The 136,151-nt window shown below is 44.2% G+C and overlaps 1 protein-coding gene across 2 annotated transcripts; it reads right to left on the reverse strand.

The window, feature by feature from the left end:
• Positions 1-3,807: 3,807 nt before the first annotated feature.
• On the reverse strand, positions 3,808-112,241 carry BEST3 (bestrophin 3). Of its 2 annotated transcripts, XM_040409829.1 has the most exons (10): positions 112,067-112,241; positions 109,544-109,713; positions 28,375-28,469; positions 17,422-17,655; positions 16,576-16,730; positions 14,843-14,920; positions 14,606-14,758; positions 14,064-14,144; positions 13,196-13,347; positions 3,808-5,173 (listed from the first exon to the last, which is right to left on the reverse strand). In XM_040409829.1, exons 2-10 carry the CDS (start codon positions 109,693-109,695, stop codon positions 4,309-4,311), a joined length of 1,965 nt encoding a protein of 654 aa, XP_040265763.1. In that variant the 5' UTR covers positions 109,696-109,713; positions 112,067-112,241; the 3' UTR covers positions 3,808-4,308. The 2 variants fall into 2 exon arrangements, with proteins under 2 accessions (XP_040265763.1, XP_040265770.1); XM_040409836.1 differs by lacking the exons at positions 28,375-28,469; positions 112,067-112,241 and having other exon boundaries at positions 109,544-109,667.
• Between the last annotated feature and the right edge of the window lie 23,910 nt (positions 112,242-136,151).

Consider the following 136,151-nt stretch of genomic DNA (forward strand, 5'->3'; position numbering starts at 1 on the left):
GCCACTGGCCCCGTGGGCGGGTTTTGGCCTAGGATACTGATGGCCAGCTCTTTAAAGTCCAAAAACGCACAATTGGGGTGTTGGGCCGACAGCATCCTCAGCTGGCCCTTTAAGTGCTCAGTGTTTACACCCGCAATGAACTGCTCCCTTAGAGTCTGGTCCTGGTCCTCAGCCTCCCGGGGGTCCACCTGAACCACAGCCCTCAGGGTCTCTTGCAGGGACAAAGCAAAATCACGGAGTGACTCACCAGGCTGTTGTTTCCTGCTGAAAAGTTGCATTTTAACTTCTGACACCGTTCTGGCCTCAAACGTGGTGCTGAGGCGATCAAAGATCTGTTCCAGGCTATTCTTTTCGGAACGGGGCCATGACATGACCTCCCTGCGGGCGGCCCCTTCTAACTGTGCTAAGAGGATCTCCATTTGTTGCTCAGCGGAGATAGGGTAGAGCCGGAATAAGGCCAGGATCTGGTCTCTAAAGTCCTTAAATTTATGGGCTTCCCCGGAATATCGCGGGAACCAGGGGGCCCCAAAATAATATGGCATGGTCAGTGGCATCAGGCTAGATGTTGCCGCAGCGGCAGGCGTCCTGTCATTAGCTGCGTGCACTTCAGAAGGTATATCGGGGGCCACCTGCCCCGCTTCTTCAGGTGCGGACATGGCGTGGTCTCTGGAGGTAGCTTCTTTAGGCAGACACACGCTGGGTTTCGCTGGCTCAAGCGTTGCTAAGGGGGACTATGAAGCGAGTATGGCCCTTTAAGGAGCAGCGGAGCAGACCAAGATCCGAATCGGATGTGTTCTCCCCTGGATTAAGTCTCTTAAGGCTAAAGAGGGACCTCCCCCCAGCTTTCCAGCAAGATCGGAATTCACCCGGTGCTTAAATATAAAGGGATCGGTTCGTACCGAAAGTTTACTTACTCCGGTGATGCGCAGTCCAGGTCTCGCGAGGCACAGCATTACGTCGTGCGGAGGTCCCACGCGCAGCGTCAGGAGATAGGCGCGGCCTCTCTGAGCTCCGGGATTCAAGGTAGGCGGTATCTTCTTTACAGACAGGGTGGTACTTTTCTTTCACAGGCTGGGCGGTACCTTCTGTTCTCTTTTTCGCGCCAAACAGACACAACGAGGCGCACCGATAGTCCAGTCAGCTTAGGCGGCCATCTTTAAGTATAAAGCTGTCCATTCACTGACAGCAAGCGGTGACTTTGAGAAGAGGCAAACAGTCCACAATATATAGTTTTCACACCGTGATTTTCACAGTTCTGGGCCCAGCAATTTTTCAAATAAACATATAGGGCTTTATCACTTTATGGGCAATAACGGCACACAGTTTAAATTCCACAATGGTGTAGAAATGATCGCATCCTGTTTGTGACGGCAAAATATGCAGTACGCAGCCCTGCAGGGTGAGCGAGTGTGAGGTCACGGTTAATAGGCAGAACGAGGGTTGCTCTTGGTTACTCACAGTTCATAGAAGACCCTGGGCAGGCGTACAGCAGTGATGGAGAGGCTGGCACTTGAATCCTCTGGGACACTCTCTGTATATAGGGACCAGGCCAGGTGGTAGGTGAGGTGCCCTAGGTGTTGTAGGTTTAATGTGCCTGTGGCAAGATCCCTTAAAGTTTGTGACGCCAGTGCCGGTAACGGTGGCACACTGATTTATTGTGGTAATAAGTGAGGAACACAAGTTGCAGTGAACCAAAACTTTTGTTTACTGAAACAGTTAACTATTTACAGTTTTTTGTTCAGTTCCACATGTACAAGAAGGTAACAGGCAGGCTTTACATCCAATGGCAGGCACAATGTTCTTGCAAGATACTCAGAGGGTTAAACACTTACAGATCAGGCTGCACTTTTCCTCAGAATCCTGTCTGTCTTTATCCCAAGGCCTGTATGCCCTATTGCTGGCTTTATCATTGGTTAGGGAAACTTCCTCAGGTATATATCTCCTTGCTTTGCACATATATCCTTCTGCCCTTCAGCTCTCTGTTTGGCTGGAACAATAGCTCTGCTCTGTACTCTTATAGGAACTTCAGGTTTCTCAGGAGGCAAAAACCCTCTCCTGGTGGCAAACTTCTGAGCTTGCTTTGCTCAGGAACCTCAGGCAGGCTAGACTGCACTCACTAGCCTCCTGGACTACTCTGCCTTCCCCCTTCCTGTCTGGGCCTAAATATATATATACTAGGGGTCCCCTAGCTCCCTCTACTGTCTAGGAGGAGGAACTACCCCTAACAGGCCTGATACAGGAAATAAACAGGAAAATCACATAAAACATCATATAAAATTCAATGGCCATATTCCACAGGAGGTTGAGAATAACGTGGCCATATTGACCCTTGTGTAGTGCCCACATTTACCTAGTGGGACACTACACAAGGCCATAGCATTATTCCTTCTCCACCAAACCTTATAGTTGGCACAGTGTAGTCAGCCAGGTAATGTTCTCCTAGTAATTGGCAAACCCAGACTCGTCCATCAGACTGCCAGATAGAGAAATGTGATTCATCACTCCACAAAACTCGCTTCCACTGCTCCAGAGTCCAGTAGTGGCGTGCTTTACACCACTCCATCTGGGCTTGGCATTGTCTTTTGAGATACGAAGCTTGTATGCAGCTGCTTGTTCATGGTAACCTATGCCATGAAACCCCCGGCACACAGTTTCTGTGCTGATGTTAATGGCAGAGGAGGTGGAACTCAGCACTCAGTGACCCCACTCTGTACCTTCTACATGGTCTGCCACTTAGTGGCTGAGTTCCTGTGGTTCCTACACGCTTCTATTATGGAATAATATCACTCTGATCATAGATTAGCTAGGGGGGGGGGAGAAATTTCATGACTGACTTGTTGCAATGGTAGCATCCATTACGGTACGATGTTGGAAGTCAGTGAGATCTTTAGATGGACCCATTATTTCACAAATGTTTGTACAGGCAAATTGCATGTCTACGGGCTGAAATTTATACATGTGTCAATGGGACTGAATGAAATACCTGAATTCAATGATTACTGCACGTAATGAAGTTCCTACTGTGTATGATGGGACCTGTGTACTGTGGGGAATACAAGTATTTAGTAAAACAGACATATGAGCAGAGTTAACAGGTCCTGTGAGTGCTATGCATTCTGCCTTTGACTGTGTCTGAATCAGTGCAACATTCTCTTTTATAATCTGCACTCTACATCATGATAATACTCAGCAGAGCACCTGTATGGACCTGGTTTCTCACTTATATTATATGGTCAATATATGGTGATATTATTGGACATATTAGTGTGTGTATAGTCTTATGGGGTCATTTATCAAACTGGTGTAAAGTAGATCTGGCTTAGTTGCCCATAGCAACCAATCAGAGTACACCTTTCATTTTCCAAAGGAGCTGTCGAAAAAAAATGAAAGGTGGAATCTGATTGGTTGTTATGGGAAACTAAGCCAGTTCTTCTTTACAACAGTTTGATAAATGACCCTATACGACTTATATTCATCGCTGACAATGTGTTTAGGTGGTTCTATTTTCTACTTTTATTTTCCTTCTTGTATTGACAAAGGCGATGACCAAATTAAGGAAAAAGTGCCACAGCGCACATTGGGCAATATTATCCCCCCCCCCCCCCTCCTCCTACCATTAGGTTACAATCCTGGATTTGTCCCTGGATGGGTTCTAATATTATTGTGTGAAATAGTCTAGTGTTCTGTGTACAGCAGAGTATTTGGGCAACAAAGGGGCTGAAAAACAATCATTGCATTCTGAAGACTCCAGAAGGGAACAATCATGGCACCAGTTTCACATTGAATACTTTTATTTTTGGTCAAGTTGGTCATTGCAAGGAACATAAATTCTACTAAACTGAAGTGGTGACTTTGTGGTAAGCTTGGAAAGACACCGTTCACAAAACAATGCTTACATCACTTACATTAGCATTATCTCCCCTTTGCAGCAGTCACATGCCTTTGTATCTCTTGTAGCAGGTTTTATTAGAGATATTGTATTTTTACTGGTTGGGAAAGTTGAGCTGACCATATAGATGCCAGCCATTCAAGTAAATGTCCACCCATATAATACACAGATGGGTCAGGTCGACCACAGCTGTTATTTGTTAGCGTCTCTCCATCCTGGGTAACAGAGGAAGGCCACAAGCAGTTGACCTCCCTCTATGATACCAAGAAGTCTAGAATACTGTACAAGTTACATTACATGCCTTTACACAACATTAGCCCAAAGAAGAGGATAAAAGTTATAAAGAATCCTTTTAATATTCCAAATATGTTTGTAAAAACATTTATTTTCTCTATTAAGGTTTCAGTTATCAAATTGTTCTACACACTTTCTTTCTTTTCATCATGAAAATCCACTATATCAGTTTCTTTAGCGTTGATATTTTCTAATAAATGCAGCACTTCATCATTTGGACTTACTGACGAGTTATTTTCTTGTACAGAAATTTCATTTGCTAAAGTCAGAGGGATGTTCTGCAATAATGTACTTGGTGGTGGTGCGCTTGACAGAAGATTTTGTGTTGGACACAGTGTTTCACTCCATCTTTGGGAAGGTTTCTGTTCTTCTTTAATGGTCTTTTCTGCTTTTTCCTTTTCTACATTTACTTGCATCTTTTCTGAAACCTCTTGGTCATTCATTTTGGAAAGAAGCTCCATAGGCTGCTGTCCATCTTTTTTCTCTTCATACTGACTGTGGTCTGCATTTTCTTCTTTGTATATGTCTACAGGTGGAGTTGACTGCAACTTGGCATCACTCTGGAGAACAGTTTCAGAAGCTGTAGTAATCACAACGTGAGGCACTTGTTGGGGAGAAATATGTGTATTGCTTTCACCAGAAGACTGTCTTTGTGATGTATTTGATCTGCTAGATTCCCGAATAACAGATAGATCAGCCCTATGAATGCCCAGCTTAGAATTTTTCTCAACAGATTCACATCTTTTACCATGTAATAAGTGGGATCTTTGAGGAGGCACATCATGGAAACTACCAATATAACTTGGTTCAGTAGGGAAAAACATATTTGATGCATCACTTTCTTGTCGACTGTATGTAGATCTGACAGGAGACTCAGGATGTTCATGAAAACTTAAAAACCTCTTTACTCTTCTAAGAACAGAATTTTGTCTTTTGTGTTTTTCCTCATCTAGAAACCAGTCTTCATGTAGAAAAACAGAGTCAGGAAGTCTACAACAAGCAAAAAGAGGAAAGTAATTTTGACCTATTCATTTGTTCTGGCATACTGATGCTAAGATATTGGCAGGAGCACAAGTAGACATGAAAAACATTGGCAACCCATCACCTCATCACAGACAACCCCTTTCATATTGAAGTTGCCAGAGTAATCAGTTGTTTGCCATGGGTACAGCTTCCTAACACCCCAGCAAACAGCTGATTTTGATGGGGCAACCTGCAGTCACAGCCTAATGTAGTACTTTACATGAATGGCTTGAATGTGCAAATGCAGGAGCGTGTGATGAGACGTCAGTCAGCCTCCTCCATTGAAACACACTAAGCATTCCTGTTTTCCTGTGTGCATCAGTGGAGGAGGCTGATTGGCATGTCCATCACATGTTCTCTTGGATATACAGAAGTCGATGGGATAGGTGTGCAGTTTCAAACACAGTTGCTTAAATTATAGATAAAGAAGGTAACTCCTTTATCTTTTGGCATAGACCCACAGAGATGGATCTCAAGAGAGGGTCTTCATGAAACAAACCCATTAAATATGCTTAACAATCAAGACATACACAAAAGCAAAGGAGTTGGGGAAGTAAATAGAGGGGTACCCTAATCATGACTTTATTATGGTGGATCTCGCTCTGTAGGACTCAACGTATTTAAGCATTACATGGATAGCTCAGCGTTTTAAATAAGAACTATATCATGCTTAATGTCCACCTTTTTTGTGCTTTTTTCAGACCTCCCAGCATGGCCGGACCTGTGGTGGTGAGCCTACTTACCTGATCCCAGCCACTGGGTTTGCGCTCGTTCTCACCCCCTTGTGTGCCACTGGTCCTGTAACTATCCTCATCAACATCTTGTTTGACGCAGGTCACATGACCTCTGCAGCCAACGACTAACCGAGACAGTCGCGGGACCCAGTGATGTGACACACAGGTGACAACTGCTGAGCTATGGCACCAGTGGCGCAGTAAAGGGAGGGATAGAGACGGAACCCAACAGTGGGGTTCAAGTTAAATGTGCTCACGACCGCAGGACTGGCCATGCTGGGAGGGTCAGAAAAAAGAGCTAGAAAAGGGGACATCCCCTTTCATTCCCACTTTGTAGGGGCTGCAGGAAAAATTAACAATTGCTATCATGTTTAGATTAGAGCAGATCATTGGGTTTTCCACCAGTAAGAAACCTGAAATCAATTTATCAGGATATTCTTTTAACAGAAAGGGATAACTTGATGCTCCTGGGCCCAAAGGCAAAATCTGTAAAAGGCCCTCTATTTACCATTTTCAATACTGTTGTCTTCTTATGTGGCAGAAGAGCCTTAAGGCTCCTTCAGCCAACCAGGGCTTAGGAGTGACCACAGCACTCCCTATAGCTGCATTTCTATAAAAAAAAAACAGTGCAATAAAATAAATATTTAGGTATTCTTGTATTATTTGATGACTGTGAAGGGGTCACTATGATAAAGGCACATGCAAAAAAAACTGAATGAATTCTGAATGCCTCGGTGTCATGGTATATAAACCCCTTTCTGACCATGCGATTTTCCATTTTTGTTTTTTTGTTTTTTTACTCTCTGACTTCCCAGAACCATCCTTTTTTTTTTTTTTTTTACATTTTAAACTTTTTTACATTCTTTTTTTTCACTTACTTTGAGTCCCCCAGGGTATTTGAACATGCAATCGTTAAATTTCTTCTCCCATGGACTGCAAGGAATTATCATATCTGCCTATGGAGCCCTGGCACAGGGAGAATCCATAGGAACATAGGTGTGGCAAGTCTCAGAGCCTTTAGAAGGCTACCACAATGAACAAACAGCTTCCCCAATGTCGGTGTGGGGGAGCTGTTCGGACCCTGGAAGTGCACTACTTTCAGGAAAAGCCTGTCAGATGCCATGGTCACAATTAGTTTAAGGTGTCTGCTATGTAAAGCGCATGGCATGGTTAAAGACCCAGGGAGATCGGGAAGGGGTAAATCTAAAAGATAAAGGCTTACAGCAGGGATAACCAACCTCCGGCACTCCAGCTGTTCCGAAACTACAACTGCCAGAATCCTCCTTTTAAGGCCTCATGCACACAACCGTATGTATTTTGCGGTCCGGAACGGAACAGCTGGCCTCTAATAGAACACTACTATCCTTGTCCGTAATGCGGACAATAATAGGACATGTTCTATTTTTTTGCGGAACAGAAATACGGACATAAGGAAACGGAATGCACAGAGAGTACCTTCTGGGTTTTTTTTTGCGGACCCACACGGAACGGACATGAATGATGGAACGGACACGGAAAGAAAATACGTTCGTGTGCATGAGCCCTAATTCTGTAGGAGTTATAAGAACAGCCCAGTAAGTTTGCATGCTGGGAGTTGCAGTTTAACAGCAGCTGGAGTGTCGAAGGTTGCTGATACCTGATTTACAGGATGGATCTACTATGAATCAGAAGCTTAAATTGTATACTACCTAGTCTTTTGTTGTCTGGCACATTAACTATATGGTTCTAACTTCCACAGAAAGCATCAAGGTACAAAATACAACAAAACAAATTAAAACATCCTGGTATACAGTGGATATAAAAAGTCTACACACCCCTGTTAAAATGGCAGGTTTCTGTGCTGTAAAAAAAAAGAGACCAATATAAATAATTTCAGAACTTTTTCCACCTTTAATGTGACCTATAAACTGTACAACTCTTATTTGTTTGCTCAAATTGAAAAACAAACGGAAATCTTTTAGGTGGAGGGAAGAAAAAAATATAATAATAAAATAATATGGTTGCATAAGTGTGCAAACCCTTAAACTAATACTTTGTTGAAGCAACTTTTGATTTTATTACAGCACTCAGTCTTTTTGGGTATGAGTATCAGCATGGCACATTTTGACTTGGCAAAATTTGCCCACTCTTCTTTGCAAAAACACTCCAAATCTGTCAGATTGCGAGGGCATCTCCTGTGCACAGCCCTCTTCAGATCACCCCACAGATTTTCAATCGGATTCATGTCTTGGCTCTGGCTGGGCCATTCCAAAACTTAAATCTTCTTCTGGTGAAGCCATTTCTTTGTTGATTTGGATGTATGCTTTGGGTCGTTGTCATGCTGAAAGATGAAGTTCCTCTTCATGTTCAGCTTTCTAGCAGAAGCCTGAAGGTTTTATGCCAATATTGACTGGTATTTGGAACTGTTCATAATTCCCTCTAGCTTAACTAAGGTCCCAGTTTCAGCTGAAGAAAAACAACCCCAAAGCATGATGCTGCCACCACCATGCTTCTCTGTGGGTATGGTGTTCTTTTGGTGACGTGCAGTGGTTTTTTTTGCGCCAAACATATCTTTTGGAATTATGGCCAAAAAGTTCAACCTAGCTCTTGCCAGAGATTTTACTCCTTTTGAATCTCTTTGTCTCCAACCTTCACCACCCACGCATTCAGTGTCTCTGGTCAACGGGCTGCTCCAGGAGGGGGGCCTCCTTCATCCTTGCCTTATGTAAGGGCGTGGGAGAGGGAATTGGGTAAATCCTTCTCCACTGGACAATGGGGAAAGGCATTCGCTTTATCACATAAATCGTCCATAAGTTGCAACTTACAAGAGCAGAATTTTAAGATCATGTCTAGGTGGTACAGGACTCCTGTTCTCTTGCACTCTTATTATCCGTTGGCGCTGTGAGCAAGAGACAGGTACCATGGCCCATATATGGTGGCATTGTAGTCGATTAATTCCCTTTTGGAAGACCTTAAACGATCTATGTGACCGGGTTAGTGGCTCCACTACACAATGGACTCTGTAAGGGTCCTTGTTTTCTATGCTCCCTGGTTCTATTTCTATCCTGAAAAGGGGTCTATTACGTTTTTTTGTGCAGGCTGCTCGCTTGGTCATACCCAGATATTGGAAGACTACAAACACCCCACACTTTAGGGATTGGCTCGATACCTTTGAAAAAATCCATAGAATGAAGGAGCTCATGGCAGAGGATGAAGGAAATGTTGCTAAATACCAAAAAATCTGGTCCCCTTGGATTTTATATAAGGATTCTAGCGACTACCAGGCGTGGCTGCGGAGTTTAGATGCCACTTTATAAACTATTTCAGATTTTTGTCAGCGCAAATACCCCCGCCCCCTTCCCTCCCCCCCTCTCTTCCCTTTGTCTTTGTCTTGTTGTCTGTCATGTATGTCTGTTATCCTCCAGGGCTGGGATCCTCTATATCTGGGTGGTTTTGATCACCATCTTCCTGTATGCCTTACTGATGTATCTCACCCATGATGTGTTTATGCTTATATAATGTTTACGTGTCGCGTGATGCTTTTTCATGATCTCCAAGACACGGCATTGTACCATCTGTGCTTTTTTCTAAAAGCTCTTTAATAATAAAAGATATTTGACAACAAAAAGTTCAACCTTGGTTTAATCAGACCATAACACCTTTTCCCACATGCTTTTGGGAGACTTCAGATGTGTTTTTGCAAAATGTAGCCTGGCTTGGATGTTTTTCTTTGTAAGAAAAGGCTTTTGTCTTGCCACTCTACCCTATAGCCCAGACATACAGTACAGACCAAAAGTTTGGACACACCTTCTCATTCAAAGAGTTTTCTTTATTTTCATGACTATGAAGGCATCACAACTATGAATTAACACATGTGGAATTATATACATAACAAACAAGTGTGAAACAACTGAAAATATGTAATATTCTAGGTTCTTCAAAGTAGCCACCTTTTGCTTTGATTACTGCTTTGCACACTCTTGGCATTCTCTTGATGAGCTTCAAGAGGTAGTCCCCTGAAATGGTCTTTCAACAGTCTTAAAGGAGTTCCCAGAGATGCTTAGCACTTGTTGGCCCTTTTGCCTTCACTCTGCGGTCGAGTTCACCCCAAACCATCTCGATTGGGTTCAGGTCCGGTGACTGTGGAGGCCAGGTCATCTGGCGCAGCACCCCATCACTCTCCTTCATGGTCAAATAGCCCTTACTTTCAAAGTTTTCCCAATTTTTCGGCTGACTGACTGACCTTAATTTCCTAAAGTAATGATGGCCACTCGTTTTTCTTTACTTAGCTGCTTTTTTCTTCCATAATACAAATTCTAACAGTCTATTCAGTAGGACTATCAGCTGTGTATCCACCTGACTTCTCCTGAACGCAACTGATGGTCCCAACCCCATTTATAAGGCAATAAATCCCAATTATTAAACCTGACTGGGCACACCTGTGAAGTGAAAACCATTTCAGGGAACTACCTCTTGAAGCTCATCAAGAGAATGCCAAGAGTCTGCAAAGCAGTAATCAAAGCCAAAGGTGGCTACTTTGAAGAACCTAGAATATGACATATTTTCAGTTGTTTCACACTTGTTTGTTATGTATATAATTCCACATGTGTTAATTCATAGTTTTGATGCCTTCATAGTCATGAAAATAAAGAAAACTCTTTGAATGAGAAGGTGTGTCCAAACTTTTGGTCTGTACTGTATGAAGAATACGGGAGATTGTTGTCACATGTACCACACAGCCAGTACTTGCCAGATATTCCTGCAGCTCCTTTAAGGAAATGGCCGGACTGGAAGGGGGGAGAAAGGGGGGCCCCTAAGGGTAGGCCCACATGACGGGGGGTTTGGTTAGTGAGCCCCAGGGAGATTAGGATTGGGGTAGCAGGGGGTGGGGTGGATGCAGGGGGGTCGTATTGGTGGGTTTGAGCAGGAGGGGAGGAGCGTAGGGGTTAAATAGAGTAGGGGGACAGTGGACGGTAGCCATTTTGGTTACCTGAGAAAGCTCCCTCCCACCCTCCCTTTTAAGTTTGGAGGGGGGGGGGGCGAGGCGATGTGTGCATGGGGAGATGGGATCGGTCTTGTCACAGTGGCGTTGGCGGTGGGGGGTCCTTGGAGTTGGTTACGGTGGAGCTGGAGGACATTGGGAGGGCCCCCACGGTTGGGGCTGGACTCCCATGGTGGCCCAGCTGTTGAGGGGGGGGCCATTCTGTGGAGCTTCCGAGCTGGGGGTCACGGCTGGAGGCAAAATGGCTCACCCCGGATCAGCAGCTAGGGGGTTTGTGGGGCTCTAAGGACCTCCCCCGTTAGGAGGAGTCATTGTTATGGTTTATGTTATGTTGTATTTATATTAATAAACGGCTGCTGTGGCCAATATATTCCAACAGGTGTCTGAGTCTTTTTGGGATGGTTGGGTATATGGTGGGGGCGGAACAGGTAAGAACAGTTAGTGGTAGTAGGGGCGAGCAAAATATGACCAATACCCCCGTCATGTTGCTGTAGTCCCCTTGGTAGCCTCCCAGACCAGTTTTCTTCTCGTCTTTTCATCAATTTTGGAGGGACGTCCAGTTTTTGGTAATGTCACTGTTGTGCCATATTTTCTCCACTTGATGATGACTATCTTCACTGTGTTCCATGGTATATCTAATGCCTTGGAAATTCTTTTGTATCCTTCTCCTAACTGATACCTTTTAACAATGAGATCCCTCTGATGCTTTGGAAGCTCTCTGTGGACCATGGCTTTTGCTGTGGAATGCGACTAAGAAATTTCAGGAAAAACCAACTAGAGCAGCTGAACTTTATTTGGGGTTAATCAGAGGCACTTTAAATGATGGCAGGTGTATGCTGACTCCTATTTAGCATGATTTTGAATGTGAATGCTTAATTCTGAATACAGCTACATCCCCAGTTATGAGTGGGTGTGCACACGTATGCAACCACATTATTTTAGTTTTTTTTTGTTTTCTTCCCCCACCTAAAAGATTTCAGTTTGTTTTTCAATTGAGTAGTACAGTGTATAGGTCATATTAAAGGTGGCAAAAGTTCTGAAATGATTTATCTTTGTCTCATTTTTTTACATCACAGAAACCTGACATTTCAACAAGGGTGTGTAGACTTTTTATATCTACTGTACATGTCAAAATTACTTTTTAAAGATACTTGCAAAACTGAGACATATAGAAATGTACCAACACATGAGCATTGCAGAACGTATTTGTGCTACAGAAGCTCTTGACTGGGCCAATGTCACTGCCTGCCCTGTGAGAGGTCTGAGAAGATCAGATAGACTTGCAGCACGTGAGTCTATCTGACAGGTCTTTCTGTTTTTCCTTGCTGTCTGTTGTTATGGGCAGGATCTCACCTCTCCACAGGTTCTGCTCATTTGCTGTTTAGTGGCTCTATTTAAGCCCACCTCTCACTGCAGACCTTGCGGTTGTTATTTCCTTCTGGAGTTCTAAGCTGGTTGCTAGAGGTTCTTCTGCTTCTTACTCATCTCAAGCTAAGTCCTCCTGTTTCTACTTTGTGTGTGTGTTGTGTCTAGGTCTCAGTGAGACGCTGGTCCCTTCATGGTGGAAGGTCCCGGCAGTCTCATCCCTGCTCCCTAATTTAGGGTTTGTGACAGTTTCAGCAGGTCTTAGGTTCCGGTGTATGAGTTCTTCCACCATTAGGATTAGCTTATACTGTCAGCAGTCAGGGAGAGGCTCAGGGATAACTAGGAGGTTACCATCCCCCTTCTCACTAGCTTTGGGGCCTAGTCTGTGTTACTGTTGTAGTTTGTTTATTTGGTGTTCTTCCTTTCCCCACTTACCGGGACAGCCAAATGGGTTAGCCTTCCCTCATCAAGTGCATCAATGAGCTTTGGATGCCCTTGACTCCAGTTCACTGGCTGTCCTTGTTTAGAAAATAGTTTGGTAGATACTAATTACTACATAAACCCCACAAGACCTGCCATTTTGGAGATGCTCTGATCAAGTTGTCTAGCCATTAGAATTTGGCTATTCTGAAAATCACTGGGGTCCTTACATTTTCCAATTTTTCCAGCTTCTAAAACATCAACTTCAAGAATTAACTATTTACTTGCTATCTACTACAGTATATCCCACCCCTTCAAGGTGCCATTGCCACAAGATAATCAACATTATGCACTTCATCTGGCAGCAGTTTTTATGTTTTGGCCGATCACTGTGGATCACTAAAGACATCATTTACTATAAAATAGTAATGGCAGTGAAATGATGCATACTATATGAATGTACACATAGAGTCAACTAGTGATAATTACCCCATATGGACTGTTGATCCCAAAAATGAAGGAATACAGTAGTCAGCAGCTGCGAGTGTGTATGGTGGTCGTGCATCAGTGTCATTCCAATAGATGTCTCTATTCATCTTTGGTAAGTTCATATACATTTCATCTACAGCCAAGAGGGAAACCTACAAGCAATAAATGTATACTATTATATTTTATATAATTCTATCCTATTTCATAGTGCTGTACCTAGACAGTAGTCACACCCAAAAATTCCCAGTAGGACTTGGATGTGGCACACACAGCTTTTTGCGGAAGTTTTGATGCATTTTTCTGAACCAAATCCAGAAGTGGATTCAGCAGGAAGCAGAAGTATGAGGCATTTCTTTATATTACTCATACCCTTCCAACACACTTTTGGCTTTGGCTAAAAAAACTATGTCAACACAAAAAGCTGTGTGTGACACTAACTACCCTTACACTCTAATCTCTTCATATTACACACACACTACACATACACAGCACTCACATGCTAGGACTAAAATTTTTCTTTTCTGTGTACACGGAATCCAGAGTTCTGTACCTGGGCAAATTCTGCTCAAACACAGGGCAACCACACAGATTTTAAGGGTACAACCACATGGCGCTGTTGTGTCATGGTTGTGACAGTGCGCTCTAATTAAACGAATGAAGGCCGCACTGTTCAGTGGGTCCTCATTGTTAATGGCCACTCGAGCACAGCAAGGCCACATCGCAACCACGAATGCACCATGTGGTCATACCTACACACAAACTCTAAGAAGTTTGCTTGCCAGAGTGACCATTATGGATTTCACACAAACTTTACAAACTTTTTGTGGCCCAAAATATAATAAGAATAAATAATTTGGGATGAACTAACCTGTAAATTTCTATCTATGCACCAGTTAGTCTCAAAATCATCATCATCTTCACCAAATGGGTTAATGAGCTGCTCAGCCACCTGTAGGAACAATCAAAGCAGACATTTTTTTCTTAAACCTACCTTTCTCAACATATTAAGGATATTAACCAACTGGAGTCAGTTTCAAAATTTGCCGCACACCCTACATGTGCAAAATTCTGCAACTTTTTGGGGGGTTTTGCACCCCACTCGTTACTTTTTTTAAAACCACGTGGAGTGGCAAGTGGGCAGTGTGGAGTCATGCATGGCCAATTACACATATTATAATCTACATCAGGAAGCTGGCATAGATTATAATTGAAATTTACAACAGTTTTGTTGATGGTACAGATTTCAGTTCTGGCACATGGACATTCACAAGCAGTTCTTTACCTCTTAATAATTATGGTGCATGTGATAGGTTAAGACTGTGTTGTAAATATCCCCTATTATATGTTCCCAAATGTGGGTACTATACTTACAGCATTTGTGGTGAGTAAACTTTAGTCAGAAATCTTTACCTTTAACCAGCCTGCATAGAAAAAGAACTGCAGCAGAGTGAATATGGGAATATAGAGATCCAGATCATGTCCTGTGTATGATTGACTAGGGTCTAAAAACTGACGTCCAATAATGCAAGCAAAAAAGAATGTATACACAGCCAGTGTAACTACCTGGAAAAGAAGGCTTATGGTTAATCTTTACAAATACTCACATTTTAATTCATGACAAATATAATTAAAAAAGCATATACGTACCTGTGTGTACACCAGAGGAATACCAACCCAATCGTAACCAAAGAGTAAACCACACCACGACCTATAACGGTTCATCTCCTAAGATAAAGATCATATTAACAATCTCCAATTCAGTTAAACCACATTTATACACACGCTTCTATACATATTTAAAGGGGTTGGCCACCTTCTGGTTATTGTTGACAAAGGTCTTTGTGAGAGGATTATATGACACTTACTAATGTAGCCTTTGTTGAAATTCTGTACCATTTTCTATATTTTATAAGGTATGCCCCTTGTTTGCCAAGTCTTTTGTGCCGTCGACACAGAGGTCCTGTCCATAAAATGGCTGCTCATGGAGGGTCATGTGACCAGGCAAATCACCTCCATGTTGAGTCTGGAGACGTGAAAGGATGGTGTTTCTTGTTCCCCCTTGTCCTGATCCTGACTCAAAGAATATGGATTCTAAATGAGATAGAAAAAAATAGGTTTCTAGGCGGTGAAAAAGTTGTGTAAAGCAAGAACAAAGATGTTACGGTCCGATACTTCCAGCCCAGTGATCCATGAATAGTATTGCTCAAAGATTCTCAGTATCAATAGTTTTTTATGTTCACAATAATCGAGAAGTTCAAGACTGAACCCCAACTAAGCATCCACCACTCAACATCACCCCCATATATTCTGTATTAGGGATAGGTGAGAATCTGACTTCACATTGTATAAGTCCATTACGAGGGAGTCTATCCAATAAGGATAGGTTGTCTCCAAAGTGGTGAAACAACCAACAGGTACAATGGGACAGATTGCAGAACCTACTTAGATTGGGGAAAGAATGAGATCCAAGGGGGGACTGATAGAGATGTGGATATCATTCTTGATCATCTGAGATGACCCCCATAGCCTCCAGCTCTCAGACAACGCCTTATGTACTCGACCCTGCTCCTTGTTGTGTCATATATGACGTATGCCTTACTGCTGTTAGTGTGAAGCCATTACAAGATGGCGCTGGCACCTAGTTACATAGTTTGCATACCACAGTTCGCAAAACAATGCACAATGCGCAGATGCCAAGTGTTAACTCTTTTCATATTTTTGTATTCTAGCCAATGGAACAATGCCACGAGCCTTAGGGGGGATGCCCTCTCTGATGATATATAAACTGCTTAACTTCCTGTAATAAATAAGAACTGCTTTGGCCCTGCTTGGTGTCAGTCTGTTTCTTCCATGCAAGTAAAATCCTAGGATTGACAATTTGGAGCAGTAGAGCAAATGCATTTAGCTCTGATTGAGAGCATCTTCTCGATTCAAATACACTGCCCCTGCCATTTGAACAGAGAAGACATCACATGGAGGTGATTTGCCTGGTCACATGACCTTCCATCAGAAGCCATTTTATGGACAGGACCTCTGTGTGGACAGGACCAAAAAAATTGTAAACAAGGGAGTATACCTTATAAAATATAGAAAACGGTTCACAATTTCAACAAAGGCTACATTAGTAAGTGTAACCAGAAAGTGGCCAACCTCTTTAAGCATTTGGACCAAGAAGCCTCTAATATGCTGGAGACCTAGCTGCCTATGTCAAAGCCACATCAAAGACCAATCACAAGTCTGAAAACAACATATCCAGTTTTGGGCCTTAGAGATAATCTAACAGTTATATATGCAGTTTAAGCTTCAGTAGAATATTTTCCCCAAAACAGGAAAGAATCCTTTCAAAGGAACATACAGTAGGTAGCACATTCTGTACTTACATTTAACATTATTTGTAGATCAACACTGTCACGAATTCTCCCTTCAGTCCTGGCCTTTGAAGCTAAATTTCCAAACCAAATGACTGGCACCCAGTATTTAAGATGAGGAGACTGTAGGCTGTCAAATAATTTTCTTTCATCTAATGTCATAAATCCTGTGCAGAAAGAACCAGACAAGTCTATAGACACTATAGACACGTCATCTCCCTGGGTTAGTAGTGCAATAAGTAAGTTATAAGATCTTATACAATTGTTATCAGAATAAGTACAGTATATCATCACCATATGTCCTTAGTTAGGGCACTACTGGTCACCATTGGATGGGAAAGAGTACCAATATTTTTTAACTCATTTAAAATCTATATTGGAAAAATCCTTTTTTTCTAATCCATTTTGTATATTCTGATTTGTTCCACTTCTGTACAGAAGTAGGGGGAGGCAGAGATGACCTACTGCCACAACAGTTCCAGAGAATAGCTGTAACAGCAGGTGGTTCCTATATTATCTGCGGAAGATGATTAATAGAGATGCTACCCTTCATTGTAATCATGTCGTTGATGATATTCAATAACTTCTGTCCCTGCTCCCAGTATAAAGATTAATCTCCATCATGTGACTAAGTGACCCTCTGGTTCAAGAAAAAAAAATCACATTGAGGAATAAACAGAACACTTACATGGTAACCTCCTCTTCATCTTTTTAGTTACAGATCTGTCAATTACCAAGGGTCGATTTAATTACCTGTTTAAGACCATTATCTTTTAGAATATAATCATGAAGTAAAAATGTACTATCTTAGGGGACCTAAACTACATAGCTATTTTGGAGGATTGGATATTTTCATACCTGCTTCCACAACATGGTCCATGGTTGGGAATCGTTTGTATACTGCAGTGCTAACAGAGCGGAAAATAAGCAGCGATGTAAGATTCACGTAACGCATAAGTGTCCTGCGAAGTAATCGTCCATACTCATCTCTTCCATGTACATAGCTAGAGATGAGTAACATAAGTCGGTCAGCCCAAGGAAGATTTACAAACTGATTCCACCATCGATTCACTACAAGAGTGACATAAAAACCTGTAGGGAAAAAATCATAACTTACTGCTACATGTAATGTACGCATACAGTTGTAAGTTTATTGTCATGATCAGTAGAATGCAAATAAAGATGTCCATCTGCAAAACTATTTACAGAATTGTTCATCTAGGTTTGGAATATGATATAGAGATTACATGTCATAGCATATTATAACACAGAGTTTGTGAGTTTTAAAGAGTTTGTGCTCTAGAAAAACCAGCTACAAATCACAAATCTAATCTTTCCTTTAATGAATCCATAGCACGTTTACCTGTTTAGGACAATGTCAGAAAGTTTCCCTATGTTTGTATGGTTCTCATGTTAGCAGAAATATTTTGAGCATATACTGCTCACAAAAAGTTAGGGATATTTGGGTTCTGGGTGAAATTTCAGGATGAACCTAAAATGCACTCTAACCTGAACCTAATGTGACCTTCTGTAAACTTTTGAATGCACATGTCCAACTGTTCAATGTTTCAGTACTTTATGTACAACTTGCTTAACAGCAAAATTCACAACAGGTGTTTAATCCATGAATTGCCCAATAAATTTCCTGGTTCAATTGGAATTGGTATTTAAATAGTCCTCCTCATCATGCTGTTCACATTTTGACATCATGAGACAACTGATCAACAGTACCTCGCCATTGCGAGGCTTCAAGCAGGATGTTCTCAGACCGAAGTGGTCACTGAGCTTAGAGTGTCATCAGCAGGTTACAACAGAGTCACAGAAAGACATAGAAGTGGACGTCTTTTGGCCACATCCCACACTGATGACCACTTCATTATGAACAATGCCCTGCGGAACCAGATGATGAATGCCACACAACTCCAGGCACATTTAAGGGAGGTGAGAGACACTCAAGTATCACGTAAACCATTCAAAACCATTTACATCAGTATGGTCTGCGTGCTAGGCGAGCTGCAAGGGTACCTGACATCAGTTGTCATTGTCTTGCATGGGATGGGGAGCATCTACGCAGGACGAGTGACCAGTGGGCCTCAGTGCTGTTCACTGATAAAAGTTGATTCACGCTGAGCAGAAATGATGGCCGCCAACAATGTTCAGTTGTTTGCCTTTGGTGGTGGTGTTACAGTGTGCATAGGTGTGTCTAGTCAATACAGAACTGCCCTACACTTTGTGAATGGTACAGTGACAAGCCCATACTACTTGAATAACATCATTAATCCAGTCATTGTGCCTCTACAGGAACAACACAGACTAATTTCATCTTCATGGACGACAATGCGCCAGCTCATCGAGGTTGCATCATTAGGGAACGGCTGCTGGAAACTGGGGTACCTTAAATGGATTGGCCTGCACTTTCTCCAGACCTGAATCCCATTGAAAACCTATGGGATCAGCTTAATCCCCGTGTAGAGGCTCGTAACTCTGTACCCCAGAACCTCAATGACTGAGGGCCGCCCTTTAAGAAGAGTGGGATGCCATGCCTCAGCAGACAATAAGTAGACTTGTGAACAGCATGAGACGTCGTTGTCAAGCTGTAATTGATGGTCAAGGCCACATGACAAGTTATTGAGAGATTTACATTTTTGTAGGGATATACCCAACACTGGTGTTGGATTTTGTTTCAATAAATTGTTTGAGATGAGTAAATTACCATTGCATGCTTCTACTTAAATGGCCTTCTTTCATGATATAATATCACTGTAGAGTGAACTTTTTAAGTTTTCCATAAATTTTACCCAAAAGCCAAATATCCCCAACTTTTTGAGAGTAGTCATTTCAATCAGTGTTTTTTGTACTTACCCTATATACCATTCATTTTATATTTCACGTCACGCTCCTGTAGTAAGCACTAGCAGCTAGCAGGCAGGCCGGGCTGCAGGCGGCTGTAACTCACTGAGGTCACGTGCCTGCTCCACCTACTTTATGAATGAAGTAGGCGGAGCAGGCACGTGACCTCAGTGAGTTGCGGCCGCCTGCAGCCTGGCCTGCCTGCTAGCTTCTAGTGCTTACTACAGGAGCGTGACATGTACCGGTAAGTACGGTACACATGGGGAGCGCAGTTTAGATATGATGATTAACACTACGTAGACAGTACATACTGAGCGGCGGGGCCAGAGTACAGTGCCTGCACGGCCCCGCCGCTCTCCCCGCCTACTACAGACCCTCCTCCCTCCTCACTAATACATTGCAGTCTGCGATGCTGCAGCATCGCAGACTGCGATGTAAATTGCCAGCATTCGCCCCATAAGACACAGGGGCACTTTCCCCCCACTCTTGGGGGGGAAAAAGTGCGTCTTATGGGGCGAAAAATACGGTATGTATGTATGTATGTATCTATGCTACATACATACATACTGTACATACATAGTGCTGTGATGTCCCAAGTTCACAACAATACTTAGTGCACAAATCAATAATAAGTAGTCAGACCTGTTAAAATTTGAAGTTGCACGTATTGCACCAAAATATTCGCATCATTGGTGCCGATTTCGCAATCGCGAATATATTGGAGCACTCTATCTGCATATAAAGCTATTGTAATGTTCTGCCGTGCCAACCATTTTCTCCAGTCTCAGGAAACTTCTAGCAGCTTGAAAAATGTAGCTATAGTGACCCACGCCTGTATTTCGAGCGCATTACACGAATATTACTTTGCCGATTTTTTGCGATCAAGAAAATAATTTAGAATTCTCGAATATATGACGAATATTCTACCAAATATTTGCAAAATATTGCGAATTCGAATATTGCCCCTGCCGCTCATCAATACTCCCCACCAATCAGCTGTTTTGGGCAGGAGCAGTGCAGGAAACTATATTTTATACAGAGCATAGCTCCGTACATATTGTTGCGGCTGCGCAGTGGTACTGCAGCTCAGCTCCCATCGAAGTGAATGGGAGCTGCGCTGCGGTACACCTTTGGTGTAACCTACACAGTATATGCAGCCTTCTTCTTCTGCTCCATACACTGTGGTGTTTCTGGTGCCTGAAACAGCTGATTGGCAGGGGTGCCAGGTGTCGGAGCCACAGATCTAATATTGATGACCTTTGCTGAGGATAGGTAATCAATATCTGTAGCCCAGACAATACATTTAAAGGGGTTGTCCGGGTTCAGAGCTGAACCAGGATACATCCCCATTTTCACCCAGGCAGCCCCCCTGATATGAGCATCAGAGCATTTCATGCTCCGATGCTCTCCTCTGCCCTGCATTGAATCGCTTGCCATAGGGTAAGCTAGGCAGAGGTTTTCGCCTAGCAAAGAACCCAATGACGTCACCTGCACTGATGTGTGGGTTTTAGCGCTGCCCTGGCCTGTAAAATGGCCAGGGCAGCCCTAAAGCCTGCCCATCAGTGCCGGTGATGTCACTGGGAATACTGCTAGGCGGAAGCCTACGCCTAGCAGTGTGAAAATATAAACAAACAAGCCCTTGCTCTGTGCGATCCAGCAATTCTCTAATTGCTGATTTCCTATGTTGGCCTGCCACCTGTTGGCCAACATAGGAACTGAATTTCTGATTCACTGGGTCTCGCCATCACTGTACAGGGATGCTGGTCTTAACGTCAGTGTTTTTCACCCTTTAAATGCCGTAATCACACTTAAACATGGTCATTATAGAGGGTCCGGAGGGATGAAAATTGGGATATGTCCGGATTCATATCCCAGTATACCAGCAGTACAAGGCAACACAGCTAACCAGTGAGCCACCATGCAGTCTATATTTCCTTATTCTTGCAAATGACATTCTAATACCATTTAGCAGTGTTTATTTGTTATTTCCAAGGAGGAGGGAATGGAATAAAATAAAATGATAAAAGACGCAGTTAGAATGGGTTCACATCACATTGTATGCCTCTGTTTGATGTTAGAAGAAAAAAGGATACAAAAATGCAGCACACCACATTCTTGTATCCTGCAGAATTCGGTAAAAAAAAAACGTAAAATAAAAATAAAATGTAAATCACCGCCTTTCCTTAGAATAAAAATATATATATATAAATAATAAAAAAAATATAAACATCATGGGAATCACCACGTCTGCCAAAAATTAGCACCCTACACAGCTCAGTAGACCTAACTATAAAAAAATTATGAGGGTCAGACAATGGCGATGTAAAACATTTTTTTTAACCAAAGTTTTACATAATTTTTTCAGTATTTTAACATATAGGGGGTCATTTATCAAACTGCTGTAAAGTAGAACTGGCTTAGTTGCCCATAGCAACCAATCAGATTCCTCGTTTCATTTTCCAAAGGAGCTGTCCAAAATGAAAGGTGTACTCTGATTGGTTGCTATGGGCAACTAAGCCAGTTCTACTTTACAACAGTTTGATAAATGACCCCCATAACACCTGTCATATGGTTGTAATTGTACTGACTCAGAGAATGAAGGGCACAGGTCAGTTTTGCATTTTTATTTCGAATTCCACCTCATTTGGGATTTTTTTCCCACTTCTCACTACATTGTGTGCCATATTAAATGGTGGCATTAGAAAGTACAACTTGTCCCACAAAAAACAAGCTCTTATATGGATGTGTGAACGAAAAAATAAAAAAGTTATAGCTCCAGGAAGACAGGGAAGAAAAATGAAAACTGAAAAAAAAAAAAGGCTCACAATGACATGCCTGCAGAGGCTTTGACATCTCTGTAGTCCCTTATATTAGTTGCTTGCAGAGGCACAATTTTTCCGCACGTATATCACAAACTGTTAGCACAAACAAAACATTTTTATGCATAACGTGAAGACACACAAAAAAATGATGCAGTTCCAGTGTACACATCCACAGATGTATTAATAGTTTAGTAGTTTTTAAAAAGGTTGAGAACGTATGTCATAAGGTAGGGTACAATACACAGCCAGAATATGAACTGGACGGCCCTCTAGTGGATGATATGGCTGTTGCCAGTCAAGAGAAAAATACAATGAAGATTGTAAGTTTTGTACAATAGTTAAAATACAATAATCTAGACTTACTATTAGTTAGACAGGGTAGATATGTAGGCAGATTTAACTAAAATGGTTTAGTTGCCCATAGCAAACTATCAGATTTGACCTTTCATTTTTCAGAGTTCTTTTGGAAAGTGAAAGGTGGAATCTGATTGGTTTCTATGGCCAACTAAGCCAGTTTTCCTTTACACCAGTTTTGATAAATCTTCCCCAGAGAGATGTGGCAGAATTATCACAGTGACTCAGGTTGTATGATAAATCTGTAGACTGCCTAAATATTTAATCCAATTTGTAGTCTTTATTTCAGGTTTTACACTAGAAATGTTGACAGATTTTAGGTCATACCCCTTTGCTGAGCATGTAAAAAAAATATATCATTAGGTGCAACTTTTGTGTCAATATGCGACAAAACTGTAGACAAAATCGAGGTGTAGATTCAATAGTGAATCTGGGTCAATGTGTAGAACTACTGCTTGTATGTATGATGATCTTTCTTTGGTTTTTAATTAAATAAAATGTGTTTGGGAGGGAAGACTCATGGTAAAATTGAGGTCAGCAAAGTAGGGAACTAAAATACAAACATTTAAAGATACATCATAGTGAATATCTCTTATCTCTTATATCTCATACTAGCAGAAGGACCCGGCTTCGCACGGGTATATTTCATCTATTTCATTTTATGTTTCCGTGTGTCGTAAAAAGATATCAACAGTTCCCCCATAACAGTGACCTCTAAAGTGCCCGCCCCTTTAACTATGACTTTCACTGTGACCGTCCCTTTAACAGAGACTTTCACAGTGCCGCCCCTTTAACAGTGACTTTCACAGTCGCCGTCCCTTTAACAGTGACTTTTACAGTGGCTGCCCCTTTAACAGTGACTTTCACAGTGACCGCCCCTTTAACAGTGACTTTCACAGTGACCACCCCTTTAACAGTGACTTTCACAGTGACCACCCCTTTAACAGTGACTTTTACAGTGACCGCCCCCTTAACAGTGACTTTCACAGTGACAGCCCCTTTAAGAGTGTCCGCCCCTTTACAGTTACTTTCACAGTGACCGCCCCTTTAACAGAGACCTTCATAGCTCCCGCCCCTTTAAAAGTGACTTTCACAGTGACCGCCTCTTTAACAGTGACTTTCACAGTGACCGCCCATTTAACAGTGACTTTCACAGTGACCGCCCCTTTAACAGTGACTTTCACAGTAAGTACCCCTTTAACAGTGACTTTCAAAGTGACCGCCCCTTTAACAGTGACTTTCACAGTGACCGGCCTTTTAACAGTGACTTTCACAGTGCCCGCCCCTTTAACAGTGACTTTCACAGTGACCGCCCCTTTAACTGTGACTTTCACAGTGACCGCCCCTTTAACTGTGACTTTCACTGTGGCCGCCGCTTTAACTGTGACTTTCACTGTGACCCCCCCCTTTAACTGTGACTTTCACAGTGACCGCCCCTTTAACTGTGACTTTCACAGTGACCGCCCCTTTAACAGTCCAATGAACAGTCACTGTGAAAGTCACTGTTAAAGGGGCGGTCACAAGTAAAGGTCACAGTTAAAGGGGCAGGCACTGTGAAGGTCACTGTTAAAGGGGCAGGCACTGTGAAGGTCACTGTTAAAGGGGCGGCCACTAAAAAGGTCACTGTTAAAGGGGTGGTCAATGCTATAGAGCAGGCACTGTTATAGGAGAGGGCACTGTGAAGGTCATTGTTAAAGGGCCAGGCACTGTGAAGGTCAATGTTAAAGGGGCGGGCACTGTGAAGGTCACTGTTAAAGGGGCGGCCACTAAAAAGGTCACTGTTAAAGGGGTGGTCAATGCTATAGAGCAGGCACTGTTATAGGAGAGGGCACTGTGAAGGTCATTGTTAAAGGGCCAGGCACTGTGAAGGTCAATGTTAAAGGGGCGGGCACTGTGAAGGTCAATGTTAAAGGGGCGGACACTGTGGAGGTCATTGTTAAAGGGGTGGGTACTGTAGAGGTCACTGTTATGGGGGAAACTGTCGATATCTTTTTACGACACACAGAAACATAAAATGAAATAGAGGAAATATACCCGTGCGAAGTCGGGTCCTTCTGCTAGTATATATATATAAATGAGTTTCTGTCTGTCTGTCTAGACTCTAGACGTTCTTTATGCGCGAACAAACGATTGGACCGATCTTCACCAAATTTGGCACACAGGTACATCAGGTGTCCGGGAAGGTTTTAGACCGGTCTCAGCTCTCTAGGACTTACCATTCCTGAGATATTACCAAAAAAATGACCTGCATTATCCAATAGAAGCCAGCAAGCCTTTCACTTAAATCCGAACTGCCATTTACACGGTCACATGTCCCTTATTTGCCAATAGAAGCTTGCAGGTCCTACTCCAGGTTGCCATAACAACTGATCACAGATTTTAGCAGTTCGCAGGTCCTTAAATATTCAGTCATATGACGTATGACGGCACAACTACATTGCTACATGCATGGGGGGCAGGGGCCACTATTAAACGGAAGGGTGCTGTGAAGTTCACTGTTAAAGGGCGGGCACTGTGGAGGTCCCTGTTAAAGGGGCAGGCATTGTGGAAGTCACTGTTAAAGGGGCGGGTACTGTGGAGGTCACTGTTAAAGGGGCAGGTACTGTGGAAGTCACTGTTAAAGGGGCAGGCATTGTGAAGATCACTGTTGAAGGGCGTCCACTGTTAAAGGGGCGGGCATTGTGGAGGTCTCTGTTAAAGAGGCGGACACTGTGGAGGTCACTGTTAAAGGGGTGGTCAATGTTAAAGGGATGGGCACTGTAGAGGTCATTGTTAAAGAGGCGGCACTGTGGAGGTCAATGTTAAAGGGGCAGACACTGTGGAGGTCACTGTTAAAGGGGCAGACACTGTGGAGGTCACTGTTAAAGGGGCGGGCACTGTTAAAGGGGAGGGCAATGTGGAGGTCACTGTTAAAGGGGCAGGCACTGTGGAGGTCACTGTTAAAGGGGCGGGAACTGTGGAGGTCACTGTTAAAGGGGCAGGCACTGTGAAGGTCACTGTTAAAGGGGGGCCACTATGAAGGTCACTGTTAAAGGGGTGGTCAATGTTAAAGGGGTGGGCACTGTGGAAGTTACTGTTAAAGGGGCGGGCACTGTGGAAGTCACTATTAAAGGGGCGGGCACTGTAGAGGTCACTGTTAAAGGGGTGGTCAATGTTAAAGGGACAGGCACTGTAGAGGTCATTGTTAAAGAGGCGACACTGTGGAGGTCACTGTTAAAGAGGCGGGCACTGTGGAATTCACGGTTAAAGGGGCGGGCACTGTGGAAGTCACTATTAAAGGGGCGGGCACTGTGGAGGTCACTGTTAAAGGGGTGTTCAATGTTAAAGGGACGGGCACTGTAGAGGTCATTGTTAAAGAGGCAGCACTGTGGAGGTCACTGTTAAAGGGGCCGTCACTGTGGAGGTCAATGTTAAAGGGGCAGACACTGTGGAGGTCACTGTTAAAGGGGCAGACACTGTGGAGGTCACTGTTAAAGGGGCGGACACTGTGAAAGTCACTGTTAGAGGGGTGGGTACTGTGGAGGTCACTGTTAAAGGGGGGGCCACTATGAAGGTCACTGTTAAAGGGGTGGTCAATGTTAAAGGGGTGGGCACTGTGAAAGTCACTGTTAAAGGGGCGGGCACTGTGGAAGTCACTGTTAAAGGGGCGGGCACTCCCCCTAAAGGTGTAAATAGCCTTTAAAGTTCGATCCCATGTATTGGATACTTATATTGACTGTACAAGTTAGGATACCTTTTCATTGTGCCTTCAGAAAATCCATGCAAAATTGATCTTAAATGTCGAAAGTTAATGGTTAATATTATAAAAGTGTTTCATGCACTACAGCATGTGACTTAAATAGAATGGAACATCCTAAGGTACATATTAAATATAGATAAAAGATTGTATTTTAAACCAGTTTTCAAAAGTAACAAAGTCAAAAATTTTGTGTTACCAACTTCTCAAACTCCAATTACCAAATAAGCACAATCTGAATACACTGATCATTTATAATATAAAATCCACCTAACAAACCTACTCTGACCCATCAAGACATGAAGGTGTCCTGTGGTATCTGTTGTAGTTTAATGGGAAACAAACCTTGTTATTTACACATTTTAAATCTCTGCTCTTTTTATGCTTAGAAGTAGATTGACAGCTATCTGCATGACTAAGCATACATTGAATGCTGTCATGGAATCATAACACCACCCACACGCTTTACTAAATATTTCCCCATAAAACAATATATCAATCTGCTCAGCTCCTCCTGTTCTATAACATAGTGCTTGCAAATTACACTGGATTTTCATGGTGACAGGTTCAATTTAAGATGTAAGGTAGGGATTAAATGAATAAAAAAAAAAAAATTCTGTCACTTCCTAAAGAAGCTTGATCTAATTCATATCTGAAGAATCTGGAGGCAAAATCAACAGCTTGACTTGGCATTATTAAGGCCTCTTTCTACAGTTTTTTTTTCCGTTTTGCGGGCCGTTTTTTGCATTCCGTATACGGAACCATTCATTTCAATGGTTCCGCAAAAAAAACGGAATGTACTCCGTATGCATTCCGTTTCCGTATTTCCGTTCCGTTGAAAGATAAAACATGTTCTATTATTGCCCGCAAATCACGTTCCGTGGCTCCATTCAAGTCAATGGGTCCGCAAAAAAAACGGAACACATACGGAAATGCATCCGTTTGTCTTCCGTATCCATTCCATTTTTGCGAAACCATCTATTGAAAATGTTATGCCCAGCCCAATTTTTTCTATGTAATTACTGCATACTTTATATGCCATACGGAAAAACGGAACGGAAACGGAAACACAACGGAAACAAAAAACGCAACAGATCCGCGAAAAACAGACCGCAAAACACTGAAATAGCCATACGGTAGTGTGAAAGAGGCCTAACTTTATATGAAGAGCGATTGGTGGTGCCCATACCGGAATCCTCCAATCACCACTTTGTGGGGCTCTATTCCCGATATAAGTATGGGTCCCAGCGGTGGGACCCGAAGCTATAAGACAATAGGGGCATATCCTAGCGATATGCCCCCATTGTATGAGATGAGACAACCCCTTTAAAGCAAAGAATGTTGGAGTACCCTTGGGAGTATACATCATGTTTAAATGAGTTGTGCAGTGCTGCGTTACTGATGACCTGTCCTTATCAGATTTGTGGGGGTCTGACTCCTGGCACTCACTGCCCGCCTCTACAAAGGAGATGATGTGCAGGTCATTTTTAAGCAGAAGTGCCGTTACCTCTTCAAACAGCTGATTTGCGGGGGTGCCGGGAGTTGGACCCCAGCTGATCTGATATTGATGACCTATCCTGAGGATAGGTCATCAATTGCAAATTCATGGATAACCCCTTTAACTACTTTTATGGGATGCTGGCCTGGTGCTTTTAAATCTCCACGCACATCCACGAGGACAGCTTTACTTCCTGACAGAGACCTGATTAATCAGTATACATCTGATTTACTTTTCCATAATAATGTTGTGTCACATGAGTAAACTGATTTAATAGAGTCAGAAGTATTGGGGGCCCTATATAAAATATATACTACAAATAGCAATGCTGTCGGTGGTTAAAGCAGCCAATCAGATTTCATTTTGCAAGTACAGGTTAGGAAACAAGTATTTGATTGGTTACTGTGGACTATTGCTAGTGCTTTTCTGCACAACCTGCTAAGCATGACCACTACCGTCTCTAGTGCCCGCTCAGCTGCATGCAGCGTGCACCACACCTTCACAACCAAAGCTGCTGTGTGTGGATCATTCCAGCAGTGGTGACCACTTACCTAGGACAAAGGTAACTGGGATTTGTTCTGCATATCTGTCACAGTAAAGTGCTAGCTTTTCAAAATAACGTTTTTGAGTATCTGTAAGAAAAAATCTGCAGCAGAAGTAAGAAGACTGTAAGGCTTCTGAAGGTTGATATTTTATTCACTTGTGCTGATTATGTATATAGGTACAAACATGAGCATACATGGACACAACATTCTTTTTGCTAAAGTGACAATTTGTCTGCCAAGAGTAAATACAGAATGGCAAATTTCTGTTACAAGTGGAAATAGTTACGTGTCACAACTTATCATAGGGTCCATACCAAAATATGGTCTAATATACACATAGTACATACATACAGATACAGAAAAACAAATATACATACACAGATACAAAAATATATAGAAATATATCTATCTATCTCATATCTATCTATCTATGCAGTGATTCACACCCTAACCATTTCTTCAGTTAGGCTGAATGCACACGGCCGTGTTCCGCGGCCGTGAGCGGTCCGTGGTATGCCGACCTGGATTCCCGCTGATAGAAGGAGCGCACAGCGTCATTGGTTGCTATGACGCCGTGCACTTCATGCTGCCGCTGCACTACAGTAATACACTGGTATAGATCATACCAGTGTATTACTGTAGTGCAGCGGCGGCATAGAAACATAGAAACATAGAATGTGTCGGCAGATAAGAACCATTTGGCCCATCTAGTCTGCCCAATATACTGAATACTATGGATAGCCCCCGGCCCTATCTTATATGAAGGATGGCCTTATGCCTATCCCATGCATGCTTAAACTCCTTCACTGTATTTGCAGCTACCACTTCTGCAGGAAGGCTATTCCATGCATCCACTACTCTCTCAGTAAAGTAATACTTCCTTATATTACTTTTAAACCTTTGCCCCTCTAATTTAAAACTGTGTCCTCTTGTGGTAGTTTTTCTTCTTTTAAATATGCTCTCTTCCTTTACCGAGTTGATTCCCTTTATGTATTTAAAAGTTTCTATCATATCCCCTCTGTCTCTTCTTTCTTCCAAGCTATACATATTAAGGTCCTTTAACCTTTCCTGGTAAGTTTTATCCTGCAATCCATGTACTAGTTTAGTAGCTCTTCTCTGAACTCTCTCTAGAGTATCTATAACCTTCTGGAGATATGGCCTCCAGTACTGCGCACAATACTCCAAGTGAGGTCTCACCAGTGTTCTGTACAGCGGCATAAGCACTTCACTCTTTCTACTGCTTATACCTCTCCCTATACATCCAAGCATTCTGCTGGCATTTCGTGCTGCTCTATTACATTGTCTTCCCACCTTTAAGTCTTCTGAAATAATTACTCCTAAATCCCTTTCCTCAGATACTGAGGTCAGGACTGTGTCAAATATTCTATATTCTGCCCTTGGGTTTTTACGCCCCAGGTGCATTATCTTGCACTTATCCACATTAAATTTCAGTTTCCAGAGTTCTGACCATTCTTCTAGTTTTCCTAAATCCTTTTCCATTTGGCGTTTCCCTCCAGGAACATCAACCCTGTTACATATCTTTGTGTCATCAGCAAAAAGACAAACCTTACCAGCGAGGCCTTTTGCAATATCACTTATGAAGATATTAAACAAAATCGGTCCCAGTACAGATCCCTGTGGAACCCCACTGGTAACATTACCTTGTTTTGAATGTTCTCCATTGACTACAACCCTCTGTTGTCTGTCACTCAGCCACTGCCTAATCCACTCAACAATATGGGAGTCCATGCTCAATGACTGCAGTTTATTGATAAGTCTTCTATGTGGGACAGTGTCAAAAGCCTTACTAAAATCTAGATATGCGATGTCTACTGCACCTCCACCGTCTATTATTTTATTCACCCAGTCAAAAAAATCTATAAGATTTGTTTGACATGATCTCCCTGAAGTAAACCCATGTTGTTTTTCATCTTGCAATCCATGGGATTTTAGATGTTCCACAATCCTATCCTTTAATAGGGTTTCCATTAATTTGCCTACTATTGATGTCAGACTCACTGGTCTATAGTTGCTCGATTCCTCCCTACTACCTTTCTTGTGAATGGGCACGACATTTGCCAATTTCCAATCTTCCGGGACGACTCCTGTTACTAATGATTGGTTAAATAAATCTGTTAACGGTTTTGCCAGCTCACCACTAAGCTCTTTTAATAATTTTGGGTGTATCTCATCAGGCCCCTGTGACTTATCTGTCTTCACCTTAGACAGCAAACTTAGAACATCTTCCTCTGTAAAGATACATGCATCAAACGATTTAATAGTCATTCTTTCTAGTGGAGGTCCTTCTCCTTTTTCTTTTGTAAAAACTGAACAGAAGTATTCATTAAGGCAGTCGGCTAGCCCTTTATTCTCTTCTACATACCTTCCGTCCTTTGTTTTTAATTTAGTTATTCCTTGTTTTAATTTCCTTTTTCCATTTATATATCTGAAGAATGTCTTATCCCCTTTTTTCATAGACTGAGCTAGTTTTTCTTCTGCCTGCGCTTTAGAAGTTCTTATAACTTGCTTGGCCTCTCTCTGCCTAATCTTGTAGATTTCCTTATCTTCATTGCTCTGGGTTTTTTTATAATTACAAAATGCTAGCTTTTTATTTTTAATGATTTGGGCCACTTCTGCTGAGTACCACATTGGTCTCCTCCTTTTTTTGCTTTTACTGACGAGTCTAATGCAATTTTCTGTTGCCTTCAATAATGCACCTTTTAAGTAGTCCCATTTCTCCTGGACTCCATGTAATCCGTTCCAGTCTGATAAGGACTCATTTATGACTAATTTCATTTTTGAAAAGTCTGTTTTTCTAAAATCTAAAACTTTTGTTTTTGTCTGGTGGGACTCTTTCACAGTTCTTATATTAAACCACACTGACTGGTGATCACTAGATCCCAAGGTTTCGCCTACAATGACATCATATACCGAATCCCCGTTTGTGAATACCAAATCCAAAATGGCCTCCCTCCGGGTTGGCTCCTCAACCACTTGTTGTAGAGATAACCCCAGTAGGGAATTTAGAATATCTGTACTCCTGGTAGAACTTGCTATTTTGGTTTTCCAGTTTATATCTGGAAGATTGAAATCTCCCATAATGATAACTTCTCCTTTCATTGTCATTTTAGCTATTTCTTCAACTAGTAGATCATCTAGTTCTTTAACTTGACCAGGTGGTCTATATATCACACCTACACGAGTTACTGCATGGTTAGCAAACTGCAACGTAACCCAAACTGACTCTATGTTGGCCTCACCAACTTGTATTAGGTTAGATTTAATGCTATCTTTCACATACAGGGCCACTCCTCCTCCTTTCTTGCCTTCTCTGTCTCTTCTGTATAAAGAGTACCCTGGTATGGTTATGTCCCAGTCATTTCTTTCATTAAACCATGTCTCCGTAACAGCCACTAAATCTACATTCTCAGATGCCATTATTGACCCAAGTTCATTGATTTTTTTACCTAAACTGCGAGCATTTGTAGACAGGACTCTGAGCTTATCATTTCTTAACCTCAGTGCTTCTGGCCTGTTCTGGCATTGTTTCGGGGGGCAATTGGACTCTTTTATTTTCACTCTTTTGCCCCCCCTTCCTAGTTTAAATACTCTTTCGCAAATTCTTGGAGTTGTTCACTAAGTACATTTGTTCCTTTGAGAGAAAGATGCAAACCATCTTTTCTGTACAGTTCCTTTCTATTCCAAGTAGAGCTATCATGAGAAACAAAGCCAAATCCTTGCTCTTGACACCCTTTTACCAAGCCATATGTTGAACTCCTTTATGCGCCTCTGCCTATCATTCTGAACATTATGCACAGGCAGAACTTCAGAAAATGAAATGGTGGATGCAAAATCCTGTACGTCATTACCAAGTGTGATAAAAGATTTTTTCACCTCTGACACTTCATTGCAAGCCAGGTCATTTGTCCCTAGATGGACAAGAACATCCACGTCCCCTTCCTGCTTTGCTTGCTTAACAATATTAATAATACGTCTTCTATCTCTTCTAGCAGTAGCCCCAGGGAGACATCTCACAAAACCATTTTCTTTAAGCTCCACACTTCTTATGATTGAATCACCCAGCAACAGCTGCATCCTTTGAGACTTCACTTTATCTTTTTTGTTGCATACATTAGACATAGGAGTCGATGGTTTCTCACCCTCTGTGCTTGAGTCCATATCCATGTTGTCCTTACATTCTGAGAGTGCTGCAAATGAATTATGGAGAACCACCGACTGTGGGACATGTCTTCTATCCACCACTCTAAGACTTCCTGAACCTACATTAACCCATCTGCCAATGTGGCAGTGGCATTGCAGCAGTCCTAGCTGGAGTTTGTTTAACAGATAATTTAAATATTTCAGCTTTCAAAAATGCAATTTCCTGCTGCAGTAAGGAGAACTGTCTACAGATCTGACAGCATCCGAATCTCCAAAGAGTGGAACATGAAATAAATGCACAACAATTCCTGCACTGAACCAAGTCTGCCATTTTAAAGAGGAGAAAAAAATAAAAAAATAAATTTGTAACTTTAAATCAAACAAATCTTACCTTTTTTTTTTTGTATTGTTTCCACCTTCCAGCCTACCTCCTGACTATCTCCTGCAATATCTCTTTACTAGTACTTAATGTAGTACTTGAAGCTAGTACTTTCAGCTAATGAATTAGGCCAGCTAATGAGTCTGTCTCTATATATACACACACTCCTTCCCAAACTCCTCCCCCAGCAACAAATGTAACACCTTAGTGAGCTAGGCTCATTAGCAAACGCACAATAGCAAACAGCTGACCGAATTCCTTACCTCTTCTCAATCAATGATCAGCAAAAACAACACAGATGAGCCAGTTGGAGACTCTAAGCCAATCTCTTGCAGTATCTCTTGAATCTCTTCAGTCTGCTGCAATATCTCTTTACTAGTACTTAATGTAGTACTTGAAGCTAGTACTTTCAGCTAATGAATTAGGCCAGCTAATGAGTCTGTCTCTATATATACACACACTCCTTCCCAAACTCCTCCCCCAGCAACAAATGTAACACCTTAGTGAGCTAGGCTCATTAGCAAACGCACAATAGCAAACAGCTGACCGAATTCCTTACCTCTTCTCAATCAATGATCAGCAAAAACAACACAGATGAGCCAGTTGGAGACTCTAAGCCAATCTCTTGCAGTATCTCTTGAATCTCTTCAGTCTGCTGCAATATCTCTTTACTAGTACTTAATGTAGTACTTGAAGCTAGTACTTTCAGCTAATGAATTAGGCCAGCTAATGAGTCTGTCTCTATATATACACACACTCCTTCCCAAACTCCTCCCCCAGCAACAAATGTAACACCTTAGTGAGCTAGGCTCATTAGCAAACGCACAATAGCAAACAGCTGACCGAATTCCTTACCTCTTCTCAATCAATGATCAGCAAAAACAACACAGATGAGCCAGTTGGAGACTCTAAGCCAATCTCTTGCAGTATCTCTTGAATCTCTTCAGTCTGCTGCAATATCTCTTTACTAGTACTTAATGTAGTACTTGAAGCTAGTACTTTCAGCTAATGAATTAGGCCAGCTAATGAGTCTGTCTCTATATATACACACACTCCTTCCCAAACTCCTCCCCCAGCAACAAATGTAACACCTTAGTGAGCTAGGCTCATTAGCAAACGCACAATAGCAAACAGCTGACCGAATTCCTTACCTCTTCTCAATCAATGATCAGCAAAAACAACACAGATGAGCCAGTTGGAGACTCTAAGCCAATCTCTTGCAGTATCTCTTTAATCTCTTCAGTCTGCTGCAATATCTCTTTACTAGTACTTAATGTAGTACTTGAAGCTAGTACTTTCAGCTAATGAATTAGGCCAGCTAATGAGTCTGTCTCTATATATACACACACTCCTTCCCAAACTCCTCCCCCAGCAACAAATGTAACACCTTAGTGAGCTAGGCTCATTAGCAAACGCACAATAGCAAACAGCTGACCGAATTCCTTACCTCTTCTCAATCAATGATCAGCAAAAACAACACAGATGAGCCAGTTGGAGACTCTAAGCCAATCTCTTGCAGTATCTCTTGAATCTCTTCAGTCTGCTGCAATATCTCTTTACTAGTACTTAATGTAGTACTTGAAGCTAGTACTTTCAGCTAATGAATTAGGCCAGCTAATGAGTCTGTCTCTATATATACACACACTCCTTCCCAAACTCCTCCCCCAGCAACAAATGTAACACCTTAGTGAGCTAGGCTCATTAGCAAACGCACAATAGCAAACAGCTGACCGAATTCCTTACCTCTTCTCAATCAATGATCAGCAAAAACAACACAGATGAGCCAGTTGGAGACTCTAAGCCAATCTCTTGCAGTATCTCTTGAATCTCTTCAGTCTGCTGCAATATCTCTTTACTAGTACTTAATGTAGTACTTGAAGCTAGTACTTTCAGCTAATGAATTAGGCCAGCTAATGAGTCTGTCTCTATATATACACACACTCCTTCCCAAACTCCTCCCCCAGCAACAAATGTAACACCTTAGTGAGCTAGGCTCATTAGCAAACGCACAATAGCAAACAGCTGACCGAATTCCTTACCTCTTCTCAATCAATGATCAGCAAAAACAACACAGATGAGCCAGTTGGAGACTCTAAGCCAATCTCTTGCAGTATCTCTTGAATCTCTTCAGTCTGCTGCAATATCTCTTTACTAGTACTTAATGTAGTACTTGAAGCTAGTACTTTCAGCTAATGAATTAGGCCAGCTAATGAGTCTGTCTCTATATATACACACACTCCTTCCCAAACTCCTCCCCCAGCAACAAATGTAACACCTTAGTGAGCTAGGCTCATTAGCAAACGCACAATAGCAAACAGCTGACCGAATTCCTTACCTCTTCTCAATCAATGATCAGCAAAAACAACACAGATGAGCCAGTTGGAGACTCTAAGCCAATCTCTTGCAGTATCTCTTGAATCTCTTCAGTCTGCTGCAATATCTCTTTACTAGTACTTAATGTAGTACTTGAAGCTAGTACTTTCAGCTAATGAATTAGGCCAGCTAATGAGTCTGTCTCTATATATACACACACTCCTTCCCAAACTCCTCCCCCAGCAACAAATGTAACACCTTAGTGAGCTAGGCTCATTAGCAAACGCACAATAGCAAACAGCTGACCGAATTCCTTACCTCTTCTCAATCAATGATCAGCAAAAACAACACAGATGAGCCAGTTGGAGACTCTAAGCCAATCTCTTGCAGTATCTCTTGAATCTCTTCAGTCTGCTGCAATATCTCTTTACTAGTACTTAATGTAGTACTTGAAGCTAGTACTTTCAGCTAATGAATTAGGCCAGCTAATGAGTCTGTCTCTATATATACACACACTCCTTCCCAAACTCCTCCCCCAGCAACAAATGTAACACCTTAGTGAGCTAGGCTCATTAGCAAACGCACAATAGCAAACAGCTGACCGAATTCCTTACCTCTTCTCAATCAATGATCAGCAAAAACAACACAGATGAGCCAGTTGGAGACTCTAAGCCAATCTCTTGCAGTATCTCTTGAATCTCTTCAGTCTGCTGCAATATCTCTTTACTAGTACTTAATGTAGTACTTGAAGCTAGTACTTTCAGCTAATGAATTAGGCCAGCTAATGAGTCTGTCTCTATATATACACACACTCCTTCCCAAACTCCTCCCCCAGCAACAAATGTAACACCTTAGTGAGCTAGGCTCATTAGCAAACGCACAATAGCAAACAGCTGACCGAATTCCTTACCTCTTCTCAATCAATGATCAGCAAAAACAACACAGATGAGCCAGTTGGAGACTCTAAGCCAATCTCTTGCAGTATCTCTTGAATCTCTTCAGTCTGCTGCAATATCTCTTTACTAGTACTTAATGTAGTACTTGAAGCTAGTACTTTCAGCTAATGAATTAGGCCAGCTAATGAGTCTGTCTCTATATATACACACACTCCTTCCCAAACTCCTCCCCCAGCAACAAATGTAACACCTTAGTGAGCTAGGCTCATTAGCAAACGCACAATAGCAAACAGCTGACCGAATTCCTTACCTCTTCTCAATCAATGATCAGCAAAAACAACACAGATGAGCCAGTTGGAGACTCTAAGCCAATCTCTTGCAGTATCTCTTGAATCTCTTCAGTCTGCTGCAATATCTCTTTACTAGTACTTAATGTAGTACTTGAAGCTAGTACTTTCAGCTAATGAATTAGGCCAGCTAATGAGTCTGTCTCTATATATACACACACTCCTTCCCAAACTCCTCCCCCAGCAACAAATGTAACACCTTAGTGAGCTAGGCTCATTAGCAAACGCACAATAGCAAACAGCTGACCGAATTCCTTACCTCTTCTCAATCAATGATCAGCAAAAACAACACAGATGAGCCAGTTGGAGACTCTAAGCCAATCTCTTGCAGTATCTCTTGAATCTCTTCAGTCTGCTGCAATATCTCTTTACTAGTACTTAATGTAGTACTTGAAGCTAGTACTTTCAGCTAATGAATTAGGCCAGCTAATGAGTCTGTCTCTATATATACACACACTCCTTCCCAAACTCCTCCCCCAGCAACAAATGTAACACCTTAGTGAGCTAGGCTCATTAGCAAACGCACAATAGCAAACAGCTGACCGAATTCCTTACCTCTTCTCAATCAATGATCAGCAAAAACAACACAGATGAGCCAGTTGGAGACTCTAAGCCAATCTCTTGCAGTATCTCTTGAATCTCTTCAGTCTGCTGCAATATCTCTTTACTAGTACTTAATGTAGTACTTGAAGCTAGTACTTTCAGCTAATGAATGAAGCGCACGGCGTCATAGCGCACGGCGTCATAGCAACCAATGACGCCGTGCGCTCCTGCTCTCAGCAGGAATCCAGGTCGGCATACCACGGACCGCTCACGGCCGCGGAACACGGCCGTGTGCATTCAGCCTTAGGTCAGATACCAAAGAAGGTTTCAAGGCACTAACTGGAATACATTGCTTCATTCTGCAGCCCTCTTGCAGCCACTACTGCTGTCCTGAGAGTTCTGGCTGGGTGCCTAGAGTGGGCTCCCATTACTGTAAACTTGTGTCGATATTAAAATACCTATTATAATGGTACAGTATAGTGTATTGATGCAATATGTTTGATCTATATGCTTTTAAAAGAGTAGTCTTTATTCTTAGGGGTACACACGTTTTCAGTTTTGCTATGTTTTACACTACCTATGCCATTATTAATTCAAAAGAGAAAAACTTATCTCTGACTGTGATTGCAGTTATGCTCAGCTATCCCACATAACTAATACCTCCATGACACCCTGATGGGTAGGGACCACCAGTATGCTGTGTTCTTTGGCAGCCCATAAAAATCATGAATATAGCAGTGTTAAAAGGGTTAACCATGATTACAAAAGCACAGTTGCTTTCTTACAAAAACATCATCATACCTATTGAAGGGTTATGTCTAGTATTACAGCAGAACTCCGCTGAAGTGAGTAAGAAGGAGCTGCAATACCACAAGCAACCTGTGGACAGGTGTGGTGCTGTTTTGGACAGGTCTTTTTGGAAGAAAGCAGCCATGATTTTCATGTCTTAGGCAACCTAATCAAAATGATGATTTATAACAGTTTGTAGCATAACATAGTTCATCACCAAAGATGATAAGAATTAAAAGATTGTTGAAATTCCTTCCTGGTTCACTTTTCTGGGAATGAAATATTGATGACCTATCCGCAAGTAATCAATATCTGACTAACGGCATCCCCACCATTCAGCTGTTTGAAGTGGCAGAAACATTCGTATGAGTTTTGTGGCCTCTTCAAAGTATGCCAAGCACAGCGCTGTACACTGCATAGTGGCTGTACTTGATATTGCAGCTCAGTCCTAATAACTTGACGTCACAGGCTGAGGAGGAGGAGGCTGCAGCGCTCGGCCAAAAGCCTCATTCACATGTCAGTGTTTTGGTCAGTAATTTCTATCAATGATTATGAGCCAAAACCAGGATTAGAGTCTCCAGACATAAGGTATGAGGGAAAGATCTGCTCCTGTTCTGTGTTTTTGATCGCATCTGGTTTTTGTTCACAATCACTGATGGAAAACACTGACCAAAACACTGTGAATAAGGCATAATACTGATGATCTCGTTTGAGGTATGGGTCATGTATATTTAATTCCTGGAAAACGCCTTTAATCGTTTTTTATTACATTTTCAAATAATAAAACACTTCAAAGAAAATGAACAACCATAATAAAAAAAAAAATCATCGACAGGACTTTGTTTTCCGTCTTGCATAATGGGAACCAGACGGATCCGTTTTGATTCCCATAGACTTCTATTAGTACGGAGAGCAAACGGAATGCCTTTTAAAGGCGTCCGTTTTGCATTCCGTCATAATGCAAGTCTATGGGAATCAAAACGGATCCGTCCTTCCGTCTTATGGATTCCGTTATGTTCCGTTATAACTGAAAGCCATAACGGACTCCATAACGCTAGTGGGAACCCACCCTAACTGGTAGTCTCTGTATTATAGGAAAGTCTTGTCCTATGGGGAAAGCTTTTAATAATATTTCCTCAATGAAATCATTAGGTAATTGACGCTGTCATTTTGCATGTTTTTCTTATAACTGGTTCAACAAGGTGATGATGATGAAAACAATAAATCCTAGTTTACCATTGTTGAAGCAGAGGAAGTTGAAAAAATACTGTATAGCATTGGTCCATTGGCGTGAAAATCCCTCCAGAGCCCATGTGCTAATCAGACTCGATCAACTCAACCAAGTAGTCATATAAATGCAATAACTGGAAATCATGACTTAATGTGTTCACCATCTGCTCTGCTCCATGTAATATTAGAAACTATCATGGCATTGTCCACATAGTGCACAGCATTGAGTATGGCTGACACATGACTGTCACTGTAAGAAATGTGGCAGTCAGGATAACTGACATAGCTTAGGAAAGCCACTGTGAGCCCTGGGTCAGCAGGAAACTGTACACAGGTTAAAGGGATTCTGTCACCTCGTTTTAGCCTATAGAGCTGCGGACATGCACGGCTAGATAGCTGCTAGCATGTCCGGAATATACCTGTCCCATAGCGCTGTGTAGTGGCGTCGCTACAGGGGGGCGAGGGGGGGCAATTGCCCCCCTTGTTATTCTTTGCCCCCCCAGGTGCCCCCCCGCTGATTCCCCCCAAAGCAGGCCGGTGAATACTAATGAGCGCTTCCATTATGGAACCGCTCATTAGTACCGAAGGACCAGGAAGCGGTAAACGCTCTGTACTTACCACTTCCTGGTCCTCGGCTGTCGGCTGTGCAGGGCTGCGCACAGCGTGAGGGCGCTCTGTGACCTCACGCTGTGCGCGCCAGTTCAGAGCACAGTCGACTGAGGAGAGAGAAAATTGCAGGCGTTGTCCAGGAGCAGGAGAGGTAAGTGGTTTTTTATTTTATAATAAATGTGGCTGCTGGGGGCATAATAGGGGCTAATCATGAGAGGCATAATGGGGGCTAATTGGAGGCATATGGGGCTAATGAGGCATAATGGGGCTAATGATGCATAATGGAGGCTAATGATGCATAATGGGGGCTAATGAGAGGCATCATGGGGGCTAATTTGAGACACAATGGGGGCTAATTAGACTATTAGAGGCATATGGGGCTAATGAGGCATATGGGGGCTAATGAGGCATATGGGGGCTAATGAGGCATATGGGCGCTAAAAGGAGGCATATGGGCGCTGAAAGGAGGCATATGGGCGCTAATTAGAGACATAATGGGGGCTAATTAGGCATATGGGAGCTAATTAGGCATATGGGGCTAATAAGAGGCATAATGTGGGCTAATGAGGCATAATGGCTTATAATGGGGGCTAATTAGACATATGGGAGCTAATGAGGCATATGGGGGCTAATAAGAGGCATAATGTGGGCTAATGAGGCATAATGGCTTATAATGGGGGCTAATGAGGCATAAGGGCTGATATGGGGGCTAATGAGAGGCATGGGGGCTGATATGGGGGGGATAAGAGGCATAATGGGGGCTAATAAGAGGAATGGGGGCTAATGAGGCATAAGGGCTTATAATGGGGGCTAATGAGGCATAAGGGCTGATATGAAGGCTAATGAGAGGCATGGGGGCTGATATGGGGGTGATAAGAGGCATAATGGGGGCTAATAAGAGGAATAATGGGGGCTAATGGGGCATAAAGGCTGATATGGGGGCTAATGAGGCATAAGGGCTGATATGGGGGCTAATGAGGCATAAGGGCTGATATGGGGGCTAATGAGACATAAGGGCTGATATGGGGGCTAATGAGAGGCATGGGGGCTGATATGGGAGTGATGAGAGGAATAATGAGGGCTAATGAGAGGCATAATAAGTGTCATTCACAGATGCCCCATAACAGTGTGTCTTCCACAGATCCACCATAACAGTACGCCTGCGCACTGACGAGAGACAGAAAGAAGGGGAAAGAATCCGCGGAAGCAAGCAGAGGACGGCACAGCAGACGACTGAATAGCTTCTTTTGTAAGTAAATTGTTTTATTATAAATGTATCCCTGCAGACCGCAATTCTCTCGTATTTTGTAATCTTATTTATATATACTTATTTTGTTTTTGCCCCCCCATTTTTGACTGTGGTATCTTTGTGCCCCCCCTATATATTGTTCCTAGAGTCGCCACTGGCGCTGTGTGCTTTTATTGTGTTTAAAAAATGATTTTATAGATATGTAAATGAGCCTGATAAGGTGCCCAAGGGGCTGTACTAACCTCCTTGGTGCCCAGCCATGCCCCCTGTGAAGGAGCCCAGCACCGCCTGCGTCCTCCGAATCTCCTCCTTGTTCACAAAGTTAGATCGCCGTAAACTCACGATGCGCAGTTCCTTCCCTGAGGCTGATGCCAGCACAGGGAAGGAACACTATGCCACCACTGCGCATCGCGAGATTACGGCAATCTAACTGTGAGCTAGGAGGAGATTGAGAGGACGCAGGCGGTGCTGGGCTCCTTCACAGGGGGCATGGCTGGGCACCAAGGAGGTTAGTACAGCCCCTTGGGCACCTTACCAGGCTCATTTACATATCTATAAAATCATTTTTTAAACACAATAAAAGCACACAGCGCTATGGGACAAGTATATTGCGAACATGCTAGTGGCGATCTAGCCGTGCATGTCCGCAGCTCTATAGGCTAAAACGAGGTGACAGAATCCCTTTAATGTGCAAGCTCACACATGCCTACTAACTGTAAAGGAATATTACACAATAGTAGAGACATGAAAGATGGAAAATATGGACCTATTTATGCCTAACAAATATGTGATCAAATAGATTTGTCCAGCAAACCACTGCAGATATGTCCTGCAAGGAACTAAATGACCACAGGCTCACTTACTAAGGCCTCATGCACACGACCGTTTTTTTTTGCGGTCCGCAAAAACGGGTTCCGTTTTTCCGTGATCCGTGACCGTTTTTTCGTCCCTGGGTCTTCCTTGATTTTTGGAGGATCCACGGACATGAAAAAAAAGTCGTTTTGGTGTCCGCCTGGCCGTGCGGAGCCAAACGGATCCGTCCTGAATTACAATGCAAGTCAATGGGGACGGATCCGTTTGACGTTGGCACAATATGGTGCAATTTCAAACGGATCCGTCCCCCATTGACTTTCAATGTAAAGTCAGGAGTTAATATACCATAGGATCGGAGTTTTCTCCAATCCGATGGTATATTTTAACTTGAAGCGTCCCCATCACCATGGGAACGCCTCTATGTTAGAATATACCGTCGGATTTGAGTTACATCGTGAAACTCAGATCCGACAGTATATTCTAACACAGAGGCGTTCCCATAGTGATGGGGACGCTTCAAGTTAGAATATACTACGAACTGTGTACATGACTGCCCCCTGCTGCCTGGCAGCACCCGATCTTTTACAGGGGGCTGTGATCAGCACAATTAACCCTTCAGGTGCCGCACCTGAAGGGGTTAATTGTGCGTATCATAGCCCCCTGTAAGAGATCAGGGGCTGCCAGGCAGCAGGGGGCAGACCCCCCTCCCTCCCCAGTTTGAATATCATTGGTGGCCAGTGTGCGCCCCCCCCTCCCTCTATTGTAATATCATTGTTGGCCAGTGTGCGGCCTCCGTCGGCGCCCCTCCCCCCTCTATTGTAATATCATTGGTGGCCAGTGTGCGGCCTCCCCTCTCCCCCCCCCCGATCATTGGTGGCCAGTGTGTGGCCCCCCCGGCCCTCCCTCTATTGTAATATCATTGGTGGCCAGTGTGCGCCCCCCCGGCCCCCCTCTATTGTATTAATATCATTGGTGGCCAGTGTGCGGCCTCCCCCCCCCCCCCCCCCCGATCATTGGTGGCAGCGGAGATTCCGATTGGAGTCCCAGTTTAATCGCTCTGGGAGCTCCTCCTACTGGTAAGTGACAGATCATTAAGCAATGCGCCGCACAGACCTGTCACTTACCAGTAGGAGGAGCTCCCGGCCGGACACAGACAGCGCAGCAGCCAGTAGGTAAGTATGATGCTTCTAATATTGTAATATTGCTAAGTAACCATGGCAACCAGGCCTGCAGTAGCATCCTGGTTGCCATGGTTACTGATCGGAGCCCCAGAGCGATTAAACTGGGACTCCGATCGGAATCTCCGCTGCCACCAATGATCGGGGGGGGGGGGGGAGAGGGGAGGCCGCACACTGGCCACCAATGATATTAATACAATAGAGGGGGCCCGGGGGGGGTGCACACTGGCCACCAATGATATTACAATAGAGGGAGGGGGGGTGGCCGGGGGAGGCCGCACACTGGCCACCAATGATATTACAATAGGGGGGGGGGGGCGCACACTGGCCACCAATGATATTACAATAGAGGGAGGGAGGGGGGGGGCCGGGGGAGGCCGCACACTGGCCACCAATGATATTCAAACTGGGGAGGGAGGGGGGTCTGCCCCCTGCTGCCTGGCAGCCCCTGATCTCTTATAGGGGGCTATGATATGCACAATTAACCCCTCAGGTGCAGCACCTGAGGGGTTAATTGTGCGGATCACAGCCCCCTGTAAGAGATCGGGTGCTGCCAGGCAGCAGGGGGCAGTCATGTACACAGTTCGTAGTATATTCTAACTAGAAGCGTCCCCATCACTATGGGAACGCCTCTGTGTTAGATTATACTGTCGGATATGAGTTTTCGGATCCGTCTGTATGAAAGTAACCTACGGCCGCGGATCACGGATGCGGATGCCAATCTTGTGTGCATCCATGTTTTTTCACGGACCCATTGACTTGAATGGGTCCGTGAACCGCTGTCCGTCAAAAAAATAGGACAGGTCATATTTTTTGGACGGACAGGAAACATGGATCACGGATGCGGCTGCAAAATGGTGCATTTTCCGATTTTTCCACTGACCCATTGAAAGTCAACGGTCGTGTGCATGAGGCCTAACCCTTAGGCACCTTTCACACGGGCGAGTATTCCGCGCGGATGCGATGCGTGAGGTGAATGCATTGCACCCGCACTGAATACAGACCCATTCATTTCTATGGGGCTGTTCATATGAGTGGTGATTTTCACGCATCACTTGTGCGTTGCGTGAAAATCGCAGCATGCTCTATATTCTGCGTTTTTCACGCAACGCAGGCCCCATAGGCTGGGTTCACACGGGCGTTGCGGGAAAATGTGCGGGTGCGTTGCAGGAACACGATTTTTCCACGCGAGTGCAAAACATTGTAATGCGTTTTGCACTCGCGTGAGAAAAATTGTGCATGTTTGGTACCCAAACCCGAACTTCTTCATAGAAGTTCGGGCTTGCGATCGGTGTTCTGTAGATTGTATTATTTTCCATTATAACATGGTTATAAGGGAAAATAATAGCATTCTGAATACAGAATGCATAGTAAAACAGCGCTGGAGGGGTTAAAAAATAAATAAAAAATAATTTAACTCACCTTAGTCCACTTGATCGCGTAGCCCGACATCTCCTTCTGTCTCCTTTGATGAACAGGACCTGTGGTGAGCATTAATTACAGGAACAGGACCTTTGATGACATCACTCCGGTCATCACATGGTACGTCACATGATCTTTTACCATGGTGATGGATCATGTGATGACCGAAGTGACGTCATCAAAGGTCCTGTTCCTGTAATTAATGCTCACCACAGGTCCTGTTCAACAAAGGAGACAGAAGGAGATGCCGGGCTACGCGATCAAGTGGACTAAGGTGAGTTAAAAAATTTTTTTTATTTTTTTTAACCCCTCCAGCGCTGTTTTACTATGCATTCTGTATTCAGAATGCTATTATTTTCCCTTATAACCATGTTATAAGGGAAAATAATACAATCTACAGAACACCGATCCGAAGCCCGAACTTCTGTGAAGAATTTTACAATGTTTTGCACTCGAGCGGAAAAATCGCGGGTGTTCCCGCAACGCACCCGCACATTTTCCCGCAACGACCGTGTGAACCCAGCCTTTTAGTTCACATATATTGCTAATTAGAACAGTTAGAAGGCCACAGTGCTCAGGTATGTTTATACCGTAACGATGTGTCCAAGGCAAATCTGCAGTTCATTTTAATCAGTGGTGGTAATCTGCCACTGAAATTCAGATTTCTGCTGTAAACATTTCAGATGTATACCAGAGAGCGTTCTCAAAGATATTGACACCCCTAAATCATTCCAAATAATAATGCTGACAACTCATTGTCCCCACACTAAGACCTTATGGTATCCATAGAGTACTGCCACTATTTCTAACTCCTGTAACTAGAAGAAAAGCCTAATAGTGTTTCCAGCACAGTAATAATGCTGTGTGCAGGACAATGCCAGACTTTCTAAATTCTGGACTGTATTTTGTCATGTGGTTAGGTAGTCAGGAGCTGAACTATAATGTGAAAGCTGTGGCTGTGTCCACATATACTGTACTGTGGCGGCTCCAATAGGAACCTCCATCACAAATTCCATTTAAAAAATCTGGGCAAATTGCTCTGCAATTTTGTCGTGTAAAATTAAAGACACCATGATGACAATTAAAACGATTCAATTAAAGGAGTTGCCTGAGTTATAAGACAACTCTCCCATTGCCACCAAATGTAATAAAAGAACAACAGATCACATACTCGTCACTTAGTCCCATACCGTTTCCAGTGCAGCAGCTCTGGTCCTCACCTCCAGCCTCTGCTTACAGGATATAGTGGTGTCAAAGTTGTATAATATACTTTACCACTGCAATCGGTCACTGTCCTCAGCTGTCTATATTCTGCTGAAGCCAGTGATTGGCTGCAATGGTCATGTGCTGCATCTGCTACGTCACTGCTGCAGTCTGTAAACACAAACCGGATGTGAGGACCGGAGCGCACTGCTGGAAACGGCAGTGGATCTAGTGGGTAAGTATATGTTCTTTTATAATTTATCACATTTGGGGCACTGGAGAAGTTTTCTCAAAACTCAGACAACCCCTTTAAAGTGAATAGGATCTGTTGGGTGTTCACAGTTACAGGCACTAATTAAGGATATAAAAAATAAGATAAACTTGACAGTTGAGAATGACAAGTTGATTAACTTTATTTTTGGGTGGAGAGGTAAGCATAAATTACTATCACGATTATATACTAGATTAAGTGAATTACTGAATGAAGGTTTAGCACACACTAGTAAGGTTAAGTGAGAACGGGATATAGGCCCGATGACCATAGAGCAGGGATGGCCAACCTGAGGCTCTCCAGCTGTTGCAAAACTACAACTCCCATCATGCTCACACTGCCTACAGCTATCAGCCTACAGCAGGGCATGGTGGGAGTTGTAGTTTTACAACAGCTGGAGAGCCTCAGGTTGGCCATCCCTGCCATAGAGCAACTCAAAATTTACTCGGAATCCATCATATAGAGTAACCCAATTTATGTTGCTCCATCGATCACACCTAGATGGTTACATAAGTTGAATACTACTACACTAATGGTCTATACCAGATGTGGAATTTTAGAAGCAGATATTACCCATATGTAGTGGAGTTGCTCAAAGAGCTCACCATTCTGAGATTATAGGAGATACAGTCAGGTCCATAAATATTGGGACATCGACACAATTCTAACATTTTTGGCTCTATACACCACCACAATGGATTTGTAATGAAACGAACAAGATGTGCTTTAACTGCAGACTGTCAGCTTTAATTTGAGGGTATTTACATCCAAATCAGGTGACCGGTCTAGGAATTACAACAGTTTGCATATGTGCCTCCCACTTGTTAAGGGACCAAAAGTAATGGGACAATTGGCTTCTCAGCTGTTCCATGGCCAGATGTGTGTTATTCCCTCATTATCCCAATTAAAATGAGCAGATAAAAGCTCCAGAATTCATTTCAAGTGGGCTATTTGCATTTGGAATCTGTTGCTGTCAACTCTCAAGATGAGATCCAAAGAGCTGTCACTATCAGTGAAGCAAGCCATCATTAGGCTGAAAAAACAAAACAAACCCATCAGAGAGATAGCAAAAACATTAGGCGTGGCCAAAACAACTGTTTGGAACATTCTTAAAAAGAAGGAACGCACCGGTGAGCTCAGCAACACCAAAAGACCCAGAAGACCACGGAAAACAACTGTGGTGGATGACCGAAGAATTCTTTCCCTGGTGAAGAAAACACCCTTCACAACAGTTGGCCAGATCAAGAACACTCTCCAGAAGGTAGGTGTATGTGTGTCAAAGTCAACAATCAAGAGAAGACTTCACCAGAGTGAATACAGAGGGTTCACCACAAGATGTAAACCATTGGTGAGCCTCAAAAACAGGAAGGCCAGATTACAGTTTGCCAAACGACATCTAAAAAAGCCTTCACAGTTCTGGAACAACATCCTATGGACAGATGAGACCAAGATCAACTTGTACCAGAGTGATGGGAAGTGAAGAGTATGGAGAAGGAAAGGAACTGCTCATGGTCCTAAGCATACCACCTCATCAGTGAAGCATGGTGGTGGTAGTGTCATGGCGTGGGCATGTATGGCTGCCAATGGAATTGGTTCTCTTGATGATGTGACTGCTGACAAAAGCAGCAGGGTGAATTCTGAAGTGTTTTGGCCAATATTATCTGCTCAAATTCAGCCAAATGCTTCAGAACTCATTGGACAGCGCTTCACAGTGCAGATGGACAATGACCCAAAGCATACTGCAAAAGCAACCAAAGAGTTTTTTAAGGGAAAGAAGTGGAATGTTATGCAATGGCCAAGTCAATCACCTGACCTGAATCCGATTGAGCATGCATTTCACTTGCTGAAGACAAAACTGAAGGGAAAATGCCCCAAGAACAAGCAGGAACTGAAGACAGTTGCAGTAGAGGCTTGGCAGAGCATCACCAGGGATGAAACCCAGCGTCTGGTGATGTCTATGCGTTCCAGACTTCAGGCTGTAATTGACTGCAAAGGATTTGCAACCAAGTATTAAAAAGTGAACGTTTGATTTATGATTATTATTCTGTCCCATTAATTTTGGTCCCTTAATAAGTGGGAGGCACATATGCAAACTGTTGTAATTCAGTAAAATTCAGTGTAATTCAATTAAAGCTGACAGTCTGCAGTTAAAGCACATCTTGTTCGTTTCATTTCAAATCCATTGGGTTAGTGTATAGAGCCAAAAATGTTAGAATTGTGTCAATGTCCCAATATTTATGGACCTGACTGTATATATCAATGTAAATGAGAAAAATGTATCATGTTATCATGCATATTAAGAGATATACCACAAAAGGTTGAAGGGATAAAAGCACAAATGATATATAAATGTACTTCTTTTTTGGGGCTGTTAGGAAGAGGAAAATTAAAATAAAGAAATAAAGAAAAACTGAAATTTATTTACTGAAGAATTGTACATGTCTTATTTCTAAGATTATGGGAAAAAAAACACACAAACAGGACGTGAGGACCAGAGTGCACTGCTGGTAACGGCAGTGAATCTAGTGGTAACATAGTACATAAGGCCGAAAAAAGACATTTGTCCATCCAGTTCAGCCTGTCATCCTGCAAGTTGATCCAGAGGAAGGCAAAAAAAAACATGTGAGGTAGAAGCCCATTTTCCCCACTTTAGGGGAATAAAAAATTCCTTCCCGACTCCAATCAGGCAATCAGAATAACTCCCTGGATCAACGACCCCTCTCTAGTAGCTATAGCCTGTAATATTAGAAATACATCCAAGCCCCTCTTGAATTCTTTTATTGCACTCACCATCACCACCTCCTCAGGCAGAGAGTTCCATAGTCTCGCTGCTCTTACCGTAAAGAATCCTCTTCTATGTTTGTGTACATACCTTCTTTCCTCCAGACGCAGAGGATGTCCCCTTGTCAACGTCACAGTCCTGGGGATAAATAGATGATGGGATAGATCTCTGTACTGACCCCTGATATATTTATGCATAGTAATTAGATCTCCCCTCAGTCGTCTTTTTTCTAAAGTGAATAACCCTAATTTTGATAATCTTTCAGGGTACTGTAGTTGCCTCATTCCAGTTATTACTTTAGTTGCCCTCCTCTGGACCCTCTCCAGCTCTGCTATGTCTGCCTTGTTCACAGGAGCCCAGAACTGTACACAGTACTCCATGTGTGGTCTGACTAGCGATTTCTAAAGTGATAGGACTATGTTATTATCACGGGCATCTATGCCCCTTTTGATGCAACCCATTATCTTATTGTCCTTGGCAGCAGCTGACTGCAGCTTAGTTTGCTGTTTATTAAAATTCCTAGATCCTTTTCCATGTCAGTGTTACTGAGTGTTTTACCATTTAGTATGTTCGGGTGACTTGCATTATTCCTTCCCATGTGCATAACTTTACATTTGTCAGTGTTAAACCTCATCTGCCACTTATCTGCCCAAGGCTCCAATCTATCCAGATCCCTCTGTAGTAGTATACTGTCCTCTTCAGTGTTAATTACTTTACACAGTTTAGTGTCATCTGCGAAAATTTATATTTTACTATGGAAGCCTACTACAAGATCATTAATAAATATATTGAAGAGAATAGGGCCCAATACTGACCCCTGAGGTACCCCACTAGTGACAGTGACCCAATCTGAGTGTGTACCGTTAATAACCACCCTCTGTTTTCTATCACTCAGCCAGTTACTTACCCACATACAGACATTTTCTCCCAGTCCGAGCATTCTCATTTTATATACTAACCTTTTATGTGGTACAGTGTCAAATGCTTTGGAGAACCCCATATATACGACATCCATTGATTCGCCGCTGTCAAGTCTAGAACTTACCTCCTCATAGAAATTGATTAAATTAGTTTGGCATGACCGATCCCTCGTGAAGCCATGCTGATATGGCGTTATTTGCTTATTTTCGTTGAGATGCTCTACGATAGCATCTCTTAGAAAACCTTCAAACAGTTTACCCACAACAGATGTTAAACTTACCGGCCTATAGTTTCCAGGCTCTGTTTTTGGACCCTTTTTGAATATTGGCACCACATTTGCTATGCGCCAATCCTGTGGGACATTCCCTGTCAGTATAGAGTCTGCAAATATCAGAAATAAGGGTCTGGCTATGACATTACGGGGGTGTATGCCATCCGGTCCTGGCGATTTGTCTATTTTAATCTTTTTAAGTCGCTGTTGTACTTCTTCCTGGGTCAGACAGGACACTTTTAATGGGGAATTTATTTTCACATTCAGCATTTCATCTGACAGTTTATTTTCCTCAGTGAATACATTGGAGAAATAAATATTTAACAGCTTTGCTTTCTCCTCATCGCTCTCTGCGACTCCCCCCTCATTACTCTTTAAAGGGCCGACACCTTCAGATTTATACTTTTTAACATTTATATAATTGAAGAACATTTTAGGGTTAGTTTTACTCTCTTTGGCAATTAATCTCTCGGTCTCTAGTTTGGCCGATTTTATTTGTTTTTTACATGTTCTATTTTATTCCTTATACAGTCAGGTCCATAAATATTGGGACATTGACACAATTCTAACATTTTTGGCTCTATACACTAACCCAATGGATTTGAAATGAAACAAACAAGATGTGCTTTAACTGCAGACTGTCAGCTTTAATTTGAGGGTATTTACATCCAAATCAGGTGAACGGTGTAGGAATTACAACAGTTTGCATATGTGCCTCCCACTTATTAAGGGACCAAAATTAATGGGACAGAATAATAATCATAAATCAAACATTCACTTTTTAATACTTGGTTGCAAATCCTTTGCAGTCAATTACAGCCTGAAGTCTGGAATGCATAGACATCACCAGACGCTGGGTTTCATCCCTGGTGATGCTCTGCCAAGCCTCTACTGCAACTGTCTTCAGTTCCTGCTTGTTCTTGGGGCATTTTCCTTTCAGTTTTGTCTTCAGCAAGTGAAATGCATGCTCAATCGGATTCAGGTCAGGTGATTGACTTGGCCATTGCATAACATTCCACTTCTTTCCCTTAAAAAACTCTTTGGTTGCTTTTTGCAGTATGCCTTGGTTAATTGTCCATCTGCACTGTGAAGCGCTGTCCAATGAGTTCTGAAGCATTTGGCTGAATTTGAGCAGATAATATTGGCCAAAACACTTCAGAATTCACCCTGCTGCTTTTGTCAGCAGTCACATCATCAAGAGAACCAATTCCATTGGCAGCCATACATGCCCACGCCATGACACTACCACCACCATGCTTCACTGATGAGGTGGTATTCTTAGGATCATGAGCAGTTCCTTTCCTTCTCCATACTCTTCTCTTCCCATCACTCTGGTACAAGTTGATCTTGGTCTCATCTGTCCATAGGATGTTGTTCCAGAACTGTGAAGGCTTTTTTAGATGTCGTTTGCAAAACTCTAATCTGGCCTTCCTGTTTTTGAGGCTCACCAATGGTTTACATCTTGTGGTGAACCCTCTGTATTCACTCTGGTGAAGTCTTCTCTTGATTGTTGACTTTGACACACATACACCTACCTTCTGGAGAGTGTTCTTGATCTGGCCAACTGTTGTGATGGGTGTTTTCTTCACCAGGGAAAGAATTCTTCGGTCATCCACCACAGTTGTTTTCCGTGGTCTTCTGGGTCTTTTGGTGTTGCTGAGCTCACCGGTGCGTTCCTTCTTTTTAAGAATGTTCCAAACAGTTGTTTTGGCCACGCCTAATGTTTTTGCTATCTCTCTGATGGGTTTGTTTTGTTTTTTCAGCCTAATGATGGCTTGCTTCACTGATAGTGACAGCTCTTTAGATCTCATCTTGAGAGTTGACAGCAACAGATTCCAAATGCAAATAGCCCACTTGAAATGAACTCTGGACCTTTTATCTGCTCATTTTAATTGGGATAATGAGGGAATAACACACATCTGGCCATGGAACAGCTGAGAAGCCAATTGTCCCATTACTTTTGGTCCCTTAACAAGTGGGAGGCACATATGCAAACTGTTGTAATTCCTAGACCGGTCACCTGATTTGGATGTAAATACCCTCAAATTAAAGCTGACAGTCTGCAGTTAAAGCACATCTTGTTCGTTTCATTACAAATCCATTGTGGTGGTGTATAGAGCCAAAAATGTTAGAATTGTGTCGATGTCCCAATATTTATGGACCTGACTGTAGTTTTTCAGTGCTTCCGTGCTACCCTCCTGTTTTAGTGATTTATATGCTTTCTTTTTGTCATTTATTGCTTTCTTTACAGTTCTATTTATCCACATTGGTTTCTTTACCTTTTACAGTTGTGTTCAAAATTATTCAACCCCCACTGAAATTGAGTGTTTTGGCCAGTTTGACATTGATTTTGATCATTTCAGTAATCTTGTTTATAATTAAATCAAAGAGGCACTTGTAAGTCAGACAAATATAACATAACATTTATAATGAAATAACCACAAATGTCTTTTCTGTGCTCACATAATTATCAGTTTTATTCAACCCCCAAGTGACATTCAATCTTAGTACTTAGTACAACATCCTTTTCCAGTTATAACAGCTTTTAAACGTGAAGCATAGCTTGACACAAGTGTCTTGCAGCGATCTACGGGTATCTTCGCCCATTCTTCATGGGCAAAAGCCTCCAGTTCAGTCACATTCTTAGGCTTGCGCGCTGCAACTGCTTTCTTTAAGTCCCACCAGAGGTTCTCAATCGGATTTAAGTCTGGTGACTGCGATGGCCACTTCAAAATGTTCCAGCCTTTAATCTGCAACCATGCTCTAGTGGACTTGGAGGTATGCTTGGGATCATTTTCCTGTTGAAAGGTCCAACGTCTCCCAAGCCTCAGGTTTGTGACGGACTGCATCACATTTTCATCCAATATCTCCTGGTACTGAAGAGAATTCATGGTACCTTGCACACGCTGAAGCTTCCCTGTACCTGTAGAAGCAAAACAGCCCCAAAGCATGATTGACCCCCCACCATGCTTCACAGTAGGCAAGGTGTTCTTTTCTTCATAGGCCTTGTTCTTCCTCCTCCAAACATAGCGTTGATCCATGGGCCCAAACAGTTCTAATTTTGTTTCATCAGTCTACAGAACACTATCCCAAAACTTTTGTGGTTTGTCCACATGACTTTTGGCATACTGCAGTCGACTCTTCTTATTCTTTGGAGACAGCAAGGGGGTGCGCCTGGGAGTTCTGGCATGGAGGCCTTCATTACGCAGTGTGCGCCTTATTGTCTGAGCTGAAACTTCAGTACCCACATCTGACAAAAAAATTTTCAGTTCCTCAGCAGTCACACAGGGACTTTTATCCACTTTGCGCTTCAGGTACACAGCAGTCGAAGTCAGCATCTTCTTTCTGCCACGACCAGGTAGCGTTTCAACAGTGCCCTTTGCCTTGAATTTGCGAATGATGCTTCCTATGGTGTCTCTTGGTATGTTTAACATCTTTGCAATATTCTTATAGCCATTGCCCTTCCTGTGAAGAGAAATCACCTCTTGTCTTCCTGGACCATTCTCTTGACTTCACCATGTTTGTAAACACACCAGTAAATGTCTAGAAGGAGCTGAGTATCACAGTCCTTTTAAATCGGCCTAATTGGTGATTATTATGCTTGATTGCTGCTCCTTGACATCCACAGGTGTTTTCAATACCTGATCGAAAACACTTGAATGAACCTCTGTTCTTAAGAGTGGTAGTCTTTAAGGGGTTGAATAATTGTGTCAAAGTAGAAATCACAAAAAAAAATTTAATACTGTATTACAAAAACAATTGATGTCATTTTAGTTGCATTTGGTTCTTTAAAAAGTCCTTGTAAGATTTCATTCTGAACACAATTACAAATGTACACTAAATTCCCTAAAAATCTTTACAGCATTGGGGGTTGAATAATTTTGAACACAACTGTATTCCCATACGGTATGTACCTCTCACAATGAGATTTTAGGGTGCTTTTAAAGATATCTCATTTTGTGGCTAAGATATGGCCTCTCTTAATTGGCTAAATTTTGCTTTTTTGAAGTTTGGCATTTTTGTTCCTCCCTGTTGAAACACTATTTTTAATGATAATTGGAAGGCTATTACTTTATGGTCACTATTTCCCAGGTGTCCCTCAACCTGCACATCTGTTGTTTTGTCCGGCCTATTGGTTAATACTAAGTCCAGTATGGCCGTCCCTCTAGTCGGGTCCTGAACCAGTTGGGAGAGGTAATTGTCTTTGGTTATTGCCAAGAACCTGTTTCCTAATGAGATATACAAGTTTAGGTTTCCTAGTCTATATCTGGGTAGTTGAAGTCCCCTATAATAACCACCTCATTATGATTTGCCGCCTTGTCTATCTCGTTTAGTAGTAGATTTTCTGTGGACTCTGGTATATTAGGTGGTTTATAGTAAACTCCAATTAGTAATTTATTATTGTTTTTAGCTCCATATATCTCTAACCACAGTGACTCCACATGTTCATGTCCCTCACTTAAATATTCCCGGAGTGTGGGCTTTAGACAGGACTTTACATAAAGGCATACCCCCCCCCCCCCCCTCTCCGGTTTTGACAATCCTTTCTAAACAGACTGTAACCTTCTACATTAACTTCCCAGTCATAGCTATCATCCAGCCATGTTTCCGTTATTCCCACTATGTCAGTGTCCTCCTCACACATCACTAATTCCAGTTCCCCAGTTTTATTAGTCAGGCTTTTGGCATTACAGGGAGTGCAGAATTATTAGGCAAGTTGTATTTTTGAGGATAAATTTTATTATTGAACAACAACCATGTTCTCAATGAACGCAAAAAACTCATTAATATCAAAGCTGAATATTTTTGGAAGTAGTTTTTAGTTTGTTTTTAGTTTTAGCTATTTTAGGGGGATATCTGTGTGTGCAGGTGACTATTACTGTGCATAATTATTAGGCAACTTAACAAAAAACAAATATATACGCATTTAAATTATTTATTTTTACCAGTGAAACCAATATAACATCTCAACATTCACAAATATACATTTCTGACATTCAAAAACAAAACAAAAACAAATCAGTGACCAATATAGCCACCTTTCTTTGCAAGGACACTCAAAAGCCTGCCATCCATGGATTCTGTCAGTGTTTTGATCTGTTCACCATCAACATTGCGTGCAGCAGCAACCACAGCCTCCCAGACACTGTTCAGAGAGGTGTACTGTTTTCCCTCCTTGTAAATCTCACATTTGATGATGGACCACAGGTTCTCAATGGGGTTCAGATCAGGTGAACAAGGAGGCCATGTCATTAGATTTTCTTCTTTTATACCCTTTCTTGCCAGCCACGCTGTGGAGTACTTGGACGCGTGTGATGGAGCATTGTCCTGCATGAAAATCATGTTTTTCTTGAAGGATGCAGACTTCTTCCTGTACCACTGCTTGAAGAAGGTGTCTTCCAGAAACTGGCAGTAGGACTGGGAGTTGAGCTTGACTCCATCCTCAACCCGAAAAGGCCCCACAAGCTCATCTTTGATGATACCAGCCCAAACCAGTACTCCACCTCCACCTTGCTGGCGTCTGAGTCGGACTGAAGCTCTCTGCCCTTTACCAATCCAGCCACGGGCCCATCCATCTGGCCCATCAAGACTCACTCTCATTTCATCAGTCCATAAAACCTTAGAAAAATCAGTCTTGAGATATTTCTTGGCCCAGTCTTGACGTTTCAGCTTGTGTGTCTTGTTCAGTGGTGGTCGTCTTTCAGCCTTTCTTACCTTGTGCTTTTGGGCACTCCAGTGATGTTGCAGCTCTGAAATATGGCCAAACTGGTGGCAAGTGGCATCTTGGCAGCTGCACGCTTGACTTTTCTCAGTTCATGGGCAGTTATTTTGCGCCTTGGTTTTTCCACACGCTTCTTGCGACCCTGTTGACTATTTTGAATGAAACGCTTGATTGTTCGATGATCACGCTTCAGAAGCTTTGCAATTTTAAGAGTGCTGCATCCCTCTGCAAGATATCTCACTATTTTTGACTTTTCTGAGCCTGTCAAGTCCTTCTTTTGACCCATTTTGCCAAAGGAAAGGAAGTTGCCTAATAATTATGCACACCTAATATAGGGTGTTGATGTCATTAGACCACACCCCTTCTCATTACAGAGATGCACATCACCTAATATGCTTAATTGGTAGTAGGCTTTCGAGCCTATACAGCTTGGAGTAAGACAACATGCATAAAGAGGATGATGTGGTCAAAATACTCATTTGCCTAATAATTCTGCACGCAGTGTAGTATACATACATTTGAGAGGTTTATGTATATTTTTTACCCTACACCTTTCCTTCTGAACTGTTCTAGTCCCTCCTTCCATTCTTCCCCCAGTCCCACTACCTTGCCCCCAGTCTCTATCTGCACTATCTTCCCCTCCTATAATGTAATTACCCTCCCTCCCAGTCCCTAGTTTAAACACTCCTCCAACCTTTTAGCCATATTCTCAGCCTAACATAGCTGCCCCTTCCCCATTGTGGTGCAGCCGGTCCCTACGATAGAGCCTGTAGCCGATAGAGAAATCAGCCCAGTTCTCCAGGAACCCAAACCCCTCCTTCCTACACCAGTTCTTGAGCCACTTGTTAATTTCCCTAATCTCCCGCTGCCTTTCTTGTGTGGCTCGTGGTACAGGTAGTATTTCGGAAAATACTACCTTTGAGGTCCTTGCCCTAAGCTTTTGACCTAAATCCCTGAAATCATTTTTAAGGACCACCTACCTCTAACTTTGTCATTGGTTCCTATATGGACCATGACCGCTGGATCTTCTCCAGCCCCTCCCAGTAATCTGTCAACCCGATCCGCGATGTGTCGAATTCTAGCGCCAGGAAGGAAGCACACTGTTCGGCGATCACGGTCTTTGTGACAGAATGCCCTATCTGTTCCCCTAATAATGGAGTCTCCCACTACCAGCACCGACATCATCATCTGCCAAACGTGCAAACTTGTTGGGGTGTGTCAGATCAGGGCTAGCCTCCCTGGCACTCTTCCCTCTACCCTGCTTTCTAACTGTTACCCAGCTAGCTACCTCACTTTCCTCAGCCTCCTCTCTGTCACCCTCCCCCTCATCTACCCCAAAGAGTGCTTGCTCGGTGAGAAGCAAACTCTTTTGCAAATTGTCAATGCCTCTCAGTGTTGCAACTTGCTCGTTTAGAGACTCGATTTGCGATTCCAAACGGGTAATTTGCTCACATCTTGAACAAAGATATACACCCTCGAACGGCTGTTCCAGGACTGCATACATCATACAAGATGTGCACTGGACTGCGTTGTCAATTGTGCAACACATACTAAATGGGGATTACACCACAAAAGCGAAAAATACAATATAATGTAGTAATAAGAAACTGGCTAATTGCAGTCCCCCACTGAAGTCCCTGAATCTAAAGTCACTTAATCTTAAGTCACATACTTACACAACCACGCGTCGCAGTCAAACTCGCGTTATAGATCTGCTTATATAAATATAAATGAAGCTCACTACACCAGCCTGGTTTGTTTTCCCTCTGGATTCAAAAAGCCTCTGGATTCAAAAAGCATATGAGTATATGTTCTTTTATTATTTTATCACATTTGGGGCACTGGAGACGTTTTCGGAAAACTCAGACAACCCCTTTAGCCTGTTCCGGACACATGACGTACCGGTACGGCATGTTGTCCCAATACTTAAGGACACATGACGTACCGGTACATCATGTATAGTTCCGATCACCGCCGCCCGGCGCGCGCTGATCGGAACCCGGTGCCTGCTCAAATCATTGAGCAGGCACCTTGAGTCAATGCGCTGGGGGGTCCCCCCCCCCCCCCCCCCCCCGTGTCAGCAATCGCAGCAAACCGCAGGTCAATTCAGACCTGCGGTTTGCTGTGTTTCCGGGTTATTCGGGTCTCTGGGGACCCGATAACACGGAACAGGATGGTGGTCGGTGGTGTGATAATACACCACCAATCACCATCCTGCGATCCTGAGAGGCGATGTGACATCACCTCTCAGGATCGCCTCTCATTCGTCGGCTGCAGGGGCAGGCAGTTTAAATTACTGCAGCGCTCCTCTCTTCCTCCTTTTCAGTCCGGGAGCCGAGGAGAGAGGAGCGCTGCACGTCGGATCTCAGAGCCAGCACCCCCATCTGTTCAGAGATCATCATCCAGCACCCCATCTGTGACCCAGCACCCCCATCTGTGCACCCAGGTATTTAGGGAAAGGTTAGGTTAGGCAGGGATATTCAGGGAAAGTTAGTGAGAAAAAACAAATAATCTAATTTTTGTTGCATCACCCTAAATCGGGTGACTGGGGTCCACAGCACAGCTGTGTGACCCTAGACCTCCAGGGGTGCTGCAGCTTGCCCCCCTGCCCCCTCCCCACAACTTTTTTTTGGGGCGCAAGCAGTTTTGTGTTTTTTTTCCTGCGTACACTGATTGTGGCCGGCACTCTTAGCACCGGCCACTGTTAGCGCATTGCACACCCCACCGTTGATCAACCGTTGATGTTTTTTTTTCACATTTTCTGCCCTTTTTTTTTTTTGTCTGTTAGGTTTAGGGTAAGTTCGCGAACACCCGTGCCCCCACACACACGCACACCAAATAAAGTTTATCACGCACGCACACACACACTCCCCTATGGCCTGCCGGATGTTTTCGGCCGAGGAGGCATACGCCCAGCTTGCCTCCGAGAGCCCCACTTTCCTTTTGTTATCCACGTCCTCCTCATCATCTAGCGATGATGATGAGCCCCCAAGGTGTCGGAGACGCCGCCAGGCGGAGCAATGGGACCGCCATGCTAGGGACCCTGTGGCCCACACTAGTACGAGCAGCTCTGGAGCTCGTACTAGTTTTCCGGCCCACCAGTTAAGTCCACCGGAGCCCCATGCCGGTGAACTTCTCTGGTATACCCCGGGGCGTTTTGAGCCCGTGATTCCTGATTTTGTAGGCCAACCAGGAATCCAGATTTCCACAGTGGTCTTCACTGAATACAACTACTTTAGTCCTATTTTCAGTGACCACTTTGTAAATCTAATGGTGGAGCAAACAAACCTGTACGCCCAAAAGTTTGTTGCTCAACACCCGGGCTCCTTTTTGGCTAGGCCCGGTGGCTGGAATCTGGTCAGTGCAGCTGAGATGAGGACTTTTTGGGGCCTCGTGCTGCACATGGGCCTAGTCAAGAAACCTAGTGTCAGGTATAATTAATACATTATAGTGTCAGGCATTACTGGAGTGGGGACGTCCTCTACCAGACCCCACTTTACAGTACGGCCATGACACTCTCCCGGTTTGAGGCCATCCGGAAATGCCTGCATTATTCAGATAATGCAGCATGTCCCCCCAAGGTGATCCTGCCTATGACCGCCTGTACAAAATCAGGCCGGTCATCGATCACTTTGGGGCCAAATTTGTACAGGCCTATGTACCTGGAAGGGAGGTCGCGGTTGATGAGTCTCTCATTGCTTTCAAGGGGAGACTCCTTTTCCGCCAGTATGTTCCCTCTAAGCGGGCGAGGTATGGCATGAAGCTGTACAAACTTTGTGAGAGTACCTCAGGGTACACTTAGAAGGTTCGTGTGTACGAGGGGCGAGATTCCCGTATTCAACCCCCAGAATGTCTCCCCACTCTGGGTGTTAGCGGGAAACTTGTGTGGGACCTTATGTACCCACTGCTAGATAAGGGTTGCCAACTGTACGTGGATAACTTTTATACTAGTATCCCCTTGTTCCAGTCCCTCGCCGCCAGATCCACGTCCGCTTGTGGGACCGTGCGGAAAAATCAACGCGGCCTCCCTACCCACCCCCTCCAGGTACCTATCCTCAGGAGTGAGACCCATGCCCTTACCAGTGGAAACCTGTTGCTGGTCAGATATAAGGACAAGAGGGATGTCCTTGTACTGTCCACAATTCATGGTAACGGCATCGCCCCTGTCCCTGTGCGAGGTACCATGGCAACGGTCCTCAAGCCCGATTGTATCATCGACTACAATCGGTATATGGGAGGAGTTGATCTCTCTGATCAAGTCCTCAAGCCATATAATGCCATGCACAAAACCAGGGCATGGTACAAAAAAGTTGCGGTCTACTTGGTACAGGTTGCCTTGTACAACTCTTTTGTGCTGTCCCGGAGTGCTGGCAACACAGGGACATTCCTTCAGTTCTATGAAACAGTCCTCAAGGACCTGATCTTTTCTGACCGGGAAAGAGCAGGCCGGAGTACCTCGGGAACTGGAGGCGCCCGGATCGTCCCTGGCCAACACTTTCCAGGTGTGGTTCCCCATACTGGAAAGAAGGGACGGACCCAAAAAAGGTGCAGAGTGTGTCACTGGAGGGGGATACGGAAGGACACCACTACTCAGTGTGACACGTGTCCCGATCATCCGGGCCTCTGCATTATTGGTTGCTTCAGGGAGTACCACACTTCCATGGAGTACTACATTTATATCCCAATTTAGCCACTGACAATCGGATAAAAAAACTATGGTTCTCAGACTTGAGACACTAAAACAAAAAAAAAAAAAATTCAAAAATATTATTTTGTAAAACTAAAATAAAAAAAAGTAGACATATTAGGTAGTGTGGCGAAACCAACCTCGCCACTGGGTTTTGGAGAGGCCTGTTTCAAAGCCTCTTGCCTCAGGATTATGGCCCATACTAACTTTTAAACCCCTGAACCTATTCAAGTGAATTTTGGATAGGTTTGTCCCCAAGTTATACTGTTTAAATTGATGTAAGTTATATGTATGGACAATGTAAACTCACAAAGTTGTAACAATTTATAATAAGTGTAACTTGTCAGCTTGGGAGGAATATGCTGGGTGTGTTTCTATTGTCCCATTGTGCCATTGTGTGTTTAATTGGTGATGTCTGTCCTGTTGTATCCACATGTGTATTGGCGATTTCCCTTTGTCCTGAGAGATAATTGGATTGCTCCTCGGTTGTCTCCGGGACAGAGAGGAGGAAACCATGATGCATTGTGGGGATATGTTGTATCTGTCCTGTGTCGCAGTCTCCCTTCTGGTCCTCTGGGGGCGTGAACGATTGGTTGCTGTACTTACATTGTATGTGTTGTAAATTACTGATTGGTTGTATTTCAAAACCCTGTGGGCAGTACTATGTTTGTGGTTTATGAATAAAAGAGGCTGTACTTGAAGTACAGTCAGACCACTGCTTGACCCTCAACACGGAGCCTTGTCTCATTATTGGGGGGATCCGCTGTATGCTGTTAGAGACTGATTGCCAGGAGTGTAAGCTGATTCCTGTTCGTCTGCTAGCATCTATTCGTGAGGTTCCAGTTTGGAGTGCTATTTTGTATCCAGTTCGGGAGTTTGGTGTTCTGCAGTAGCTGTGCCTGTCTCTCAGAAAGGGGCACATCGCCTAAACGGATTTTAACCCTTGTCTGCTGAAACGGTCCGTTATAGGTAATTTATGGCAAATGCAGATGACATTTCAGAATTTATATTTTTGGTAACCTTGCCTCACAAAAATGTAATATAGAGCAACCAAAAATCATATGTACCCTAAAAATAGTCCCAACAAAACTGCCACCTCATCCCGTAGTTTCTAAAATGGGGTCACTTTTATGGAGTTTCTACTCTAGGGGTGCATCAGGGGGGCTTCAAATGGGACATGGTCTAAATAAACCAGTCCAGCAAAATCTGCCTTCCAAAAACCACACGGCGCACCTTTCCCTCTACGCCCTACTGTGTGCCCGTACAGTAGTTTACGACCACATATGGGGTGTTTCTGCAAACTACAGAATCCAGGGCAATAAATATAGATTTTTGTTTGGCTGTTAACCCTTGCTTTGTTACTGGAAAAAATGGATTAAAATTGAAAATTTGCCCAAAAATTGAAATTCTTAAATTTAATCTCCATTTGCCAATAACTCTTGTGCAACACCTAAAGGGTTAACAAAGTTTGTAAAATCTGTTTTGAATACCTTGAGGGGTGTAGTTTCTTTGATGGGGTCACTTTTATGGAGTTTCTACTCTAGGGGTGCATCAGGGGGGATTCAAATGGGACATGGTGTAAATAGACCAGTCCAGCAAAATCTGCCTTCCAAAAACCCCACAGGGCACCTTTCCCTCTACGCCCTACCGTGTTCCCGTACAGTAGTTTATGGCCACATATGGGGTCTTTTTACAAACTACAGAATCGGGGCAATAAATATAGCATTTTGTTTGGCTGTTAACCCTTGCTTTGTTACTGGAAAAAATGGATTAAAATGGAAAATTTGCCCAAAAATCAAAATTCGGACCTTTCTTATCTCCATTTGCCATTAACTCTTGTGGAACACCTAAAGGGTTAACGACGTTTGTAAAATCAGTTTTGAATACCTTGAGCGGTGTAGTTTCTAGAATGGGGTCATTTTTTAGCGGTTTCTATTATGTAAGCCTCACAAAGTGACTTCAGACATTTGCTTCCAAACTTCTAAGCCTTGTAACGTCCCCAAAAACTAAAATGTCATTCCCAAAATGATCCAAACATGAAGTAGACTTATGGGGAATATAAAGTACCGTATTTTTCGCCCTATAAGACGCACTTTTCCCCCCCTAAAAGTGGGAGGAAAATGGCAGTGCGTCTTATGGGGCGAAGGCTGCCATTTTTACACTGATACACCACCGACCGCAAGCTGCACAGCTCGGCCGGCGTGTGTATCAGCGAGGAGGGAGGATGGGCTGGGGGCCGGCCTTTAGTTTTATAATGGCAGCGGGGCCCGGTGCAGTCACTGTATTCTATTGCACCGGGCCCCGCTCACTGTACTAATGGTATCTGTAACTGCAGGCAGGCAATGGTTAACTATAGATATGTTCGATCCAGCACTGAGCAGCCTGTACTTACGATCATAGCAGGCTGGATGCTGGAGGCAGGAAGCTGGGTGGGCGGGCACTGGCAGCGTAACTTCCTACGTCACGTGCCTGCTCCGCCCACTTTATGAATGAAGCAGGCGGCGCAGGCACGTGACGTAGGAAGTTACGCTGTCAGCGCCCGCCCGCCCAGCCTCCTGCCTCCAGCATCCAGCCTGCTATGATCGTAAGTACAGGCTGCTCAGTGCTCGATCGAACATATGTATAGTTAACCATTGCCTGCCTGCAGTTACAGATACCATTAGTACAGTGAGCGGGGCCCGGTGCAAAGGTATACAATGACTGCACTGGGCCCCCGCTGCCATTTACAAACTAGTGTAGATGCCAGCCCCCAGCCTCTGTATTGGGGGTCATTCACAGTGGCTGACACTGTTATGGGGGGGATCTGTGGATGTCAAATAGCATAAAATGCTATTTATCTGTCACCCACAGATCCCCCCCATAGCAGTGTCATGCCATCCACAGATGCCCCCATAAAAGTGCCATCCACAGACGCCCCCATAACAGTGGCAGCCACAGATGGCACTGTTATGGGGGTCTGTGGCTGACACTGTTATGGGGGTCTGTGGCTGACACTGTTATGGGGGTCTGTGGCTGACACTGTTATGGGGGTCTCTGGCTGACACTGTTATGAGGGCGTCTGTGGATGGCACTATTATGGGGGCGTCTGTGGATGGCACTGTTATGGGGGCGTCTGTGGATGGCATGACACTGCTATGGGGGGGATCTGTGGTTGTCAAATAGCATAAGATGCTATATCTGTCATCCACAGATCCCCCCCATAGCAGTGTGATGCCATCCACAGATGGCCCCATAACAGTGCCATCCACAGACGCTCCCCATAACAGTGTCAGCCACAGACCCCCATAAGTGTCAGCCACAGACCCCCATAACAGTGTCAGCCGCAGACCCCCATAACAGTGTCAGCCACAGACCCCCATAACAGTACCATCCACAGACCCCCATAACAGTGCCATCCACAGACCCCCACAACAGTGCCATCCACAGACCCCCACAACAGTGCCATCCACAGACCCCCACAACAGTGCCATCCACAGACCCCCATAACAGTGCCATCCACAGACTCCCAAAAAAGTGTCATTCACAGGTTACCATTAGTAAAAAAAAATTCTTATTATTTTCCTCCTCAAAAACCTAGGTGCGTCTTATGGGCCGGTGCATCTTATAGGGCGAAAAATACGGTAATAACTATTTTTGGAGGTATTACTATGTATTACAGAAGTACAGAAATTGAAACTTGGAAATTTGCAAATTTTTCCAAAATTTTGGTAAATTTGGTATTTTTTTTACCAGTGTCATGAAGTACAATATGTGACGAGAAAACAGAATGGCCTGGATAAGTCAAAGCGTTTTAAAGTTATCACCACTTAAAGTGACACTGATCAGATTTGCAAAAAATGGCCTGGTCCGTAAGGTGAAATATGGCTGTGTCCTTAAGGAGTTAAAGTGAATAGGATCTGTTGGGCACTTTTGCTGCTTGTCACATGCTGAATCCAGCACTTGCGTAATTTTTGCTGTTCTGCTACTATCACGGACCACAACAATGGAAATCACTAGCAGAGATATGAACAGAGCCTATTCCAGCTGTAAGAAGTAGAGCAGGGAATGCACCCATGTATAATAACCATTGTGAGAAATAGCAGCTGTAGGGATTTGCTCTGGTAGGCAGGGAAAGCGGACACAATACAGAGGCAAGACCGCGGTTGAAAAAACAAAAGTCCAGTGTTTATTCACACAGAGAAGGCAGAAAAGAAAAACAATGCTTTACAGGGTCCTGGTGTTAGTTAACCCAGCAAGAGTTCCCAAAAAAACATAAATCATCTGGCAGACCACAGGAGGCTTTAGGGCGGCTGACTACCAGCAGGCGGCTCTCAGCCTTGCAGTATGGCAGATCTCCTCCGCTCTCAAAAACACAGCTCTTCCACATCTCCACTATCACTTGAAGGATCATACCACACCCAGCTGAGCTGCTTGCTGGATTTTTAAACCCAGCCCAAAACCTGGCCTGGAATGTGGGCAACAGCCACCCATCCTGCTCTTTGGCTGCTCCCAATAAGAGCTGGCCCGGATTGGCTTTACAGCCACACTAAGTAAAACAGTGTCAGCGAGCACTAGCTGCCGCTGACACACAAAATTACCAGTTCTTATCTCACCGAGGCCAGGAACCTCTGTGACACGTACCTTCCGTCAATGACGGACCCTTGCGCCTTCCTACATACCTCCCCCGTTTGTTCAACCCTGAGGGGGTGAACACACGCCAGACAGTGTACTCGGGACAGGGCATCCGCGTTTTGCTGTAACCGGCCTGCCCTGTGAACTTAGAGTTTTGCAGAGACAAGAACCCCCTGGTGACCCGAGCATTCCTCTCTTTGGCCTGGTTCATCCACTTGAGAGGGAAGTGATTGGTCACCAGACGGCACATCCTCCCCAACATATAATAGCGGAGAGACTCGAGTTGCTCACTTGATGGCCAGGCACTCTCTCTCCACTATACTGTATCGGGTCTCCTCTGGAGTGAGCTTACGGCTGAGGAAGACAACGAGATGCTCCTCCCCGTTGACTTCCTGAGACACTGGTACTGAGGCCTACTTCAGAGGCATCAGTCTATACCAGAAATTCCCTCTTGAAGTCGGGTGTCACCAAAACCGGGGACCCACACAGGGCCGACTTCAAAGCGGAGAAAGCCTCTTCCGCCTGGTCATGCCAGCGGACTATCAAGGACTTCCATCCCTTTAAGAGCACTGTCAACGGAGTCGCTAAAGTGGCAAAATGGGGGACAAACCTCATGTTATAGCCCACCATTCCCAGGAACAACTTTACTTGTCTAGAGGTGGCAGGTCGGGGCCAATTCCGGATCGCTTACTTTGCTTTCTTGGGGTTTGATGACTCCGCGCCCAATGACATACCCAAAGTATTTAGTCTCCTCTAACCCTATCGCACATTTCTTTGGGTTAGCTGTTAGTCCCGCCTTTTGAAGGGAGTCCACTACAGCCTGTACTTTGGGCAGGTGATTTTCCCAGTCGGTACTGTGAATGATAATATCGTCCAGGTAAGCCGAGGCGTACCGCCGATGTGGACGAAGTACAATATCCATTACACGTTGGAAAGTGGCGGGGCGCCATGCAGGCCAAAGGGTAACACCTTATATTGGTACAGCCCCTCTAGTGTAATGAAGGCAGTTTTCTCTTTGGCAGCCTCCGTCAAGGGTACCTGCCAGTACCCTATGGTGAGGTCCAAAACATAAAAATGCCTGTCTTGGCCTAACCTCTCAATAAGTTCATCTACCTGAGGCATGGGATATGCATCGAACTTAGATATTTAGTTCAATTTCCGAAAATCGTTACAAAATCGTAACATCCTGTCTGGCTTGGGAATTAAGACTACTCATTTTTAGACTCCTCAATGAAGTCATGCCGCAACATGAGTTGCACTTCCTCCGAGATGGCTTTTCGCCGAGCCTCGGGTACCCGCTATGGCTTTAACCGGACTTTTGCTTGAGGCTCAGTGACAATGTCATGTTGGATTACGGAAGTGCGTCCAGGGAGGTCTGAGAACACATCCATGTTCCGACTAACGAACTCCCTGATTTCCTGAGCCTGTTTAGAGGAGAGGCTGTCAGCAATTTTTATTGTGGCAATCGCTTCCTTTGCATCAGACAGAGGAGCCGAAACACACAAACGTTCCGTGGGCTGCACTCACCTGATCAGTCTTGCGGTGGAAGCACGGACTGTGCTTGGAAAAGGCACCAGTTAGGACTATATAGAAATAAGACGGGATGTCCAGCTTCCAAAAAAGACGTAGTTCTTTTAATCCAATGTCACACAGAATAAAAAATCCAACACGGCAAGCAAGTCTACATGTTTCGGATGCTCTAATACTGATCCTTATTCAAGAGGAGCCGAAACCTCTTGCCCTAGAAAGCCCGGCCATGGGCTGTCTTCCGTACGGGTTTGCCTATCCTTCCAAGGTTTTAGTAAATTAACATGGTAAACCTGCTCCGGTTTTCGCCTCCCCGGCTGGTGTACTTTGTAATTTACCTCTCCAATTTTTTCACGTACCTCGTAAGGCCCCTGCCACCTGGCTAGTAACTTACTGTCCACGGTCGGCACCAGAACCAAAACCCGATCACCCGGGTTAAAGATCCGGACCCGGGCCTGCCGATTATAGGTCCGACTCTGGGCTCACTGAGCGGCCTCCATATGCTCCCTGACAAGAGGCAAACGGTCTCTATCCGCTGTTGCATCTTGGTAACATATTCAAGGACGCGTTTATGCGGAGTGAGTTGTTTTCCCATGCCTCTTTGGCTACGTCCAACAAACCACGAGGATGTCTGCCATATAGCAATTCGAAGGGCGAGAACCCAGTAGAGGCCTGGGGCACCTCTCGCACTGTGAACATGAGATAGGGCAGAAGAAGGTCCCAATCCTTTCCATCTTTGGACACCACCCTTTTTAACATGGTTTTTAGAGTTTTGTTAAACATTTCAGCCAGTCCGTCCATTTGTGGATGATACACGGACGTCTGTAACTGTTTAATACGCAGTAACTTACAGAGTTCCCTCATGACCTTGGACATAAAAGGGGTCCCCTGGTCAGTCAGGACCTCTTTAGGTAACCCCACTCGGGAGAACATTTCCATTAGCTATTTAGCTATAAGTCTCGCCGATGTATGTCGCAGGGGCACTGCCTCCGGGTACCGAGTGGCGTAATCAAGGACAGTCAAGATGTGTTGATGTCCCCTAGCGGACTTCAGTACTTGGCCTACTAGGTCCATAGCGATTCGCTCAAACGGTACCTCGATGATCGGGAGAGGCACCAAGGGACTGCGAAAAAGGTGCTGGGGGCTAGTTGCCTGGCAGGTCGGGCAAGACTTACAGAACTCGTCCACCTCCTTAAACACACTGGGCCAGTAAAACCGTTGTAGTATCCGGTCCTGTGTTTTCTGCATTCCCAGAAGACCCCCGAGAACATGCTGGTGGGCTAACTCTAACACGAGTTTGCGATAAGCCTGGGGCACCACCAACTGTTCAATGGATTCACCTCGCAGCTGATTCACCTGATACAACATATCCTGATGAACCACAAAACGGGGAAACACTGACTCTGCCCCTGGTTGTTGTGGTTCACCATGTACTATTAATACATTTTCCCAGGCTCGGGATAGGATTGGGTCCCGGTGCTGGGCGGTACCAAAATTATCCCCGGAGACATTGAGGTCTGCCAGCTCAGGACCCGTGGCAAGTCCTCCATGTCTCCCACCATCACACTTAGCGGGGTTGTCTCCCCCTCTTCCACCGAAGTGGCGGTCACCCCTACCGCTTGCCCTTCGGACTCAGGTTCCCAGGGTTCTGGTCTCCCCCCTGAGTCGGGCCATTCTGCTAGGGTTACCCCTGTCTCATGGGTATCAGTCACTCTCGTAACCAGCCACAGTGCCGGGAAGCCCGGGAAGTCTCTCCCTAATATTAGTTCATAGTGTAGGTTGGTTGCGACAGCCACCTCGTGGGTCCACCTGCCGGAAACCGTGGACCGAGACACCATAGCAGTAGGGTAGTCTTTTAAGTCCCCATGTATAAACATGACTCCGACCTTACAGCCGGTGTACTCAGCAAAGCGTACCAGGGAAGCCCTTACCAGGGTCACCAGACTCCCTGAGTCCAACAGAGCCTCCGCTGGAGTGTCTCCCACCTCCACCTGGCACAGGTGGTTCAGAGACTCCGGAGCACCCACGGCACACAGTTTCCTGGCATATAATGATTAATCGAAGCCATAGTTCGTGTCCATGGGTTGCCCCTGCTGTGGGCAGTCAGCTCGAACATGGCCAGGCTCCCGACACCGCCAGCAGACCATTGGAGCGGGTTCCACAGGGGTCACATCCCGGGCAGGTTTGGTGGGCACCAGTCGCCGGGTCTGGGGCGGAGGGACACGGGATTTGAGTGCGCCCTCCCAAAAGAACCCCCCTGTAAGTTCCGGGTAGCCTCATAACGCTCCACCAGGTCGACCATCTCCAACGCATTACCTGGAGAGACCTGGCCAATCAATTGCTGGAGAGGGGGTGGCAGAGCCCTCCAGAACCTGTCTGCTAGCAACCGGTCCAGCATAGCAGTGGGGCTCAGCACGTCAGGTTGTAGCCACTTTTGCAACAGGTTGAGCAGGTTATAATACTGGGGTCTCACGGGCTCAGCCGGGTTGAACTCCCACTGATGCACCCGCTGGGCCCAAACCAGCACATTCACCCCCAGTCTTGCCAAAATCTCCCCCATTACCTTTGGGTAGTCGGCCGCTTCATCGTCCAGCAAATCGAAATACACGCGCTGAGACTCTGTTGACAGGAAAGGAGCAACGACCTCAGCCCACTGGTCCGGGGGCGGCCTTTACCTGGTGGCAACTTTCTCATACATTGCCAGGTATGTTTCGATGTCATCTGTGGGTGTCATCTTAGGGATCGCTGCACGGACTGCTTTCCGGGCATCGTGGACGCTTGGGGTTTCTCCTGCTGTTTGCAAAGCCATCACATGTTGTAGCAGCAACTGGTTGGTCTCTTGCTGCTGCTTATTAGCCTCGCATTGCTGCAGGTTGATCTCTCGCTGCTGCAGATTAGCCTCCATGAGGGCCTTCAAAACAGCCTCCATTTTGTCACGTGACACAGATTTAAATCTAGCAGGTTTGATAAACGACATACACCCATGTGCAAAACCAAAAATATTTTGGCGATCACGCCAGCCTCACTGCCCTTGCCCGCTCCAAGCCACCAATTGTAGGAATTTGCTCTGGTAGGCAGGGTAAGCGGACGCAATACAGAGGCAAGACCACGGTTGAAAAAACAAAAGTCCAGTGTTTATTCACACAGAGAAGGCAGAAAAGAAAAACAATGCTTTACAGGGTCCTGGTTTTAGTTCACACAGCAAGAGTTCCCAAAGTAACATAAATTACCTGGCAGACCACAGCAGGCTTTAGGGCGCCTGACTCCCAGCAGGCGGCTCTCATGCAGCTCTCAGCCTTGCAGTATGGCAGATCTCCTCAGCTCCCAAAAACACAGCGCTTCCACATCTCCACTATCACTTGAAGGATCATACCACACCCAGCTAAGCTGATTGTTGGGTTTTTAAACCCAGCCCAAAACCTGGCCTGGAACGTGGGGAACAGCCACCCATCCTGCTCTTTGGCTGCTCCCAATAAGAGCTGGCCCGGATTGGCTTTACAACCACACTAAGTAAAACAGTGTCAGCGAGCACTAGCTGCCGCTGACACACAAAATTACCGGTTCTTATCTCACCGAGGCCAGGAACCTCGGTGACACGTGCCTTCCGTCAATGACGGACCCTTGCGCCTTCCTACACAGCCCATTTTATGTTGCTGTTAAGTATTGATTTTAGGTATAAGTTCTCCGTAATTGTAATGTATGCTATCACTTAGTTCCTTATGAAGTACAGTCGTGGCCAAAAGTTTTGAGAATGACATAAATATTGGAAATTGAAAAAGTTGCTGCTTAAGTTTTTATAATAGCAGATACTCCAGAATGTTATGAAGAGTGACCAGATGAATTGCATAGTCCTTCTTTGCCATGAAAATTAACTTAATCCCCAAAAAAACTTTCCACTGCATTTCATTGCTGTCATTAAAGGACCTGCTGAGATCATTTCAGTAATCGTCTTGTTAACTCAGGTGAGAATGTTGACGAGCACAAGGCTGGAGATCATTATGTCAGGCTGATTGGGTTAAAATGGCAGACTTGACATGTTAAAAGGAGGGTGATGCTTGAAATCATTGTTCTTCCATTGTTAACCATGGTGACCTGCAAAGAAACGCGTGCAGCCATCATTGCATTGCATAAAAATAGCTTCACAGGCAAGGATATTGTGGCTACTAAGATTGCACCTCAATCAACAATTTATAGGATTATCAAGAACTTCAAGGAAAGAGGTTCAATTCTTGTTAAGAAGGCTTCAGGGCATCCAAGAAAGTCCAGCAAGCACCAGGATCGTCTCCTAAAGAGAATTCAGCTGCAGGATCGGAGTGCCACCAGTGCAGAGCTTGCTCAGGAATGGCAGCAGGCAGGTGTGAGCGCATCTGCACGCACAGTGAGGCGAAGACTTTTTAAAGATGGCCTGGTGTCAAGAAGGGCAGCAAAGAAGCCACTTCTCTCCAAAAAAAAATCAGGGACAGATTGATCTTCTGCAGAAAGTATGGTGAATGGACTGCTGAGGACTGGGGCAAAGTCATATTCTCCGATGAAGCCTCTTTCCGATTGTTTGGGGCATCTGGAAAAAGGCTTGTCCGGAGAAGAAAAGGTGAGTGCTACCATTAGTCCTGTGTCATGCCAACAGTAAAGCATCCTGAGACCATTCATGTTTGGGGTTGCTTCTCCTCCAAGGGAGAGGGCTCACTCACAATTTTGCCCAAAAACACAGCAATGAATAAAGAATGGTACCAAAACACCCTCCAACAGCAACTTCTTCCAACAATCCAACAACAGTTTGGTGAAGAACAATGCATTTTTCAGCACGATGGAGCACCGTGCCATAAGGCAAAAGTGATAACTAAGTGGCTCGGGGACCAAAACTTTGACATTTTGGGTTCATGGCCTGGATACTCCCCAGATCTTAATCCCATTGAGAACTTGTGGTCAATCCTCAAGAGGCGGGTGGACAAACAAAAACCCACTAATTCTGACAAACTCCAAGAAGTGATTATGAAAGAATGGGTTGCTATCAGTCAGGAATTGGCCCGGAAGTTGATTAAGAGCATGCCCAGTCGAATTGCAGAGGTCCTGAAAAAGAAGGGCCAACACTGCAAATACTGACTCTATATGTAATTGTCGATAAAAGCCTTTGAAACATATGAAGTGCGTGTAATTATATTTCACTACATCACAGAAACAACTGAAACAAGGATCTAAAAGCAGTTTAGCAGCAAACTTTGTGAAAACTAATATTTGTGTCATTCTCAAAACTTTTGGCCACGACTGTAGGTCAAATTACACATAAGAAAGTAAATATTAGGCAAATGATAATAAGTAAAGATGCCTTGACGAAAAAGCACAGACAGAAACCTGCCAAATATTTCTATGTTCATCTGTTTTCTTTCCTAGTACTAATGGTCTTGGTTTTTCAGACAAGGTTACCAGACCTTAAATTTATCTGCCTGAGTAGACGTATGAGGAGAAAAATAATAAAGGATTTATTAAATATAAATAGGGAAAACTGAATATCACGTCTGTGACAATCAGGCTTCCAGACTCCAATTGTGATGTAGGAGAGGGATTAAATCCACACCACTATAATAGAGTCCGGACTAGAATCCTATACAGCTAGCACTGCAGTGCTAATATAAGCTGATCAGGAAATTGCACACGGCTCAAGGGGTTAAACCAGGCACAGGTTTGTCAGGTGTAGATCAACCTGGCTGGGCGATGTGGGATAGCTGACAGGTGAATCAAGCCCCCTTGGGGTAAACCGCCTCACACTGTTGTGTGTAGAGGCATTCGGCGCTGTGATGGCCGGCCATCACAGCGCCGAATGCCTCTACACACAACAGTGTGAGGCGGTTCTGCTCCACAGGCTAATACTGTTTAAACACTTCGCTTCGCTCCTGATGAATTGTGGCTCATATGGCCATAGGGAAACGCGTTGAGCCGGTGATGTCACTACGCTCATCGCATTGTCCTTCACATGATCCATCACCATGGTGATGGATCATGTGACTGACCATGTGATGAGCGTAGTGACGTCATCAAAGGTACTTTTCCTCACAGATGAAGACATAAGAGATGCCGGCTGCGTGAACAAGTGGATTAAGGTGAGTTAAATTATTTTTTATTTTTTTTAATTAACCCCTCCATGTCACGTCCCTTGACTAGGTCGTGACTCTGTGTCTGCACGTGCGGTTGCCTTTGGCAACTTGGTTTGCATGTGAGGCACTTTTCCTTAGATGTGATGGTTAGAGCTCCAACACAGACTGACAACAAAATCAAACTGACCTCAAGCTCCACCACACCAACATATAAGGAGGCCTGAGGTCACACCCACCACACCTAGCAGACACACCTTAACCCCGTGCATACCAAAAAGGGGAACCATCACATCTAAGGAAAAGTGCCTCACATGCAAACCAAGTTGCCAAAGGCAACCGCACTTGCAGACACAGAGTCACGACCTAGCCAAGGGTCGTGACACTCCAGCCCTATTGTACTATGCATTCTGTATTCAGAATGCTATTATTTTCCCTTATAACCATGTTATAAGGGAAAATAATAATGATCGTGTCCCCATCCCGATCGTCACCTAGCAACCGTGCGTAAAAATCGCACCGCATCCGCACTTGCTTGCGGATGCTTGCAATTTTCACGCAACCCCATTCATTTCTATGGGGCCTGCGTTACGTGAAAAACGCACAAAGAGGAGCATGCTGCGATTTTCACGCAACGCACAAGTGATGCGTGAAAATCACCGCTCATGTGAACAGCCCCATAGAAATGAATGGGTCCGGATTCAGTGCGGGTGCAATGCGTTCACCTCACGCATTGCACCCGCGCGGAAATCTCGCCCGTGTGAAAGGGGCCTAAGTGTACAGGGATAGACGTAGAGGACTTTAGCTTTAGGCCAAAGGGGGTTTTGCTGTGAACAAAACAAATGCAGGGAGGCAGCTGGAAAGGAGAGAAGAGGCAGGTTGAGGAACCTGCCTCTAAATCTTACAGTCAGCTATATTAAGCATACCGTGCACACTGAATACAGATTCTTCTTAGCAATGCTCAGCTACAGCTGCTAAATGGACTCTTTAGAGACTGCTAAAAGTACAAAATTCCCTAACAAAACAAAGGGAAGAATTTATCCCCCAATGCCACTTTTATGTCAAAAAAAAGTTGCAAACCTTGTGTTTGCATTTTTTTTTATGCAGTTGTGACAAAATTTTATCGCAAGTGTAATTTCTGCTCGCCCTCACCACTTTCCCAAAAAGGAGACATGGCAAGGGTGAGGAAGGATGGGGCCATTCGGCCCGGCAAATTTATCTTTTATTTACTCCAGTTTTCGGCGTAAAAGAATACCAAAAATCTACGGCAGTGCTGCCGTAGATTTCACTCTAGGCGCACGGACTGCCGGAGGATGAGCCAAATTTATGATGACAGTCTATGATAAATTTCCCCCATAATGCCAAAAATACTTAAAATCACTGTCCCTACACATTAAGAAAATAACTGACATCATTATATTACAGTTAACATACAGGTATTATACATAGAAAAAAAATGATACTGTGCATTACTTTTGTTGTACTGATCCTGTATTAGGGATTTTTTACAGCTCTGTAATATGGCTCCTTAAAGAGGTATTCCGATCTGGGACATTGATGGCATATCGCTACGTGTGGTTTGCACATCTGGGACCCACTCCTATCTCCAGAATGCATCCAAAGGCAACAGAGAGCAGCTGCGCATGCACAATCACCCTCCATTGACCGCTATAGAAGTTCTGAAAAAAGCTGAGTGCTGGCTTGGTTCTCTCCAGCAGTCCCATAGCAGTAAATTGAGAGATGACAGCGCATATGCAGTATGCTCTCCATTCAACGCTATATAACTTTTGAAAAAAGCCAAGTGTTCTCACTCTGTTTATGGAAACCCCACAGCGATGAATGGAGAGCATGCAGAGCAGAGGTGGGACCTGCACCTATCTCATATTATTCAACTAGATCGACACAGCCTGTTACATAACAGGGATGTACCACCTAAATATATATATACAAAATGAGGACCGGTACTATATAGTTTCCATTGAAATAGTTTCTTTATTATTATAAAATGACATAAAAAACATAAACCAATACATAAATATGGAGGCCATCAAAGGCAGTCCACATGTAAATCACTGTAACAGCAGTGGATAATCGCTATACATCCAGCTATATTACTTTGGAAGGGCTATATATCAACCGTCAGGTCAGCATAGAATATCCAAGCTGGCTCTGGCTGTGTCAATAGCTCCCTGGCTCCAAAGATACATGCAGCTGGGGCACAGGCAGGGTGTAAATAATATGCTTATATTGAGGCCGACATCCGGTATAAGTATGGGCTGGCAATTCCTAGTGATGTGCCTTCAATGTCACAGATGGGCCAACCCGTTTAAAGATGCCCTATATTTATTATCGTGAATACGTGTGTAGGGTGATATATCTACAGTGTTGAACAGAGTCAGTCACTTACAATATAGACCCCAGGAATGAAACAAGGGAGAAGGAAAAAAGAAGAAAACGAGCGCCAATCCCCGTTAAGACACAAAGTCGTGGAGAAATGGAAAGACAGGAATGGGAAATAAGGAGTAGGACTGGATGGCACTATGACATGATATACGGATAGTATGTGGTACTATAAATTGTGAATGAACACAGCTATAAAGGAGGGATACAAATATATAAATGAATACAGGGAGTGCAGAATTATTAGGCAAGTTGTATTTTTGAGGATTAATTTTATTATTGAACAACAACCATGTTCTCAATGAACACAAAAAACTCATTAATATCAAAGCTGAATATTTTTGGAAGTAGTTTTTAGTTTGTTTTTAGTTTTAGCTATTTTAGGGGGATATCTGTGTGTGCAGGTGACTATTACTGTGCATAATTATTAGGCAACTTAACAAAAAACAAATATATACCCATTTCAATTATTTATTTTTACCAGTGAAACCAATATAACATCTCAACATTCACAAATATACATTTCTGACATTCAAAAACAAAACAAAAACAAATCAGTGACCAATATAGCCACCTTTCTTTGCAAGGACACTCAAAAGCCTGCCATCCATGGATTCTGTCAGTGTTTTGATCTGTTCACCATCAACATTGCGTGCAGCAGCAACCACAGCCTCCCAGACACTGTTCAGAGAGGTGTACTGTTTTCCCTCCTTGTAAATCTCACATTTGATGATGCACCACAGGTTCTCAATGGGGTTCAGATCAGGTGAACAAGGAGGCCATGTCATTAGATTTTCTTCTTTTATACCCTTTCTTGCCAGCCACGCTGTGGAGTACTTGGACGCGTGTGATGGAGCATTGTCCTGCATGAAAATCATGTTTTTCTTGAAGGATGCAGACTTCTTCCTGTACCACTGCTTGAAGAAGGTGTCTTCCAGAAACTGGCAGTAGGACTGGGAGTTGAGCTTGACTCCATCCTCAACCCGAAAAGGCCCCACAAGCTCATCTTTGATGATACCAGCCCAAACCAGTACTCCACCTCCACCTTGCTGGCGTCTGAGTCGGACTGGAGCTCTCTGCCCTTTACCAATCCAGCCACGGGCCCATCCATCTGGCCCATCAAGACTCACTCTCATTTCATCAGTCCATAAAACCTTAGAAAAATCAGTCTTGAGATATTTCTTGGCCCAGTCTTGACGTTTCAGCTTGTGTGTCTTGTTCAGTGGTGGTCGTCTTTCAGCCTTTCTTACCTTGGCCATGTCTCTGAGTATTGCACACCTTGTGCTTTTGGGCACTCCAGTGATGTTGCAGCTCTGAAATATGGCCAAACTGGTGGCAAGTTGCATCTTGGCAGCTGCACGCTTGACTTTTCTCAGTTCATGGGCAGTTATTTTGCGCCTTAGTTTTTCCACACGCTTCTTGCGACCCTGTTGACTATTTTGAATGAAACGCTTGATTGTTCGATGATCACGCTTCAGAAGCTTTGCAATTTTAAGAGTGCTGCATCCCTCTGCAAGATATCTCACTATTTTTGACTTTTCTGAGCCTGTCAAGTCCTTCTTTTGACCCATTTTGCCAAAGGAAAGGAAGTTGCCTAATAATTATGCACACCTAATATAGGGTGTTGATGTCATTAGACCACACCCCTTCTCATTACAGAGATGCACATCACCTAATATGCTTAATTGGTAGTAGGCTTTCGAGCCTATACAGCTTGGAGTAAGACAACATGCATAAAGAGGATGATGTGGTCAAAATACTAATTTGCCTAATAATTCTGCACGCAGTGTAGTATAATTAATGATAAAAATTAATAATACAAATTTATGATAAAAATGGTGAAATACCCCTCAGGACAACTTCACACAAGTGGCATTAACTTACACTAATATAAATGGTATAAAAAAAAATATAATAAATGAAATGCCCCTCAGGACAATTTCACACAAGTCACACTCACTTCACTGGGGGGTAGTCATCAGGATAAGCACTAAAACCCCCGGCCAGGATCGCATTTAGAGTAGTAGTGATGGAAGGCAGCAGGTATCCAGTGCTTCTGATCAATCACCTTTAATACAAATATGTGGCTCAATGCGTTTCGGGGAAAACAATTCCCCTTCTTCAGGAGCATTACATAACAGAATATCAGTAAAACACAAGAATTTATACCTTAATAGCCCTGAAAAAGGGCGCGTTTTTTGAACGACAGGAATTAGTATGGCCGCACTTCCGGTATTTTGGAACGCATATGCGTACCACCTGATAGTTGTAAATAAAAGCATCTTAAATTATAATAACAACAACAGAACAAGACAAAACAAAACAGCCCATAAAACATATAATAAATTCGGCCAGTTACTAACTCATTTGCTTGGGCTCTTTCTCCAGAATTTCGTCTCAGACTATTAGGTATCGGACCGGAAGTGCTACTGGCTTCCGCTCCGTGGAACGCAAACGATGCGCTCCACCGGAGACGAGAGCCAGGGCTTCCGGTGAGGTTAGATAGAGGCGTAGACCAATACATGTCGGACCGGAAGTACCCCTGACTTCCGCCCTGCGGAACGCAAACGATGCGTTCCAACAGAGACAAGAACCAGGATTTCCGGTCCGCGACTCTGGTACGCATCGTACGGTCCAGGGAAATCCCACGGTAGTCTACCTGTAATGCCCAAACGGAAGTACGGGGCATACCCATATAGATATCAGGGATATCACTGGCGGGCAAAAACCATATCATATAAATGCACGATTAATAAAAAAGCACAATTAATAAAAAAAAAACTATTAGTAAAAAACAGTGGGGCATAATAATATGCTTTCATAATGGTATAAAGGCACATACAGTCCTGATCAAATGTTTAAGACCACTTGAAAAATGGCAAAAAATCATATTTTACATTGTTGGATCTTAACAAGGTTCCAAGTAGAGTTTCAACATGCAACAAAAAGAAATGAGAGTGAGACAAAACATTTTTTTAACATTCAATTAATTGAAAATAACGATTAAACTGAAACAGGCTATGATTTTTCTGTCTTTATGTATGTCTTTTTGTTTCCTTATGTTTTCACCAGATATTTTCATACACACATTTAGTGGTATCAGATATTCTTAGATACGATTGGGTGTCTTCATGTACCTGTATTGTCGGGCCTTTGCCCTGGAAGCCTAATTTATACTTGATTGTGTTAACTGTGAAGCTCTACAATCTGCTTTTTGCACTGATATAATTTGGTGAGACTGATACCATTGTATGTACCATATATGCTTTTATTTTTCAATAAAAACAGATTTGACTAAAACTGAAACAGGCTGTTTTTCAGCTGATCAAAAGTTTAGGACCACATGCCTTTAAAAGGCGAAATCTGTGCAAAGATGTGGATTCATTGTCATTTTCTGTCAGGTAGTCACACGTTGTGATGGCAAAGGCAAAAAAACTCTCCCTTTTTGAACGTGGTCGGGTTGTTGAACTGCATAAGCAGGGTCTCTCACATCGCGCCATCGCTGCTGAGGTGGGACGCAGTAAGACAGTCATTTTGAATTTCTTAAATAACCCTGAGGGTTATGGAACAAAAAATGTCAAGTGGAAGACCCCAAAAAATTTCATCAGCACTGAGCCAGAGGATCCAATTGGCTGTCCGTCAAGACACTGGACGATCCTCAACCCATATTAAGGCCCTTACTGGTGCTGACTGCAGCCCCATAACCATCAGACGGCATCTGAGACTGAAGGGCTTCAAAAACAAAAAACCTCTTCAAAGACCTCGTCTCCTTGAACGCCACAGAACTGCTCGTTTGGACTTTGCAAGAGAGCACCAAACATGGGACACTCAAAGAAAGTTTTATTCTCTGATGAGAATTTTTTTTACCTTGATGGTCCTGATGGTTTCCAACGTTACTGGCATGACAAGCAGATCCCACCTGAGATGTTTTTTACGCGCCACAGTGGAGGGGGCGCCATAATGGTCTGGGGTGCTTTTTCCATCAGTGGAACAATGGAGCTTCAGGAAGTGCAGGGGCGTAAAACGGCCACTGCCTATGTCCAGATGTTGCAGAGCGCATTCCTCATGACTGAGGGCCCTCGTCTGTGTGGTAACTGGGTTTTTCAACAGGACAACGCTACAGTACACAATGCCCACAGGACAAGGGACTTCTTCCAGGAGAATAACATCACTCTTTTGGCCCATCCTGCGTGTTCCCCTGATCTAAATCCAATTGAGAACCTTTGGGGATGGATGGCAAGGGAAGTTTACAAAAATGGACAACAGTTCCAGACAGTAGATGGCCTTCGTGCGGCCGTCTTCACCACTTGGAGAAATGTTCTCACTCACCTCATGGAAACGCTTGCATCAAGCATGCCGAAACAAATTTTTGAAATGATAAACAATAACGGCGGAGCTACTCATTACTGAGTTTCTGTTTGGAAGTTGGATTTCTGTTTTGGGGGGGGTTTCGTTTTTTTTTGGAGGTGTTTTGTCTCTCTCCCATTTCTTCTTGTTGCATGTTGAAGCTCTACTTGGAACCTTGTTAAGATCCAGCAATGCTAAATGTAATTTTTTGCCATTTTTCAAGTGGTCTTAAACTTTTGATCAGGACTGTATATAGAGAAATTATTATATCAAAGATATATATATAAATAAATGAGGAAATCTTTAAAGAGTAAAAAGGTAAAGGAATTAATAAGTATAGGAAAATTTTACACATATATATATAGACATGTAAATAGATAGATAAAATACATACATTCCATTCATATTGTGTAAATGCCAATGGATAAATAAATTATATATATATAATAAATAATACTAATGCATCTATATATATATATACACATATAAAAATGCATACATAAATGAATGAATAATAGAAATTAATGAATGAATAAATAAGTAAATTAATTAATTAATTAATAAATAGGAGTCTCATAATAATTTCCTTGCAACAAAAATGGCAATCCACATTAGTACTAGCACCTACTATAGGTAAAAGGTCCGGATAACGGGCAAACTGTGTTGGTACCAAAAATACTAAGGTATAGTATAGCCCTAACTCAGGCCAAGAGTATTCCTGTACTGTATTTTTATTATTAATTTATTATCAATTTAGGGGTATTGATTGTGTGGGTAACAACGCATGCAATTTTAACGGTGGAACTTTAGTAGTTGGAGTGCTCTAGGGACTCGTTTAGTCCAAAAGGGGTCAGAGTGTTCAGTTTAAAGATCCAGAACATCTCCTTGCGGCAGAGGGTTTGGAAAGAATAAGGGACGCACTCTAAAGGCGTGACGCGGAGTGAAGAAGAGTCCCCGTCGTGATGGATGGAAAAATGTCGAGAGACGCTGTGGGTAACTACTTTGCGATGGATATTCGAACGATGTTCGTTCATCCGCTCACGTAAAGGTTGTGTGGTATGCCCTACATAATAAACATTGCAGGAGCAATACAATAAGTATACAACAAAGGATGTACCACAATTCATCTCGTGCCGCAAGGAGATGGTACCCTCCAGCTTAGTAAGAGATAACACTTTGGTGTTGTGGGAAATCATAGCGCAACATTTGCACCGTTCCTTCCCACATCTAAAAGACCCTACTTTGGTTTGGTTGGTGCTGTTTCCCAAAAAGCTCTCTATTCCAGTTTTCTTTTTTATTACGCCAATTTTGGGGCATGAGTGTCACGGCTAAGGATGGGGAAAACCCTCAGCCGTGCGATGACAGTGGATGGTAGTCACGTCTTGGCCAGAACCACAGAACTAGGGAGCAGGTCACCTCCTATTGCCTCCCTAATCTGACCCTAACTCCTAGCGACATGAGCCGACCTTGAAGGTAGGAGGACTCATGCTCTGGAACCTCGGATCCCTACTTGCCCTCCGCCGGTCCCTACGCTAGGAGCTGGGTAGACTACCTGTTCCTCCTGGACATGGAGAAATAGGAGTCTAAAGATGGCCAAACTATAAAGACAGGGGAAACGGAAACAGGCATATGGCAATGGCAGGTAAGTGCAACTAGTACTAACACCCACCTGCCACAGACACAGGGCCTGGGACCCAAGTATCAGTGCTGCTGTCCACAAACACAAACGACAGAGCACACACACCCAGGGGCGTACATAGAAATCACTGGGCCCCATAGCAAGCATCTGAATTGGGCCCCCTAGCCCCACCCACTATCCACCCCTGGCCCGTCCCACCTCCTGTCCTGGCTCCTCCCATGCCACACCCCCATTAAAGAATCCCTAATGCCCCCCAAAATGCCTGGGGGGAAGGAGTAGGAGAGCACACTGTCCACTATGAGCCTCCCAAACCCTTAATGCCCCCCAAAATGCTCAGGACAGTGTGCTTTCCTTCTACTTCTCTTCCACCTGGGCATTTTGGGGTAATGGGGGCATAAAGGGGGCTCATAGAGGATTCAGGGGGGAGGCTCATACAGGACTGAGTAGGAGGAAAGCAGACTGTCCTCTATGAGCCCCCCAAACCCTTAATGCCCCCCAAAATGCTCAGGACAGTGTGCTTTCCTTCTACTCATCTCCCCCCTGGCATTTTGGGGGGCATTAAGGGGTTGAGGGGCTCATAGAGGACTCGGGGGGGGGGGGGGGGGGAGAGGCTCATAGAGGACAGTGTGCTTTCCTCCTACTCTTCCCCGAACCTGAACATTTTGGGGTAATGGGGGCATTAGGGGGGCTCAGAGAGGATTATGGGGCGGCTCATACAGGAAAGAGTAGGAGGAAAGGCGGGACATCATATAAGGGTTTGTTGGTCTGCGGGTATCTGTTACTTCTTTACAATGTGCCCCCCTTGCCTGTCACTGCAGGGAGCATATGGTCATATAATACTAGAGCCTAGGGTTTCATCTGAAGAGCACAGTTAATACATGAACTCTCCACATGGGTAATGGCGTACTACATGCTGCATATGGGCCGAGCTCCCTGCAGTGACAGGCAAGGGGGGCACATTGTAAAGAAGTAACAGATATCACCCTGCTCCCCAGAGATTTGTAAACTAACACAGGCCTCAGGCAGCATAATATATAATATAGTCATAGTCAGAGTCAGCCGGGCCAGGCACTGCTGCAGGGAGTGCAGCCGGCAGTGACACGGCAGGACGAACGAACGGTACTTGTTCAACTTCTGAGTCTGAGTGACTTACTTCAGGCCAGCCAGCCAGGGACACAATCGCTTCAGAATCTTCCTCTTCATCTCCTTAGCTTATGCACCCTAGCGACTGCGAAGTTCGAGCCGATTCTCCCGCCCCCTTGCGCCATTGGCCAATCAGCAGCTGCCTCAACAGAATTGCCTTGTGCTGATTGGCCAGCGGCTCGAGCGCTACATGCAGGCTGGCTTGATCCTGATTCCGCGTCAGCAGACTGTCAGGATCAGGTCAGGAGGGTCTGGTCAGGATCAGGTCAAACGGGGGGGGGGGGGGGCTTGGCGGCGATTGCGGAAGATGAATTGGGTCTGGAGAAAAGCAGCCACATAGCCGGCTGCAGGTCATGAGTGGGCGGGGCCAAATAGTGTGGGCGGGGCCTTCTCTGCGCTACGGGCCCCCCAGTGCCGCGGGCCCCATAGCAGTGGCGTGGTCTGCCTCTATGGGCGGTACGCCACTGCACACACCACACAGGACACCAGGAAACCATACGCTGCAAAGAATAGACATGACACACAAACACATCCTCATAACATCGTGTATAAACAATACATAACAATTTGTTTATGACCACAAGGGTGGCCCCCACTGGCAGATGGAAATACCAGGAGGGTTTCTCCAGCAAAGCATGGCTGAAGAACCCCTCAGCTTCAGATCTCCAAAGAGGCTTTATAGCCCAAAGTGGCCACACCCACACAGACACACACAGGAGAGGGAATTAACCCTTCCAACACTAACAGGGAGTGAAACCACTTAAAGGGGAAGTGTCTAAATGCACATCACACTGTAGCTGTTACCGCAGGCAACAACATGGGTGGCAACCATGTCCTGGGAGTCAGCCAGAAGGCCGAGACACTGCCACCACATGTACACATACCAAACGTTGCCACGGGCAGCCACAGTGAAGGGGAAGTGTCACAGTGCACACCTAACATAAACCTAGTGCACACCAGACATACAAAGTGCATAACATACACACACACACCTAACAGAGAGGTTGCTAGGTGCAACCGCATGCACATTGCCGCAAGCTGCCTAGCACCAGCTCAGGCTGCTCTACTGCGACAATACCCAAGTACTTGTTGCCTGCGGCAACCACAAGTGAGGCTACACACTAGCGGCCCTCACCTGTGGTTGAACAACTAAACCAGACCGCAGGCAACCGCATGCGGCAAAGGAGTCACGGCCATGACCATGGCCGTGGCAATGAGGGAGCCAAAATTTATTTTAGTGTTCTGGCTCTTCGAAATGCAAGGATAGGGACCCGAGGGATGCTCTGTCCGATGATCGGATCTTTCAGCAGGATTGGCCAATGTTTTATAAAGGTTTTCTTAATGGCAAGATGTTGTGTATTATATCGAGTGATAAAATTCAAAGAAATTTTTTTTACTTCTTTCCTGTATCTATATTAGTTATAGGGACAGGGTCTTGTTTAATCTCAAGGGTCCTTCATTTTGAATCTGCGATAAGGCCTTTAGGATAGCCCTTTTCAAGAAATCTCTTCCCTATCGTCTCCAGTTTTCCCTGCAGTATTTTATTGTCTGAGCAGTTCCTCTGTATTCTGCGCATTTGACCGTATGGGATGTTGTTTTTCCAGCGGTAATGATGACAGCTCTTATAATCAAGATAACTGTAAGGGCTCTTTCACACTTGCGTTATTGTCTTCCGGCATAGAGTTCCGTCGTCGGGACTCTATGCCGGAAGAATACTGATCAGGATTATCCTAATGCATTCTGAATGGAGAGTAATCCGTTCAGGATGCATCAGGATGTCTTCAGTTCCGGTACGGAACGTTTTTTGGCCGGAGAAAATACCGCAGCATGCTGCGCTTTTTGCTCCGGCCAAAAATCCTGAAGACTTGCCGCAAGGCCGGATCCGGGATCAATGCCCATTGAAAGGCATTGATCCGGATCCGGCCTTAAGCTAAACGTCGTTTCGGCGCATTGCCGGACCCGACGTTTAGCTTTTTCTGAATAGTTACCATGGCTACCGGGACGCTAAAGTCCTGACAGCCATGGTAAGTGTAGCGGGGAGCGGGGGAGCAGTATACTTACCGTCCGTGCGGCTCCCCGGGCGCTCCAGAGTGACGTCAGGGCGCCCCAAGCGCATGGATCACGTGATCACATGGATCACGTCATCCATGCGCATGGGGCGCTCTGACGTCATTCTGGAGCGCCCGGGGAGCCGCACGGACTGTAAGTATACCGCTCCCCCGCTCCCCTCTCCTACTATGGCAACCAGGACTTTAATAGCGTCCTGGGTGCCATAGTAACACTGAACGCATTTGGAAGACGGTTCCGTCTTCAAATGCTTTCAGTACACTTGCGTTGTTACGGATCCGGCAGGCACCTCCGGCAACGGAAGTGCATGCCGGATCCCAACAACGCAAGTGTGAAAGAGGCCTTAGTGTCCACCTGCTTAAAATGTGTTTTGGTTGTGATACAGTTATCCTTTGCACTCAAGTGGAGATCCAAGAAAGTTATTTCTCTCGGGTTGTGTTCAGTTGAAAATGAAAGATTCCAGCTGTTTTTGTTTAATGTTTCCACGAAAGTGCATAGATCTTTTGTATTACCGTCCCAAATGAAAATAATGTTGTCTATATATCGTTTATAAAGTCGGATATTGGGATGTGAGAGAAGGCCCATCTTTTCTTCAAAGTGACCCATAAATAGGTTAGCATACAATGGGGCAAATTTCGTCCCTATCGCAGTACCTTTTTGCTGAAGATAGATTTTATCAAGAAAGGAAAAGTAATTATGTTGCAAAATGAAATTGATAAATTTCAGTATGAAATGACATTGTGATGATGGCATTTTAGGGTCAGAGGTAAGGGCTACCCTAATAGCTTCAAGACCTAGAGAATGTGTAATGTTGCTGTATAAGGCAGCAACATCTAAGGTGACCCACTGACAATCATCCTTCCACTCGACCGCCTTTAGGGTATGTAGTAAATGGGACGTATCTTTCAAATATGATGGCAACTGGATGACATAGTTCTGCAATATACCATCAATGTATTCAGAAAGGTTGGTGGTTAATGAACCTATACCCGAGATAATAGGTCTGCCCGGAGGATTGACTAGGGACTTATGAATTTTGGGAAGGAAATAAAATTTTGCCATAACTGGACGAGGTATTTTCAAATATGTTTTTATTTTCTTATCAATAATGCCCAGAGAGTAACCCTCATCTATGAGGTTGTATAGTTCTTTCTTATAGGTAGCTGTAGGGTCTATAGCTAGATGTTTATAATACACCTCATCAGATAGTATACGGAGGGATTCGGAAATATAATAACTACTGTCCATAACCACTATCCCCCCTCCCTTGTCTGCACTCTTAATGACAATATTTTTATTTTCCATTAATTAATGTTTCTGTAGCCATTCTTTGTTTAGAGCTTAAATTACTGGTCCTTAGCATACCAGGTGTTGAAAGGTTTTGTTTGAGATCTGCTAGAACCATATTATAGAATGTTTCTACATGTGAGCCTCTACTCACAAGGGGATAAAAACTAGATTTAGGTTGAATATTAGAAGGAATGATGGTGGTAGTAGAAGAAGAACAAAAACAAGGTCTTGGTCCATCGGATTCAGAGATGTCAGGGGTTAACACGATAGTACCAGGGTTTGAGCTAGTATTCAAAAGGGTAGTGGTATTATTTGTATGTTGTATTTGGTCTTTGATGGAGAAATGTCTATGTAGTGTGAGTTTCCTTGTGAACTGATTGAGATCTACAAACAGTTCAAAAAGGTCAGGGCTGTTAGTAGGACAAAACGATAGACCTTTACCAAGGAGTTCAATCTCATTCCGATTTAATATATATTTGGAAAGATTAAAAATACCATTTGATTTTTCAAAAGTTTTCAAATCGGAGTTAGGTTCTGTGATTAGTCTAAATTTTTTGGTTTGGATTTCTTGTTCAGTGGGTTATTTTCAATGATTGCGGTGTGGAGGGAGTGCTGGGAAGTGGTGTTTCCAATGGTCTGATGAAAGGGCTCAGAGCTAGAATACTGGATGGCGGAGTGGGATTCGGGGTTCTGATTGTGGTATATCCTTTGTTGTATACTTATTGTATTGCTCCTGCAATGTTTATTATGTAGGGCGTACCTGTCATGGATGGTGTTGCAGAAAGCTGGAACTTATAAATAAACATCTGACTGGCTTGATCCCAAACTAAGGAGCATATGGGTGAGCCCTATAAAACCCCTAGAGCTCTCCCTGACTGCTATGCCCATGCAAAGATCTTTATGGTAGACGATTGCATGTCCACGTACCTTATACTATCTGACACCTGAAAACCCTATAACAGTGAGGGGACACGACCACCGGCTCCCTGCACTTAACACGGACGGAGTCAGGGTCACCTACAATCAAGCCAGCAAGTAAACACAAATAAAGGAAACAGACTTATCTGAGGAATCAGGAGAAGGAGCATCCAGCAGTGAACAACTCATCCAGGAAGAAGTATAAACCGCAAAGTGAGGCAGTATGGGAGGGAATATAAAGGGAGACAATCAGTGCAAATAGATAACAGCTGGGAGAAGGAAAGGAGATGACAAAGTGAAACCAAAACAAAGAACTTCATGCAAGAGGTAGCGAAGAACGTCTAACAGACCTTCTCACAGAGCTGGCGGTGACAGTACCACACAACCTTTACGTGAGCGGATGAACGAACATCGTTCGAATATCCATCGCAAAGTAGTTACCCACAGCGTCTCTCGTCATTTTTCCATCCATCACGACGGGGACTCTTCTTCACTCCGCGTCACGCCTTTAGAGTGCGTCCCCTATTCTTTCCAAACCCTCTGCCGCAAGGAGATGTTCTGGATCTTTAAACTGAACACTCTGACCCCTTTTGGACTAAACGAGTCCCTAGAGCACTCCAACTACTAAAGTTCCACCGTTAAAATTGCATGCATTGTTACCCACACAATCAGTACCCCTAAATTGATAATAAATTAATAATAAAAATCAGGAATACACTTGGCCTGAGTTAGGGCTATACTATACCTTTGTATTTTTGGTACCAACACAGTTTGCCCGTTATCCGGACTTATTACCTATAGTAGGTGCTAGTACTAATGTGGATTGCCATTTTTGTTGCAAGGAAATTATTATGAGACTCCTATTTATAAATTTATTTATTTACTTATTTATTCATTCATTAATTTCTATTATTCATTCATTTATGTATGCATTTTTATATGTCTATATATAGATGCATTAGTATTATTATATATATATATATATATATTATTTATTTATCCATTGGCATTTGCACAATATGAATGGAATGTATGTATTTTATCTATTTACATCTCTATATATATATATATATGTGCAAAAATTTCCTATATTTATTAATTCCTTTACCTTTTTACTCTTTGTATATTTTCTCATTTATTTATATATATATATATCTTTGATATAATAATTTCTCTATATATGTGTCTTTATACCACCATGTAAGCATATTATTATGCCCCACTGTTTTTTATTAATTGTTTTTTTTTTTATTAATTGTGCTTTTTTATTAATCGTGCATTTATATGATATAGTTTTTGCCCGCCAGTGATATCCCCGATATCTATATGGGTATGCCCCGTACTTCCGTTTGGGCATTACAGGTAGACTACCGTGGGATTTCCCTGGACCGTACGATGCGTACCAAGCCCTGGTTCTTGTCTCTGTTGGAACGCATCTTGTGCGATCTGCAGAGCGGAAGCCAGGAGCACTTCCGGTCCGATACCTAATAGTCTGAGACGAAATTCTGGAGAAAGAGTCCAAGCAAATGAGTTAGTAACTGGCCGAATTTATCATATGTTTTATGGGTTACTCCACTGGCTGTTTTGTTTTGTCTTGTTCTGTTGTTGTTATTATCATTTAAGATGCTTTTATTTACAACTATCAGGTGGTACGCATATGCATTCCAAAATACCGGAAGTGCGACCATACTACTTCCGGTCGTTCGAAAAACGCGCCCTTTTTCAGGGCTATCAAGGTATAAATTCTTGTGTTTTACTGATATTCTGTTATGTAATGCTCCTGAAGAAGGGGAATTGTTATCCCCGAAAAGCGTTGAGCCACATATTTGTATTAAAGGTGATTGATCAGAAGCACTGGATTCCTGCTGCCTTCCATCACTACTACTCTACATGCGATCCTGGCCGGGTGTTTTTAGTCACAGGTGTCATGTGCTTATCCTGATAACTACCCCCCAGTGAGGTAAGTGCGACTTGTGTGAAATTGTCCTGAGGGGCATTTCATTTATTATATATTTTTTTATACCATTTATATTAGTGTAAGTTAATGCCACTTGTGTGAAGTTGTCCTGAGGGGCATTTCACCATTTTTATCATAAATTTTTATTATTAATTTTTATCATTAATTATACTATTCATTTATATATTTGTATCCCTCCTTTATAGCTGTGTTCATTCACAATTTATAGTACCACGTACTATCCGTATATCATGTCATAGTGCCATCCAGTCCTACTCCTTATTTCCCATTCCTGTCTTTCCATTTCTCCACGACTTTGTGTCTTAACGGGGATTGGCGCTCGTTTTCCCCTTTTTTCCTTCTCCCTTGTTTCATTCCTGGGGTCTATATTGTAAGTGACTGACTCTGTTCAACACTGTAGATATATCACCCTACACACGTATTCACGAATTTGTGAGGTGTTTGTAGTCACAAACACTTTGTTTGAGCTGCCTTCCCCTTTTCCTCTTCCTCTTTCTTTTACACGATTCGAACCACCCCTGTCGGCGCCCAGATTTTTTCATTCCTTTGGGATACGGTGTGATCCCCAAGTGTCTGAATTAACTTCCGCTTTTTTTCTGTTCTATTTTCTATATTTATTATCAACAGTGAGATCAAATCTTATCATAGGAATGCCTTTTCAAAATTTTTGTTAATATAGTTGGATCACAAAGTTTTTGAAAAGTGACAACATTTTCATAATTTTGTCTCTATAGTGGATGTAAAAGAAAGCCACCAATACGTGATTATAACTTTCAGCTTTAAATATAACAAAAATATTGCATACAAGAATATAGGCACATAGTAGTATGAGTTGCCTATTAAAGGGATTCTGTCACCAGGTTTGACCCCTGTCAGCTAAACATATGCTGATGTTCAGGGCGTCTTCACGATTCCTAATGTGGGCTTATAAATGTCATCTGTGGGCTTATTTAGCTAAAAAACAGCTTTTACTAACCTGTAAGGTGCCCAAGGGGATGCTAATGGGTGCAAGATGCCCGCCGCACCCACCGCCGTTCGTGCCCAGCGCCGCCTTTCCGGACTTCTGCGCCGCCTCCTAATCCTCTGTGCCGCCTCTCGCTCTCCCTCCCTCCCCCCTCCTCCTGCTGTAAGATCTCGCGCATACAGGGGTTGAGCGAAGTGCCGGCGCATGCGCACTTCGCTGTAAGAAGCCAAATGGAGAAGTCCGCACGGGCGCATCAGGCAGAGCCCTGTGCGCAAGCGCGAGATCTTACAGCAGAAGGAGGGGGGAGGGAGGGAGAGCTAGAGGCAGCACAGAGGATTAGGAGGCGGCGCAGAAGTCCGGAAAGGCGGCGCTGGGCACGAACGGCGGTGGGTGCGGCGGGCATCTTGCACCCATTAACATCCCCTTGGGCACCTTATTTGTTTGACTGACAGGTTAGTAAAAGCTGTTTTTTAGCTAAATAAGCCCACAGATTACATTTATAAGCCCACATTAGGAATCGTGAAGAACATCAGCATATGTTTAGCTGACAGGGGTCAAACCTGGTGACAGAATCCCTTTAACTTCAGCATACATTTTTTGCCTCCATCGCCTCCAAAAACATTGCCTCCAAATGTTTTCTGGCCTCCGTCGGGTGAATGGAGCCCTATAGATACAAATGACATACTGTATACGTCGGGAGCTTTTCCCAGCAAAATGTTAAAAGGTGATCATAATCTATCTGAAAAGCATAAGAAGTGACTTGAAAACAGCTAGTTTTGTACAGAAGCAAAACCATACCTACAGTATCTCACAAAAATGAGTACACCCCTCTCATTTTTGTAAATATTTTATTATATCTTTTTATAGGACAACACTGAAGATCTGACACTTTCATACAATGTAAAGTATTCCGTGTACAGCTTGTATAACAGTGTCAACACACAGCCAATAATGTCTAAACTGCTGGCAACAAAAGTACAACCCTAAGTGAAAGTGACCAAATTGCGCCCAACTAGCCATTTTCCCTCCCCGGTGTCATGTGACTCCTAGTGTTACAAGGTTGCAGGTGTGAATGGCGATCAGGTATGTTAAATTTGGTGTTATTACTCTCAGGCTCTCTTATACTGGTCACTGGAAGTTCAACATGGCATCTCATGGCAAATAACTCTCTGAGGATCTGAAAAAAATAATTGTTGCTTTACATGAAGATGGCCTAGGCTATAAGAAGATTGCCAACACCCTGAAACTGAGCTGCAACACGGTGGCCAAGACCATACAGAGGTTTAACAAGACAGGTTCCACTGAGAACAGACCTCGCCATGGTCGACCAAAAAAGTTGAGTGAACGTGCTCAGAGTCATATCCAGAGGTTGTCTTTTCAAAATAGATTTATGAGTGTTGCCAGCATTGCTGCAGAGGTTAAAGGGGTGGGGGGATCAGCCTGTCCAGGGGCGGGCTGGGCCGGGGGGCAGGGAGGCAATTGCCCCCCAGGCCGCCCGAAATAAACGGCCACTGGGCCGACCGTCTTAAAAAAAAAAAATTTATTTTTATTTTTTTTTTTAATTCTTCAGGGCCGCACCGCCGATCATCACCACAGGCGGCGCGGCCCTGGATGTCATTGCGGCCGTGCTGTGTGCTGTGGGGCAGGGGAGGGAGAGGCGTGTCCCTCCCCTGTTCTTCTGATAGGCCGCAGGCACTAATGCCTGCAGCCTATCAGAGGCCGGCTCAGGCAGAGCAATGACGTCATTATCATTGCGACGCCTGAGCCAGCACACAGCAGGGACACAGGCCAGAAGAGGCTGCATCGCTGCTGATGGAGGTAAGTATTAGTGTTGTTTTTTTTTTCTTCTTTGCAGGGGGCTGGCACTATTGGGGGGGATCTGGCACTATAAGGGGGGCTGGCACTATGGGGGGGATCTGGCACTATGGGGGGGGATCTGGCACTTTGGGGGAGCTAGCACTATGGGGGGAGCTGGCACTATAGGGGGAGCTGGCACTATAGGGGGGGCTGGAACTATGGGGGAGCTGGCACTATGGGGGAGCTGGCACTATGGGGGGGCTGGCACTATGGGGGGCTGGCACTATAGGGGGAGCTGGCACTATGGGGGGCTGTCACTATAAGGGGGCTGGCACTATGGGGGAGGAGCTGGCACTATAGGGGGGGCTGGCACTATGGGGGGGATCTGGCACTTTGAGGGAGCTAGCACTATGGGGGGGGCACTATAGGGGGAGCTGGCACTATAGGGGGGGCTGGAACTATGGGGGGCTGGCACTATAGGGGGAGCTGGCACTATGGGGGGCTGACACTATGGGGGGCTGTCACTATAAGGGGGCTGGCACTATGGGGGAGGAGCTGGCACTATAGGGGGGCTGGCACTATGGGGGGGGATCTGGCACTATGGGGGGGATTTGGCACTATAGGGGGATTTGGCACTAAGGTGGGGAATCTGGCACTTTGGGGGAGCTAGCACTATGGGGGGGGGGCACTATAGGGCTGGCACTATGGGGCAGCTGGCACTATGGGGCGGCTGGCACTATGGGGGGCTGGAACTATGGGGGGCTGGAACTATGGGGGGGGCTGGAACTATGGGGGGGGCTGACACTATGGGGGGGCTGACACTATGGGGGACTGGCACTATAAGGGGCTGGCACTATAAGGGGCTGGCACTATGGGGGGGGGGGCTGGCACTATGGGGTAGGAGCTGGCACTATGGGGGGGCTTGCACTATAGGGGAGCTGGCACTATGGGGGGGGCTGGCACTATGGGGGAGCTGGCACTATAAGGGGGCTGGCACTATGGGTGAAGTGGCACTATGGGGGGGCTGACACTATAAAGGGGCTGGCACTATAAGGGGGCTGGCACTATGGGGTAGGAGCTGGCACTATGGGGGGGCTGGCACTATGGGGGAGCTGGCACTATAAGGGGACTGGCACTATGGGTGAAGTGGCACTATGGGGGGGCTGACACTATAAAGGGGCTGGCACTATAAGGGGGCTGGCACTATGGGGGGGGGGTGGCACTATGGGGTAGGAGCTGGCACTATGGGGGGGCTGGCACTACGGGGGGGGGCTGGCACTATGGGGGAGCTGGCACTATAAGGGGGCTGGCACTATGGGGGGGCTGCCACTATGGGGGGCTTGTACTATGGGGGGGGAGCTGGCACTATGGGGGCATTTCTTGCTGGCACATTATGGGGGGGCACCATGGGGGAGAGGAGCACTATGGGGGTATCTGGGGGCTCTAAAGGGGCTTTTTTTTTAATTATTGGCACATTCTGGGGGGCACTATAGGGGAGAGCAGCACTATGGGGCATCTGGGGTTACTATAGGGGCATTATTTGGGGGCACTATGGGGAAGTGGGGGCTCTAGAGGGGCCTTTTGTATTGGAACATTATGGGGGGCACTATGGCATTTGGTAGCACTAAGGGGGCATTTTTTACTGGCACATTATGGCAGGCACTATAGGGGAGAGCGGCACTATGGGGCATTATTTGGGGGCACTATGGGGGAGTGGAGCACTATTGGGGCATATGGTGGCACTAAGAAGGGAAATTTTTTTACTGGCACATTGTGGGGGAGAGGAGCACTATAGGGGCATCTGCTGGGGGTACTAAGGGGCATTTTTTTACTGGCATATTATGGGGGACACTATGGGGAAGGGGGAGAGGAGCAGTATGAGTGCATTTACTGGGGCACTATATAGGGGTATTTTATACTGGCATACATTATGGGGACATTAGCTCAACTGCGGGCACTAAGCGGGGGTATTTCATGTACTGTCATATTATAGGGAAAATTAGTACTACTAGGGGGTATTATGGGGAGCTTTACTACTACTGGGGGGGCTATGAGGAACATGATTACTAGGGCACTATTGGGGCATTATTACTACTAAGTGTGCTCTGGCAGATAATTATTTCTATTGGTGGGATTTTGGGGGGCACTGTTACTTTGGGGGCACCCTAGCACAGTATCAGCTTAGCACAATTATTTTTGGGGGACATTATCTTTATACTATTAGTGTCTGGGCGCAGTTATTTTTTAGAGCACTGTGTGCCAATAATTGTTTAAGGGGGCACTATCTGTGTGGTAGTAGTATTCCCAGGGGTACTGTTTCTGCAGTATAGTATTGGAGGCATAGCGGGTACAGTATTGGGGGCACTATCTGTGTGGTAGTAGTATTCCCAGGGGTACTGTTTCTGCAGTATAGTATTGGGGGTGGCAGGAAACTAATGTCTGTTTCTCAATCTCTGCAGAGACGGGAGATGGCTGAAAAATCATCATGGCGGTCTGGTCTGAATGGAGAAGATGAGGAAAAAGAACGTCTACAACAAAGGTGACATTGGATGTAAGAGGTATGTGGTGCTATGTAGGAGAGGAGATGCTCCGGCTCCTCCCCCTGCCATTTGCAGAAGGAGGATTCAGAGCTGGGTGAGGACGGCAAAGGGGGCAGCAGGCCACGGGCGGGTGGCAGATGGTGGGGGGAACCACAAGCCTTGAGCAGGATCAGAGGAGGGAGGAGAGCGGAGGAGCTTCCTGGCTGTAGCTTGTTGTATAAGCAGGCAGTGCAGCCAGGACAGGTCCTCCCCTCTTCGTATGATGTGTAGACAGGCCTCAACTATAGAATGTCAGCTGTACAGTGTGTGTTGGGAGTGGCCTATTAAATGTAGGAGGGGCTTTTAATAATGGGCGGGGCTAAAAATGGGCCACTTGACTGGATTTGCCCCCCAGGACTAAGGCTGCCAGCCCTCCCCTGAGCCTGTCAGTGCTCAGACCATATGCCGCACACTGCATCAAATTGGTCTGCATGGCCGTCGTCCCAGAAGGAAGCTTCTTCAAAAGATTATGTACAAGAAAACCTGCAAACAGTTTGCTGAAGACAAGCAGGCTAAGGACGTGGATTACTGGAACCATGTCCTGTCGTCTGATAAAAACAAGATAAACTTATCTGGTTCAGATGGTGTCAAGTGTGTGTGGCGGCAACCAGGTGAGGAGTAGAAAGATAAGTGTCTTGCCTACAGTCATGCATGGTGGTGGGAGTGTCATGATTTGGGGCTGCATGAGTGCTGCCGACTGTGGGGAGCTACAGTTCCTTGATGGAACCATGAATGCCACACAGAGCATGATCCCCTACCTTCAGAAACTGGGCTGCAGGGCAGTATTCCAACATGATATACTGTAGATCCCAAACACACCTCCAAGATGACCACTACCTCCTGAGGGTAAAGGTGCTGGACTGGCCAAGCATATCACCAGACCTAAACCCTATTAAGCATCTGTGGGGCATCTTCAAATGAAAGGTGGAGAAGTGCAAGGTCTCTAACATCCACCTGCTTCGTGATGTTGTCATGAAGTAGTGGAAGAGGATTATGGTGGCAACCTGAGAAGCTCTATTGAACTCCATGGCCAAGAGAGTTAAGGCAATGCTGGAAAATAATGGTGGCCACAAAAAATATTGACACTTTGGGCACAATTTGGCCATTTTCACTAAAGGTTGTACTCACTTTTGTTGCCAGCAGTTTAGACATTAGTGGCTGTGTGGTGAGTTATTTTGAGGACACACCAAATTTACACTGATATACAAGCTGTACACTGACTACTCTACATTGTATTAAAGTGTCATATCTTTAGTGTTGTCCCATGAAAAGATATAAAAAAATATTTACAAAAATTTGAGGGGTGTAACTCACTTTTGTGAGATACTGTATGTGACAAAAATTCCCAAACATAAAGTTTCTTTATTGACACTGTTGTGCATTTTCATACGTATACAATATTATCTAATGACATTATAATCAAAATGAATGCTCATCTCATTGCCTTTAAGAATAAGACCAGCCTGAACCAAAATTATATTATGTGGCTGAAAAAGCCAAGATGAGTTCATGGCAAGTTCAGTTTATATATAATAATAATAATTGTGAACATAGATGGACATTGTATTTAAAAGTCATTACTAAAGATATGAGACCATCTGGTAAGGAGTATGCCAACTCCCTAAAAACATGTCTGTCTAGAGGGGACAAGGTTACTTGATAAGGACTCATGTCCGTATCACACACCTGGTGTATGAGGTTCAATTTATATATTCATAATTATATATATATATATCTCTGCATGGTATATTTAGTTTACAATATATGTTAATCAATAATTCATATAATGTGTTATCTATGTGTAACAATGTATCGATTTATATATATGTCATACTATGTATTTACCATTTAGAAGGTACAGAAACAACTCAGTAAGTTTAAGTTAATTGGATTTCAAAACAATAGTTATTCATGGATAAATTAAATGTACAAATTCCGATGCCCAGCATCAAAGCCGCTACATAAAATTTTCATCAAGTCAACCCATATTTCAGAAAGATAGGAGAAGACAGTCAACTCCAACAAATCCGGGATATAGGTAATTAAAAGTGTAAGGAAAAGACCTTCCTCAGTGATTTATGGTAGAAAGGTCATTGAGGTCCTGTGAAAGTATTATTAGATATTTAATTTTAATGCTTAAAAAGTTGTTATATTCACCTACAGTACCGCAGTGCCATCTGGAGTTAGATGGGCAACATTATATTATTTCATTATTTGTTCTAATACCATATTAGGAGTGGAGATAACGTCATGATGTTATTAGCATGCGAATACACCCACCCTACCTGATTGGGAATCCATAATCTAAAGGGGATGATTCTTAGATAAGGGGGGGAATAATTATTCGTGTGCAGGGGAGCAAGAGAAAAAAAAAAAGCTAGAGAAAAGATCCATTGATCCATCCATTCATTCAATCAAAAAGAAAACTTTACCAGAAGAAACTTGGATTACTCTTTTTGGATTACTAGGAAAGTTCCTCAGAACTGGTCCCATCTGAACTCTGTCTACCTTTGACCCGGTAACGTATATTTTGCCTACTACTCATGATATTAATAAGATATTTCTCTCGGTATATAGTCAAGAGTTCCCACATTGTGGGAATATATAGTGTTAGGTGCCTCCATAATGCTGATTATTCTCTTAGCAAAGATGCATATTGTTAATGGAAGATCTGACATTATTTGAAAAGAGGACCAAATCCTTGGGAAGTTATTTTCCTTAGTCTGTTTGCCGAGCTGAATATTTTATCATATTAATATCATATATTTTTGATTGGTCATAGGAAAACAGAGTCAAGGGATAAGGCTACTTTCACACTAGCGTTCGGGGCTCCGCTTGTGAGCTCCGTTTGAAGGCTCTCACAAGCGGCCCCGAACGGATCCGTACTGCCCCAATGCATTTTGAGTGGATGCGGATCCGCTCAGAATGCATCAGTTTGGCACCGTTTGTCCTCCGCTCCGCTCAGCAGACGGACACCCGAACGCTGCTTGCAGCGTTTTCGTGTCCGCCTGGCCGTGCGGAGCCAAACGGATCCGTCCAGACTTACAATGCAAGTCAATGGGGACGGATCCGTTTGACATTGACACAATATGGTGCAATTTCAAACGGATCCGTCCCCCATTGACTTTCAATGTAAAGTCAGGATTATACCATCAGATCGGAGTTTTCTCCAATCCGATGGTATATTTTAACTTGAAGCGTCCCCATCACCATGGGAACGCCTCTATGTTAGAATATACCATCGGATTTGAGTTACATCGTGAAACTCAAATCCGACAGTATATTCTAACACAGAGGCGTTCCCATGGTGATGGGGACGCTTCAAGTTAGAATATACTGAGAACTGTGCACATGACTGCCCCCTGCTGCCTGGCAGGTGCTGCCAGGCAGCAGGGGGCAGACCCCCCCCCCTCCTGTATTTAACTTATTGGTGGCCAGTGCGGCCCCCCCTCCCTCCCCAGTATTAATTGTAACCAGTGCGGCCCCCCTCCCTCTATATTCATCGGTGGCCAGTGCGGATATTAAATATGAGCAGTGCGGTCTCCCCCTCCCTCCCTCCCCAGTATTAAATATGAGCAGTGCGGTCTCCCCCTCCCGCCCTCCCCAGTATTAAATATGAGCAGTGCGGTCTCCCCCTCCCTCCCTCCCCAGTATTAAATATGAGCAGTGCGGCCTCCCCCTCCCTCTATTCATTGGTGGCCAGTGCGGATTCAAAGTATTGTGATCAGTGCGGCCTCCCATCTCTCCCCCCCCCCCCCCATCATTGGTGGCAGCGGAGAGTACCGATCGGAGTCCCAGTTTAAATCGCTGGGGCTCCGATCGGTTACCATGGCAGCCAAGACGCTATTGCAGTCTTGGCTGCCATGGTTACTTAGCAACAAATAGCAGCATTATACTTACCTGAAGAGCTGCGATCTATGTGACCGGCCGGGAGCTCCTCCTACTGGTAAGTGACAGGTCTATAGGCAATGCGCCGCACAGACCTGTCACTTTACCAGTAGGAGGAGCTCCCGGCCGGTCACATAGATCGCAGCTCTTCAGGTAAGTATAATGATTCTATTTGTTGCTAAGTAACCATGGCAGCCAAGACTGCAATAGCGTCTTGGCTGCCATGGTAACCGATCGGAGCCCCAGCGATTTAAACTGGGACTCCGATCGGTACTCTCCGCTGCCACCAATGATGGGGGGGGGGGGGGGAGAGGAGAGGCCGCACTGATCACAATACTTTGAATCCGCACTGGCCACCAATGAATAGAGGGAGGGGGAGGCCGCACTGCTCATATTTAATACTGGGGAGGGAGGGAGGGGGAGACCGCACTGCTCATATTTAATACTGGGGAGGGAGGGAGGGGGAGACCGCACTGCTCATATTTAATACTGGGGAGGGAGGGAGGGGGAGACCGCACTGCTCATATTTAATATCCGCACTGGCCACCGATGAATATAGAGGGAGGGGGGCCGCACTGGTTACAATTAATACTGGGGAGGGAGGGGGGGCCGCACTGGCCACCAATAAGTTAAATACAGGAGGGGGGGGGGTCTGCCCCCTGCTGCCTGGCAGCACCTGCCAGGCAGCAGGGGGCAGTCATGTGCACAGTTCTCAGTATATTCTAACTTGAAGCGTCCCCATCACCATGGGAACGCTTCTGTGTTTAGAATATACTGTCGGATCTGAGTTTTCCGAAGTGAAAAATCAGATCTGAAATAAACTGTTATGCAAACGGATCCGTTCTGAACGGATGCAAGCGTTTGCATTATAGGAGCGGATCCGTCTGATGAAACATCAGACGGACCCGCTCGAACGCTAGTGTGAAAGTAGCCTAACAGTTATTTTCCTGTAAATCCGTGTTTTATTGTTATAACCTGTTTGATAACAGAAGATCCTAAGTTTCTCTTGGTATATGAGTCCGTTTGTTAAAAGTATGACACAGGTTGTCATGTATCAATAAATCATACTGTGCTGATCAGATAGGGGTGTGTTAGCACCACCGTGTGGTACATTTTGGATGTTACGTTGTAACTTCATCATTTGTTTTGCAGTTGTATTGTTTTTATATTCTTTGTTTTTATAATAAACTATTATATATTTTTGCATACAATCGATCCTCTGTTTCACTGATTGCACAAATCAAATTAAGATACTTGATAAAAGAACTTAGAGGCGTTTTTATGTCCGCCTGAAGGATAATATATTTTTATATTTTTTATCCTCTCTTTTATATGAAAATTCTTTTCATATAGAAGATATATGACAACACAAACATGCGCAAAAGTTAGACTTTATTGAGAAAGATCTTGGATGAGATAAAAAAATTGCACATATTAACCACTTCAGCCCCCAGTGCTTAAACACCCTGAAAGACCAGGCCACTTTTTACACTTCTGACCTACACTACTTTCACCGTTTATTGCTCGGTCATGCAACTTACCACCCAAATGAATTTTACCTCCTTTTCTTCTCACTAATAGAGCTTTCATTTGGTGGTATTTCATTGCTGCTGACATTTTTACTTTTTTTGTTATTAATCGAAATTTAACGATTTTTTTGCAAAAAAATGACATTTTTTACTTTCAGTTGTAAAATTTTGCAAAAAAAACGAGATCCATATAGAAATTTTGCTCTAAATTTATTGTTCTACATGTCTTTGATAAAAAAAAAATGTTTGGGTAAAAAAAAAATGGTTTGGGTAAAAGTTATAGCGTTTACAAACTATGGTACAAAAATGTGAATTTCCGCTTTTTGAAGCAGCTCTGACTTTCTGAGCACCTGTCATGTTTCCTGAGGTTCTACAATGGCCAGACAGTACAAACACCCCACAAATGACCCCATTTCGGAAAGTACACACCCTAAGGTATTCGCTGATGGGCATAGTGAGTTCATAGAACTTTTTATTTTTTGTCACAAGTTAGCGGAAAATGATGATTTTTTTTTTTTTTTTTCTTACAAAGTCTCATATTCCACTAACTTGTGACAAAAAATAAAAACTTCTATGAACTCACTATGCCCATCACGAAATACCTTGGGGTCTCTTCTTTCCAAGATGGGGTCACTTGTGGGGTAGTTATACTGCCCTGGCATTTTAGGGGCCCAAATGTGTGGTAAGGAGTTTGAAATCAAATTCTGTAAAAAATGACCTGTGAAATCCGAAAGGTGCTCTTTGGAATATGGGCCCCTTTGCCCACCTAGGCTGCAAAAAAGTGTCACACATCTGGTATCTCCGTACTCAGAGGAAGGTGGGGAATGTGTTTTGGGGTGTCTTTTTACATATACCCATGCTGGGTGAGAGAAATATCTTGGTCAAATGCGAACTTTGTATAAAAAAATGGGAAAAGTTGTCTTTTGCCAAGATATTTCTCTCACCCAGCATGGGTATATGTAAAATGACACCCCAAAACACATTCCCCACCTTCTCCTGAGTACGGAGATACCAGATGTGTGACACTTTTTTGCAGCCTAGGTGGGCAAAGGGGCCCATATTCCAAAGAGCACCTTTCGGATTTCACAGGTCATTTTTTACAGAATTTGATTTCAAACTCCCTACCACACATTTGGGCCCCTAGAATGCCAGGGCAGTATAACTACCCCACAAGTGACCCCATTTTGGAAAGAAGACACCCCAAGGTATTCCGTGAGGGGCATGGCAAGTTCCTAGAATTTTTTATTTTTTGTCACAAGTTAGTGGAAAATGATGATTTTTTTTTAATTTTTTTTTTTCATACAAAGTCTCATATTCCACTAACTTGTGACAAAAAATAAAAACTTCCATGAACTCACTATGCCCATCAGCGAATACCTTGGGGTCTCTTCTTTCCAAAATGGGGTCACTTGTGGGGTAGTTATACTGCCCTGGCATTCTAGGGGCCCAAATGTGTGGTAAGGAGTTTGAAATCAAATTCTGTAAGAAATGACCTGTGAAATCCGAAAGGTGCTCTTTGGAATATGGGCCCCTTTGCCCACCTAGGCTGCAAAAAAGTGTCACACATCTGGTATTGCCGTACTCAGGAGAAGGTGGGGAATGTGTTTTGGGGTGTCATTTTACATATACCCATGCTGGGTGAGATAAATATCTTGGTCAAATGCCAACTTTGTATAAAAAAATGGGAAAAGTTGTCTTTTGCCAAGATATTTCTCTCACCCAGCATGGGTATATGTAAAATGACACCCCAAAACACATTCCCCACCTTCTCCTGAGTACGGAGATACCAGATGTGTGACACTTTTTTGCAGCCTAGGTGGGCAAAGGGGCCCATATTCCAAAGAGCACCTTTCGGATTTCACAGGTCATTTTTTACAGAATTTGATTTCAAACTCCTTACCACACATTTGGGCCCCTAGAATGCCAGGGCAGTATAACTACCCCACAAGTGACCCCATTTTGGAAAGAAGAGACCCCAAGGTATTCGCTGATGGGCATAGTGAGTTCATGGAAGTTTTTATTTTTTGTCACAAGTTAGTGGAATATGAGACTTTGTATGAAAAAAAAAAAAATCATCATTTTCCACTAACTTGTGACAAAAAATAAAAAATTCTAGGAACTCGCCATGCCCCTCACGGAATACCTTGGGGTGTCTTCTTTCCAAAATGGGGTCACTTGTGGGGTAGTTATACTGCCCTGGCATTTCCAGGGGCCCTAATGTGTGGTAAGTAGGTAAATGACCTGTGAAATCCTAAAGGTGCTCTTTGGAATATGGGCCCCTTTGCCCACCTAGGCTGCAAAAAAGTGTCACACATGTGGTATCGCCGTATTTAGGAGAAGTTGGGGAATGTGTTTTGGGGTGTCATTTTACATATACCCTTGCTGGGTGAGAGAAATATCTTGGCAAAAGACAACTTTTCCCATTTTTTTATACAAAGTTGGCATTTGACCAAGATATTTCTCTCACCCAGCATGGGTATATGTAAAATGACACCCCAAAACACATTCCCCAACTTCTCCTGAGTACGGCGATACCAGATGTGTGACACTTTTTTGCAGCCTAGATGCGCAAAGGTGCCCAAATTCCTTTTAGGAGGGCATTTTTAGACATTTGGATACCAGACTTCTTCTCACGCTTTGGGGCCCCTAGAATGCAAGGGCAGTATAAATACCCCACATGTGACCCCATTTTGGAAAGAAGACACCCCAAGGTATTCAATGAGGGGCATGGCGAGTTCATAGAAATTTTTTTTTTTTGGCACAAGTTAGCGGAAATTGATATTTTTAATTTTTTTCTCACAAAGTCTCCCGTTCCGCTAACTTGGGACAAAAATTTCAATCTTTCATGGACTCAATATGGCCCTCACGGAATACCTGGGGGTGTCTTCTTTCCGAAATGGGGTCACATGTGGGGTATTTATACTGCCCTGGCATTCTAGGGGCCCTAAAGCGTGAGAAGAAGTCTGGAATATAAATGTCTAAAAAATTTTACGCATTTGGTTTCCGTGAGGGGTATGGTGAGTTCATGTGAGATTTTATTTTTTGACACAAGTTAGTGGAATATGAGACTTTGTAAGAAAAAAAAAAAAAAAATTCCGCTAACTTGGGCCAAAAAAATGTCTGAATGGAGCCTTACAGAGGGTGATCAATGACAGGGGGAGTGATCAATGACAGGGGGAGTGATCAATGACAGGGGTGGTGATCAATGACAGGGGTGGTGATCAGGGAGTCTATATGGGGTGATCACCACAGTCATTGATCATGCCCCTGTAAGGCTTCATTCAGACGTCCGGATGCGTTTTGCGGATCGGATCCATCTATCAGTGCATCCGTAAAAATCATGCGGACATCTGAATGGAGCTTTACAGGGGGTTGATCAATGACAGGGGTGTAATCAATGACAGGTGGGTGATCAGGGAGTCTATATGGGGTGATAACCACAGTCATTGATCACGCCCCTGTAAGGCTTCATTCAGACGTCCGGATGCGTTTTGCGGATCGGATCCATCTATCAGTGCATCCGTAAAAATCATGCGGACATCTGAATGGAGGTTTACAGGGGGGTGATCAGGGAGTCTATATGGGGTGATCACCACAGTCATTGATCACGCCCCTGTAAGGCTTCATTCAGACGTCCGGATGCGTTTTGCGGATCGGATCCATCTATCAGTGCATCCGTAAAAATCATGCGGACATCTGAATGGAGCTTTACAGGGGGTTGATCAATGACAGGGGTGTAATCAATGACAGGGGGGTGATCAGGGAGTCTATATGGGGTGATCACCACAGTCATTGATCATGCCCCTGTAAGGCTTCATTCAGACGTCCGGATGCGTTTTGCGGATCGGATCCATCTATCAGTGCATCCGTAAAAATCATGCGGACATCTGAATGGAGCTTTACAGGGGGGTGATCAGGGAGTCTATATGGGGTGATCACCACAGTCATTGATCATGCCCCTGTAAGGCTTCATTCAGACGTCCGGATGCGTTTTGCGGATCCGATCCATCTATCAGTGCATCCGTAAAAATCATGCGGACATCTGAATGGAGCTTTACAGGGGGGTAATCAATGACAGGGGGGTGATCACCACAGTCATTGATCATGCCCCTGTAAGGCTTCATTCAGACGTCCGGATGCGTTTTGCGGATCGGATCCATCTATCAGTGCATCCGTAAAAATCATGCGGACATCTGAATGGAGCTTTACAGGGGGGTGATCAGGGAGTCTATATGGGGTGATCACCACAGTCATTGATCATGCCCCTGTAAGGCTTCATTCAGACGTCCGGATGCGTTTTGCGGATCCGATCCATCTATCAGTGCATCCGTAAAAATCATGCGGACATCTGAATGGAGCTTTACAGGGGGGTAATCAATGACAGGGGGGTGATCAGGGAGTCTATATGGGGTGATCACCACAGTCATTGATCATGCCCCTGTAAGGCTTCATTCAGACGTCCGGATGCGTTTTGCGGATCCGATCCATCTATCAGTGCATCCGTAAAAATCATGCGGACATCTGAATGGAGCTTTACAGGGGGGTAATCAATGACAGGGGGGTAATCAATGACAGGGGGGTGATCAGGGAGTCTATATGGGGTGATCACCACAGTCATTGATCACGCCCCTGTAAGGCTTCATTCAGACGTCCGGATGCGTTTTGCGGATCCGATCCATCTATCAGTGGATCCGTAAAAATCATGCGGACATCTGAATGGAGCTTTACAGGGGGTTGATCAATGACAGGGGGGTAATCAATGACAGGGGGGTGATCAGGGAGTCTATATGGGGTGATCAGGGGTGATCAGGGGCTAATAAGGGGTTAATAAGTGACGGGGGGGGGGTGTAGTGTAGTGTAGTGGTGCTTGGTGCTACTTTACTGAGCTACCTGTGTCCTCTGGTGGTCGATCCAAACAAAGGGGACCACCAGAGGACCAGGTAGCAGGTATATTAGACGCTGTTATCAAAACAGCGTCTAATATACCTGTTAGGGGTTAAAAAAAACACATCTCCAGCCTGCCAGCGAACGATCGCCGCTGGCAGGCTGGAGATCAACTCTCTTACCTTCCGTTCCTGTGAGCGCGCGCGCCTGTGTGCGCGCGTTCACAGGAAATCTCGGCCATCGCGAGATGACGCATATATGCGTGACTCTGCGCCAGGCTGCCGCCTCCGGAACGCGATCCTGCGTTAGGCGGTCCGGAGGTGGTTAATGTACATACTGTGGGGATTCGCTCTGGTAGGCAGGGTAAGCGGACGCAGTACAGAGGCAAAAACAAGGTTGTAATTCAAAGTTCAGTGTTTATTCACACATAGAAAGAAAACAAGCCAAAAGTAAGTGTTCATTTTTTGGTGCCTGTTCACACCACAAAAAGTTCACAGTGCAAAAAGACTTCACCTGGTCAGCAGATGATTTTCACCCACAATCCGCAGCAGGCTTAAGAGGCCTGTTTCCCCAGCCTATGGCTCTCACATATAGATGCCTCAGTGTCTCAAACCACAGACTCCTCAGCTCCTCTGCCATGGAGGATAATCCACACCAGCTGAACGTGCTGGCTGGGTTTTTATATTCCAGCCAAAACCCGGCCTGGAACCGTGGGGAACAGCCACCCACCCTGCTCTCCGGCTTCTCCCAATAAGAACCGGCCCGGATCGGCTTTACAGCCATACTAACAGTTGAAGTGTCAGCCTGCACTACAGAACTGACACTTAAGGAAAAAATCCGGTTCTTACCTCACCGAGGCCAGGAACCTTGGTGACACGTATCTTCCGTCAATGACGGCTCCTTGTTCCTTCTTACAATACATAAAGGAACTTCATTATGAATCGAGGTGCTGCAATCTCTTTCATAGTATAGGGCATAGCTATTAGATCAGTGCTCATTGAGCACTGGGAAGCCCACTAATCATGAGGATGGGTGACCCTTGTCTGAAAAGAGCTCTGTTCGAGCATGCACATCGCAGGTCCATTCAAAGTCTACGGAAATTGCCACAGATAGCCAAGCTCTGTACTTGGTTATCTCCAGCAGTTTCATACAGAGAAATGGGGCACATGCCCAGCACTCTATTCAAACAAGGGTCCAGTAAATAGGGGCTAATTTATTCTAAATGGAATAAACCATGAATACTGGGTGGCCCATGAAAAAGTAGCTCACCTCCAGCGATACTATGACAAGATGAACGAGCAAGTGGATTGTATTTTTCTAATTACCCACAAGTCACAAAAGATGCTGAAAGTGGTACCTGTTCAGGTCTATGCATATTTGGGCACTTTGGACTATGATACTGCTTGCAGCCCTTCAGCAGTGATGCTGCAGAAGAAAAAAAAATCCTTATTTTTCCAACTAGATAAGACAACATGCCACACCTCACCAAACTCACTGGCACAGGTTCATGAACTGTTTACGGAGGAGCAAATTGTGAGCAAGGGTTTATGGCCACCATGTTCCCCAAACTTATCCATATGCATTCCATTTTTATCTGTGGGGAAATTTAAAACAGAAAGTGTCCTCTAACAATCCACAACCCCTGGATGAGCTCAAGGAGAACATCACAAACACTATCCACAGCATCACTGCTGAAGAGCTGCAAGCAGTATCAGCCAACATAATCTGACGTGCCCAATGATGCATAGACGTGAATGTGGACCACTTTCAGTATTCAGAATCCACTTGCTCATTCATCTTGTCATACTATTGCTGAAGGCGGGCTACTTTTTTGTGGGCCACCCTGTATATAACAGTGTGCAATTAGCTCCTAAGCTCCCAGTAGTGGTGGCTTCAGTGTTTATAGCACCACGACTAAACCTAGAACTTAATTATATCAGGAACAAAATTGTCACACTATTTGACGGTCTGTAGTGGTAAAGGAATCTGGGGGACACAGTTGAAGATTCTCAGTTTTAAAGTGTAACTGCCATTTCACTACGAAAAATGAAATTCCTAACATATAAAATATTCATGAAACTGCACTTTTCAGCTAATTTTACCTTTCTGATGTCTGTATTCAGCCCTTAGCAACCATATTTCTCTGTGCCTCTATTTCAGCAATTTCCTAAGATGGCCTCTACTACTCTTCCTTTGATGATCTTTGCCCTTCCTTGAGGCCACCCTGTATTTCCCTCACTTCCCATAAGCCCTTGCTCTCCTCATATGAACTAGCAGGACCAATCAGAACGTAGATAACTTCACACAGTACCCAGAGCAGTGTGTATCCTCACATACAGCTAACCAGAGACAAGCCCTGCAATTACATTAAATCAGTAAGCATTTCTTTTAACCTCTTAATAGCCAGCTGTCCCTCATTCTCTTCCAGACTGACAGGGAGGGGGGCTGCTTTAGCTGCTTATATCTGTGGTTTGGTACCAGCTAGAAATATGGGCTTTGTATTGTCTGAAAGCTGACATTCCAATCTTTTACAATACCAGAATGACATAAATCTGTTCAGTACAGGGGAAGATATCAATGATAGAAATCAGGATGCTGTGAAGGAAGCTGAAAGTAAAAGCAGATTTTACCCGCGATTATTCCCTACTCTATTTCTAACAGTGATTTCTCCTCTGTTGCTTGGACTAGAGCTGTCATTCTGGTCTTGTATGAAAGCCTGGACTGTTAGCTTTCAAAGACCAGTTGCATATTTCTAGCTGCTATCATTGAGAAGATATCACCATTTAAAGCAGCCCTCCCCCCTCCACTTTCTGCCTCAGCCCAGCTCCAGGCTGTCAGGGGTGAGCTCCTCCTCCCAGAGCTCCTCCGTCTCTTGTTATAATACTGAGAAGACGGACTGCACATGGCAACGCTGTGAGATGAGAGCTGCTGAATAGGAAAGTAGCATGCATTTGTGGGAGTTATTAGAAGGTAAAACTGAAAACAATCAAATTTTAAATCACAAAAGCACTTATACAGCAGGGTGTACTATACCATTAGGGAATAAAAAATGAAACAGCAGTTACACTTTAATTCTAATATGGGACAAAAAGGACCAAGGGAAGGAAAGAAGGAAAAGAGATAGAGGGAGGAAGTGCTGGATTATTGTTTTATTTTTTGTGCGTTTTCTATGTTTAGTGTTTCTCCAAAAAGTAAATGTTCATTTTCACAACAACTGCAGGGTAGCAGTATAATTCTATCTCTGTGTTGGAAAAAGAAAGCTATGACCCCCAATTTAGTACAAGTTATTTTTTATTGTACAAAAAAATAGAAAACATAGTACTAGATACTCTGTACAAGCATACAGACATACACTTGCACACAAAATCAGCACAACACATGTTCTGTTCCCAATAGTATGAAGGATGTATTCTACTGAATGATATCCCTTGCAGTCTAGGACAGTAGAAGATACAGTAGAACAGTCATTCCATTCTAAATCCACTGCTTTCACTGATTCACTAAATAAAGTCCACAGCCAAGACTATTATATTTCTCTATATCATCTAAGCATATCATATTTTTGCTTTATGGAAGCACTCACTAGTATGCATTAGGAAAGGGGAATGAAGCATTGTGAGCGCTTCCTGTACTCACCCTCTCTAATCTTCCCTCCTGGGGCCGCACGCGCACTGTCCTGACTGCGTAGAGCATCAGGACGTAGTGTGCACACTATAACCCAACACTGCACGAAGTAAGGTGACTGTGCAGCGCGGCCCGGAGAAGACAGGGGAGCGCGACTTCTAAAGAGCCCACCGGACCCGGAGCGGAACTGCAGCACAGGAGAGGTAAGATAATTAATTTTTATTTTAAGGTCTGATCTGAGGTCTGATGTAATGTCGTCATATGGGGGTTTGATGTAATGTCCTGATATGGGGTCTGATGTAATGTTCTGATATGGGGGTCTGATGTAATGTCATAAAATGGGGGTTTGATGTAATGTCCTGATATGGGGGTCTGATGTGATATCCTGTTATGGGGATCTGATGCAATGTCCTGATATGGGGGTCTAATGTAATGTCTTTGGTCTGATATGAGAATTTGATATGGGAGTCTGATTTGAGGATCTGATATGCGGTCTGATGAAAAAAAAAATATCTTATTTTCCTCCTTTAAAACCTGGTGCATCTTATAAAGCGAAAAATAGGGTAATCCCTTTGCTACCATATTTTTCGCCCCATAAGACGCACTTTTTTCCCCCAAAAGGGGGGAAAATGGCAGTGCGTTTTATGGGGCAAATTCTGCAATTTTTTCTATTCTAACAACACTGATACATCGCCGGCTGTGATGCTGCACAGCATGGCGATGTATCAGCGGGGAGGGAGGAGGAGCTGGAGGCCGGCAACTGCTGTTGGAATCGCGGCAGGGCCCGTTGCAGTCACTGTACTCTTACACCGGGCCCCGCCTCTCACAGCAGTCTTCATATCTAAACTGTAATCATCCTTAACCTCTTATTAATGTTAGTTAAAGTAGCGCTATCCAGTGTACTAGTACTTAATATTAAACTCCCGTAGCATGCAGGGCGGCCGCCACTCACTCACGTCACGTGCCTGCTGCTCCCACTTTATTAATGAAGCAGGCGGAGTAGGCGCGTGACGTGAGTGAGTGAGTGACGTTATGCTGCCGGCCGCCCTGCATGCTACGGGAGTTTGATAGTAAGTACTAGTACACGGGAAAGTGCTACTTTAACTAACGTTACTAAGAGGTTAAGGATGATTACAGTTTAGATATGAATGCTGTGAGCAGGCCCTGTGTATCGGGGACACTGTTATGGGGGGATCTGTGGATGACACATATATAGCAGTGTCATCCACAGATGCCCCCATAACAGTGCCATCCACAGATCGCCCTCCCCATAACAGTGCCAACCACAGACCCCCCTCCCCATAACAGCGCCATCCACAGATCCCCCATAACAGTGCCATCCACAGATCCCCCATAACAGTGTCATCCACAGATCCCCATAACAGTGCCATCCACAGATCCCCCATAACAGTGCCATCCACAGATCCCCCATAACAGTGCCATCCACAGATTCCCCCATAACAGTGCCATCCACAGATTCCCCCCCATAACAGTGCCATCCACAGATTTCCCCCATAACAGTGCAATCCACAGATCCCCCCCATAACAGTGTCATCCACAGATCCCCCGCATAACAATGCCATCCACAGATCCCCAATAACAGTGCCATCCACAGATCCCCCCATAACAGTGCCATCCACAGATCCCCTCCATAACAGTGTTATCCAAAGAACCCCCGCATAACAGTGTCATCCACAGATCCCCATAACAGTGCCATCCACAGATCCCCATAACACTGTCATCCACAGATCCCCTCCATAATAGTGTCATCCACAGATCCCCCATAATAGTGTCATTCACAGACCACCATTAGTTCAAAACCCACCAAAAGGACACCTTTTGGTTCCAAATATATTTTTTTCCTATTTTCCTCCTCAAAAACCTAGGTGCGTCTTATGGGCAGGTGCGTCTTATAAGGCAAAAAATACGGTAGTTATTTTATACAGAAATTATTAGTAATGGAATGTACCATGCAAATGACATTGACGTAACAAATTTCCATGCAAGACCATTTTTCTCACAAGGCAAAGTCTATCTTGATTATAAAAATAAGCATACATATAATGTATAGAAATATGTACAATGCACGTGTAACTAGAAGCAAGAAGTCATTTATACCTGTATATAACACTCAATGTGGTATATAAACTGATGAACAGAAAGAACTCTCTGTACAGCAATTTGTAAATGCTACCTTTCCACTTGAGCAGCAGTCGATGGAACCCAAAGAATGTGGCATTTGCCACTTTACTGGAATAGGTGACTGTCATCTGTTTGATACCTTCCTCCTGAAAGACAGAATAGATTTTTTCTGTAGCAGTTTATAACCAATACAGATATGCCTAAAATTTAAGGAAATCTGTCACCAGTTGCATGCTGCCCTTTCTGAGGGCAGAATAAGATAGTGACGGTGGCAGTGTGCGGAGGTATCCCTGCATCTCATGAATAGGATGACTCCCTCATAGTGTGAGGCCTACGCAGCAGCTAGTAAATGGTACGTTTCTGAGAAAATACGTTATACACTCACATAACAGAGATGATTATTCATCCTCACACTTAAATGCCAAAGGTAAATGTAAAATAGCATGCATAAGATAAAGACCACCTATGGCGTAACTAAGGGATGGATGAAGGCTTGATCTGGAAATATAATAGGTTGGTTTTTGTATAAGATCGAGTAAAAAATAATGGTTGACAGTGATTGGCTGTGGTAGAAGAGTCATAGCGCAATGTCATAATGGGGGTGTTACGATGCCAAACCGTGCCATTAGCTTACTGTGCCCCTGAGGACACCAGTGTATCTGGCAAAACATGACAAGTGGGTTTTGTTCTTCATGGAGTTTTAAAGGGGTATTTGGTTTTATCAACTTATCCCCTATCCACAGGAATAGGGGATATTAGATTGGTGGGCACTGACCACTTGGGAACCCCACTGATTATGAGAATGGGGGCCCACAAAATGAAGAGAGCTGCAGGATTAGCATGCTGAATATACATACAGGTACATACTTGGCTTAATCGAGCGTGTATGTGTTATGGGGCAGTCGGCAGATATTGTTCAGATGACAGCTATTGAAGGTGTATCACCACAGGCAGCATCTTCTGTTTTCTATGCAATGAATTCCATTTTATTGGACATTATCAAGAATCATGAAATACCGTAAATTTGGCATGTTATTTGCTTCTTTTCCTGTATCTTGTTTCTTAGGCCTTGTTCACATCAGCGTTCAGCCTTTCCGTTCTCCTGCTCCGCTCCAAAATCATCTTCTGAGCGGAAACCTAACGGACCCCATTATAGTCTATGGGGGTCTATGAGGTCCGTAGGCTCCGCTCGGCTCAGTTATGTGCCGAATCCGTCCTTTCCGTTCTCCTGCTCCTATAACGGAGCAGGAGAACGGAAAGGCTGAACGCTGATGTGAACATAGCCTTAGATGTAAATACTCAACAGTAAATTTTACTTCAACAAGAAACACAGTATACACACACAGTACTTAAAGGCTGCATTAAAAGGGTCAGAACAATGGATTATAGGGCACCCCATATGTGAGAAACAGGAAACTATGAATAGATTTGTAGTTGCGGCAAAAAATCTGATTCCACCTTTCATTTTTGAAAGCTCCTTTGGAAAATGAAAGTTTCTACTTTACATCAGTTTGATAAATGACCCCAATAGTTTAAATACCTTATCTCCTCAAAAACCCTTTGGAACCATTAAAGGGGTTATCCACCTTCTTGGACTGTATGGCCTGACCCCCATTCCGATGCCGGACCTGCAGAAGGAAGCATAATTCTATGCCACCTGCCACCAGGTTACAGCTCCTTCAGTCTTCTGCTGCCACACTCTGGTCCGGCTTGTCAATATCAAATTTAGCTGGGGGGCACATGTGCGGCTGTAGTGCTGTGTCCCCCATGTGTCACATCAATGTCACTGGCTGCCGCGGCACACATGTCCCCTGTCAAACCAGATGTTAAGAAGTGGAACCTAGGTGTGGCGAGAGGGGAGGGAAGGAGCTGGAATCCAGCAGCAGGGAGCAGGTACCTACAGTATGCTTCCCTCTGCAGGTCTGGTGACGAGGGGATTGTCTGGTCCAAAAGGCCCCAGCAGGTTTCCTCTCTTGTTTGGTCCATGTGGAAAATGTGTTGCTCAATTTGTTATGTTGGTTCTAACACAGATATTAAATTGCTCTTGAACATAAATGTTCAAGCTACAGAGAGGTCAAGTTGGCCCCTTGAAGGTTATAGTCTGACAAACAAGTTATGATTCTCTTTTTACCAAAGACAAATGCATGTAACTTTCTTATCAGTGTCAGACACATCCAATATGGTCATAGTTTACTCATATTCTAAATGCATTTTGGGAATTAGATTTAGTAGTAGTTGTCGAGCCCAAAACTCACCTAAGATCGTCCTTAAAGCCACTTCTAATGACATTATAGCATTGTCTTTGGGTAAGGAATACTACTGGGTTGTAGCAATGCTGAGTAGTATAAAATAGAGTGGAGTCACTGAATATGCCATATAAATAATAATAAAAAATATATACACTGAAACAGAGGACATGAAGTACAATGAATGTGAAATGATTAGGTAAGTCAGTATTCATGTTCCTAAAATTATCATAGGTATTGAGATGTGACTAACCTGATATCAGAATCAGAACAATGTCCTCAATGAATGCTTTTGACGAAGAGGATTGTCAGGCTCAGCCCAGCTGCCTGCTTTTGGTAATGGTGTCTCTGCACAAGGAGCACAGAAGAGTCCCTGGAGAACAGTCTGATGAGCACAGGAGGAAGAGCAGTCTTTCACTTGTAGCCTGTTTGTGCCAACATACACTGTCTGTTACATCACAGACTGTTCCACCGCACAAAAACAGCCTGCAGCTGCTGATCTTGCCCTCTCTTAGTCTATATTTATAAATCCACCTGCCATTTAAAGAACACCATTGACTAAGTGATTTTTGGAGACATCTAGATGTCACTAAAGCCTCACAGATAACTGGCCCATGAAGTGTGTTTTGTGAAGGAATCTAAGTGACTCACCGGCTACCTGGAAATATACAGCTCAGTGTGGATTATATACTCGGAGTAGCTTTCCTATTTTACAGTCTATATATCTTTGCGGTAGGTAAATTTTAAACCTTGGTTGAAATTGATAGGAATAGCTCACTCCTATGTGATCAAGGGATAGGTGCTCTAGTCTCATACACTGTTTCACCCTTACAGGAAAAAAGTTTTATAAAAAATGTTTGGAATATGGACTGGCACTCTAAATGTGTGTTTGAATATATTAATGGTAGGTAGATCACCACTATATATTGCGTTAAATAGTCATAAACATTTATTTGTAAGGTAGTTAAAAACACAATCAAAAATCAAAAATAAAATAAAACCATGCATATTGTAGCCTATGCCTCAAAAAAAGGGGGATGGACGTCTAGGATAGCTAATAGAGCCAACCAGAGATATGTTAATCCTCTCCAGTGTAAGTTCATTCAATGTTCTTTGAGAAGATACTCTAGTGGTTCAGAGATCTGTGTTAGACTTGTGTGTTACACAGTATTAGAAAAAGAGGGCACGTCTCCCGTGAATGAGAGTCCACTTATTATCGCACAATTGTGAGAAACCAATCTTCCTGTGTGGTTACACCTTTTGAGATGGATCCTTGGTTTATGTATAATCCAGATTATATGATTATGAAAGTCCGGACTCGATTTCTGCAGATAGCTGTATATTTAGTATATGGAAGCCATATCACACTTGATGTAGGTAGGTAAATAATTCTTACCTTCTCTTTTCAGATTTTTGGCTCAATTACATACCCAACGCTGATTCGCTGACTTTGTTCGTTATCCTAACACGCTCGCTGGTACGCACGCTGGCGTGTCACGTGGTTTGCAGGAGGATCTCAACGTGTATCTCGTAGCAGGGCATCGCGGGAGTTGATGCCATAAGTCTGTTAAGAGTATTTGTGGTATTTGGAGCGCTCCAGTTGTTCGAATGTTTAGTTGGACTATATAGTCGTCTGTGTAGAGGCCTCTTCTTATTGTTGATTCAATGGGAGTAAGTAGCTCACACGCCAGACGCGTTTCGGGGACCTCTTTCCCCTTCCTCAGTGGCAGCTCTCCTCCCATTCTTTAAGCTATCTATTTATAGACCGCCTGGATTAACCAAAAAACTGGTTGGGATTGAACATCTTAGGATTCGGCTTCTTTTTCCTAGTATGCGATTTGTGTGCGGTTTTGTTGCGTTTTTTGGCTACTTGTGCGTTTTTCACATATAATATGTATCACAGCTAGTATTTATTGCCCAATAAAAAGAAAAGCTATATTACATTGCTATAATTCAAAAAAGTGGAAAAAAGAAGAAAGAAATGTCCATCTGTACATGAAGCTAATTCTATTTGCTCTATATGAAAATAGTCGTCCAATTGCATAAACAATTCTAATTATTACACAAAGAATAAAATAATGGACAATTGATAATAAAATGGTACATGATACACAATAAAATCTAAATATGAATAAGATAAAATCGAATACCCTATATGGCTAGTAGAAAAGGTACATGATTGTGTGGTGGAAGAAATTAGGAAGGGGAGGGGGGGGGAAGGGGGAAGGGAAAGATATTTCTATGTTTATGATTATTCATAGATCATAATATAGATATATATATATCTGTATCACAGTAGAACGTCAGTCAATACATGATGAAAGGGGCTACATGCCTGTCACCAAGGGAGAGTCACAGTGCTGATAAACAGCCTGACATGTGACTCTCCATCGGACGGAAGGCATGCAGCCCATAGTGACTCACAGGAAGCCAAAAATTTCTAATTCTGCGTTTAGACCCATGGGAATGAGACTGCCAAAATCAAAGATAAATCTTGATTCAGCCCTAGACATCTTTTCTATATGTTTTCCCCCTCGCCAATGTTTATCTATTTTTTGTAACGCCATAAAAATCAAGCCTTTTGGATCTTGATTGTGAGTTTCCTTAAAGTGCTTTGATAGCGAGTGTTTCATGTATCCATTTTTAATATTTCTCAAGTGTTCACTTATTCTTACTTTCAATGATCTTTTTGTCCTGCCAATGTACTGTTTTTGACAAGGACATTGAATTGAGTAAATTACACTGGAGGTATTGCAATTTAGAAAACTTTTAATGTTCATAGAGAAAGTGTTCTCAGTTGAGGTTACCTCGGTGGTCTTTCTAGGGAATTTCGTTGTTTTGCAGCCTTTTTCCGCATCTATAAAACCCTTTTAAACCCATCCAATTGTGGATAGAGAAAGGGTCGTTTTTGTTTAATAGAGGGTGCTACTTGAAGTCCTAGATTTTGTGCTCTTGCATAAGTGATTTGAGGTTTTATTGGTATCAATGATCCAATAGTTTTATCCTGTGCTATAAAGTGCCAATGTTTGTTTATTATTAGTTCAATTTGTTTGTGTTGTATGGTAAAAGGCAAGATTATCCTAAAGTCTTCTCCTTTTTTATTTTTACAATATTCAGGTTTTTGTGAGAAGAAAGATTCTCTAGGTATTTATTTTACTTTAGACAGTGCTTGTTCTAAAATTTGTGTGGGGTATTTTTTCTCTATAAATCTCTCCTTCAATAATTGGGCTTCTTCTTGAAATTGTTGGTCTTCAGTACAGTTTCGTTTTATACGGCGAAATTGTCCAAATGGTACATTCATTAAGCAGTTAGGTAAATGACAACCGGAATAAAGTATGTATCCATTTCTAGCTGTTGGTTTTTGAAAGGTTCTGCATATGTATCTGTTTTCTTTTTTAGTGATACTTAAGTCTAGGAATTCTGTGTCTTTTTTATTAATACTGGCTGTAAAAGTTAGGTTATATGAGTTGTTATTCAATTCAGAAATGAATGACTGCAATGTATCTTCGTTACCTTTCCAGACAACGATGATGTCATCGATGTATCTCCGCCAGAGCACCAGGTTGCCCCCCCTTATGGGATCAATATACAAATTTTCCCAATATGCTAAGAATAAATTTGCAGAACTGGGGGCAAACCTTGTGCCCATGGCGGTCCCCGTTATCTGGAGGTAATAGTCCTTCTCAAAATAGAAGTAGTTGTGTTCTAATATATGTCTAACCCCTTCTATTATAAATTCCATTTGTTCTTGTTTGAGATCTTCTTTTTTCTAATTGTGCTCTAAGGGCCTTAATGCCTTGATCATGATTGATTACCGTGTACAAGGATTGTATATCCAATGTTGCTAGGATCCAATCCTTGTCTACGGTTAATTCTCCTAGGATCTTTATAATTTCTGTAGTATCTTTCAAATATGATTCTGTTTTTCTAACTAGGGGTTGTAGTCACAAATCAATATATTATGAAAGATTAGCAGTCAAAGATCCGATGCCGGACACTATGGGGCATCCTGGAGGGTTCACCGGATCCTTATGTACCTTGGGTAGGGATTAAAGAACCAGAAGCTTACCAGGTGTTCCCATAATATAGTTGAATTCCATTTTTGTTAGGATTCCTAACTGTAACCCCTTATTGCTGTATTTAAGCAATTTTTCTTTAAAGGGGACAGTCGGATCTCCTTTTGGTTTTTTATATGTGGTAGCATCAGATAAATGTCTTAGACATTCCTTATTGTATTCTTTGTTGTTCCGGATAATGTTGTTTGTGTATCGGTGTTGTAGTTTGTTGTTCCATATATCTTGGTGTTCGTGGGTATCTCTGTTGGTACTGGTTCTCTATTTGTCCTGTTTGTGCATTGTTGTGTCTTAAATTGTATTGGTGTTTCGGTGGAGTCTTTTTGTGTATTGGTGATACAGATCGTCTGTGTCTTATTCGTGCTGAATGGAGTGGGGGGTTCGATCTAAAAAAGGTTGTTCTGTGAAATTTTCATATCGATTTCTCACTGGTATGTTATATCTTAGTTTATCTGTAGAGGTCCTCTCTGTGGCATTTCTATTTGCTAGTTTTATCTCAGTTGATTTTATGTGTTTCTTGTGTATGTTTTTTTGGGGAATTTTTTATTTTTTTACTTTTTTTGAGGATGATATCCTGTTCTGTCTTATCTAGACTTCTACATTGTTTTTCTTGCCAACTATTGTATATTTCATCTTTCGCTAAATGTTCCATGTTGGTTTTGATTTGATTTATTTTCTCTGATGTTATTGCTAAAATTTGTGTCCTTTGTTTTATGATTAGTTCAATTAGTGCCCGTAATTGTGCATTTAAAAGACTATCCCATTCCTGGTTAAATTCCTCACTCCATAAATCTTGTGCTGGTATTTTGGTCAGTTGTAAACCTTTTGGTATCATATTTTGACTTAAATGTTGTCTCAAAGATCTAATTTCCCAATGTTGTCTTAATTGCTTCAGCAATAAATTTTCTAGTTCCCTAAAAACCTCAGATGCAGATTTTTCCCTTGTTTGTAACAGGTCTGTCCCTTCTAAGGTATCAAATGTAAATGCCTCAACTTTCTGTATCTTATGTTCCATATGATTCCACACATCCATGTATTGACTGACGTTCTACTGTGATACAGATTTATATATCTATATTATGATCTATGAATAATCATAAACATAGAAATATCTTTCCCTTCCCCCTTCCCCCCCCTTCCTAATTTCTTCCACCACACAATCATGTACCTTTTCTACTAGCCATATAGGGTATTCGATTTTATCTTATTCATATTTTGATTTTATTATGTATCATGTACCATTTTATTATCAATTGTCCATTATTTTATTCTCTTTGTGTAATAATTTAAATTGTTTATGCAATTGGACGACTATTTCCATATAGAGCAAATAGAATTAGCCTCATGTACAGATTGACATTTCTTTCTTCTTTTTTCCCCTTTTTTGAATTATAGCAATGTAATATAGCTTTTCTTTTTATTGGGCAATAAATACTAGCTGTGATACATACTATATGTGAAAAACGCACAAGTAGCCAAAAAACGCAGCAAAACCGCATACAAATCGCATACTAGGAAAAAGAAGCCGAATCCTAAAATGTTCAATCCCAACCAGTTTTTTGGTTAATCCAGGCGGTCTATAAATAGATAGCTTAAAGAATGGGAGGAGAGCTGCCACTGAGGAAGGGGAAAGAGGTCCCCGAAACCCGTCTGGCGTGTAAGCTACTTACTCCCATTGAATCAACAATAAGAAGAGGCCTCTACACAGACGACTATATAGTCCAACTAAACATTCGAACAACTGGAGAGCTCCAAATACAACAAATACTCTTAACAGACTTACGGCATCAACTCCCGCGATACCCTGGTACGAGATACACGTTGAGATCCTCCTGCAAACCACGTGACACGCCGGCGTGCGTACCAGCGAGCGTGTTAGGATAACGAACATAGTAGCGGAATCAGCGTTGGGTATGTAATTGAGCCAAAAATCTGAAAAGAGAAGGTAAGAATTATTTACCTACCTACATCAAGTGTGCTATCTGCAGAAATCGAGTCCGGACTTTCATAATCATATAATCTGGATTATACATAAACCAAGGATTCATCTCAAAAGGTGTAACCACACAGGAAGATTGGTTTCTCACAATTGTGCGATAATAAGTGGACTCTCATTCACGGGAGACGTGCCCTCTTTTTCTAATACTATGTAACACACAAGTCTAACACAGATCTCTGAACCACTAGAGTATCTTCTCAAAGAACATTGAATGAACTTACACTGGAGAGGATTAACATATCTCTGGTTGGCTCTATTAGCTATCCTAGACGTCCATCCCCCTTTTTTTGAGGCATAGGCTACTATATGCATGGTTTTATTTTATTTTTTATTTTTGATTGTGTTTTTAACTATCTTACAAATACATGTTTATGACTATTTAACGCAATATATAGTGGTGATCTACCTACCATTAATATATTCAAACACACATTTAGAGTGCCAGTCCATATTCCAAACATTTTTTATAAAATTTTAAACCTTAGGAGTGAATCCACTCCTAATTATCAAGTGCAAACCTTTGGGGAACCCCAAATCCTGTCTCAATGAAGACTGGTGCAGGGATGGGTGAAGCATTCTATAATTCTGGTCCAGTGCTATAAATTGCCTTGAAACTGATAGGTTTACTGCTTTGTGGCGCATCTTTGAGCTTGAAATCAGTTTGCCTTAACTATTTCAAAAGTGACATGACCTGTTGATGTGTTCTGGAGAACCCCATGTCTAAAGAAAATCTGGTTGGAAGACACTGAAGCACCTCACCTACCTCACTTTTGTATGCTGTAGAAGACAACTGGGGATTGTCTTTTTTTTCAAGATAGAAAACCTTCCATTCTAATATGTTAACATGGGCATATAGTGAACACATAGAATATGAGCTCATTGACCGATGTATGAACTGGAGACTCGGTTATAAAATCTCCTTGTAAACACATAAGATTCATTAGTGTATCACTGCAAATCCACTACTGATAGATTAATGGATGACCTTCTGTCAAAGATGGAGAGAAAGTATAATGTCATTTTATGTCTGCTTTACTTGGTGAAAAACATTAAGTGGCTGAAATCTATGGACTACAAAAGATTATTGATTACAGAAGATTTCTATGTGGGAATATATGTATTACACAGCTGGACCTGCAATGTGGAAAGTATAGGGATGCAGATTGCTGTGTTTACAATTATATGTGGATTTTCTGTATGCGTCGGGAGTATTTACTGACACATACCTCTGACAGATACCTCCGACAGATACCTCCATCATATGCCACTGTGTAGGCATGCATTTGGCATATATTGTCCACGGACTACCATTGTAGAAAAAATGGTAGTCTTCTGTATGCTTCTGTATAGAATACCATAGTCAACTGTGCCATTCTATACAGCAGAAAAATAGTATGCAGACATACACCAGCCCAGCAGAGGCCAAAAGAACATTCGGTTCGCTTCCATCAGTTGGTTTTAAGATATATTTGATACTAGCTGAAGGACCCGGCTTTGCATGGGTATATTTAATCTATTTCATTTAATGTTTGTGTGTGTCGTTAAAAGATATCAACAGTATCCACTATAACAGTGACATCCACAGCCCCCCACTGTTACGTTCAGATGTGGGAGGGAAACACCACATCTAACATAGGAGGGAAAGGGGTGAGGGAATAAGGCCTGGAAACTAGGGAAAGGAGATGGACATCTCCTAGTAAAACCCCAATCAGAGTCTTGACTAACTACTAGTATGAACAGACCCCAGAGGTAGGTGAGTTCATACAAAGGAATACCTAATGTCCTAACTCACCCTATAGGACCCTGGTACTAATGTCAGGACTGAGACAACCTGTTCCTCCAAAAGGAAGGACGACAGGAGTCTCCCTCAGGCCTTAATACAAATGACAGGGAAATGCAACATACAAAATAACCCAAACAAAATACAAAAGGGAAAGAAAACACTTAACTTCAAGTGGCTATGGCAGCACCAGGAACTCAGCCGAGATCCACACACCAGCTATCCACAACTCAAACTGAAGCTATGAACCGCATAGCATAGTGGGAGAAACAACAATAAAGAGAGAAGGTTAAATGAGTATAATAGCCACACCTGGGGAAAGAAGGTGTGGCATGCACCAGAAACAACACAGACGTTATTTGATCCAAACAGAAAACATGTCAGATCAAACCACGTGTTGCCAGTCTCACCGATCTCGTCCGTGACACCCACCCCTTAACATTGATCCCTCACAGTACCCGGTCTCCCTAAAATGGGACTTCCACAGCAGCCCACCCCCTCAACTTTGACCTTTACAGCACCCCACCCCCTTGACAGTGACCTCCACAGGGGCCTGCCCCCATAACAGTGACCTCTACAGCACCCACCCCTTAACATTGACCATAGGTTACAGTCCCCTTAACTGACCTCCACCATAATCGGCCCCCTTAACAGAGACCTCCACAGCGACTGCCCCTTTAACAGTGACTGCCACAGTACCCCGCTCCCTTAACAGTGACCTCCACTGTACACCGCCCCTTTAACAGTGACCTCCACAGAGCTCCGTTCCCTTAAAATGTGACTTCTACAGCACCCCGCCCCTTAACACTGTCCTCCATAGTGGACCGTCCCCTTAACTGTGACCTCCACTGTTTCCTGCCCCCTTAACAGAGAGCTCCCTAGTGCCCACCCCTTTAACAGTGACCTTCACAGCATCCTGCCCCTTTAACAGTGACCTCCACAGCGGCCGCCCCTTTATTAGTGCCCTCCACAGTACCCCATCTCCTCAACAGTGATTTCCACAACACCCCACCTCCTTAACAGTGGCCTCTACAGCAATCTTCCCCTTAACACTGACCTCCATAGCGGATCGTCCCCATAACTGTGACCTCCACAGCAGCCTGCCCCTAGGGTAGCCAGAGGTCCAGTTTTAGGTTCTGGCTTTCAGACTCCCTGTCCTCCATCCGGTGCAGGGCCTGGACAGACGCAGTTATGTCCTTTGAACAGATCACTCTCTGACAGCAGCACTGTGCTGTCTAAGCGTGAGCTGTAGGGAGAAAGCCACCATCCCTCCCACCCCTGCAGCTGACAGAAGTTGATTTTTACCTTCATTTTTTCAATCCCCGTTGGCTGCGGAGTGGGAGGGGGAGGGACCTAACCGGTTTGGGGGCATGACTTAGTGGGACCTGTGGGCGGGGTTTTTAAGTCTATCTACCTGCCCCCTGAACTGTGACCTCCACAGCACTCCGCTCCCTTAACAGTGTCATCCACAGCAGTGAAGAAAAATGGCTGGGTTGTTATGGAAACCTGGTGTAAAACTGTGTGTATGTGGAGACTAAGGACCTGTGAGCTTCTATTGGCTCATAAGGGACATGTGACCGTGTGTATGGCAGTTGGGATATGAAGAGAAATTGGCTAATATAGGTGATGTGATGTGCCATATTTGCATTTTTTTTTGGAATATCTCAGGAACGGTAGGCGCTAGAGAGCTGAGACTCGATCTAAAACCTTCATGACCACCTGATGTGTCTGTGTGCCAAATTTCGTGATTGTAAATGCAACGATGTGGATTCCTTTAGCGGACATACACACACACAAACACACATATACTGTACATACACTCAGCTTTATATATTATATACTATGCGTGGCATACACAGCATAAATGCACTCTAACATATGCAATGCCGTTGACTGTAACTGAGGCCAGATTCCTTACTCTGTATTTTGGACATGTTTCCTGGCCAAATCCTTATCTCAGTTCTCTATAATGCTGTGGGTTCAGGTGAGTAAACCTCTTGTTGGGCTGAGACACATGTCCAGAATGTGGACTGGATGTGTGACTCTGGCCTACCTATTAATATACTGCAGATCACAAAAAAAAAATACATTTGCTATTTTATTAAAAAGCATGTATCTGACAGGTTATCTTCAAGACAATCTTGTTGCGTTCTACATCTAAATGTATCTACTGTATAGTTAATGGGATAGTAAGCTAAATAAAGGCATAATTAATATCCTGCCAGTCTCCTCACCCTGTCTTTCTACTTAAATAAGTGTAAATTCTCTCTTGTGCCAAAGTATAAATAATCTCAGATATATTGGTTGCTACAGACATGCTAGTTGACAGACAGCTAAAAAGACTTTGGTTGTTAGTCACTGTATCCCTAACAGCCAGACTACCTAAGGCTTTATTCACATGGCCATATTGGGAACTATATTTAGTGCCAAAATTGGGATTGGGTATCCGTGCTTTCATCCCTTACATTACAATGATTATAGTCAATCCAGTTTTCATGGGACAAGCCCTTTAATAAATATAGTGCAAGGCATATATTCCAGATTTCCGGTGCTAATTTCACCAGAATTCTGACACACTTACTGTGATTTGCAAGTCTCCCCAATATGTGATACTAGGTCACCAGCGTAACAAGTAAATTTGTGAAGAGCAACTATAGAATAGGTATAGGTAATTGCCAAGTGTATGTCACAATGCCTATAGGTCTAGGAGGTATGAATCCAATGGGTCACTAACTGATTTGGATTAGAGCTAAACCTGGGAGAGTCTTTAGGATTATTAGTTCCTCACCATTAACCTCTGCAAGGAGCTGTGGACTGTCCCACAGGGAATCCCAAGATTCCATAGTGCCCATTAGCAACAGCTAAAGTGAAGATGGACTTATGGACAAGGCCAAATATACAAGATGGGTCAGTAATGAAAAGGTAGAAATATAATACCTTAGCAGAGTACTGGGACCTAATGGAACTTGCTGCTTAGGCCCAGAGTGGAGGGTCTGTTTTAAGACCTAGGGCGTCTGGCCTCTGGCTGACATCAAGGAGATTTGGTGTTACTAGCTCTTTTAGCGACTGGAAGTTTGCCCATCTGCGCAAGCCTTGACTCAGAGACGTGATGTAGGAGAGCAGCATTGGCCAGGTGGAAGATGACAGACCCCACAGGAAATAAGTTTAGACATCATGTGTCAGGAGTTCTCTCAACCAAATCAGTGGGAGGGTTGCCATGTCCAGCACCAATTCCCAGCTGTTCGACTTGTCAGTTTGACATATAGCCAAGCCAATCGGGTTTATGGCTGTGTGTCCAATCCCACAGCAGGGCGAGGGGTTTAAAACTGCCAATTCCTGATTAGGCTCCATTCACACGTCCGCAACGTGTTTTGCGGATCCACGGAACCTCAAAACACGGACAGCGGCAATGTGTGTTCCGCATTTTGCACCGCACATTGCCGGCACTAATATGCCTGTTCTTGTCCGCAATTGCGGACAAGAATAGGACATGTTCTATTTTTTTGCGGAATGGAAGTGCCGACGCGGAAGTGCGGATCCGTAATTCCGTGTCCGGGTAGCACATGGTGCTGCCCCATAGAAATAAATGGGTCCGCAATTCCGTTCCACAAAATGCGGAACGAAATTGCTGACGTGTGAATGGACCCTTAAATTGCTCCATATTGTGAAACTTCCTATTGGCTTCTCTGGTGAACTAACTTCTTGCTTGTTGTTTTGGATTTACCCAGAGGCTGCTGTTCCTGCTTAGATCCACTCTCCTGGTAACTGACCTTGGCCTGCCTTGCTAACTTCCCTTGCTTCTTCCCTGGTCATTCTGTATGGTCTGCACTGTGCCCTGCACAAGTTTTCTGCTATATACTCCACAGATGTAACCTGGGTCACTCCAGCCTTGCTCTGGTGAAGAACCTAGGGGTAGCCTTAGCTTCATACTACCCCGAGTTGTGTTGGAAGACTGGTAGCAGTTTTTGGGTTCACTGGCGGTCATCTGGATAGTGACCTAAAGCTCGGTTTACACAGGGCAATGCAACTGCCGATTGTTTGAAAGGAAGCGTTCCATCCCGACTGCTGCTTGTTGAGTGATGGATACCACACATTTACATGCAGCGTTATCCTTCACTGTATGAGGACGGGGAATCGCTATTGCATCCTCATACAGAATTATGGTTTCTGAGGAGCAGATCACTGTTTAGACCACATGATCTGCTGTCCAGAAACAATGATCGGTGGTGCATGCACGAGCTCATTCATCGGCACATTCAGACGGGCAGATTGTGGGGAACAACTGTTTGCAGGAACAGTCCTTCCCAATAATCTGCCCGATAATTGGTGCGTCTAAATACACCTTTACTCTCCCTAACCTGACTATGTAGTGATTGAACAAATTAGAAGACCTTTATTATATTGACATTCTGTTTAGTCCTGCCTCCATGTTCCCTCACTGTGACATTTAATGTCTGCTATCACAACTCCCAAAGGGGATGTCACAAACGTTTCCATAGCATATCTGACAAGCTATCTACCAATACATGCTCCTACCAATTGTCTTCCAACAGATTTTTTTTTCCATCGTGACAAAGTAGGGCTACTCAAGATTTGAATGCAGCTGCAGGGAATCTTTAGAATGACACGGTGGCCATTCAGATGAATAACCATCCCTGCAATACAAGGACATCTCGAGTCCGCCAGAAAAGGAGCTTCTTGTACAGAGCAGTTCTCTGTTCTGGCTCATATTGGTCAACCACACTCTATGCTGTCTATATACCCTAATATTTGACATTACTGATTTGCTTACCTTGGCCATGTCTAGTTAAACATGACTTGAAGAAGTGGTGGGGCTCTGAACATAATTTTTCATAGTTTTTGAATGCAGGTTTAAATTAATTTATGTGAAGGGAATATGTCAGTAAACTTTAAAGCGACTCTCCAGTTCAAGGAAAAAAAATCCCATTAATTATGGAACGAACGAAGCACTTAGACGGTGCTCTCCTTTTCATCTTTTTAGTTGCAGATCCGCTAATTCTTGGGCTCCTCTTCTGCCATCAATGATGGCTGCACCGTTTCTGGTGCAATTTATGTTTCAGTAGACCAAACCACCCGTGAGCAGTGCTGGCAGGGCGTAGCTAGAAATGACTGGGCCCCATAGCAAAAAAAATGTATGGACCCCCCCTCCCGGATCTCCCACCCTCACATACCTCTCGGACCTCGCCGCCACATACGCAGCTCCTCATGCACTTGTGACGGTTACGCGTAGGACTGAGCACAGACAGTTAGTCACTGGCAACGCATTTGTGCCAGTGTAGGAAATGTATGAATCTAAATGTCTGTGTATTAAAGAAGATTGTTAAATTGTACAGGGGTCTGTAACACCAGAAGGTGAAAGTACATATCGTGGGGTGTGTATGTGTATTAGACAGAAGGTAGGGATATGTATCTTGTGTAGTTTGGGTATTAGGGAGAGTAAGGGGTATATATCTAGAGCTGATACACGTGTAGGTGAAGAGCGGCTCTGTATCAGCACAAGATATATACCCCTTACTCTCCCTAATACCCAAACTACACAAGATACATATCCCTACCTTCTGTCTAATACACATACACACCCCACGATATGTACTTTCACCTTCTTGTGTTACAGACCCCTCAGATAGGATTAGGTGGCTGTGTCTTCGCCAATTCCATTAACCATTACCACACCACACTATTAAAGGTATTCTGTCATCAGATTTAACCCCTCTAACCTAAACATATGCTCATGTCCAGACTAATAAGAAGAATCCTAAGCTGGCCTTATTAAACCTCACTGTGGCTCTATTTGCTCAAAAAACTGGTTTTTATAACCTGTCAATCACTTACTTAAGGTGCCCAAGGGGTGATCCGTTAATACATGGTGCCTAGCCGCACCCCTCGCCGTCCGGTGACCAGCGCCGCCTTCCCTGTCTTCTGCGCCGCCTTCTACAGCTCAGCGCCGCTGGGCACCAGACGGCGAGGGGTGCGGCCGGGCACCCTGTATTAACGGACCTCCCCTTGGGCACCTTAAGTAAGTGATTGACAGGTTATAAAAACCTTTTTTGGGGGCAAATAGACCCACAGTGAGGTTTAATAAGGCCAGCTTAGGATTCTTCTTATTAGTCTGGACATGAGCATATGTTTAGGTTAGAGGGGTTAAATCTGATGACAGAATCCCTTTAAATAATGCAGCTGCGCCTGCCAGGCTTGAGCAGGTATATGTGTGAATATGGATTAGGGAAGATACTGAGATCTGGCTGTACCTCACTGTGAGGTACAGACGGATCTCAGCATCTTCCCTATTCACACATATACCTGATAAAGCCTGGCAGGCGCAGCTGCATTATTTAATAGTGTGGTGTGGTAATGGTTAATGGCATTTTGGCGGACACAGCCACCTAATCCTATCTGAAGGGGTCGAATACAGACCCCTGAGATAGGATTAGGTGGCTGTCTTCGCCAATGCCATTAACCATTACCACACCATTAAATAATGCAGCTGCGCCTGCCAGGCTTGAGCAGGTATATGTGTGAATAGAGATTAGCAGGGAAGATGCTGAGATCCGGCTGTACCTCACACACACAGATGAAATAACTCCAGTCTCCTCACTTGTCCACTACACTAGTCTCCAGTTACAGTGTGGAGTACACGTCTCTCCACTGACTGACACTGCTGCCTGCCGTTTCGGTCGGACAGACTCAGACAGTGACAGACTCAGTCCCACTCCCCAGTCAGCCCTCACCTCAGCCACTTGAAGATGAACCGACCGACACCTGACCGAACCGTACCCGTACTGCGCACGCGCGCCGCCCGCCAAGCCAGCCACCCACTTTCCAGCAGCTTCCTTGTATGTGCGACTCCGCCTCCTCCACTTCCGACGAACCACCGCCCAGACTGCCTCTCTACCTCCGCCCTCCGGCTCCGAGTCCGACCGCCCCCTATCACAGCGCCACCCACGCCTGGCCCACTTGCCACATATTTTATTTTTATTTTTTTTATCCTCAGTCGGCGGCGGGCCCCCAGTGGCGTAGTGCCCCATAGCTATTGCTATGGCTGCTATGGCGATCCCTACGCCACTGAGTGCTGGCCAATCCAAGGTCTTCAGGAAATGTCAATTGAGCTGAATATTTGGTGGAAACATGGCGTCTACAGACTGGGCCAGGTATGGAGACTGGGGGGATACAATATTATATGAAGATCTTAAAAATGAGTATATGTCACGGGGTTCCGAAGGTGCACTTGGTCCCCCATTTCCCACAGACCTGTTGCTTAGCTTTGGGAATGAGGATCTGTGCTTGACCTCATTCCCAGTGCAGCTTTGCTGGCTGGGTGGCTCCCTGCTCCTAGTCTGCCTTGAGTGCCGAGCTGATCACTCGGTGCTCGACTGGTTGGTCTGTCGGTCATGTGACGCTGGCCACGTCACATGACCCTCACTCCCCACTATAAATACAGGCAGCCTGCTGGTCACAGGTTGCCTGTTAATTTCTAGGTTCCTGGCTATTTGTTGGACTACTGAATACTTACCTGATCCTGTTCCCTGACGATCCTCTGCCTGCTCCTCCTGTACTGCGCATCCATCCTGGTATTGTGACCTCGGCTCCAACCTGACTACTCTCTTAGGACTCCTCTTGTACTTCGCTACTCTCCTGGTATTTGACCCCGGCTTCTCCTGACCATTCTTTGCTTAATCCGTTGTACTGCGTAGCTCTCTTGGTTCTGACCCGGTCCGTTCATGTTCCGTATTTTGTCTTGTCTGTCTTCCCTGCACATATCCTAAATTAGGGACTGCCGTCCAGTTGTCCCCTGTCATCAGGACTCGTGAGGCAAGTAGGCAGGGCCAGGGGTGAGGGTGGAGCGCAGTGGTCACTACCCTTCCCCCTGTGTGTGTGTGGACGTGACCGTTGCAGATTAACAGGCCCAACAACCACTGTATCATGAATCCTCTTATTACCCTGACTGACCATGTCTCTAACTTGACACAGATGGTGCATGAGCTAGGAGAGAAACTCCGTTCTTTTGCGTTAGGGCAAGGTTCTTCCACTCCTCTGCCCTTCAGTCCACATTTTGAACCCCAGATCAAGCTCCCAGAACCCTTTTCTGGAGACCGGAAGAGGTTTCTCTCCTTTAAGGAGAGTTGCAAACTCTACTTCCGTTTGCGCCCCGTGTCCTCCGGTCCCGAGAGCCAACGCGTGGGGATTATCATTTCTCTACTACAGGGTGATCCCCAGGACTGGGCATTCTCGTTACCTCCTGGGGCCAGTTGTCTGACTTCCGTGGAGGGTTTTTTTCAGGCCCTGGGTACCCTCTATGACGAACCAGACAGGGCCCTGGTAGCCAAGACGGCTCTTAGGGCACTGGTTCAGGGCCATCTCCCTGCGGAGGAGTATTGCACCCAATTCAGACGGTGGTGCGTCCCCTCTGGATGGAATGAACCAGCCCTGAAGAGTCAGTTTAGGTCTGGTCTGTCTGATAATTTAAAAGATTTATTAGTCAGTTATCAAGTTCCAGAGACCTTTAGAGGAGATGATGACCCTAGTTGTCCGACTTGACCGACGAGTTAGAGAGAGACGACAAGAACGACAGTTCTGTTCTCAGATGGTGGTCCAGCCAGAGGCCTTTTCCAGGGACAACACTGAGGTCTCCACCGAGGATCCCATGCAGGTTGGCATGACCCGGGGTAATCTTCGTCGCAGACGCGGAGAGTGCTTCTACTGTGGAGATCCTGGCCATTGGATCAACAAGTGTCCTAAGAGGGTCCTCTCTGACAAGTCTCCTAAGGCAAGACAACCTAAAGACCAGGTACACCCTGATTTTTCTAAATATAAGCTTTTCGTACCCATAACAATTTCTCTGGGGGTTAATAAGTGGCCGGGTAAGGCCTTTATTGATTCCGGGTCAGCGGCTAGCTTTATTGACTTAGAATTTGCTAGTAAATTGGGTATTCCAATGTTTGCTTTACCTAAACCTATCCATGTCATGGCTATTGATGCTACTCTCCTGATTGGTGGTACGGTAAGGTCATGTACCTCTGAAATTTCTCTGACCGTGGGTGTGTGCCACTCTGAGAGATGTTCTATTTTTGTCTTGGAGAACCTACCGGTTGAGGTGGTACTAGGGTTGCCTTGGCTCCGTTTACATAACCCCACAATTGATTGGTTCAAAGGAGAGTTGGTGAAATGGGGACCTAAGTGTGACTCATGCTTGTCCGTGGTCCAGGCTGGGGTTTCAGTAAGGTCTAATACATTACCTTCAGTTATTAAAGAATATTCTGATGTATTCTCATCCCCTATTCCAGAGGTTCTACCCCCCATAGACCTTATGATTGCGCCATAGAGCTAATAGAGGGTGCCGAATTTCCTAAAGGGCGAATTTATAATCTTTCAGGGCCCGAACGCAAGGCTATGGAAGATTATATTAAGGAGAGCCTTGCTAATGGGCATATTAGACCTTCAGTCTCTCCTATGGGAGCAGGGTTTTTCTTTGTTAAAAAGAAGGATGGTGGTCTTAGGCCTTGTATTGATTACCGGAGATTAAATAAGATCACTGTCCAAAATAGATACTCTCTCCCATTGATTCCGGATTTATTTAACCAGGTTCTGGGGGCAACCTGGTTTTCCAAGATTGACCTGAAAGGGGCATACAATCTAATCCGAATCAAGGAGGGAGAAGAATGGAAGACAGCGTTCAATACTCCGATAGGACACTTTGAATATCAGGTGATGCCTTTTGGACTCAGCAATGCCCCAGCTGTGTTCCAAAACTTAATGAACGATATTCTTAGAGAGTTCTTAGGTAAATTTATTATTGTCTATCTTGACGACATTTTGATATTCTCTCCTGATTTCGAATCTCATGTGTCTCATGTCAAACAAGTATTAGAGGTGTTGAGGGATAACCAGCTCTCCGCTAAGCAAGAGAAATGTGTCTTTGGTGTACAGGAGATACTGTTTCTAGGGCATGTTTTGACTCCTCACGCCTTTAAGATGGATCCTGGTAAGGTTTTAGCAATTAAGGAATGGGTAAGGCCTTCATCCTTAAAGGCTTTACAACGGTTTTTGGGTTTCGCTAATTACTATTGTTAATGTATCAGGAATTTTTCTGTAATTGCTAAGCCATTGACCGACCTTACTAAGAAAGGGGCGGATTTGGAGAATTGGTCTACCAAGGCCATTTCTTCATTTGAAACATTAAAAAAGGCATTTAGTAGCGCTCCCATTCTGATCCAGCCTGATCAGGAGAGACCCTTTATTGTGGAGGTAGATACGTCCGAGGACGGCGCAGGAGCAGTTCTTTCACAGGGTCCTGCTAGCCTCACTAACCTGAGACCGTGTGCCTTCTTCTCCAGGAAATTCTCTCCCACGGAGAGAAACTACGACATTGGGAATAGGGAGCTGCTGGCTATTAAATGGGCATTTGAGGAGTGGAGGCATTTTTTGGAGGGGGCAAGGCATCGAGTAACTGTTGTCACTGATCATAAAAACCTAATGTTTCTCGAGTCGGCTAAGAGGTTGAATCCCCGATAAGCCCGATGGGATCTGTTTTTTACCCGTTTTGATTTCTCCATTACGTTCAGGCCGGGAAGTAAAAATGTGAAGGCAGACGCATTGTCCCGGAGCTTCCATGCCTTTCAACCCACTGAGACGCCGCCTGAATCCATCCTACCAGCAAACATCTTCTTAGCAGCTCTAACCCAGGATATCTCGGCTCGCATTGAGACTGAACAACATCTGGCACCGGCATCCACCCCAACAGATAAGTTGTTTGTTCCCGTACAATTTCGTCTCCAGCTGTTGGGTGAGTGTCACGATTCTGCCTTTTGTGGACATCCGGGTGTTGAGGGCACTAAGGATCTGGTTTCTAGGTCCTATTGGTGGCCCACTCTGACCAGGGATGTCAAGTCCTACGTGTCAGCCTGTGAGGTTTGTGCCAGGTCTAAGACACCTAGGACTCGCCCTGCTGGTAACCTACGACCCCTACCCATTCCCAGTAGACCCTGGTCCCATATCTCGATGGACTTTATAACTGACCTACCGCTGGCGGAGGGTAAGACTGTGGTTTGGGTAGTGGTCGATAGGTTTAGCAAGATGGTTCATTTCATTCCCCTGTCTAAACTTCCGAATGCTAAAACCCTGGCGTGTATTCTTGTGAGAGAGATTGTTCGTTTACATGGCATCCCGGAAAATATTGTTTCTGACAGGGGTGTGCAGTTTGTGTCCAAATTCTGGAGGGCCTTCTGTCAAAGATGTAAAATTTCATTGTCTTTTTCTTCCGCCTACCATCCTGAGAGTAATGGGCAGACTGAACGCCTTAATCAGTCTGTGGAACAATTCTTGAGGTTGTATGTTGCTGATGATCAGCAATTATGGGTCAAATTCCTTCCGTTGGCTGAATTTGCTTTGAATAACCGTGTCAATTCTTCTGCTGGGGTCTCCCCTTTCTTTTGTAACCATGGTTTTCATCCCCGTTTTCATTCTGGGTCGTCCGTCTCCTCCTCTAACCCTGAAACGGATAAACTCTCCTCCGAACTGTGCACAGTTTGGGCCCGGGTTCAATTGAACCTAGAAAAGGCTCAAAGTTCTCAAAAACTCAAGGCCGATAGGAGACGTTCAAGGCGGGTGAACTTTCAGGTTGGGGATAAAGTATGGTTGTCCTCCAAGAATCTATCTCTCAAGGTAACTTCTAAAAAATTTGCTCCTCGTTTTATTGGACCATATAAGATCACGGAAGTGATTAACCCGGTATCTTTTAGGTTGGAGCTGCCCGAGTCATTCCACATTCATAATGTGTTCCATAAATCTCTGCTTAAAAAATATTTTGAACCGGTGGTACCATCAAAAGCCTCGCCTCCGCCGATTCTTGTTAATGATGCTGTCGAGTATTTGGTGTCTAAAATAGTGGATGTCAGGAAGGTGCGTAATGCCTTGCAGTACCTGATTCACTGGAAGGGGTATGGACCTGAAGAGAGATCTTGGGTACCTGCTAGGGAGGTTCATGCTCCTAGAATTGTTCGTAAATTTCATTTAGAACACCCTGAAAAGCCATCGCCTGAACTCTTGGGTCCGGTGGCCCCTCGTAAAAGGGGGGGTACTGTCACGGGGTTCCGAAGGTGCACTTGGTCCTCCATTTCCCACAGACCTGTTGCTTAGCTTTGGGAATGAGGATCTGTGCTTGACCTCATTCCCAGTGCAGCTTTACTGGCTGGGTGGCCCCCTGCTCCTAGTCTGCCTTGAGCGCCGAGCTGATCACTCGGTGCTCGACTGGTTGGTCTGTCGGTCATGTGACGCTGGCCACGTCACATGACCCTCACTCCCCACTATAAATACAGGCAGCCTGCTGGTCACAGGTTGCCTGTTAATTTCTAGGTTCCTGGCTATTTGTTGGACTACTGAATACTTACCTGATCCTGTTCCCTGACGATCCTCTGCCTGCTCCTCCTGTACTGCGCATTCATCCTGGTATTGTGACCTCGGCTCCAACCTGACTACTCTCTTAGGACTCCTCTTGTACTTCGCTACTCTCCTGGTATTTGACCCCGGCTTCTCCTGACCATTCTTTGCTTAATCCGTTGTACTGCGTAGCTCTCTTGGTTCTGACCCGGTCCGTTCATGTTCCGTATTTTGTCTTGTCTGTCTTCCCTGCACATATCCTAAGTTAGGGACTGCTGTCCAGTTGTCCCCTGTCATCAGGACTCGTGAGGCAAGTAGGCAGGGCCAGGGGTGAGGGTGGAGCGCAGTGGTCACTACCCTTCCCCCTGTGTGTGTGTGGACGTGACCGTTACAGTATAGTTCGATTAATACAGAGGTTTTTCTATTTGCAATTAAAGCAAGCATTACGAACCTCGCTAGGAAAAGGTACACAAATTGATACCCTCTCGCCGCCGTTAATGAATATTTCCAGGATAATAGCAGGGGGGAATTAATTTCCAAAATATATGAATGTCTGTTGCGTCAAAAGACTAGGAAAAAATCAGCCAATAGTTTAATGTATAAATGGAAAGATGACATAAATCCTCAGCAAGAAGAGTTTGGGGAATTGGCCATAAAGGAAAAAAATAGGGTCTCTAAGAACTTTTCCTACAGGATTACTCAATTTAATATCCTATATCATCTGTATTACTCCCCTAAGATATTAATGAAATGTTATAAACCTAAAATTTTTATTGTTTAAAATGTGGAGAGGTAGGGGTGGATGATGTCCATATACTCCGGACATGTATAAAGACTCAAGAGTTTTGGGGGAAGGTTAATGATAGAATAAAGCAATACCACCGTGTAACGGTCACGTCCACACACACACACAGGGGGGGAGGCTAGTGACCACTGCACTCCACCCTCACCCCTGGCCCTGCCTACTTGCCACACGAGTCCTGATGACAGGGGACAACTGGACGGCAGTCCCTAACTTAGGATACGTGCGGGAAGGACAGACAAGACAAATAACGGATAGTGAACGGACCGGGTCTAAACCAAGAGGGCAACGCAGTACAGAGGGATAAGCAAAGAATGGTCAGGTGGAAGCCGAGGTCAAACTACCAGGAGGGATGCGCAGTACAGGAGGAGCAGGCAAAGGATCGTCAGGGAACAGGATCAGGTAAGTATACAGGTATCCAACAAATCGGCAGGAACCTAAATTAACAGGCAACCTGTGGCCAGCAGGCTGCCTGTTAAATACTAGTTAGCTGGGGTCATGTGACGTGCCAGCGTCACATGACCCGCACCAGGAAGTACAGCTGAGCACCGAGTGTCCAGCTCGGTGCTCAGACCTCGCCTGGTTGCAGTCCGTCCCGCCCCCTATTACCAAGGAGACGAGGACGCTGTGCGCGTCCTCGCTCCTGCACAGAAACTGGACACCGGCGGCTCTGAGGTGATCGAGCGCCCCGGCGTCTCGTGACAGTACCCCTCCTTTTATGCGGGGCCACCGAACCCAAGACTTCAGGCGACGGCCTTTCAGGGTGTTCTAAATGAAATTTTCGAACAAGTCTAGGAGCATGAACCTCCCTAGCAGGTATCCAAGATCTCTCTTCAGGTCCATACCCCTTCCAGTGAATCAGGTACTGCAAGGAATTACGCACCTTCCTCCATCCACAATAAGGAGTGCCCAGCTCGGTGCTCAGACCTCGCCTGGTTGCTGGGGGAACTGGGGACGCCGGCCGCGTGGAGGAGACATGCGCGGCCGGTCCGTCCCGCCCCCTCTCACCAAGGAGACGAGGATGCTGTGCACGTCCTCGCTCCTGCACAGAAACGGGACGCCGGCGGCGATGAGGAGAGCGAGCGCCCCAGCGTCTCGTGACACACCGGTTTAAAGTCCCTAGTCAATTTGAGACATGTATACTGGGGGTGATGGATAAAATTGATGTCCTACAACATCGGGAAATTGCATCCAAACTTCTTTTTCAAGCTCGGAAGTGTATTATTGGACATTGGGGAGGTAGTGCGGTCCCAACGGTCAGGGAATGGGAGAAGTCTACTAAAATCTCACTTGCTAGTGAGGAATTTCACCTGGTAAATATTAAGAAAAAACTAAGATTTGTTAAAATATGGCAGAAATGGCAAATATAATTACTCCCCAGGAGACGACGGGTGTTGTGGGTTGGGGTCGGGGGTGGTGTAGTAGTGAGAGAGGTGCAAGTGGTGAGAGTTTTTTTTTTTTCTTCAAGAGGTAGCAGGCAATGAATAAGGGAGGCGGGTGGGGAGGGTATATAATCTGTATGATGTCTAAAAGATTGTTATAACTTTTTTTTGTATGATGTAAAAAACAATAAAGATTTAAATAAAAGAAAATAAAAAAAAACAATAGCAGGTAACATGAATGCAAGATCATTGAAACTAAGCTCACCAAAAATGAGAAAACACACATAGAATGTAACTTCATCCTTTATTAATAAAAAGACATACAACACACAGTATCTGACTGGTTCGGGGTAGTGTAGTGCACTTGTTATTGCAGTGCTACTCCTATTCACTTCAGTGGGAGCAGTGCTGCAGTAACCAGTCCTGCCCAGTACATAGTAGATGGAGCTGTAGAACAGCTGATCGGGTGTTGGATCAGATATTAATGGCCTATGCTGAGGTTAGGCTATTAAAGGGGTTGTCCGGATTCAAAGCTGAACCTCATATCAGGGGAGCTGTCTGGGTGAAAATGGGGATATGTCAGGGTTTAGTTCTGATTCTGGACAACCGCTTTAATAGAAAAATCCTGGAGAATACGTCTAATTTGCGCTACTTTCACACTAGCGTTTTCAATTCCGCTATTGAGATCCGTTATAGGACCTCAATAGCGGAAGAAAACGCTTCAGTTTTGTTCCCATTCATTGTCAATGGAGACAAAACTGAACTGAACGAAACGGAGTGCACCAAAATGCATTCCGTTCCGTTTGGTTGCGTCTCCATCGCGGACTGAAAACGCTGTCCCCGATGTGGTGCGGAGCAAGACACACAATGTAAGTCAATGGGGACGAATCCGTTTTCTCTGACACAATAGAAAACGGATCCGTCCCCCATTGACTTTCAATGGTGTTCAAGACGGATCCGTCATGGCTATAGAAGACATAATACAACCGGATCCGTTCATGACGGATGCATGCAGTTGTATTATTGTAACGGATTTGCAAAAAATGCTAATATGAAAGTAGCCTTAGGAGTCTAGTGTCCGAGTTAAACCGAGTTCACACGAACGTGTGTGACCTGTGCCCGTGCTGCAGCCCGCAAATAGCGGGCCGCAATGCACGATCGCCGGCCGTAGGTCAGCCGCATCGGATCGCGGACCCATTCACTTTAATGGGTCCGCGATCCGCCCGTTCCACAAAAAGATAGGACATGTTCTATCTTTTTGCGAAACGGAAGTACGGGACGTAACCCCATGGAAGCACTCCGTAGTGCTTCCGAGGGGTCCCGTCCCGTGCGGCCGTTCCGCGATTCCGGATTTGCGGACCCATTGAAGTGAATGGGTCCGCATCCGTGATGCGGAATGCACACGGAACTGTGGTTGTGTATTGCGGGCCGCAATACGGCCACGGGTCACACACGTTCGTGTGAACTCGGCCTTAAAGGGGAAATCCTATCTGGGACATTTATGGCATATTGATATGAGTGGTCCCAGAGGCATCTATGGCCTATCCCTGTGATGGCTAACCTCCGTCTCTCCAGCTTTGGTAAAACAACTCCCAAGATGTACACTTGCTTGGCTGTTCTCAGAACTCCATAGAAATGAATGGATCATGCTGGGAGTCGTAGTTTCACCACAGCTGGAGTGCCGGAGGTTATCTTTAGAACGGGCCCCTGAAGTGAAGGCAAGCCGGACATGTGTGGTCACCCTCCATTCACTGATATGGGACATGTGGGTGGCAGGGGTCCACTCCAGCCATTACCTGGGCAGTGGTGGAATGGCAGTAGCGCAGGTTCATGAAGAGACTATAGTTTTAATAGTTTCATTTTATTTCTGTACAGTATTTTTAGCAGTTTTTTGGTCAGGAAGACCTCT

Source organism: Bufo bufo, chromosome 1, assembly GCF_905171765.1.
Source record: "Bufo bufo chromosome 1, aBufBuf1.1, whole genome shotgun sequence".
NCBI classification, from domain to species: domain Eukaryota; kingdom Metazoa; phylum Chordata; class Amphibia; order Anura; family Bufonidae; genus Bufo; species Bufo bufo.

Excerpts from the sequence above, each read along its gene's own strand:
- BEST3 (XM_040409829.1), bottom strand. The coding sequence starts at position 109,695 with ATGACAGTCACCTATTCCAGTAAAGTGGCAAATGCCACATTCTTTGGG. Across the intron at positions 28,470-109,543 it reads ACATTGAGTGTTATATACAG|ATTTTTTCTTACAGATACTC; the intron begins GTATAAATGACT and ends CTTCTGCTGCAG. Across the intron at positions 17,656-28,374 it reads CCCAGTTACCTTTGTCCTAG|GTTTTTATGTCACTCTTGTA; the intron begins GTAAGTGGTCAC and ends TTTTCCCTACAG.